This window comes from Saccopteryx bilineata, chromosome 1 (genome assembly GCF_036850765.1).
Source record: "Saccopteryx bilineata isolate mSacBil1 chromosome 1, mSacBil1_pri_phased_curated, whole genome shotgun sequence".
NCBI classification, from domain to species: Eukaryota; Metazoa; Chordata; class Mammalia; order Chiroptera; family Emballonuridae; genus Saccopteryx; species Saccopteryx bilineata.
In genome coordinates this window covers 28,228,511-28,372,689 of record NC_089490.1, presented here as the reverse complement: position 1 = coordinate 28,372,689, position 144,179 = coordinate 28,228,511, and the positions used below count along the sequence as shown (strand labels likewise).

At 40.2% G+C, this 144,179-nt stretch overlaps 1 non-coding gene across 1 annotated transcript; it reads left to right on the top strand.

Annotated features, from left to right (window-relative positions):
- Nucleotides 1-9,552: 9,552 nt before the first annotated feature.
- TRNAP-UGG (transfer RNA proline (anticodon UGG)) lies at nucleotides 9,553-9,627 on the top strand. Its single transcript has one exon. It is a non-coding gene; the product is annotated as a tRNA-Pro (tRNA).
- Nucleotides 9,628-144,179: the final 134,552 nt, after the last annotated feature.

Below are 144,179 nucleotides of genomic sequence, written 5' to 3'. Positions count from 1 at the left end.
CTATCCTCAGTGCTTGGGGCCAACTTGCTTGAACCATTCAAGCCATGGCTTTGGGAGGGGAAGAGAGAAAGAAGGGTAAAGGGGAGGGATAGAGAAGCAGATGGTTGCTACTCCTGTGTGCTCTGACTGGGAATCAAACCCGGGACTTCCACATCCTAGGCCAGGGGTCTTAAACTCACGGATTAGTCTGCAGGCCGCGAGTTTGAGACCCCTGCAGGCCAACACTCTACCCCTGAGCCAACCAGTCAGGGCTAACATAATTGAATATTTATTTAAATTGAATCTAGTTTCCTCATAGTTTTCTCACTATAATAATCATGATATATAAATGGTGATTAATGATATTTATGTTTTTATGTTTTGTTTTTATTCATTTTGTTAATTTTTTTTTTTTTTTTTTGTTATCCAAGACAAACACTTGTACAATTTGCTTTAGTTGTTGATAATGCATATCTTCATTTTGGGGAAGCCACATCTAGGTTTGTTTTTTGAAGCACATGGTAAAAGAACCAGCTTTTAATTACCCTCCTGAGGAAGAGCACATTCTCCAGGCATATAATCCATCACAGTTTTTCAAAGAAGATAAAGTTTATTGGTTCAAACAAGACCTAAATGTTTATAGATGAAGCTTCACTAAGAATAAGATAAATCATGCTCTTGGCAAGAGACAATTGTATTTTACTAAAAATGAAACTTTCAACCTGAAACCTGAGCTTACTTCCACGACTGGCACTGATTCCAGACCTGGAAGAGGGTGGTGAGCCTTTCAGATGCTTTCAATCGTTCAGCCCTCCTGCCCAGGAGGTCCCAGGACTTCTGCAGTCCTCTTCATCTGTCTTGTGACAAAGGGAATCATGATGCACAGACTTTAACCCAATGGGCACTCCCTGAAAACATTTCTGCTCTCGCTCAGGGCTTCCTTGTCACTACTGAGACATGAACTCATGTCAGTCAACTCATTTTGTCTTTGTCATTAAAAAGCAGGCAATTATTCAGATGTCTTCACTTCAATGACCACATTGGTTGTTTTTTTGCTGCGTCGACCAGTGCAGGTATTGTCAGGTGGCAGTGGTACAATGTCCCGAGGTGACTGCCAGTTCACAGCCTCCAAATCAAGAGAAAACAGGGAGATGTTTGGTCAAGGTCTAGAACAAGTAGCCTGGCGGGTGGGAATATGGGCCAGTTGCGTGTTTCCGGAGGACGTTTGGGCTTTGGCCGCCTGTGTTGAATCTTCTGGGCTTCGCCCCTTTGGCCACGCTGAAGCCGCCTTGCTGGCAAGCTGATGCCGCTTAGTTATAGCATTATGTTGATGCATCTTTTTCCACCTTCAAAAGGCAATAAAACTCAGTCCTTCGTTTTCCTGTTACTACGTGACCTTGCTAACTTCCTTTGCCTATGTCACTGTATAACATTAACTAATCCAAAGGAAATGGAAAGGCTTTACTCCAAACCACAAATAGGCCTGGCTGGTGGCTCAGTGGATAGAGCATTGGCCTGGTGTATAGATGTCTCAGGTTTGATTCCTGGTCAGGACACACAGGAAAAGTGACCATCTGCTTCTCTCCTTCTCCCTCTCCCCCTTTTCTCACTCTTTCCCCTCCCTCAACCAGTGGTTCAATTGGTTCCAGAGTGTCCCCAGGCACTGAGGATAACTCTGTCAGAGTACATCAGCCTCAGGTGCTAAAAATAGCTTGGTACTCAAGCATCAGTCCCTGATGAGGTTGCTGGATGCATCCTGGTCAGGGCACATGTGGGAATCTGACTCACTATCTCCCTCTTCTCACCTAAAAAAAAAAATAATATTTTGTCAAAAAAAATAATATTTTGTCTACCTTAATATTGCATTATTATTTTGCTACCCACTGATATTAAATTCTCACATCAATGAATACATAAAAGCCAACAATGTGCAAGCATGGTAAAAGGGGAAATATAAGATTACAAAAAAAAACTAAAGCAAAGCTTTACCTTTATGGAGATTACAAACTTCTTTTGTTTTCATATGGAAGAAATGCTTTAAGAACTGGTGATGGACTTTGGAGCAGTACACAGTTAAGAACTTCAGATCTGAGAGTATTATCAAGCTGAGCTCAAGTCACTGTTACTCCTATTTGAAGAAAAGGAGATATCCCATTTTGTAAAATTTGATTTAAATGTCTATGATACCTAGGGTTGCTGAAAATTGAACCATGTAGTTAAGGAGTCCACAGCATATTTGAGGGAACTGTATCAACATGCACAGACAGAGAACTGAATCCTAGAGGTGACTACTCTAGAGAACTCACTTGGATTGAAGATTTTTAAGAATTAGTTTATGGCTCCTCCTTAAAGGAATGATAAGGATGACTTTGGTGCTTTGGAATTTGGTGTCAAAGTCATCTATATGGTTGGGGACTTTCCATAAAATATCTTTTATTTATTAATCAACAAAAATGGGTAAAACATATAAAAATATTTTAATGAATCAAGTATCAAAACAGTCCTTTGGGGAGACTCTGCCCAAAATGTTGCTGAGAACTAAAGGAACCGGTGGTTCCCAAAGGCAGAGAAAATGCTGCGCTCTGCACTGAGACGTACACACCTTCCCTCCTGTCCTCCATCTGTGCTCTCCTACCAACTTTAGAACAGCTGCACACAAAATCAATGATTTTCTGTTACTATTGTCTAACTTGGAAGAAGAAGAAGAAAAAAAAATCATTCATACAATACTAAGGGAAATAGAGCAATGATTTTTATAAATATTTTAATCTTAAAGAATTATCCCAGAGCCAGGCTATGAGCATGGAGTACCCGACACTCTTAAGAAAAATGTTTTGTCCTTGACCGGTTGGCTCAGCAGAAGATCGTGGGCATGGCATGTGGGAAACCCGGGTTTGATTCCCAGCCAGGGCACACAGGAGAAGCACCCATCTGCTTCTCCACCCCTCCCCCTCTCCTTCCTCTCTGTCTCTCTCTTCCCCTCCCACAGCCAAGGCTCCATTGGAGCAAAGTTGGCCCCGGGCTCTGAGGATGGCTCCATGGCCTCCACCTCAGGCGCTAGAATGGCTCCATTGCAAGCAAAGCCACGGCCTAGATGAGTGAAGCATCACTCCCTGGTGAGCATGCCGGGTGGATCCTGGTTGGGTATATGCGAAAGTCTGTCTCTCTGCCTCCTTACACTTCAGGAAAATATGTATAAAAAAAAAAAAGAAAAGAAAAATGTTTCAGTGACAAGAGACTCCTTTGGAAAGTGCTCCACAATCAAGGCCATCCACTTATCCCACACTCCTCTGGCTGGCCATGGGCCCTGGAGTGCCAAGTTAGGTAATTAACAAGATGAGATATGTAGGCTACCACACAAATCATTTGCCTTCTGTAGTATCTTCTGTGATTAGAGTCCTGACAACTAAAGAAAGACACTTCGTTGATTTTATAATGTTAATCAAATCCCAGAAGCATTCTGTGGGAAAGAATTAAGTGACCATGTAGTTGTTTACTAAAGAGCATGAGGAGTCTGTGGACCTCCATTCTCTTTGGCTAGATCTTTGGGTATGCCATCAAGCTTTAGACCCCCTCGCCCATGGTGAGCTGCGGTTTGTCTCTGACTCCTTTCAAAACAGCTTTTTCAAAATTTACTTCAGTGATAACTTAGAATTCTTCAACTGAAGATTTTTTTTTTCAGGTTATTTCATTTGGTTTTAAGGACTACATTTATATATAAGTATCTTCTTCTTGAGATATCCAATTTCCTTTGAAATTTGGTCTCACTACACTGAATCCCAAATTCTTTGATTCTTTCAAAAATATATGTGAAAAAGGAAAGGTAAGAAAAAACTGAAAGAAAATTGCAAAATGGGGTGTTAGCGACTATTAGACACAATTCCTCATTCTTTCAGTAATTCAGGCGTCGTTCGTGTGCATGCTTTGGATGTGGCCTTTGTCTCGTTGGACCTGGTGCTATTTTAACAAAATAGGACTCTTCTGTTTGCTTTGATTTGCTACATATGTTTATCTTTCCAGACTGCTCCGTATCAGGATGTATTCTTATGCACATACCTGGAATTGGGATCCAATACAGCCAGGAAAATTCACATCCCAGCCAAACAGGGTTTCTCAGCCTGTGACCCACATCCATTCAACTTCGAGGTCACATCTGTATGAGTGGCTGAGCCACTCAGTATTCCAGAGAAAAGTAGGAAATACTATATGTATTAGCATACTTTCATTCAACCATGACATTTTCCCCGATCTTGGAAATTTGAGGAGCTTTTTCTTAGCTTGTTCTCTGATAGGGTCCCAGTTGATGTAAGTCCCAGCACAACCTGGCATGGGCAGATGGAGTCATGCAAGTCCTGTTTGTTAAGAATAAAAGGAAGACAGTCATCATCTTGCTTATAGTAACTAGCCCGCATAAATGCTTTGCTTCCTCCTCCCCCGACTTTGTAATAAAATGCTTTCAGTTTGATTGACTACTGGGGATAGAGTGAAAAAAACGGAGATGAGAGAAATCTTTTTTCTGTCCCTTCCCCAAAACATTTAACTATTAAATTTCTAAATTCCCAATATTTTTGCTATAAATACCCAGACCAATGCAATCCTATACCTGTTTCAAAATGTATTTGTGCCCACGTAAGGCAGTGTGTTAAGATCAGACTCAGTTGACGTCAAGTCAAACGCTCACTTTATTTGCATCAGTTTACTCAAAGTTAACATCTTCCTTTGCCCGGTTTTATTGTTCCGTATTTCTTCTCAAGAAACAGGTTGTCACACAGGCAGCTCTCTTCCCCAATGACACAAAATATTCCAAAGCAAATCTTCTCCTCCTGTAAGACTTCCGTAAATTTCATGTTTAAGTGTGGAGTAGTCATTGCTTTGTGAATTGCTAATACCAATTTGTCTTTCTTTTTTTTTCTTCTTTACTAAACAATAAAGGGAATGGTTGGAGCTTTAACAACCAAGACATAAATAAGAAAAACAGCTAGAAAGCAGAACACTGAGTGGCTGTTAAATGGTCAGCGCCTTTTTGGTCCTCCATAAGGATTAAGGGCTAAATGAATCTTTTCACATATTGTTACTTGGACACAAGGCACAGAATCAACTTCATTCTTCTCCTTTGAACCAAAACAACAGTTCGCACTGGGAAGCCTCCCACCGTCCCCTGAGTCAATTAAAGATCCTGTTACTGGAGTTATTTAAAATGGGTGTGTATAAAACGTTAGGGGGACAGATTGTGGGTCTAATCCCCAACCAACAGAGGGGAATGCACTGAACGTCCCCCAGGAGGTCACCCCTCCTGATGTTTGTGGGACACATGGTAGCAGAGATGGACAAACCAATTTGAATGAGATAAGAAAAGCCAAGCTTTCTCTTCCCTTTCCCCAAATCCTCAGCCACCTCACAAGCTGAATCTTTCAAATACACTTAGTGCTCAGGCAATTTGACACGGGTGGTAGATTAACACACCCACACAATACAAACAGGGAAGGGCCACCCCCTCATGGACGCCAAACTCCCGGAATCAGCTGCCGCATAGTAGGCCAAAAGCCAGCTCAGAAAGACCAGAACTGTATCTGTGACTCTGTCTGTCTTTATTTCAGGTCTCGATGGGGCCCCGGGGAGAAGGAAGTTCCATAGCTTCTCGAAAAGTCCTGAGATTGACTTGCTTCCTTTTTTAAGAAGGGGAAAAGAAATCCGCTTTCCAGTGACTTGCTTTCTTTTATTTGCTAAATTGTGGCAGTATTCAGGGGCCATTGGTGAGGGAGAACAGAAGGAAGAGTCCTAAGAGACTAGGATGCCCCCAAATCCAGATATGATAAAAGAAACATTGCATGCTTTGTCATTTCTGTATATCCTTTTTATATTGTCATTGATGACCATCTTCATTCTCAGACCTTCCCTCTGCTAATTACATCATGAAACTTACAGGAAGACACGCAGAGAAACTGAGCTCCAAGGGCACACAGTCACGGACTGGAGTGTGCGCGCAGCCCTGTCCAGAGGCTGCGCGGAGGGATTCCCCGTTGCTTCTGCTGAATGGAGACCACAGGGATCAGAGCAGAGGAGCCCAACGCATCCGCATGATCTAACAAGGCTTTCTTGTTCTCCTGTTTACCCCCACCCATAAAAACAATAGAGTTAGAGAATCATTTAAAAATAAGTGTTTAAAGGCTAGTTGCTCTTGGTCTAAAAGATAAATAATGTGTTTTTGTTTTCAAAAGTTTCCAAAAGCTTGAACACATGCTAAATTTATCCTGAACGGTGGGCTCTGAAACCTACCCCTTCCCACTAAACTTTAGCGTCCTTCTCTGACATCTCTTTATTTCTTGCATATCCCCTCCCCAATTTCACACCAAAATGAATCAGTGGGCAAAATTTTAATCATTCTTTCAGGACACCGTAAATTAAAGTAAAAATAATTTTTTCCCCTTCCCCCAGATTTTATTATTTATTTTAATTAGTTGTAGCCCTGTAAGTTTTTTTTTTTTTTAATCATAGTGTTAAATCTTGTGCTAAGTGACATTTAATTCTCTCAGATTTGCCACAAAATATATTGGGGTTTTTTTCTTGATATTATCAAGCTTTTTTTTTTTTGCATTTTTCCGAAGCTAGAAACGGGGAGGAAGTCAGACTCCCGCATGCGCCTGACCGGGATCCACCCGGCACGCCCACCAGGGGGCGATGCTCTGCCCATCTGGGGTGTTGCTCTGCTATCCAGAGCCATTCTAGTGCCTGAGGCAGAGGCCACAGAGCCATCCTCAGCACCCGGGCCATCTTTGCTCCAATGGAGCCTTGGCTGCGGGAGGGGAAGAGAGAGACAGAGAGGAAGGGGGGGGGTGGTGGAGAAGCAGATGGGTGCTTCTCCTTGTGTGCCCTGGCCAGGAATCGAACCCGGGACTCCTGCATGCCAGGCCAACACTCTACCACTGAGCCAACCAGCCAGGGCTAAGCTTTTTATTTAAAGAGGGAATGCTTGTGATCAAAGACATGATATAATTGAGAGCAGTTAATACATATGGTGTTGTCGAAACATTAAGCACTGAATATAAATGTTCACAGTGTCCCATACTCGGTCATTTTAAGTACAGTTTGAAAATGTTAAAAATAGTCTCTATCCAGGAAGCATCCTCTGAAGAAAGAGAGATTAAGTTTTGCTCAGGGTATATTCACTTTATGGAAAACCTAGATTTCGTGAGAGCAGGGATTTTTCCCAGGGACACATGAACATTTTTCAGTGATGACAAAACTCAAATCTATAAACAGAGCTGGTAATCTGGAAGCAATATACTACTAAAGTCACTTAAGTCCTTTCAAAACATGGTGTAAAGCTACCATAAAATTTTTTTCAGCCATTGGTAGGGGGTGGCGGGTGGCCTGTGCAGTTCCTTTAGGGAACTACTTTGGTCTCTCTGCCCATCTGCATTAATACACAATTGGAGTGCACTTCTCAGACTTCCCAAGTACAGCCTGACCCCTACTCCTATCATTTACTGGTTTCTTGGAGGAATCTTTAATTTTGCAGAATACTACTTTTTCAGCACATCCTCTACCTTGCCTTTTATCTTATGTTTTTGCACACTGCTTATCATGTACATACACAAGTACATATTGGAAATAAATATGTGCTTTCCCACAGCTTCTGAGCAATTATAAATAATTTTCAATGTATGAAAGAGGAACAAGGATGTCATTATTTTCAAGCCTACTCATAAGGTATATGTTAATTTACAAATTGCTTAAAAGGAATTGGAATTATTGGTGTAAACTGTGCTCAGGGATGCTTTTGACCATTATTTGTCTCCAAATAAATGAGCACTAAGGGACTTACACATCATGTGTACCCATGCACTCATCTAAAGTGATAGCTCTACATATGTATTCCAACTAGTAATATATCTTACTCTATGGCTCTGTAGAAGAATATTCTTGTGTCTTTAAATTTAGATATATATTTGCCCCCCAAAAAGGTAACATTTTCTGTAAAACTCATATGATTCCTTTTATGTCAATTGCATGTGATTATTAATTAGTGATTGTTATCTCCCCTCATAGATTTGTAAGAGATAGGTCTATTGTCCACCCTACACCCTTATATTACTTGATTTACACGATCTGTCAAAGTGCCTAGCACAGTGTCTCGAGCAGAATTGATGTTAAATCAAGTCTTGTTAAGTATGTCTCATTTTCTTCCATTCTTTGTTTACTGTTAACATCTGATGGAGAGTTGAGGGAGCCGGAAGATTCATCCTCTATATGGACTCAAGGGGTCTCTTTTCCATGTTTGGCAGCTCTGAGTAAAAGAATTCCTGATGTCTACAGTATAAAGTATGAGTGCATACCTTTCTAAGGATGGTCTTCACCTCGTGCATGACATCGAAAGAGATAGTAAGGAATTACCTTTTCTAAGATATCAGACAAGTTTTTGAAATAGTTTTCTCCTTGGTGGATGGAGTAGTAGACAAAGGTTGCTGTTTTTGTGCTTAGTTTTTAACTGTGAAATATATGGAGAAAGAAAAAACAAAGTTCTGCTTGTTTTGTGTTTTCCTCAATTTCTAATACCACTGACTTAACTTCAGTACATAGAACTACCCTCATACTTTGGGCAGTCAATCATGCCACATGGAGCAGGAGCCCTCAAGCTGGGGATATTGGATACAGGGAAGAAAATACTATAAACTGTAAATCAAAGATGATGTCTAGTTTATGAGAATTTTGCCTGAAGACACATTTTTATTCCCAAAAGCCTCTTTGCTAAAGCATTTATTATGGATCCTAATTCCTCTTGCAAACTTAGTTGATACTCATGGATATCTTTTGCATACAGAGCGGGGCACATGCCGTCACAACTGGTGCATCTGTTGGGTAAGGGCAGAGCGAAGAGGAGTTGATTACAGAGAGAAGGGCGGGCAAAGGTAGCTGCCTAAACAATAATGTAGCAAAATTGTTCACTCTCTGAGCCACTCCTGACACCCTATGCCTTAGAACCATCTCTTTGGGACCACCAGCTGAAAAGTTTACATTTGGAGAAGTAATTTTCTGTGTGCTCCAAAGCAACTTCATGATCGGTTTTGCAATAATTAAAAAAATATTTGCCGTCTTCAGATCAGCTTCCTTCGAGTCCGTGTTTACTTAATTCATATTTCTGAGGCTTTCTGGCTTGGTTTCACTTGAAAGGCAGCATTCTTGTCCTTTTCCCCTTGTCCCAGCATGTTTAAAGTTGAGAACTGCATTTTTCCTTGCTTCCTTATGAGTTATTGCCAAACTACAAGGCATGTGTCTTTTATTCATCCTCTGCAAGTCCCCAATAAATATAAATCCTTATTCTCCCAATTAGACAAAAATAAGATCATTTTATTAAAATAATTATTTATACCTGACACATGGTGGCACAGTGGACAGAGCTTCAACCTAGAACAGTGAAGTTCCAGGTTCAAAACCCTGAGGTCACCGGTTTGAGTATGGGATCATTGACATGATCCTATGGTAGCTGGCTTGAGCCCAATGTTGCTGGTTTAAGCAAGGGGTCATTGGCTCTATTAGAGCCCCCTGGTCAAGACTCATATAAGAAGCAATGAGGCCCTGGCCGGTTGGCTCAGCGGTAGAGCGTCGGCCTGGCGTGGGGGGACCCGGGTTCAATTCCCGGCCAGGGCACATAGGAGAAGCGCCCATTTGCTTCTCCACCCCCCCCTCCTTCCTCTCTGTCTCTCTCTTCCCCTCCCGCAGCCAAGGCTCCATTGGAGCAAAGATGGCCCGGGCGCTGGGGATGGCTCCTTGGCCTCTGCCCCAGGCGCTAGAGTGGCTCTGGTCGCGGCAGAGCGATGCCCCAGAGGGGCAGAGCATCGCCCCCTGGTGGGCGTGCCGGGTGGATCCCAGTCGGGCGCATGCGGGAGTCTGTCTGACTGTCTCTCCCCGTTTCCAGCTTCAGAAAAATACAAAAAAAAAAAAAAAAAAAGAAGCAATGAACAACTAAGGTGACACAACTATGAGTTGATGCTTCTCATCTCTCTCCCTTCCTCTCTTTCTTGCTAAAATAAAAAAAAATATATATATATATATTTAGAGAGAGGAAGGTATGAGTGTATATATATATATAGAGAGAGAGAGAGAGAGAGAGAGAGAGAGGGAGAGAGAGAGAGAGAGGGAGAAACATTGTTGTTTCCCTTATTTATGCACCCTTTGGTTGATTTTTAAAAATTATTTATTTATTTATTCATTTTAGAGAAGAGAGAGAGAGAGAGAGAGAAGGGGGAGGAACAGAAAGCATCAACTCCCACACATGCCTTGACCCGGCAAGCCCAGGGTTTTGAACCAGCAACCTCAGCGTTCCAGGTTGACACTTGATCCACTGCACCACCACAGGTCAGGCTGATTTTTAAAAGGTTTTCCATTGATTTGAGAGAGACAGTGAAGAAGGGGGAGAGAGAAAGGGCAGGAAACAGAGAAAGAGAGGAGAGAGAAAAACATCTACTCTTTGTTCCACTTAGTTGTTCCATTTAGTTGTGTATTCATTGGTTGCATCTCATCTGTGCCCTGACCAGGCATCAAACCTGCAACTTGGAATATGGGGATGATGCTTTAGTCAACTGAGCTACCTGGCCAGGGTTAAAAGCTCACTTTCTTTAGCTGTGCACTGAATTATTTTCATTCACAAAGGCATCTTATATAGGTGTTTCCCAATAGTCGGAAAAATCAGGCTACGCAGACCCTGAAAACTGTCTTCCATCCTTCTTCATCACCCGCTCCTCATCATGACACCATGACATGGTTAACTAATCCCAAAGTCCGTAGTCGGGTTTTCTCTCCTCTCCCTTATTACCTGTCACATCTGTTCCAGCAAAATTCTACAGAGATTTCCGCACCTTAGTGTTAGTTTTAGTTTTAGTCCACTGATATTAAGCAAAATCTTAATCAGCCAAATTCTGAATGGATAGAAGAATATCTCTGTAGACAGCTCCTCAAGAGGTTCTCAAAATAAATTTTGACCTAAATGGGAGAATAAAATACAAGTTCTCCTTTGGAGTATTCAATATTTTCCCAAATCTTGGAAAGGTATATTTTTACTGCGTCCATTTAAGGCACCCCTCAAGATAACAGGAACCAAAACTATCAAGCCTCACTCTCATTCACTAACCTCTCGTCACACTTAGAGTTTGCTTTGTTCTTCTGGTAGTTGACACATAGGCCTGGCATGAAGCTTTGGCCTAAGATGCTGGACATCACTGAGAAAAACAACTGCCCACTGAATTATTGTAAATAGTCTTGTAGACACCACTTTGTCCTGAAGGTGGCTCATCCAAGAGGACAAAGCACTCCCAGTGTCGGGTAGGAGCCTTCCCCTGGGTCCCTCAGCCTGGTCTTCTTGAGCTGAGGTGGTATGAAAAGACTAGGACACTGAGCCCAGACAGCGAAAACAACTAAAGAAGAGATGAGACACTTGCAGGGCTGATTTGGAGCGCTAAAAGAGAAACTCGGTGTTATAGGGTGAAGGATGCCTCGAGTCTGAAGGGGTGGTGTAGTTTCTTCACTGAACCAAAGTTCTGTTATTTTCTCTAGGTTGCAGGGAATGTTAGCTTTCAGACTTCTGCCTTTTCACTTCTCCAGCCTGAACATTTCTTTTCACTGGAACTCCCCTAAGCTTCTCTGTGCCCATACGCTTTTTCTCATGCCTCGCATTTTTTCCCCTTCCAATTCCAAAATCTTTCATTTAAATATTAGATATTAATTCACACTATAGAACAAATGACTGATAATACCTGTTTGTGAAGGATTCAAATTGCATACATGATATTTAAGAATATGGAAAGAAAGATCGACATAGTTGCTATCAATTTCAGAAATTAATATAGGGGAATATAAGAGTTTAGGGGACAGAGAGAGGCTCAACTGAGACCCCTAGCATTGTGCAAAGTAGGCTGTACTCTACCTTGCATATACAGAATCTATCAGAAAATTTGTTACTACGGTACTTTTTCATAAAGATATCTCCCCACCCCCTGCCCAATGTTAACCTTAACAGGAATGACAAATATAGAAAATATATGATTAACTGTCTGAGAATCAGAGGCATTCTAATGAAATGATGCAATCCAAAGAACCATTTTATATTCCAATAATTCCACATTCATGTCAGACTGATGGTGTCATCCTCCAAATTCCCTTATTTTAATACAAGATTCAAATTTGGTGATTCATAAGCCACATAAGATGATATATTTGGCATGTAACAAACACTCATTCATCCATTTTATCAAGAAATTGAATGCTTTTTACTAGCTAGGAACTCTAATTGAACAGTAGTTATCAACCATGGTGATCTACTACCCTACAGTATGTATTTATATGCTTAGTAAATGTCTACTGAGAGGTAATTTATGCCAGGCACTATTTTAACTACTGTGAATACAGTAGTAAGCATGGCAAACTTCTTGTTTACATGTAGCAGGGTTTTTTTTTTTAACTAAGACTTTCCAATATTTTTGTCACAAAGAATTTTCAAAAAATTTCCCAACAATAATGCACCTCGCTTATTTGCATCTCAATTCCGAGAGAAGAGTTTTGAGTTATTTCCCTGTGTTCTTCCATTAGAATGTGTCAAACAAGAAAGTATTAGAATTAGTGCTTTGCACAGAAAACGTTTTTGGGAATAATTTTTAATGAAACTAAGTAAGTTTTAGGATTAACAATTCATTCAATTTATCATACTAAATTCATAAAAAGTATATTTTGGAATGATGGTAATCCAATCAACACAAGACTTAAAACAATGCTTCTTAGTCCTTGGTTGGATTCCTAACATGCCCTCATCACTGGCTTCCATTTGGTTATCAAATGGAGCTTAAAGTTCTGAGTGTGTTTGCTACCATCCACTGACCTTGGGTTTGCACAGAGTTGAGGAAAGCGCTCTCATTATCATCACTCTTACACTCCACCTCAAGGACTTGCCACTGCTATAATAAATGCTAAATGAATCAGTGCACGATCCAGAATCTGAACTTATATCTCTAAATCCTGCATGCTAGGTTTTGTTTGAACTTGGTAGAGATGGGAGAGGTTGATGATTATGTTATTAAAACTTTTTTCATTTCCTAATCCTTGCTACCTTTTTAAAAACATCTTGGGTATGTTTTGTCCTACATCTGTCATCATTTGATTCCTCTTTCATAGAAGGTGATCAACCAATGCTTGAAACTTGGTAACCTTCTAAGTTGGGTTCCTGGAACCAATTCCAGTGTGTGTGTGTGTGTGTGTGTGTGTGTGTGTGTGTGTGAGTGTGTGTGTGTGTGTAGGTTTCCCCACACACCAACAAGCAATTATTAAAAACCCATTGCTTTTTGCTCAGGAACATTCCAAGGGTTTTAGGAGCTGTGAGCCAGGAACTGTGGATGAAGACCAAATACATATGAGATATATTTTGCTCATCTGAATAACCAAATATATGTATTTCTTTTTTAGTTTTAATTTTCCATTATTTGAGAGAGAGAGAGAGAGAGAGAGAGGTGAAAAAGGAGAGAGAAGCTTCAACTTGTTGCTCCACTTAGTTGTTTTCTTCAGTTGTGCACTCTTTGATTGTTTCTCCTATGTGCCCTGACCTGTGATCAAACCTGAGACCTCAGCATTTTATCCACTGAGCCACCCGGCCAAGGTATATTTTTAATAAATCACAGTAACTTACCTTTCTAGCAAATCGAGACATCTGGAACTACAGTACTTTTTAAAATTCAATCTAATAACCTTGTCAGCCTTTGCTAAACCTTGTTTTCAAAGGTTCTCCTTTCTAAAACCAATGTCTCCAATCACCCCAAGTGCACCTGACAGAGCACCTGCCAGGGGCCGAGTGACAGGCGATACAGACCGGGGTTCAATCCTTTCACCTCCCATCCACGTCATTCCTGTAGCAGCTCCCTGATCATGGCCCTCACTTCCCTTCGCAGACTTCTGTGTACAACCCCGAGAGGCAGCCTGTCTCCAATGTGTGTCAAAACCATTGTTTGATTTCATCACTAGACGTTTTAGAAATATATTAGTTAAATATGTTTTGTATGTGTGAACAAAATAGCCAACTGACATAATTTTTAAAATTTCAACCAGTGGAGGTTTTCTTCATATTAACACGGGGTTGAAAAGCTATCAGTTGAGGATTTCAAGCCCAGGACTAGTAGGCAAAAGAGTTACACATCAAAGAACCTAATTTTAAGTTCCAGAATCTCACAAAATTGAAAATGTGGCATTCAGGGCAATTCCCCATAAGTCTAAGTTATAGGAAGAGAATGGGAATGCCAGGCAGCCGAACAATGCCTACAAACGAAGTTGTTGGCACATTGCTTGTTAGAACCGTATTTTATTAGCAACAAATGTGGCCATCAACAGAGCAAGGGCATTTATCAGCATCTTTCTGCAGGGAGTCCACTGCTCAGTTAATATAGATTGCACCTCCCTGATAACTTTGAAGACCTTTGCAAGCAGCAAGTAGCAGTTAAAGAGGGAAAGTGAAGCTGAAACAATGCCAGAATCTTAATGTAACATCTGTGGGTAACTTTGAGAGTTCCAGATAAAAACAAGTCTCTCAATAGTTTCAAAAATTAAACATCATCTTTAGTAAAAATAGTGGGAATTTAGTATAGTCACCAACAGAGGGGATTTCATGTGTCTGAAGAGGTAAAAAACTAACAAAAAAACCCCACAAAAACACAAAACAAACAAACATACCCTGCCTGAAATTATTCGATTTAAAAGTGAGGAATTGGAGCTCTCTGAATGATCTGCCTTTTTCAAAGCATTTGTCCTGGTTTCAAGACATCCTAAAAATGTTTCACTAGTTCTACTCTTGACGTTAAGGCATAGAATCCCATACAATTCTGTCCTTGCTTGCAAACCGTGGCAGTTGTTGGCTGTGTTTGTGTCACGTACCCTTCATCATGTTACAAACTCAGCAGCCCCTGTCTCCCTCTCACCCCGCGCCTCTCCTCACATCCAGCGCTGAGCTGTGCGGGGTGTGCAGTCAGAAATGCCTATTGAATGAACTTCTTGTCTATGTTGATCCTATTAACCAGATAATTGCCTAATCTCCACTTGGCTTTGTGCTCTATAGGCACAACATAACAGGTGAAGTGAATAAAAGCTCTCTTCAAGCAAATAAGCTCATGAATAGGGTCTTTTTCTGAGAGGGCATGGTCTCCTGTACTTCTGGAAGACAATGTTCATCGCACACCAATGAGCAGATTAGACCCAGAGTAAAGTTGGCCCAAAATATCAGATTTAGTGTCAACACAAACAAATCTTTATAGAGGAGAAGTCAAGGGGAAGCCGCACACCAACAGGACTTCCCCTTTCCATCTCCACTTCTCTCTGAGCAAACATCGGAACCGCAGACATCCCAGTCACCAGCAACGCTGTTTACTTGGGCTGAGGCAAAACTCAATAAGATTGATTCCAAGTTACAGAGCCAGGGATACAGAGGAGAGCTGTGGTATGAATGTGGGGGGGGGGGGGGAGAAGAGAGAGAGAGGAAAGAAAAAAGAAAGTATCTGTGCTAGCACACACAATAGTCAGGTTGCTAAATGTGTCAGGAGATTGTAGGAAACGCTCCACCTCTCAACAGACCTGTTTGCATCTGAGATGCAATTAACGAGCGTTTCAGGGGACATTCTACTGTTCCTGAAGGTCAAGAATGTTCACTTGAAGAAAGTTATTTCAAGCAGCTACCTGTATGTCTTCTATCCCCAACCCGTGATACACTAAAAATATAAATATGTGACCCATCACAATATTTTCAAATTGGGTAACTACAGAGAATATTTTGGCAAGGGTGCTTAATCTAAAATGTTCAATTTTAATCAGTTTGAACTATGGTCTGTCTTTCTGTGAACTGAAAGCCACCAATCAATTTTCCTTTATCTTTTTTTCTGTTTTTCTTACCCAAGGCAATGCCTTTTGTAAAAGGGTATTTATTTTTAATGGATTTTTTAATGAATTTTTCAGTCAAGCTATTAATAATGCCATTAATTATAGGCAGCTTGTATTAAAGTGCACGCTGGCCTCTTAATCCTGACCCCCAGCTATTGGCTTGCAGCTAATCCAGCCTGGTGCTTGGCAGAGAAGGGCAGGACTCAGCCAGCGGCTGCTAGGAGACGGGATGGGAAAGGCAGAACCATGGGATAAGAGGGAGGAGGGCTCAAATGGAACGTTTTGTCTCTTCTTTGCCAGAGGGCCTGAAGTTTAAAGCCAGATGATGTGGGAGTGGGGTGGGATAATCCCGTGGATGCCATGCAAGCACTTAGAAGAACTTCCCAGTGGAAGGGCTTTGCTCTGCCTTCAAGGCCTGGCCGGTTTGATAACCCCACAGGAACACTGCGCTCTCTCACCTGAGGCGCTTCTGTGAGCCGGCCTCGGCTCCAATCTGCTTAAATCGACCAGACAGAAGCCCCCGCTGCATAATGCATTCCAATCCCTAGCTTTCTCTCTTCTGCACCCCAGCTTCCTTGCATTAGGGAAAGTGTTTAATTACCATTTGCTTTCAAGATAATTCAGTGTTGCGGGATCTCATCCCTGAGTGAAAACGTTGCTGAGGGTGTAGGGCGTTGGGTGTGCTGTGCGTCTCTAAGAGCGCTGGCAGGTAGCGTGAGCCAATTTTGAGGTTTCATGAGTAACAGCAAGTTTTGGGAGTCTTTTGTTGATTGTTATGGTTGACGCGGGAGTTCCATCTAAAAGAAGGGAAAATACTTTAATGTGAAGTTCGTAGAAAAAAAAAGGCTTCCAGGGACTCCGGCAGCCCAAACTGGAGAAAGGAAACGTCAGCAATAACAACTAAAAAATGCCGAAAGTAGACAGCTGAATACATTCTAACCGTGATCATGAAACAGAAAGGCAGGAAAAGAGGAACTCATGGGTCTTCCTGACAGCAGCTTATTATGTCTCTCAAAGGGAGTGGTGGTATGTAATTGGGATGAGAGAAAATATTGTCTGTAATAACAAATCCATTCTAATCAAAATAAACAATAGTCCCCGTGACATTGATTTATGAAGGACAGTGTTATTGCTATTTTCTGGTGCAATGATTTTGACATAAACCAACATGAAATCTCACTTTTAATTAATACCCCAAGTAAGTCTGAGTTTAATTCTCCAAAGAAATGGAAACAAGTTGAGGGGTTTATTTCACATTGGATTTTGATAAATATTTACATTGTGTATCAAAATGGAAGCATTTTATGGGGAGTTGATTTCAGAAGCAACTGATTTATTAATGACACTTTACTTAACCTTCTTTCAACTATACACATTATCAGTTTCTCATCTGCCTGAATTTCTGCAATTAAAAAGAAAACCGTATATTAATGGGTTGTATTTATAAGGACAGATAGGGATAATCATCACATTAGATTAAATTGGTTCTTCATGTAACCTTTGCATAATATATGGCTTGCATGAATTTGAGGCTATGCTACATTTTGAGCACAGATTGGTGAGTAAAAACAGCATGGTTCTACCCTTACCAAGCTTAAAGTTAGCCAAGGTGCCTCGGTAATGCCAACATCTATTCTCTTTCTAAAAGTTTTCTTCTCACCACCTCCCTGCCCCAACCCTATAGGAAATAAAAATTAATTTACGACTTGATCATATGCATGCCACAGATCACCACCAAAATGTTTCCTGAGAATACTGGAGATGTCCATTATCAAAGACATGGGAAACAATTACTTTCTTTTATTACTTCTACCTTTGATGACTATAGAATTTTTCTATTAAAGCTAAGAGCAAGCTTATTCATCTGAGACAGTCCTCTCTGCTGATATCTATATGGAATTATCCTATGGAAGAGTTTTATTCACCATTGACTTCCTATGACTCGGAGCAGGGCTCGAGGTTGTGTCTGTGGCCTCATTTGAGAGGTCAACCATGCCAGTTCATCACAATCTGGCCCGTGTCCATGCTCTTTTCAGCTCTAGGTACTTGATGGTCAAGCCAGACCCGGAACTCTGAACTGCATAAGAAGAAATATTCTTCACATGACCTGTCATTACTGCATTTACCTTATTTTCTTAATATATGTGAGCATTTGGCTTATGGTTTCAGAGGATAAGCAGAGATTCTCTGTAGATTACCAATAGTTTACATGCTTGACTTCCCACCAAGCTGCGATCTGGGGGGGGCCACAGTGTACCTGTTTTCTTCTCAGTCTTCTCAGGGGAGCAAAGTGAGAGACAGTTAGCCCTCCGAACATGGGAATGAGTGAGACAATGACAGGTGGAAAAATGCAAGGGACGTACGATGTGAGGATATTTTAATTTTGTCCTTAAGCAAAGCTGGTTCATATCAAATTGTCATTGAACCCTTGATCCTTTTAGTCGTATTCTAACCTCTAACTGTCCACAGCTAGATAATTGTGGACCTGTTATTTAATCTCTCTATTATTTTCTCATCTTTAAAATGGGAATAAAAATCCCTGCTTCTCAGGGTAATGGCCCTTAAAGAATGCAAAGTCCCCATGAAGGAGCATTTGTGGGAGCTCAGGACAAGGTAATAAGCTTATTATCATCCTTGTTCCCTGACGCAGCATAAATTAAAACCATGCCACTTGACATTCTTTATATAAAGTGTGTCATTTCCAGGAAAATAACTATGTCCATCCCTTGACTTAACTCCTATGCCTTAGCGCATATGCTTGATTTAGCTGGAGATAGACCTCATTGTCCATTGCATTACTGAGATAGATTACAAATCTGGAAGCCAGCTTTATACAATTAAGAGGTGCAAGAGCAAACAGAATTCTCACCAAACATTCCTGAGAGCCTTCTGGGTACCTTTGTGAATTTTTCCATGCATAAAAAAAATGTGAGGACTTATTATTATTTTTTAATTTAAGGAGCTTAATGTTACTTGTGGCTTCTCAGGGTTCCAGTTCAAAATCACACTCAATGGGGACAAACCATTCCACAGGTTACTGTCAAATGAAGAGGAGTCCATGGAACTTTAATTTATGAGCATTTTACATGAAACTCATTAAAGAAGTATTCCATGCTCACATTTGAGAGCTAGGATTTCTTCCCAGCAGATTCATAGCTTTGTAAATTGTGTCTCAACAGAAGCAGCTGAGTGGAGTTAGACAGGTGGTAGGACACTCGGGGTGTCATAGATGCCCAGATTGCGGCCCTGGTGTCGCTCTTCATTCTGTCACAGTTGGAGTGTCATTGTTAGGTTAGTTGTCCCAACGTGTTTGTGGTTTTTCTCTGCTTGAGGGTTTTGCACTAGCTCAAAATTTTGAAAATTTTCAGAACAAATGAAACTAAATTTACCTAGCTGATTTCAAGTGCGTTGGTTGTTTTAGCACATGTTCAAAGTTCTTCCTATCTTTCCCTCAGAATATTTCCAGGGAAGATGCAGTTCCTGTTGCTATGGTGGGGGAAACTTCATGGTTGCATTCAAGTCCGACATTCGATGTTAGCTTCATCATCGAGCCAGACCAGCCAGAGTCCTAAAAGATTACAGGCTCATTTAAATGTCTGTAGCACAGTGATGTGAAGAAGGCAGAGACGGACTCTCTTACTCAGCACTTGTTTGGAAATACAGTAGAGGACTCAGAGGTCTGATCTTTCTGATCACAAAAGCTACATTTAGTTAATTGGGCAGCTTGTGTCCAGGAATATAGTTTAAATCTCTGTTCACGCCAGATCTTCAGTATCTTCTTTTAATTTTATCCTCAGACTTCATCAAGTTTATATATATATATATATATTATATATATATGTATAATATATATAATATATATATCAGTGACTTGTAAAGCCAGATGCAAATTCTAGAAAATTTCTCTACAGAAAAGTTTTGTGAAAAGAGTGGGATAATCTGAGTTCAGCTTGGTCTTCTATATCTGTCACTAACTATATTCACTCTTTCTTCTCTGCGGGAGGCTGCAATTTTATACACTGTGGAAGCTATTGCAGAATAGAAATTCTACGCTTCCATAGATTTAAAATAAGTCAGGTAGGGGATAAGTTAAATGCATCTGAGATAAGATGGAAAAGGATCTCATTATTTTCCCAAGGGGTACAAAATAAAACACAGGAATGTTTGGTACATCAATGTTGGAGTGATCGGACACAGCCTTAGGAACCTATATTTTTATAGTTCTTCAGACCCTCTCCCCTGCTCGCAGCCACTCTCAAGTAAATAGCACAAAATAGTTAGTTTCTGTCTGAAAAGAAAGAAGCCTGTGTGTGTGAATGGTTTCCTATGGAGGTCATGACAGCACTCATCAACGTGACTCACTTTCCCCACTTCCATGTTCAATACGGCACTTCAGAAGATGCCCTGGAATGGGCCCTTACTTTTAGGTAGCACCTCGCCTTGATTTTACAATATGTTTTTAAGTTCATTTCTTCCTACTATCCAAGTAATAACCTCATGCAATAGATAGAAAAAAAAATAGTATCTCCATTTATAGACTAGAAGATTTAGGCTCAGCAATCCAAGCGATGTCCACCATCCTAGAATGTTAAGTGGCAGGGTTAGGATCTGATCCCAGGTCACCTAAGTCTCCCGCTAGTGGGCTTGCCATTGTGCTCAGTTGCATTCATCGCTACTTAATGCTGACAGAAGTGAACTTGACTTATTATAGTGTGTAGAGAAAAGTATGATAGAAACTGGGTTGATAAGTTGAATTATACAAAGTTAAAGTTTCCATTCCACCCCAGCATTCTAATTGTGTTTCTGGACCCCTTTGGAATGTTTAGGCTACACAGTGAGGAAGATGAAGATCCTAGCTAGAACTGTTCTCACCCCCTCCCCCCTTTGCAAACAGCAGAGATACTTCTCACAGGGCTTTTGGTTCCACATCAAATAAGCAACATGCAGTATCTTGAGTGGAAGGCTATAAAATTAAAACTAAATCTTTGAAAACATTCAGCTCATTCAAATCATATATAAGTTAACTAAGGAAAAATAGGTTATATCCCCAAGATGTCTCAGAAAAATTGATAGAAACCTAAGTAAGGATTCTGAAGGAAAAATGGTGGACTAAACCAAGTTCTAAAATCATTCTAGGCCTATTCAACTCTGTCTCTCACCCAGCTGGTGGTGGGTGGTGAGGGGCAGGGGCAGCATAGAGGATGCTACACACTGTCTCACAGTCTCCAACTCTAGCTGAGTGGTCTAGGAAAATGACTTCTGTTCAGACACAATCAGGGACAGGAAATTAGTCTTTCTGGACTCCTCTTCCTTCCATCTTTCAATTAATTTGTTGGCAGGGCAAACCAGTATGTTGCCAAACTTGATGATCTTTGTACATGGTCGCAGAGGTCTTCTCCTTTCTGTGTCTTATTGTAACTTTCAGAGAAAATGTACAAGAGTAGGAAGGGCTGCCCAAATGAATATTCTATATCTATTATATATAAATCTAAAACTATTTCAAATCCTTGACCTGTTTGCTTGTTTTTCTCATTCATTCTTGCCCTTTCTTTCTCATCTCTTCTGATGTATGTCTTTAAAGTATTTTTTAATGCTCTCTGGAAAATAATTTAATGTTTTTCCCAATCCCAGTCCTTTTCTTTTCCTCGGGAAGTTCCGAGTGGCTGACACTTTGTTGTGTTGTGTCACGTGCTAGTTATTTTGTTTTGACAGAGCTGGGTTATGGATTCAAGGGTAGGAAACAGCCAAAGAACAAAAGGAGCCCAATTCATGCTGGAGCTTCTCTGTCTTCCCAGTGGGACTGTGTTTTTGTTTGTTCTTCAGAGGAGTGAATACTGATCAGACTAAATTTAAGACCCACGGGGAAGTTATACATATGATAAAATTCTTTGGGTCCCGAACAGGGTAACACACGTTATGATTTCACAAAGTACTGATGAATCTCAGTAAAAACCAGGGTAATGGAGTGCCCAAGGGACTGAAGTTCCCTCTCTCATTTCTCACTTTCTTTATTTTCTCTTAATTCTTGATAGCCCCCACCTTTCCAACATTTCTCCAGGGAGGTATACAACTCTGCAGCTTTTAAAAACAAAAATGACACTCAGTGAGCTTTCCGAGTAAACAAGAGCTGTGTTTGTGTACAGAGTCTGCTTTATTGGCCCGATATAACAGACATCTTTCACAGAGCCTTGTGAACAGCAGGAACTGGGACATGGCTCCTGGAATCATGATTATCTTATGGTATTCTGGCAAGTAAAAGCAATTCAAACTTTTCAGCTCTATCTAATTTTAACCCATGCATGTAGACAGAGTAATATACTACAATGTGGATAGTTGTAATTTGATGATTCCAACAAATCATAAACCTTTTCCTTTTACTTTATAGCTTACCTGATTAGGAAGAAAAACTGCAATGTCTAACAATAAATGTCAATATATGTATGTGTATATATATATATATATATTTATAGACAGATAAATATATAGATAGAGAAATTTTATTTTATAGAAACCTTTAAGGACAATTTGATAACTATTAATCTTAACTAATTTGAATGAGCCACAGAAAATAAAAAGTTAGAGTATGACTTCTTCATTGTTTAATTATATTCTTTTCCTCATTGACATCAAAAACTCATATTAGGCCTGACCTGTGGTGGCGCAGTGGATAAAGCGTTGACCTGGAAATGCTGAGGTCGCCGGTTCGAAACCCTGGGCTTGCCTGGTCAAGGCACATATGGGAGTTGATGCTTCCAGCTCTCCCCCCCTGTCTCTCTCTCCTCTCTGTCTGTCTCTCTCCTCTCTAAAAAAAAAATGAATAAATAAAAAAAAATTAAAAAAAAAAGAAGCAAAGAAAAAAAAAACTCATATTAGCTGTGACTGGTTTGTTCAATAGATAGAGCATCGGCCTGGCATGTGGACATCCCAGGTTCAATCCCTGATCAGGGCATACAGAAGAAATGACCATCTGCTTCTCTTTGCCTCCCTCTCCCCTTTCTCTTTCTCTTCCCTTCTCACAGCCAGTGACTTGATTGGTTCCAGCATTGGCCCCAGGCACTGAGGATAGCTTGGTTGATTCAAACATCAGCCCCAGATAGGGGTTGCCAGGTAGATCCTAGTTGGGGCACTTGTAACAGTCTGTCACTCTATCTTCCCTCCTCTCACTTAAAAAAACACAACAACAACAAAACTCATATAGTAGAGTAGAGTCAAGTCGAGTCCAGTTGAGTCAAGTCTATCAAGTCTAGTCTATAGGTATAAACAAAGATTTTTAGCAAAAAAGAAGGTAGTAAATATTTTATGTTTTGTGGGCTAGGTGATGTCTGCCTGAACTACTCGACTACATTGCAAATGGAGTCATAAACAGCAATGTGGTTGTACCCCAATAAAACTTTATTTATCAAAACAGATGGCACCCTGTGCATGGGTCATAGTTGGCCAACCCCTTGTCTATCACATGGCTAGTGAGGTATAATGTAAAAACTATGGCTCATTCGTTTTTGAGACTCATACAAAAAAAAGGCCTACACAATGGTGTAGTTAATATTATATAATCTGAAGTAGAACCATTCAATTATCGTTCACCTGTAATATTACTTTCCAGTAGTGCTATTGTTTAATAAGTCTGGATTTATCTTTCCATTCATTGGTATGTAAAGAAAGACTGTATCAAACATGTGTATGAATGAGTGAGGCATCATGCTTGATTCTATGAGGAAACAAATGTTTATGAGATGGAATTCTAGATTCCCCCAAAATTTATACTCTGATTAGGATTTTAAGGAAGTAACCCTTAACTGAAATTCAAGACAGACTAAGAAAAGAGTCATATGGAAAGGTATTGATAATCCATTATATTGAAATCAGGAAGAAGTAAAGTGATTGCTAAGGCAAGAAGGAACTAAGTATCTCTTGGTGTTGGTCAATATGCCAAGTGTTTTGACTTTATATCAACTTCTCAATTTTCCTCTAGTGCTGAAAAGTAACCTAAAATAATAATATTATTCTTTTCATTTTTTTTTCAGATTAGAAAATTGAGACTCACAGGAGATAGATTAATTCAAAATATTATTTACCCATGTTTGCCTTTTTTTTAAGGTCCTGGTAGGAGTGTTTGCTCATATTTGCTCAGCACAACTCAGAGAAGTACATGACAACTTCTACTTCCTGTCAAAGGCAAAAGCAGAGAGAGACGGGATGAGCTGCCTGTGGTCTCTCAATAGCTTAGCTAAAAAGCTGGATTGGATTTCGCAGCCTGACTGTTTAAAACTGTGTCTGAACAGACCACCATGTAAAAGGTCAAGAGTGGAAACCACATTACACTGGTAAAAAAGAAACTGCAGAGTGGGCCGTTGAGTTTACGCTTAGAACAATGGCACGAGACCATTTTGAGTGAAATGTCAAAATATGCCTCTCAGTACAGAAAGAGATTGTAAGCTGATAACAAAATATCATGGGATGCTACTTCTGAAAGCCCTCTGCAGAGCTGAACTCGGGCAGGATGAATCTCGGATGCCACAGGGATAATTCTAACAGTTATTTGACAGTGTTTACATCTTAAAGCTCATTATCAATGTTATTATGAGCTCATTGGGTGGTAAGTCATTTCAACTCCAGGACCCCAGTTTTCTCTCTGGAACAGTAAAAAGCTACACCCCTTCTCATCACTAAGGAGGTTACTTCCAGATTGAAAAACGAAATACATATGATATCTTCTAACCCACTGTGATCTAAGCCTATGAGTTACATACAGGTGGCCTTTGGGTATGAACCTGCACATCAGAGTTTACAATTAAGCACTAAACGAAAAAACACATGAACTAACGTGGAGCAAAACAGCAGAGAGCACACAGTAATCCTGACTATGAATACATCTTTTAGAGTAAACAACTCCAATTTTTAAAACTGAATACAGTATGTATATTGCGTATGCCACGGCCTTGACATTTTCCATGCAGCCTCCAAAGCCGGAGTTGTCTGGGTGACGGACCTTATAAAAAGCCTTTGAGAAGAGGAAGCTCCAGAGCACATTTCCTTCTGAGCTCTGCTGAGTGTATCCAAATCCCCACAGCACGAGATCAGATCATCAGGGGCTAATGGTTTCCCATCTCTTTCTTTTGGAAGATAGAATTAAGGAATATATGGTTTGCGCCTCGTCCCTTTTTCTTGGATTACAGACATTATCAGAGGAAACCCTGTTTCCACCAGCCCAAGATGTTTCTGGGCATCTCCGTGCTAAGCACAGGCAGACTGATCAATTAGTCCATCGAACAGAAGGTGCTCCCCAGCCAGCCTCCCTCTGGAAAATAGGTGAGAAATTCTTCTATTCCTCTCAATATGTTAATCAGACAACCGGTATCACAGTTCTCTAACTGTGTAATACCAGTCCCCCTTGGCAGATATATTTTATTTGGATAATGATGTGAAATTTAAGATCTACGTTTCAATTGTGCAGAGCCACAGGCAGTTGTCAATTTTAGTGACAGACACAGACCTCGAGCTAAATTCCTGTGCACAAGCAAAAATTCCGACAAGCATAGCACAATTCTGGTCCCTTAATAGAAATACATTTTCTCCCATCGAGGGGCAGTATTTTTTAACTGTTCGTTGCATCTCTTGGTACCGGCAAATCATTAACACTCTCGAATATTTCCTTTAACACAGGCTTTGGTGACTTGAGCCATCAACCAGCTTGACAGGAAAGCAGATAGTTATAAGCTGAGAGCCCGATTCTTCTTCTCTGGGAGAACATTGCTAGATGTATACCATCCTTTCTTTAGCTCTCTGCAGTTTCTCTGGCAACGCTGCTCGTTAATAGGTCCCAACTCCAAGGCCCAAGGAAGAGCTCTCAAATGCCGAATTTCTGAGACCTTACGATCTCCAGTCTCCGTACTGGGGAGAATTCCCACCGCTGATCTTGCTGTTGGCAATCACATTAAAGAAACAGCCAGCAAGTGAACTTCGTGGCCTGGGGCAGCGGTAATGTGATGAGCGGCCTCTCACCTCCAGGTCACCAGTTCAAATCCAACTGTGGCTAATGGGGAGCTGAGCAGCATCTGGTATTCTAGGTGAAATTATTTGTCAGGTTTGTGAAAACACACATCAGAACCTCAAGGCAAATGTACCAAAATAAACATCACAATTAATCCTAACCCGTTGGTATTATGATTTAGCACTTAGGGAGTTTTAACCAGACAAGAAGAGAAGAAGGAAGGGGGAGAAAATGAGCTCCTCGTGCAAAACTGCCTCGTATTGTGTTCTAAAAGTAAATAAAACAGGGCTTTGTCAAAGCAGAGAGCAAGGGAATTCCAGAGAAAAGGTCCCGCTTCCATGAAATGCAGAGCAGGGACGTCAGCACCAAGAGGTGGCGTGGACAGCGAGAGATGCTGTCTCTCCACGGATTTGTCGGCACGTCTCCAGGCACCAATTCGTGGCCCAAATAAGAAGACAGAGGATGAGGGGGTGGCAAGTCATGCTAATCAGATATCTTCTTTGGACTTTATTTTCTAATGTGTAACATTAGAAAAAAATTCTCTGAAGCCTCAACTGGCTTTGTGAGTCCGGGATTCTTACTTCCATAGCTATGAGCTCTTGCATGTGAACAGTTTTAGCTCCCTGACTGAGCCAGTGTCGCTACCTTCTTCAAGCCCCGAGAAGGGCACATGGTGGGGGTCTTTGACGTGAGACCTACACACAGGCTTGGGGCTTACAGGGCAAGATCTAACATCTGCCTCCACTCTCCCCAGCTGGCTGTCCTTCTGCAGGAAGTGTCCCCTTCCTAAGTCTCAGGTAGGTAGGTCCCTCCCCTAAAATAGGAGGTAATATCTACCTCAAAGTGTAGTGTGGACTTAAGAAGATAAATAAAAAAGCTAGCATAGTGCCTGGTACATAGTATGTACCCAACAAATGGTTGACATTTTATTAATATCAATAATTACCTCTCTCACCACATCGACACCCCACCCCAGAGCCATTATAGGATTAGTATTTCTTATTTACTCCAGGGATGCTGAAATTGAAACATATCTTTTTTTTTTTCAAATCTTTATAATCATAAAAAGTATATATACTACATGGAGCCAGCTTTGATCTTGACAACCTCACCTATGAAGAAAGTAAAGATGCTTACTCTGCTTAAATTGAGGGACTGCAAAACGATAGGGCAAAATAATGCGCTTTGAAAATTCTTGAGAAAACCTTTGGCTGGGACAAAGAAAGAAACTGAAGGTATTTTAAAAACTGGAACTTACTGGGAAAAAAATAATTTTGAGTAGGTGATTGGACATGGCTTTGCAACTCATGTTTAACAACTTCCAGACTCAGCTTGTCTGTCTCCTTCCTCCTCATCCACTCATACCTCCCCTGACTATATATCCCCCAACTGCTCCTTGCAATAACTCATCAGCTGCCGTTTCATGGATAAAAGAGGAAATATCATGGGAGATAAATGAAGGTCTCTAGGGTTTCTCAAACTCGGCTTTATCGACATTTTGAGAAGGATGATTTTTTTTTGTTGTAGGGACTGTCCTGGGCATCTTAGGATGGCTAGCAAAATATTTAGCCTCTACCTACCACATACGAATAGCATATTCCCAGTTGTAACAGACAACCAAAATGACTCCAGATATTGTTAATTGTCTCCTGGGGAAGCAACATCCATTCAGTTGTGCCCTGGCCAGGTAGTTTAGTTGATTAGTATGTTGTCCCAATAATCTAAGGTTGTGGGTTCGATCCCTGGTCAGGGCACATACCAAAATCAATGAAAAAAATGCATGAATAAGTGGAACAACAAATCAATGTTTCTCTGTATTTCCTCCTTCCTCTACCTTTCTCACTCTACAATAAATAAATAAATAAGTAAATACATAAATAAATAAAAATTTTAATCTATCAAAGTTAAGAACAACTGATTTAGAGATCACCCCTCCTCAAGCCATCTGGAGAGAAAACTCCAGTGGGAAGTAAGGAGTTGGCATTCTCCCAGGGAACAAAAGGATGTAATTTGTGTTCTGTTTACCCAGCTTTCAAGTTATACATCACCGTCACTCGTCTCGCTTCTCTCTTTAAGTCCTGCATAGAGCTATGGATATATATGTTGGGCTATAATATTACCTTGGGATTTAGAAACAGGAACTGGAGGATTGGTGTTTGTTTTAATTTGACAGTTTTTGAGATTCTGTATCTATGGATCTTTGATGTCTTCCAGATGGAACACACAACAACCTACAACTTAGTTGTTGATTTCAAAAAAAAAAATGGAAACAAACATATAGCCATTTCTAAGAAAAATCCAGAAAAAAATGTAGGTGTGGTCGAAATCCAAGCACAAAGGAACAGCACTGCAACAGCGGGTAGTAACTCAAGAGACAGAACATGACAGAGCTGGAGCCATAGAGGAGGAAATCACAGAGACAGAAAAGGCTGCTCGCCTCACAAACAACGCTGTGTACTCTCAGAACTCTAAGGCAATAAATAGATTCAGTGTTCTCTTATGATCGACTGGCACCTAAACTGTATTATGAGTGAATATGTCATGATCATAACAGAAAAGTGCTGCAAATATGCAAAGAAAATTATTACACAAAATTATTACAAAATTAGCCTCCATAACTCAGAGGGGAAAAGAGGAAAGTGACCCAGCCACACAGCTGAGCAAGGGTTTGAAACTGGTTGAACTGGATTGGAGAGCTTCCTGGCACTCTGCATTTTCCAAATGCAGACACCGTGGATGGTCTAGCAGGATATAAATGTAACTGATGTCTTCTTGCAAAGATCCTTGATCGACAATCACTTTGTAGGATACTTTGGCAGTTTGCCTAAGCCTCTTCAGATGTGTGTTATAACATGTCAGCTACAGAAGTTACTGACAATTTCTTTTTTCTGTTTGTGTATTACGCACTGCAACAGCGACCTCACATCTGTCCTCACCATCTCACATTTTTCTTAAGAAACAGACTCAGATGAAACTGAAGAACAATATATTTCGGAATCCATGTCTTTAGACTCCCCCCACTTTGCCTGTGCAAGGGATCTGGAAAAAAGTAAGTGGAAATGAGATGGTAGGAATGGGGGACGGAGGGGAAAGGAATGATGGGTAGAGTCAAAAATGTTCTACCCATTTGTTGAAAGATCCTTGTAAGCCTCCCTCCCTTCTTCTCATGTGCCAGTAATTTACTCCTTACAGGAGAATGAGGTATGTTCATCATTTCAAAATCAATTAAAGGCAACCAACTGGTCCCACAGTAAAACGTTCATTCTGTAGGAGCTATTCTGGGACTCGGAACTAATTGATCAGCTATTTCTCTCTAATGTCTTTTCCATACTCCCTGTAAGGGAATGGAACACCCATTTCCCAACCTCTTCCCTACTTCAAACACCACCAGTGGTAGTGTGTACATTTCGCTGCTCATTAATAAGGAATAGTACAAGCTCCTTTTCTGAAGCAAAAGCAGCCATATTGGGCCTGCAGAGGGGTCCCCAAAGGATGGTTGGAGGTCCCTCTGTGCAGAAAAGACAGGACTTTATTGGTATTTTCAGCCAAGTACAAGTTAGAGTCATAGCCAGTCTCATCTTTTTCAAAAAATAAAAAAGCAGCAAAACATACATTGCAAACACCTCCAGAATTCACAAAACATTTTTCACCTCTAATGATAGTTTTAACAACTATAAAAGGAAGTTGCGTTTGGGATTTTAATGAGACAAGATATTCAATCTCAAACTTCCTTCCATTGAAATGGATAGAAAATGAGCAATGTACCCTTAGTTAATAAAGCAGCTAGAGGAATTGTGTGGGTGGTTTTTTGAGTGTTCTGTAAAACAGAGTAATATCGAGTCCAAAGTTGTAATATCTTACAAAGTTGTTTTGTGGATCAAATGTGATGCTCTTTGAAAGCACTTTATAATAAAAATGGTTATTTGTTTAAATAGCAGCCAATGTCTAGTGCAACATTTTGGAAGATCATGGATGTGGCATGAAGGTAAGTTGGGTGATGTTGTAAAGTATGTGTTCTCCCCACTATTACCTGTCAGACTTGTTAAAGAATGTGGTGATACATTAATTGCATTCTGCGTGTAAGAAGACCACCACCATGATCACCATCAAATGCTTGAGGTTACTTGTGTCCCTGGGCTTGTTTCTGTCACATGAGCAAAAGAAACCACTGAAGAGGATTCATGGTATGTCTAATGATCACAGACTCTGCCCTGCCTTCACATCTTACTTTTAACTTACTTGCATTGTGACATTTTCCAGTTGACATTAATAAAAACAACACTATATAGTCCCTAAGGGATTTCATATTGAAGATAGATAATTATTACATGAACATGAATAGTTCAAGGGCAAATATTGAAGCAACAAACAAATAGATAATTTTATAAAAGACAGATCACATGCTTAAAAAGTCATGGGGACTGGGACAAATCTAATGTGTGTGAAGGGGAGACAGTGAATAAAAATGGAAAACTGCTCTTTATTTAACTTTCCAGTGATTTTATTTTGGAAACATTCTCAGTAAGAAACATCTCATTTTTTACAGTGAGGGCGCAATCTATACATTTCTCTGACTATCCCTCTCCAAGAGAAAATTTCCAACTTTCAGAGACAAAATGCATAACTTCCATGTTTTACTTATTAAGAGAGAGAAAAGAGGAGGTACTTCTTTCTAACTATACTTATTTTATGTTGTAACTTTAGGTAAGGAGATATTTACCAGGAATAAGTGTCTAAACTATGTAATTAACTAACTAATATATTTGAATTAATATTTATCCCAGGCATAATTATCAAGAATTATCAATTATTTTAATAGCAATTTATATTTAAAATGTTACTAACAGAATGATTTTAGTATAGAGTCTTAAAAAGAGAGGGGACACTTATTTTTACCTGAAATCTTTGTTAGGTGAAACGTGAGACAATTTCAAATCTAAAGGGTTTTATGTATATTTCAAAAATTTGGCCGACTAAAAATCTGAAGTAGTAGTCTTTTCAAATACTGATTATCTTGTCCTCAATGATTTCATAAAAATGTGGCTGTTCTTACTCTTTCCAGTAATAGTTTACAATAAAAAAGAAAGCATTTTACAAATTTTAAAATGGCAATCCATACTAAATTACAGCTAATAGACACAAAGTCTACATAAAAGGGAGAAAATCTGCTAATTTATAGCCAATTCATTAAAATGCTAAATATTAATACATTTCAGGTCTGCCTTCACTTAGTGCTGGTTGAATCATGAACCTCATCAAGGAACCATTAAAGGTTCAAGTTCAGCCCCTCACGAAAAGAACAACACAGACCTGTTTCCTACTCCCTGGGGGCTCAGAAACCAATTTATAAAATAGTAATGTGGGCAAAAAAAAAAAATTACAGACAATGGGGAAAAAATAAAATCATTATCTTTATAAGCAGCATTTTTCACCGTGTACTTTCTCCATCTGCAAATATTTTTAGAGAAGTAGTACGCACACATGGTAGGCATTCAGCTACTATTTCTTAGCTGTAATTAAGAATTATTCATGATGTTTGTGGGCCAAAGCCACATCCCTAAAGCTCTTAGACAGACCCACTATTTTGGTAAAAAAACTTATATGAGAAATCTGCAAGCACTGTAGTCAAAAGCCAGAGATTCCATAGTCGGTCTTCTAGGCACCCTTAAAACCTCTCCATAGACTGCTGGAGAATTGTATGCCTGTAAGTGCACCCCTCATAGAAATTCAGAGAACACCACCATTGTTCTATAGAGAATGTGAAATGACAATAAGATTAAAAGCTGGGGATGCTGATCATTACAGCCCGAGAAAAACTTTAGTTCTCCCCTCACAGCTACCCGCCCCCTTCCCCCCCAAACCTAACAAATATCAGAAACCGATGCTACATCCTCTGCTGCTATTTGTTCTTGGATGCAAAATTCTTCATTACAGTTGAGGGATTAAATATAGCACTTTAGATAATTAATTATAGTTTGATCGTTTTGACACCTCCAAATGACTCAGCCACATACCTTGAAGCTTTGTCAACTCAATTGCATCTTTATTTTTGTTGCCTTTAACCAACAATGAAGACGAATGCCAGTCTTTCTGGTTTTCAATCACCTCTACAGAAGTGCTCCCCTGGCAATGTGCAAGGACAGACCTAATTAATCCCTCATCTGCCCTCCGTGGTGTCTATACATCACACTGGCAGTTGAAACTGCTGCTTGTTTTAAGGCTATTGCTGGAATGAAAAGCTCATCTGTTTTTCAATAATTTTACCACAGGTGGTGATTTGTAATTAGAGAGAGCAGAATCCAAATTTTGATGCGCGTGTGTGTGAGTGCGCGCGCATGTGCTTTGTAATTCACAACGGCACTGGTTGTGGAAGAAGGGGAGGGAACAGCAGGTCCACAGTAAGAGAAAAGCATTACCTTTCGCACCAAGATGAACAGCAAGACTTTAAAAGAACTGGTATTTTTGGATTTTAATTTCTGTTTTCTCTCTTTTTTACTGATTGATTGATTTTAGAAAGAGAGCGGAGAGGAGAGAGAGAGAAACATCAATCTGCTATTCCAGTTATTTATGCATTGGTTGATTCTTTTAAGTGTCCTGACTGAGGATTGAACCCAATTCTTTGGCATATGGGGACAATGCTCTAACCAACTGAGCTACCCAGCCAGGGCCGGTTTCTCCTTTTTAAAAACTGATGTGTTGTTCACATACAGATCAGAGAGTTAACACTTGAAGAAACTGAAAAGACTAAGATCCAGGAAATCTTAGGTGTCGCTGTTGTTTCCTAGAGGGGATACATGATTATGGAGACTGCACAGAGGCACATGAAGGAGGTCAATGTGAAAGCCACCTCTTGGACATTGGTGTCCGTTGGCCATTGGGTCTCATGCTGAGGAGAGCCATGTGCATTCTCAGCATCCTCATCGGCGGAACTGGCCATCACTGGAGAGAGAGTTTGGCGTGAGGAGGCAGTCTGGCCAGCTTCCGCAAAGCAGCTGGGAGAGATTTGCTTTCAGGTGGGGGCAAATGCCCTGATAAAAGCAACCTAATCTCCGGATTTTAGCAGTCACTACATTACCTCCCTCAGACACTCACCTTGATCACTTCCTATGCTCTTCTTGGCCAATTCAAACTCTACTCTTTAGTCTTTGAGGCACTGTTCTTCCCCGAAGCCTTGCTCAACCATGTCAGTCAGCCATGCAAATTTGGCAAACCACGTGTCTTAAGGCCTGAACGATAGATAGCTCAGGACTCCCCAGTATCAATGAGTATAAATGCCATGCCTCTCCAACTAGAGGCAAACCCGTGGAGTACCTCACATTGAATAGGTCTTCATGGTTCCCACTATAAACTGTGAAACAGAGACTGAGAGCGGGGAAAAAAAGAGGTTGTATCTAACTGCGGCAGAAAGTCAAAAGTAAAATGCCTTGAGAGAATTGTTGTCTGAGCACTGGCAGAATCCTCCAGGCTGCAAATATGATGACTTACTGGAAATAAATTAATACATAGTTTTCTTCAGACAGTGTTTGTTTTTAAGAACGTTCTTCAGTGCGGGTAGCTTCAGGGGTGGTGGATAAAGGACAGCTTTGGTGTAGGTTGGCTCCAGGCATAGGCTTCTACAATGACGGGGCTGGTGGTGAGAGGATGGTGGGGTCGATGGAGAGAAAGAGCACTGGCTCCACAGTGGTTTCTGCCAGCTACTGGTTTGTTTTCTATAGAAAGAGACTCTCTTACACTCCGTGGGATCATGGGAGAATAATGACACATCATACTGTAGAAAGACGAGATCTGTGTTAAAGGTCAGAATGCTCTATCACATCAAGAGATGTTTCCATTAAAAAAAAAACAACAACACAAAAAAACCCTTGCCTTGTCCTCCACAAAAGCAAGTTTACGGAGCCACAACAGAGCTGGTCCCACCACACTTCCTGTTCTACTGGGTCTCTCTCCTCTTACACCTGGCAACTGTGGGAAACAGACTTTCATCCAAACAATTGGAAGGCAGCTGAATCCTATAATGTGTTGCCCTCCCATTCAAATAGTCATCTCTATTCTGATTAGACTAATATCCTCAAATTCTTTTTCTTTTTCTTTTTTTTTTTTTTTTCTGACAGAGACAGAGAGAGAGAGAGAGGCAAATAGGGACAGATAGACAGGAAGGGAGAGAAGATGAGAAGCATCAGTTCTTTGTTGCGGCTCCTTTGTTGTTCATTGAGTTCTTTCTCATATGTGCCTTGATCGGGGGTGGGGGGGCTCCAGCTGAGCCAGTGACCCCTTGCTCAAGCCAGCAACCTTGGGATCAAGCCAGAGACCTTGAGCTTCAAGTCAGTAACTTTGCGCTCAAACCAGCGACCATGGGATCATGTCTATGATCCCACGCTCAAGCCAGCAACCCCATGCTCAAGCCTGTGACCTCAGGGTTTCAAACCTGGGTCCTCTGTGTCCCAGTCTCACACTCTATCCACTGTGCCACCACCTGCTCAGGCTATCCTCACATTCTTAATGTAACATATATGAAGAACATTATCTACTAGTTTAATTTTTAAAAAGAAAGTAAACACTATAAATACAAAGAACAGCTTGGATCATTTCTTTTTAAAGCTACATTTTTGGTTGGGTTTTATTGTTTTGACCTTCCAGCTGGGGAGTTCCCTCCAATTACCTATATCTCTTAGTTCTAACTGCTTGACTTAGTATTAATGCCTCTCCCTATTCTATATGAAATCTTTATGTTTAGTCTTATTTCTTAGTATTCCTGGGCTTCTGTTCTCACAACTTGCCACTTGGGGTTTACATTCTCATTTCTGGGCCTGGACATACACCATTCGCTTAACAGGAAAAACACCTCTCCTCATCACCAAAAAGTTGTGCCTTTTTCAATCAGCCTATTACAGTTGACCACGATGCCTTATTTTTCTGACCTCAACTCTTAGCAAGCGTATGCTCAGTACCAGGGTAATATGATACATCATGTTTTACCAAAAGGAATTTCTGTATTTTATGTTTATTATTATTTTATTCAGGTAGCATCATGTTATACATTAATGCTTTATTTTTCAATTAAGTTATAAGCATGCCTCTTCTTTTGACTTTCACAGATCTTAATACACAGCAGTCAATAAATGTTCAATAATTTGCTTTTAGATAGCACATGCAGTATAGTCTATTGTCCTTCCATTTTCTGAATCTATACTTCAACAAAGGAGGAGGAGAAATGTAAGATAGTGACCATCTCTACAAGAGGATCAGGAAGCTAATTCTTATACCATAGATCCAAAGGTGTTGGAAAGAATCATGCTTTTGCAGAGCTGAGGAAATATTTCATACTAGATCTAGACTGAGCTAGAAGGAATTTTAAAGCTAATTTTCTCTAACTTCTTGCAATAATAGAGAAAATTGAGACTCTACAATAAGTAACTTGACTTTATAGCTTTTACAGTGTGCCTGGACGAATGCCTCATAATATTAGTACATTTTAATATTCTTCATATTTCTTAAAGTATTTTATATACATCTATTTTTACTTCTATTGTAGCATTGTAAGAAAAATTTTTATTATCCTTCTTTTTTTCTTCTTTCTTTTTCTTTTTTCCAAATCAGTAAATTTTTAGAAGTTTATGTGTTCACTCCACAGCAGAGTCAGGCCTAAGACTTGTATCCCAGACCATCACTCCCTGAATCATTTCCTCCATTCATTTCTCCAAGGTCAAATATATATCACCAACTCAAAGCCTGTCTCCAAGTTCCAAGTTTACATATACACAAACATATAGACATAATTTTGGTGACTAGGAGTCACGGGAATGAGGTGGTATGGAGGAAAAAAAGCAACACTTCCAGATCGAGGAAAGAAAACATTTAAATTCTTGTGTGGAGAGGGTACATACCAACTCTAAAGAAGGAAATGAGGGTTGAACTATATGTGTGTGCAAGTGGAGAAGATGACAATCAACCCTCTTCTTCACAATTCTACTTGAACATCTCAAAAATACTCCAAACTCAATATATACAAAGCCAAACTCATTATGTTTACCAGAAAGCCCCACATCTGGTCTTACTGCAGTATTCCCTAGTTTGATGAAGAACGTTCCCATTCATCCTCACTTAAGTTGGAAGTCTAGCACTCATCCTGGGCCTCTCTCTCACCCACTGTGTCAATTCACCACCGAGGAGGCCTGGTAATTCTACCATCACAGTGGTTCTTCATTCCACTCACTCTCTCTACATAAACCGTCTCTGCTCTAGTTCAGCTAGCAGTGTCTCTTGTCTCACCACACCACTTTCTTCTCTTGTCTTGGTGGTTCTAATCTTCCCACCCACTCTAGTCTGTTACTTCATAACCAAACCAGGGCAATATTTCAAAAAAAAAAAATATATATATATATTTGACAATTTCACCTCTCTACAAAAATTCTGTAATGATGGCCCATTGCTGTAAATATTAACATACTAAATACTAAAAAAAAAAAAATTTTTTTTTTTGTATTTTTCTGAAGTTGGAAATGGGGAGACAGTCAGACAGACTCCTGCATGTGCCCAACCGGGATCCATCTGGCATGCCCATCAGGGGACAATGTTCTGCCCATCTGGGGCGTTGCTCTGTTGCAACCAGAGCCATTCTAGTGCCTGAGGCAGAAGCCATAGAGCCATCCTCAGCGCCTAGGCCAACTTTGCTCTAATGGAGCCTTGGCTGCAGGAGGAGAAGAGAGAGACAGAGAGGAAAGAGAGAGGGAGAGATGGAGAAGCAGATGAGTGCTTCTCCTGTGTGCCCTGGCTGGGAATCGAACCCGGGACTCCTGCACGCCAGGCCGACACTCTATCACTGAGCCAACTGGCCAGGGCCCAGCAATGATACCTTTAGAATAGCAAGGCCCAAGATGATCCTTATTGCTCTGGGCCACCATCTTCAGGTGTCCCTCCTCTGTCACTCTTTGTTTTCCACCCACAGTGGCCCTTTTTTCATTCCTTGAAGTTAGCACACTCTGTTTCAACTCAAGCCTTTGAATATAGTCTTTCCTCTACCCAGTGTTCTTCTCTATCCCCATTTCCCCACACCCCCAACTCCCATGTGCCTGGCCCACTCACATGCACCCCTTAGAGCTTACCTTTAGACTCACTCTGACACCTACCCGAATTTTCCTTCACAGAACCTGACATAGTTTGTATTCACATTCTTAAGTCCTGTTATTATTTGATATACATATATTTAGTTATTAGGCTCCATACTCCATGAAGATTGAACTGAAGGGTATCTGAGTACACTTATGGAACCCTCTCTCAGAAAGAGCTGCATATTAGAAAATAACATTATTTCATTACTGGTTGGACAAAGAGGTGAGTACAAGACACCTGGATGCAGGTCAAAGATGGCAAGGAATAGGATTTTCCGTAACAGCAGCGGAGAGAGAGGGAGAGACCTGAGGCACCAGAGGCCAACTGTGAGCCACGTGTCACTGGTCTGCTTTGCTTACCATTAAATCCACACGTTGCTCAATGCTTGGCACATATAGAAGCTTAATAAGTGTTCTTTGACTGAATAAATAAATACATATTTATAGTTGAAATGCTTACCTCCTTATCTGATGGTCCTTCTAAACCAGCACAATGTAGGTATAGTGTGCATCACAAATGCAGCTACATATGTAATTCAAAAGTTTCTGCAAGTATTTTAAATGTAAAAAGAAACAAGGGAAGTTAATAATATATTTTGTTTGACCCAAAATATTATCACTTTAGCATGTAATCAATATTTTCTCTTCTTTTTTTCTTTTCAAACCAAGTCTTAAAAATACAGTGTGTATTCTATGTATATATCACATCCTCAGTTCAAATGAGCCTCAATTTCAAGTGCTCAGTAGTCACACGTGGTTAGTGGCTACCATATTGGACTATATAGCTCTAAACCATTTGGTCTCACTCTACATTTCTCTCTCTTTTTAAAAAGTTTTTTCATTGAATTTATTGGGAGAACATTGGTTAATAAAATTATATAGCATTCAGGTGTACAATTCTATAACACATCATTTGTCTATTGTAGTGTGTATTCACCACCCCAAGGTCAAGTTCCCTTCTTTCACCATTCATCCCACCCCTCTGTCCTCTTCTACTTCCTCCCACCCCCCTTTCCCTCTTGTTATCCCCTTACTGTTGTCTGTGTCCATGAGCTTTTTCTTGAATGAATACATGACCTGGCATATATGGTAAGATAAACATCTACAATAGGGTCGAACCAACACCAGCACACCTGTCGCATCCGTCATTCCATGCCCCTCACAACCATGTCATCGCTATCCCCCTGCTGTGTGTGCAAGTTCCTCTCAACTGAAAGCCTATGGGGTGAACAGCTCTCACTATTGAAAACGTAAAACAGAACTGGTAATGCAGTCCAAGTGCTTTTATTTCTGTACCAATATGCCTGAAGGGTACAAACAGTTCTTAAAACATCTTGTACTTGATTTGGAATCTTGAAGGAAGGTGATTGAAGGATTTCTGGTTTTACATCATTTGCATGCTCCTAATGAGCTACTGACAATTCCAAGAAATATATGCAGCCTGTATATATTTACATGCATTAGCTCTGGCTGGTGACAAGGAACAGCTCCTTAACAAAACATTCAAGACAAATTCTCTGTGACTACTGGGAAAACCATTCATAAACACGTGCGTAATTTTGAAATTAATCAAATGCATTCTTTGATCTGTGCTGCACAGTGTGAATAACATCACACAAGTTGTGTGCTAAACAGTGTATATTTTTATTTGTAACTCCCAGGAATCTTAATTCTACATATAGGCCTTTTTACATAGATTTTAGAGACACTTAAAAAATAGGCTGCTAATCAAATACAGCAGGTGTTTTTGTCAGGACCAGAGAAGTTCCTTAATGCCAACAATAGAAGCCGAGTGTCCTCCAGGCCCCACCCCCTAAATTCCAAGGGAAGGTCATTTTCATGGTTGGTTCACAGGTGTGCCGATCAACATTTCCATCAACTGTGACACAGCATCTGAGCAGCTTCCCCCAAAATCACCGGTCCTCAGTCTCTAGGCAATAAGGGGGAAGCGAGCAGGAGAGAAGAGATGCCTCGCACAGCATCAGAGCCCCACTGCATTCTGTTGGAAGCCTTCATTAAAGCCACCTGGCTATGGATTATTGAAGTTTAAATGCCCACTTTCTCTGCTCACCCAGTGGATGGGACCCAAACTAGGACTCCGATGCTCCAATCTGCTTGCCGACATTGTTCCTTTCCCTCACTTGTTTTTTCTCTTGGTTTCTCTGCTGTTACTATAGGGAGTTCCTTCCCACCTTGTGGGTGCTTCTGAGACCCTAATGCACATTTTCTTCTTTGGTCCAAACGGAAGCAATACCCTTTCTGAGTACTCAGCTCTCTCAGAAGAGATACCCGCAAGAAAAGTGCTAGAGTCCCTAGTAATCAGTCCATTCAGTTTGGGCCACTGCATGGTCTCAGTGGGCTCCATGTAGTGGAATGTACTGAATAAGGGACATATCCAGGGGCTGGATAAAGGGGAGTCAGAAGTGGTCGCCTTCTGTATGTATCCTGATCTGCTTGTCTCTCTCTACTCTCTGCTTCTGCTACTAAATCTAACACACCTTGCAGCCACATGCTATAAGAGAGAGAATAGATTTTCTCTATTAACCAATGCACTCTGATTCAATCAACCTCTCCTTCCCCTCTCAGATGGGCTGACACGTACATACATTTAAATTCCAATGGTGGACAAGGTTCAAGTATTTGCTCTTAGGCTCATTGGCCCTTAGTGAGACACTTGTTTAAGTGTCTCTGAAAATTGTGTGACAGGTAAGGAGTCCGTGTCTGTGCAGAGAACATGAAGGATTACCAGGAATTTCCAGCCCTCTCCATGCCGAGAGACCCTGTTAGACCATCGCCTCCGTGTGCTGGGCCTTTATCCAGCCCCTGGATATGTCCTGGATATGTCCCTCAAATAACCAGCCTCTACATTTCCAGTTTTCTATTATTATGGATATTTTCAATTTCCATAATCCATATGACCCTCCAAAATAAGGAAATGTAACTTGTACATGTGTCATAATAAGAGTAATTATTTAAGTCAATTTACATGCGTTGGGACGTGTGTGCAGGTTTTTGAATGACATTGCAAGTGGTTGTCTAGTTGAGAAAGAAGCAAGCATTAGGAGAATGGGAATTTTAATCTATGTGATCATTAAGCTGTGTAACAAGACATTGATCTATTCTGTGAAAACCTAACTACTCCTGTAGCAGCTAATAAGTATTTGTTGTGCACTTCCTGTTTAAGTTCAGGCTTTTATTAAGTTAACTTCTTTGAGATGGTGAATACATTTCTTTAAAGATCATAATATTCAAGGTGTGTTCTTCCTGAAAAATAAATAAATAAAAAGTGTATATATATATATATATATATAAAATAAAAGTATATATATTATATTCCATTTGACCATTTTATTTGACCATTTCATAGTTATTTTAGAGAAGATCTTCCACTTGAAAATTAGTTGGGAAAAAAATAAAATAAAATTTCTAACTTTCCCTTCCAAGTGCATTTTGTTTTATTGATAAACCAAACCTTTGTGGCTATTATTTTCCTAATAAATTTTCCAAGAATTAGGCAGATGAATGGATAATGCACATGAATTCAAGATATTCTCTCAGGAGTATGTGTATATTACTATGTCAGTGAAGATTCTGTGGACTTCATGGAATGTGCCTATTGAATCAGCAGCTCTGATAATATTAAACCTGGAAAATGTCAACTACAAATGTTTATTCTCTACCTCTTCAGATATTATAAAGTGCTACTATCCTACTCGTTGTGGTTATCTGCTTTCTGTAAACCTTGGTAGGTATCAACACTTGCTTCATTTACAAGAGAATATTATTAAACCTTGGGCTTTGATCTAAAAGTTCATTCTATATTTGTGTGTCTCAAGAGAAGGTGCTCTGCCTGACCAGGCAGTGGCGCAGTGGATGGAGCATTGGACTGGGATGCCGAGGACTCAGGTTTGAGACCCCGAGGTAACCAGCTTGAGCACGGGCTCATCTGGTTTGAGCGAAGCTCACCAGCTTGAGTACAAGGTCGCTGGCTCGAGCAAGGGGTTACTCGGTCTGCTGAAGGCCCGTGGTCAAGGCACATATGAGAAAGCAATCAATGAACAACTAAGGTGTTGCAACGAAAAACTGATGATTGATGCTTCTCATCTCTCTCCGTTCCTGTCTGTCTGTCCCTGTCTATCCCTCTCTCTGACGCTCTCTCTGTCTCTGTAAAAAAAATAATAATAATAAAAATAAATAAAATAAAATAAAAAGAGGAGGTGCTCTTGCCCTGGCCAGCTGGCTCAGAGGTGGAGTGTCAGCCCAGCATGTGGAAGTTCTGGGTTCTATTCCCAGCACACAGGAGAAGCACCCATCTGCTTCTCCATCCTTCTTCCTCTTTTTTCTCTCTATCTATCTTTTCCCCTCCTGCAGCCAAGGCTCCATTGGAGCAAAGTTGGCCCCAGGCACTGAGGATAGTTCTATGGTCTCTGCCTCAGGCACTAGAATGGCTCCGGTTGCAATGGAGGAGCAACACGCCAGATGAGCAGAGCATCACCCTCTTTAGTGGGCATGCCAGGTGGATCCTGGTTGGGCATATGCGAGAGTCTGTTTCTCTGCCTCCCTGCTTTTAACTTCAAAAAATCCCCCCCAAAAAAAAAGAAAAAGAAAAGAGGAGGTGCTCTTGAGTGATTTATTTGCCATTAGCCTTCTCTGAGCTGTTGGGGTGGGTGAGTTGGGATGACATGCTCTGAGAGACAAGACTTGGCATCTTTCTTAAAGAGGGTTCCAACCTTTCCCATGTGATTTCGTACAAGATGAGATCATTTCCAAACAGTTTAGGGCATTAAATGGTACCCCTATAATCAGTATCTCTCCCTAATTCCCACTTTATATTCCCTCCCATAAGTGTTGTTAAAATATAGATGGTTAGGTAGAAAAACTATGCACAGTCATTGCTTACCTTCTTCTACCCCTTCCACCCCTCCCGTCCCTATGGAGGGAAAAGAGGATTGAGAAAAGGATGCCAGTATACATGCCTCTAGGCATGTCTTGTCTTCCAACCCTTGGACTGTTTCCCAAGTTCTGGCTTTACTACCTACCTGGGAAAGTAAACAGACAAGTGATTTTCTGAACATTTCTGCAAGACTCCCTGAATGATTCTCCATCAGCCCTTGTGTCTGTGTGCCAACTGCCTTGAAGGGGGTTTGGCAGAACCAAGAAAGGCATATAAATCACCTCTGGGTAACTTGGCTGAAAGTTCAACAGTCTCCATTCCCCCAAGTGGTTTGCCATTTATTTTCAGTTCTAGTGTCGATGGTGTGGTTGATAAGCCAAAATCCTAATAATCAACTGGCCATAGTCTGAAGCGCCACTGGACTGAAGCTGATGCGTGCTGGGCCTGATGACAGCCGCTATGTGACAGAGCTTGTCAGAAGCACACACAGGCAGGGTCTCGGTTGTAAGGGGGGCTGACCCTGGCAGATGAATGAGAGCTGACAGGAGTGATCTCTGCAACATGGAGCGCAGTGATGACGCGAACACAGTGGCATGTTTGGGATTGAAACACCAGGCACAGATATGTCAGTTGTAATGGTCAGAGAAATGACAGGGGGTTCACACTAACTTTCCTTGATTTCAGTTTAGAGATGTCCTTTGTGCCAAGAGCCAGAACTAGCTGGGAGTCACGCATTGGGAAGACCACTCCTCCAGCCATCCGCACCCCAATTCGATCTCAGCTACAAAACCAACTGTCAGCTTCTGCCATTAGAACAGTGATCGTTAACCCTGGTTATTCACTAGACTCAACTGGGCATTCTTGCCCTGGCTTGAAGGTCCTGATTTCGTTTGCCTGGAGCAGAACATGGGCATTGACAGGCTTCAAAAGCCTCCTTGACTCAGGCGATTCTGATCTGCTGCAGTGGTTGAGGACCACTGCATTCTAGGACTGAAAATGAAGAATAAATGCCCTGGGAATGGGCATAATCTTCACCATAATAACATTAGGAAGCTCAAACCCTTTCCTATTTTATTACCTCATCTTTTAGTATTAGGTGTTGGCATGTGAAACTCAGCAAGACTAATGGCCTTCCTTGACTCATCCAACACGTCTCTTAGTTCTGGGAACACACGTTGCCCCCTTCCTCTCTAATGCACTTTCTTAGAGCTAGAAGTCAAGATAGATTGTGAACCCCAACAAACAAGTGTTCCCTTGCCCCTAGCCCAATTAGAACTTTGAGAATCAAGGGCAAAGGTACAGTAGGGCTGTTAATTCAATGATGAAAACAGGACTCTTTTGTATGTGTGTGTAGGCGATGTACAAACATTAGGCACTCTCTAATTTTCATTTTAACTGAGAGAGTGGTTTCCACAGTTATTTATTTATTTATTTATTTATTTATTTAATTATTTATTTAGGCACGTGCACATTTGAACTCAGATACAGAGAGGGGTGAGGGTGGGGTTGACCAAGATTAAGGCAAAGACCAAAGCGAGTTGATCCTATCTTCCTCCTCTGTCCTGGCTTCTCATTAGGGACTGAGTCCACATGTCATACCCTGTCTCACCAAAAGGGTCCAAAAGATGTCATTTTCTTACTAAAATTTTGTAATATATATCTTTCCTTAAGGTTATTTACTTTTCAAACATTTTCTCTAATATAGACTAAAAATAATGAATACATCGGAAAATGGGTTAGAAATACAAATAAGTATGTAATTATATTATGTAAATGTGAGAGATGACAGATGAATAAATTCAAAGATCATAGATAGATGGTAAGTTGGTAGATAGATAAGACAGATAATCAGATAGATGATGATAGATAGATAGATAGATAGATGATAGATAGATAGATAGATAGATAGATAGATAGATAGATAGATAGATAGATAGATGATAGATAAACAGACTTTTCATTGTTTGGGGTGCCCCATGGGATTTCACAATGTAGGAACCGATCTTTGAGTTGTTCTGAACGTAGTAGAGTAGAAATCAAAACTAAGCCTTGTGTCTTCCATACATGTGGCCTTGCAGGCTAGGAGAGAAATTATGCACACACAGGCTGGTGGTGGGCTAAGGGATTTCAAATTGCATCACTATAACTGACTCTTTAAGTAACTTTTCACCTTAACTGACTTGCCGAGTAGTAACTACTATTTGGAGATGAAAGTAAAATTAGGTGTTAATGTAAAAGGAATTGAAAACAACATTATAACAAAAATTACTTTTCAACCAATCCTTTAGACATCAACAAACCATAATATCTGATCAGTACGCTTTAATTAAAAAACAAAAGCAAATAGTGAAATAAGCTATTCGTACTAAGAAGAATGGCCATTTTATTTCTTGGTTGTGGGAACAGCAATTTGGATTAAGATACATAATTGACAATGGGATGTTATTCACCAAATATAAAAGTTTTCCAAATATAAAAGTTATTATTTTAAAATACACCCAGGGCTGATGGCAGTTAGAAATATGTACTTGATTTATTTTCCTATATGCATGAAAACAGGAAGACCAGTAGTAATATCACAAATTGTTTATTATACTAATTTTTCGAGGGAAAATTTAGTATATTATACTAATTTAGTTGAGAGAAATATTACCTTCAACTAAAGCATGTGTAGGATGAAGCATGTCTAGGATGAAGTGGGAAATCTTAGTCAACAACTCATCCCAAACCTGTAAAACAAATAACTCAGCTAAAGAGTCAAGAAATGGTAAAAGATTAAGCAAGCCCACAACCACTCTCCCTGTACCTGTCCTTGCCCCCAAATTCTTGCATACCGGAGAATTGGGATGCACCATTAATAACTTAGGGGTTGATCCCACCAATTCAGGTGCTCAGAGGTGTCTGCTCTCCGCTTGAGTTTTCAGCCCCATCAGGACCTGTTAGAGACTATGTCATCTGATCTGCAAGGACCACGAGTAAAAGGTCACAAGTACTCATATTCGGTATCCTGAAATGTGCATTAAGAATTAAATGGGACAGATTCAGGAAGGACCATGGGGGCACTCTAAGACATCTAACAAAAGGAGACCACAGACTACTCTTTAAATATCCTTGAGTCATAACCTCCCCAGAGTAAGAATGAAATCACTGATCATGTTCAAGAAAAAACATATTTTTAGGAAACTGACTTTTCTAAAATATAAACAAAACAAAACATCAAAGTCTAATTGAGGCGGGGAGTTAACTTTATTTACTTTCTTTTTCTAGATTTATTGAGACATAATTGACAAATAAAAAGAAAGTTAATTTTAAAGAAATAAATTTAGGCTAAACTCAGATTTCTTTTCCTGACTGGAAAAGTTTATAATTTAAAAATACTTTACATTAATAGCAAACAGAGAAATGAAATTGATAATGAACTGTGCTGCCAATTTTTTTTTAAAAAAAACAAGGTTCTCCAAAATTTTGAGGTGGCAGCAAAAGAGGTACTCAGTGTTCTTGGAGGTAGTGAAAACGGGTACAAGTATTCTGAAAAACAATTTGGTTGTATGTGTCAAGATGCTTAAATCTTTATTCAAGTTAGAGAAAAATCTATCTTCAGTGTAGTATTGAGGTTGAAGACATAGAGTTAGTTATAAAGTAATTTATCTCATCATTATTGGTTAAAGAAAAAAAAGTGTGATATCTTAACCAAAAATAAATAGGTACATGGATAAATTAACTATGATACTTTTTCCTATAAGATTATTATAGTTATTAAAGTTTCCAAATATTTCACAAAATTGTGGAAGTGTCCATAAAATAATAATGCAGAATATAAAATATATATACATATCACAATTCTAGATTTTAAAAAAAAATCTATATGGAATGTGTGCATAAGTAACTTGAGCTAAATCTATTTTGTTTTTCAAACATGAAAAAATGTTAAGTGGAACTTAACTAATAACTTTTATCATACTATCAAGGGTTATTGATCTGTAAAATAGGGTATCATAGATCATTTTATTTATTTATCTTAGTGAGAGAGAGAGAAAGAGAGGAAGGTAGGGTGAGGACAGACAGGGGCAGAAAGACAGGAAGGGAGAGAGATGAGAAGCATCAACTTGCTGTTGTGGCATCTTAGTTGTTCATTGATTGCTTTCTCATATGCGCCTTGACTGCAACCTTGGGGGGTTGCAGCTGAGTCAATAACCCCTTGCTCAAGCCAGTGACATTGGGCTCAAGCCAGAGACCATGGGGTCATGTCTATGATCCCATACTCAAGCCAGCAACCTTGCGCTCAAGCTAGTGAACCCACGTTCAAGCCAGCAAACTTGAGGTTTCAAACCTGGGTCCTCAGCATCCCAGGCTGATGATCTATGAACTGTGCCACCATCTGGTCAGGCTCATTTTATTTTTTTATACTGAGATATATATATAATTTTTTTTTAAATTATAAGTTGGTAATATTTTATACGGAAGAAATAATTATATTTATTTTTAAGTAATAAGACAAATTTTCATCAGCTAAATTAATAGGTAGTTTCCTTGCTCTGAGACGTGAGATAGCAGAATACTTTTAAATATAGCCATAAAATGTCAATTGGTTAGTACAGTAAATTAATTCTCAGGAAATTCAGAAGAGAAAATGGAGTTTCACGAAACATAGCCAAAGTCAGATTTAGAAGGACTTGAATGACAGACTGAAAAAGACAGGTTTTATTATGATCAAATAGAAGTCCTCGAAGAGATTTTTGTGGCCCTAACTAATGAATGTCCTTTGTTCTTCTTCATTAAAGCTGGTTCCTTGGAAATGTATATGTATATGGGTTTTCATATGTGAACCTGTGTACACAGGATGTATTCATCCTTAGGCAGGAAATAATGTGTCTATAAAGAAGAAACAGGAAGAATGATTAAGGCATTTGTTAATTAGGGTCCATTTGCATTTTCAGCATCAGCTAAAATCATCCACTGTATAAACGGAAATCTCAATTTATTACAGTCATTATTACTTGGCAGTAAGAGATAACTAGTTTGAATTTCACAAGTAGAGAAAATTGCAGTCTGTCGCTTCTCTCAGGAGTCACTATTAGTCAGTGTTTAAGGAAAAGAAATTGAAATTCTTAGGAAATAAGAGTAGCATTTATTGAGTACCTACTGTGTAGAAGATAGCTGGATAAATTCCATTGACATTCCCGTTTACTTCTCACAACAACCCCTCAAGGTTGATATTTATAGCTTTAGAGTAAAGCAGCCTGAGAAAGATGTTAAGAAAGCCATGTAACTGGCACATGTGAGCCTTGATTTAAACTCAGAACCGATTTCTCTCACTATCCAGTGTAAGCCAATGGATGATAACTTACCATACTAGAGCACACCCATTAACTCATGCATTTTCTAATATTATTATTAGATTATATGTTTTTTAGAATATATGTATATATAGATATACAACATGTACATGTGTCTGTGCTGTTATAATGTATATATGTAACTATTATATATCAATATATTTATGTGTGATATATATCAATACATACATTGTAGTAGCAAATTTAAGCAATGACAACATTTTAAATACTTATTGTGCTATGCTTTTTATATGCATGAGTTATATATAGCTGTGTATAGATATATTAAGTAATACAGTAATATAAGTTATACATTAATGCATGTGGATATATGTTTATACATAAAGTTACCCAAGAAAATGAATGGGCAACTCTAGAACCTGTTATAATTGAGAAAACTTTACTTTTGAGTGCAAAATGAGTTCTGACTCTACAGCCAAATTGCAGCCCTGAAGAAGACAGTTGATGCTTGCTTGGAGTCTAGAGACCATGTCTTGTCCCCAACAATGACCTAAGAATCCCCAGGTGAAAACATGCAAGAACCTCCTTTTCCCTTTCTCTTATCCACACGCCCCCAGCACCCACTTCACCAACTCACAGCCCGAGGAAGTCCCCGGTTGGAGGAGGGGTGGTAGAGCTCCTTCAGCCCCGACTCTGATTCTGTTATTCTATATGCTCAAAAGATCAGCTCTAAATCTGGCCCCTGCCGTGAAAGGACAACCACCTAACAGTGAAACCCATTCAGCTCTTTAGTTAAGAAAACCATGTAGCATTTTCATCAGTGAACCAATGGAACAATCAGCCCTACGAACTGTAAAGGGTCAACCCAGACAGAAAGGAGCCCTTGGTGGGAGAGTGTGGTTCTGCACAAAGGCTGCGGAGGCCGACCTGTCACTCTTTCTCTTTGTCCCCGTGTCCCATGCATAGCACCAGCTCTAGCGTGAAGGGAGATTTAAAAGCAACTAAGTACATGTAAACATTTCTCATTCATTATCTGGGGTTTCTGCTACTGGGTGACATATCATTAGTTCTAGTGTAAGGCAAGCTTTAAAAACGTAATTACTTAATCATGCAGTTAGCTTCCCATCAATCCTAGCAGCATTTGTTCTTAACTAGCTTTTAAGAACAAAATTAGGAGTAATTTGTAAACAGAAGTAATTGAAGAAAGGCAGATATTGCCAAGGTGTTGACAGCATTAGCAGACATTATTGTTTCCCTTAATACCACCACAGTACTGCAGTTAACCATAGGTAGCTGGTAACAGGCCATGCTAGGGGATTTGTGGGTTGCACACGGAGGAAGTGTCCCACTGGGCAAAGTGGTTCTTCCCCAGCCCCTATAAGTATCCCACTCCAACAGGTAGGGGTGGACCCTCTACTGCAAAATTGATTTGCATTATAATTCAATCACTTGCAGACTTAGGGTGTGCTTTAGCATTTTTAGCACGGCCATGAAAATAATCTCATTATATTTTTCATAACTTTTTATCAGATATTGAGCCCAAGAATTTTCCCATGCAAGGTTCAGTCCTAGTCACAGGAGCCACAGGTATAAAGTTTTCATCTGGTAAGAACCACTCAAGAAAGTCGGAGTATTGACAGAAGCAACGGAGGCCAGCCAGTACTTTCTCTCAAGGAGCTTTGCCTGTGTTGACTTCTCGCTACTCGGCAGAGGCTCAGTGACGTCACGGCGCACGCTGTTTCTGGGTCAGGCGGTGTGCCACACGCTTGAAAAGTAGCAGTGAGCAAACGCTGGACCCCATTTTCAAGCAGCTCGTTATTCTGTGGGAGAAAGAGAAAGGAAAGAAAACATGATCAGAATTACTTATATTTACAACAACAGAGAGGGATCTTGAGACTATCGTGCTCAGTGAAATAAGTCAGATGGAAAAGAACAAGAACTGTATGATTTCATTCATATGTGGAATATAAAACTAAAAGCAAGAAATAAAGAAAACGAACAAAAAAACCAAACTGGTAGATACAGACAACGGAAAGGTAGTTAGTTACTAGAGGGGAAGGATGAAGAGGGTAAAAAGGCAAATAAGTGTTGATTGAAGAAGACTAGCCTGCAGGTGGGGAACGAACTATAGAGGGTATGGATTTTGTATTATAAGTTGTACAACGGAAACTTATATAATATTATTAACCAAGATTATCCCAATAAATTTAATTTATAAAGTAAATAAATGATAAAAAAAAAGACAAACCAAGTTGTAATAGTCAAATAGTTAGCTCCTAACTCTGCCTGTTTGTGTTGGAGACTTTATAGGATGTCCAACAGAAATGATAAAAAAATAAAAATATAAGTCTTGGAGTAGAAATAAGAGTACCAGGTCCCAGAGGGGGAATATCACTATTTTTATTTTATAGATGAAGTAACTGAGTCTGAAATGAATCATTCAATTTACCAACAATTATGCATATAATAAATGGCAAAGTTGGGATTCAGATGCAGGTGGTTTTTTTTTTTGTTGTTGTTGTTTTTTAAATACTTTTATTTTTTTAATGGGGTGACATCAATAAATCAGGATACATATATTCAAAGATAACAAGACCAGGGTATCTTGTCGTTCAATTATGATGCATACCCGTCACCCAAAGTCAGATTGTCCTCTGTCACCTTCTATCTTGTTTTCTTTGTGCCCCTCCCCCTCCCCCTTTCCCTCTCCCATTCCCCCCTCCCCCCCCGTAATCACCATACTCTTATCAATGTCTCTTAGTTTCACTTTTATGTCCCACCTACGTATGGAATAATGCAGTTCCTGGTTTTTTCTGATTTACTTATTTTGCTTCGTATCATGTTATCTAGATCCCACCATTTTGCTGTAAATGTTCCGATGTCATCATTTCTTATGGCTGAGTAGTATTCCATAGTGTATATGTGCCACATCTTCTTTATCCAGTCATCTATTGACGGGCTTTTTGGTTGTTTCCATGTCCTGGCCACTGTGAACAATGCTGCAATAAACATGGGGCTGCATGTGTCTTTACGTATCAATGTTTCTGAGTTTTTGGGGTATATATCCAGTAGAGGGATTGCTGGGTCATAAGGTAGTTCTATTTTCAGGTTTTTGAGGAACCACCATACTTTCTTCCATAATGGTTGTACTACTTTACATTCCCACCAACAGTGCATGAGGGTTCCTTTTTCTCCACAGCCTCTCCAACATTTGCTATTACCTGTCTTGCTAATAATAGCTAATCGAACAGGTGTGAGGTGGTATCTCATTGCTGTTTTGATTTGCATTTCTCTAATAGCTAAAGAAGATGAGCATCTTTTCATATATCTGTTGGCCATTTGTATTTCTTCCTGGGAGAAGTGTCTGTTCATATCCTCTTCCCATTTTTTTATGGGATTGTTTGTTTGTTTGTTGTTGAGTTTTATGAGTTCTTTGTATATTTTGGATATTAGGCCCTTATCTGAGCTGTTGTTTGAAAATATCATTTCCCATTTAGTTGGCTTTCTGTTTATTTTGTTATCAGTTTCTCTTGCTGAGCAAAAACTTCTTAGTCTGATGTAGTCCCATTCATTAATTTTTGCCTTCACTTCTCTTGCCATTGGAGTCAAATTCATAAAATGCTCTTTAAAACCCAGGTCCATGAGTTGAGTACCTATGTCTTCTTCTATGTACTTAATTGTTTCAGGTCTTATGTTTAGATCTTTGATCCATTTTGAGTTAATTTTAGTACAGGGGGAGAGACTGTAGTCCAGTTTCATTCTTTTGCATGTGGCTTTCCAGTTTTCCCAGCACCATTTATTGAAGAGGCTTTCTTTTCTCCATTGTGTGTTGTTGGCCCCTTTATCAAAAATTATTTGACTATATATATGTGGTTTTATTTCTGGACTTTCTATTCTGTTCCATTGGTCTGAGTGTCTATTTTTCTGCCAATACCATGCTGTTTTGATTGTCGTGGCCCTATAATAGAGTTTGAAGTCAGGTATTGTTATGCCCCCAGCTTCATTCTTTTTCTTTAGGATTGCTTTGGCTATTCGGGGTTTTTTATAGTTCCATATAAATCTGATGATTTTTTGCTCTATTTCGTTAAAAAACGTCATTGGAAGTTTGATGGGAATTGCATTGAATTTGTATATTGCTTTGGGTAATATAGCCATCTTGATTATATTTATTCTTCCTAGCCAAGAACAAGGTATATTCTTCCATCTCATTATATCTTTTTCGATTTCCCTTAACAATGGTTTATAGTTTTCATTATATAAGTCCTTTACATTCTTTGTTATGTTTATTCCTAAGTATTTTATTTTTTTTGTTGCAATCGTGAAGGGGATTATTCTTTTGAGTTCCTTCTCAGTTGTTTCATTGTTGGCATATAGAAAGGCTATTGACTTCTGAATGTTAATTTTGTATCCTGCGACCTTACTGTATTGGCTTATTGTTTCTAGTAGTCTTTTTGTGGATTCTTTGGGGTTTTCGATGTATAGGATCATATCATCTGCAAAAAGTGATACCTTTACTTCTTCTTTTCCGATATGGATGCCTTTTATTTCTTTGTCTTGTCTGATTGCTCAGGCTAGAACCTCTAGTACCACATTAAATAAGAGTGGAGACAGTGGACAACCCTGTCTTGTTCCTGATTTAAGGGGGAAAGCCTTCAGTTTAGTGCCATTTAATATGATGTTAGCTGATGGTTTATCATATATGGCCTTTATCATGTTGAGATATTTTCCTTCTATACCCATTTTGTTGAGAGTCTTAAACATAAAATTGTGTTGTATTTTATCAAAAGTCTTTTCTGCATCTATTGATAAGATCATGTGGTTTTTGTTCTTTGTTTTGTTGATATGGTGTATTACGTTAACCGTTTTACGTATGTTGAACCATCCTTGAGATTCTGGGATGAATCCCACTTGATCATGATGTATTATTTTTTTAATATGTTGTTGTATTCGATTTGCTAGTATTTTGTTTAGTATTTTAGCATCTGTATTCATTAGAGATATTGGTCTGTAGTTTTCTTTTTTTGTGCCATCCTTGCCTGGTTTTGGGATGAGGGTTATGTTGGCCTCATAAAATGTGTTTGGAAGTATTGCTTCTTCTTCAATTTTTTGGAAGACTTTCAGTAGAATAGGAACCAAGTCTTCTTTGAATGTTTGATAAAATTCGCTGGTATAGCCGTCAGGGCCTGGACTTTTATTTTTGGGGAGGTTTTTAATGGTTTTTTCTATTTCTTCTCTACTGATAGGTCTGTTTAGGCTTTCTGCTTCTTCTTGACTCAGTCTAGGAAGGTTGTATTGTTCTAGGAATTTATCCATTTCTTCTAGGTTGTTGAATTTAGTGGCATAAAGTTTTTCATAGTATTCTACAATAATTCTTTGTATATCTACGGTGTCCGTGGTGATTTCTCCTCTTTCATTTTGGATTTTGTTTATATGAGTTCTTTCTCTTTTTTCCTTGGTAAGTCTTGCCAAGGGTTTGTCAATTTTATTGATCTTTTCAAAGAACCAGCTCCTTGTTCTATTAATTTTTTCTATAGTTTTTTTGTTCTCTAATTCATTTATTTCTGCTCTGATTTTTATTATCTCCTTTCTTCGGCTGCTTTTGGGTTGTCTTTGTTCTTCTTTTTCTAGTTCCTTAAGGTGGGAAGTTAAGTGGTTTACTTGGGCTCTCTCTTGTTTGTTCATATATGCCTGAAGTGATATGAACTTCCCTCTTATCACTGCTTTTGCTGCATCTCATAGATTCTGATATGTCGTATTGTCATTTTCATTAGTCTGTATAAATCTTTTGATCTCTGCACTTATTTCTTCTTTGACCCATTCATTTTTTAAAAGTATGTTGTTTAGTTTCCACATTTTTTTGGGATTTTTTTCCTCTTTTTTACAGTTGAATTCTAGTTTCAAGGCTTTATGATCAGAAAATATGCTTGGTACAACTTCAATTTTTCTGAATTTGCTGATGTTGTTTTTGTGGCCCAACATATGGTCAATTCTTGAGAATGATCCATGTACACTGGAGAAAAATGTATACTCAGTCACTTTGGGATGAAATGTCCTGTAGATGTCTATCATATCCAGGTGCTCTAGTGTTTTGTTTAAGGCCACTATGTCTTTGTTGATTCTCTGTTTGGATGACCCATCTAGAGCCGTCAGCGGTGTATTGAGGTCTCCAAGTATGATTGTATTTTTGTCAGTTTTTGTTTTAAGGTCAATAAGTAGCTGTCTTATATATTTTGGTGCTCCTTGGTTTGGTGCATATATATTAAGAATTGTTATGTCTTCTTGATTCAGTGTCCCCTTAGCCATTATGAAATGGCCATTTTTATCTCTGAGTACTTTTCCTGTCTTGTAGTCAGCATTATCCGATATGAGTATTGCTACACCTGCTTTTTTTGGATGTTATTTGCTTGGAGTATTGTTTTCCAGCCTTTCACTTTGAATTTGTTTTTATCCTTGTTACTTAGATGAGTTTCCTGTAGGCAGCATATAGTTGGATTTTCTTTTTTAATCCATTCTGCTACTCTGTGCCTTTTTATTGGTGAGTTTAATCCGTTTACATTTAGTGTAATTATTGATACTTGTGAGTTCCCTATTGCCATTTTATATCTTGCTTTCTGTTAGTTTTGTGTCTTGTTTGATCCTTCTCTTTCGTTTTTCTATCTTTTGTTTTTATTTGGTTGTATTCCATACATCTTTCCTCTGTTGCTATCTTTTTTATCTCATGTGCTTCTGTGGTGGTTTTTTCAATGGTGGTTACCTTTGAGTAATGAAAAGGGTCCCCACCCTGTTCATTGTAGCAAACTATTTTGTGAGTACTTTTGCACTCCATCGTCCTTTGCTACTGTTAATCTCCATCTTCTCCCCCTCTTTCTTTTTGTTGTTGTCACAGTTTAAATTTGGTTTTATTGTGTTCTTCTTGGAGCTTTTACTTGTGGCTCTGTTGTTTTTTTTTTGTTCTTTGTATCTGATTGGAGAACCCCCTTTAGTAATTCCTGGAGTGGGGGTTTTCTGATGATAAATTCCCTCATCTTTTCTGTATCTGTGAATGTTTTTATTTCTCCTTCATATTTGAAGGATAGCTTTGATGGGTATAGTATTCATGGCTGAAAGTTTCTCTCTTTCAGGACTTTAAATATTGGGGTCCACTCTCTTCTAGCTTGTAGAGTTTCTGCTGAGAAATCTGATGATAATCTAATGGGCCTTCCTTTATATGTTGTATTCTTCTTTTCCCTGGCTGCCTTGAGAATTTTTTCTTTGCTGTTGGTTTGTGTCAATTTCATTATGATATGCCTTGGAGTAGGTTTGTTGGGGTTAAGAAAACTCGGTGTTCTGTTTGCTTCTTGAATTTGAGGCTTTAGTTCTTTCCACAGGCTTGGGAAGTTCTCATCTATTATTTGTTTGAGTATGTTCTCCATTCCATTTTCTCTCTCTTCTCCCTCTGATATACCTATTATTCTTATGTTATTCTTTTTGATGGAGTCAGATAATTCTTGTAGGGCTATCTCATTTTTTTAATTTTTGAGTCTCTTTCTTCTTCTCTCTGTTGTGCCTCAAGTTGCTTGTCTTCTATTTCACTAATCCTCTCTTCTATCTGACCTGTTCTATTAGCTAAGCTTGTTACTTCGTTTTTCAGCTCGTGAATTGAGTTTTTCATCTCTGTTTGATTTGTTTTTATAGTTTCAATTTCTTTGGACATATATTCTTTGTGTTCATTGAGTTGTTTTCTGAGCTCCCTAAATTGCCTTTCTGTGTTTTCTTGTATATCTCGGAGGATTTTTAGGATTTCTATCTTGAATTCTCTGTCATTTAGCTCCAAGGTTTCCAATATATTAAATTTTTTCTCCATAGATTTTTCCTCATCTAGCTGTGTTACCTCTCTTTCTTTTGTATCCATGATATTCGATTTTCTCTTCCTTAATGGCATCTGAGGGTGGTTTTGTTGATAGTATTAATGAGATTTAATAAAGAATAAAAAGTTAAAAAAAATCAAAAATCAAAAAGAGTTGTTTTTTTAAAAAAAATTAATAATGAAATAAAGAAAAATAAAATAATAATTTTTAAAAAAAGGAAATTATTCCCCCCCTCCTTTTTTCCTCTCCTCTCCCCTTTTTCTTGAGAAAATCTTGTGGTGAACTGTGAATTATAACAAACAATGCCTGTGATGGAGGTCCTGAATTGGGGAAAAGTAATAAAGGGTCAAAAAAAAAAAAAGAAAAAAAAAGGAAAAAAAAAAGGGGGGGGCGGTATGGACCCACAAAAAGCAAATAAGAAAAAATTTGGGTGAAGAATAAAATGATTTGCTTTTAGGTGTTGGTGTTGTCTAAGAGTTATGATGAGAGGAATAAGAGAACAGAAAAATGGGGGGACAAATTAAAAAAATACTATTGTATTTAGTGGAACAAGAACTAGATAAAATGGAGAGCCAGGGATGGGAGCACTGTTAGTGAGTTAAAAAGGTGAAGTAAAAAACCCCCAAAAATGCCACAAACATAAGTTTGAGTCCCAGATAAGATAATTTGTTTGTTATTGAGGTTTGAATGAGAGGAGATGTAAAGGAGAAAGGAAGAAACTAATATAGAGGGAGAAAAGAAAGAGAGAGAGAGAAAAAAAGAGGGAACCAGTAAAAGAAGAAAAAAGAAAGGAGAGAGAGAGAGTTAAGGGTTTTGGAGTGCAACCCTCATAGAGAGAAAGGAAGAGGAGAAAAAAGATAATGGGAGATGTAACACTTATGGGTAGTGTAGTTCAAGGAGAGGAGAGAGTAAGACCAGCAGAGAGTTAATCGGCCAAATTGGAGGAGGAAAAAAAGTATCAAGAATGAAGATAAGAGAAACAAACAAACAAATATAATAAAATGGGATAGGTTATAAAGTCTGCAGATTATTCTTGATTTTGAGAGGTTATCTTCTTGTTTTTTCTTTTCTCTCCCTCTTCCTGGTCGGTGACTCTGTACCCCAGGTTCTGCCCCTTTGGCATGCTCAGGTAGAGGTTTGCAGTTGATAAGTCTCTATGGCAATGTCATGTATTGTGCTTTAGTCTCGTTGGGAGTCAAGGCTCATTAGCTTTCATAGGCTCCGACAGTGAGAGAGTCCGTGTTCCTGGAGCCTTTCTCCTAGTCTTTCCTTCCTCAATTAGTAGCCTGATAATCCAGCTATGGGGTTGTTGCTGCCTCTGCCTGGATAGTAAGAGGTTCAAAGAGCTGGCAACTCCCCACTCTATTTCCACTCAGCACAGGGCTCTGGGTAAGGCTCAGTCAGTCAGAGCTGCTAGCATAATCAGGCGGGCTTTCCACCCACTCAAAGACCTCTGGCTCTGCCACTCTGTCCGGTAACACAGGCGGGCACCCACTTCCGGGGTGCTTGGAGGAAACTCTCATTCACTATCTGCGCGCGCAGACCAGGATATCCGGCCAGTAGTCTCACGCTCTGAGTGAAACCCCCAACCGCATGGAAATTTGCAGCGCTGGAATTCGCTCTCACTCCGTCCCCGTGCGCGGCTTTTGCAAGGCGCTGGGGCGGCCCGAGATTCCGCTTTTGCCCACACAAAGGCCCCTGACTCTGCCCCTCTGTGTGATAACACGGGCGCGCCCTGCCGAGGCACTCGGAGGAATCGCTCACTACCTATCTGCGCGCGCACACCAGGATATGAGGCCGGCCACGGTTCCCTGAGTGAAACCCTCACCAGAACGGAAAATTTCCACCGTTGGAATTAGTTCTCGCTCCCTCCCGTGCGCGGCTTTCCCAGGGCGCTGGGGCTGCCCAGAGATTCTGCTTTCGGCCCACAGAAAGGCCTCTGACCCTGCCTCTCTGTGGGGCAACACGGACACCCACTTCTGGGGCTTAGGAAGAGATCTCTCGCCCACTAACTGCGCACCAACCAGGAGAACGGGTAAAATGGCTGCCCCGCTTGTCTTTCTTTGTTTGGGTTTGGCGCGAGTGTTAGCTTGTATTGCCCGGCTTGCCACAGGATCAGTTTTTCCTCCGCTAGGATCTTCGTGCCACAGCCTGGTTCAGCCTTTTGTGTGCGGCCTGGATGTATTCACCCCCTTTGCCCGCCTCAGTTTCTATATTCACAGTTACCAGAGAAAGCCGCCCTGTTTAGGTTAGTGAGGAAGGCGGAGCATTTCTTACTCCCTATTTCCTTCAGGATTTGGTTATATATTTAGCCAATTTTTCACTCGACCATACCTTCGGGTGTATTGTGAAGCATCTGGAGGCTCCAAGTATAGGTTTTTCTGTTTCTGGTTGAAGATCTTGTTGCGTTTTGGGGGAGATTTATCGGTATTGCTTCCTACTCCGCCATTACTCTGACGTCATGGTGGGGTTTTTTTATTACTGTTTTTGTTATGAAGTCTAACTGTCCTTCCAGGAGCCCCTAGAATTCAACAGAACTCCTGAACCCACATTCAGAACACTCCGCTTCAATTCTGCCTCTGAAACTTTGTACTGTGTGATTCTAAGTTTTAAAAACTCTTTAAGCATCCATGTTCCCATCAGTAAAAATTACCCTAGTCTGTGGCTGTAAGAATCTCAGAGGGTAATGAAAGTAAAAATGCTCTGCAAATTCAGTTCAGAAGTAAAAAAAAAAGAAGTGAAGAAAGTACTGTAGGATTCTATTTACATCAAGTTCAGGAACTGGCTAAATGGACTGTTGTAATACAAATTAAAACATGGTGTCCCCTGAAGAGTTAAGAATTGGTTGAAGAAGGAAGTTCATGGGCTAATAAAAATGTGCTCTTATCAGTTGTCAATACCCACCAAGTTGAGCACTTAAAAATGTGCACTCTTTTGTAAGCAATGTCTCAAATTTACATTGACAAATGAGATATGATTATTTCTATTAATTTTTTTGAAAATTAAACGTAACTTTTCACATCAATCATTACCCTTGCAGAAGTGAGCTAACATTTAAGACACAAAATAAACACTACATAGGAGTCATCTCTTGTACTATTAGAAATCGGGGAGAGAGCACATATCCTCACAGACTGCCTCCTCACGCCAAACTCTCTATCCAGTGATGACCTGCGATTAAATTTTTAATATTCTCCACTACTTTAAAATTAGCTACTCAGAAGTGGAAGTGTCTTTGAGTATTGGAAAGAGAGATATTTAAGAAGATAGTGATATGCGGAAAAGAATTCCATGGTGACTAATCTAGAATTAACTTGCAATAATTGGTTGAATGGATTTGCGATACTTATTTATTTTTTTAAAAAATTCCATTATATAGATTTACAACTTTTGTACTCGTCTGTACTCAATATGAACTGTTTGATGTTTAGGAGCGATGTGAAACCCACATTCTTTTAGGTGGAGTTTGCCAGTGCGCACCCAAGGTCAAACAACTCGATATTTTTGTGGTCAAGTGTGCTGAATCAAGTGGCATTGTAGCACAGACAATAGCTGCAGTTGATAACTGAAAACATGTCCAGGGTGTTTGTAAAACAAAATAATTGTTTTATTTGCTATATAACCCCTTCAAGCTCATTCTATTAATTAAATATTGTTTTGATTGTTTGCAATACAGTTTGGCTATTTCTATGGTATGTAATTATATTTTTATTAAAATAATATTGTATATTAAATTTTTTTTCACTCACATTTATTCATAAACAAATTACATAATAAAATTTTGTTTTCTTAAACAAATCATTTTTGTATTTAACATTTTTTAATTTTAATATTTCATCCAGCCTGTGAAAAAAAGTTTTCTTTCTAATCTGGCCCAGGGGCAAAATCTGTTGGCCACGCCTGCTCTAGCATATAAGAAAGAGATGAAACTCACTGCTCTATATTTTTTGATGTGGAGAATAAAAACATCAGAAATTAAATGTACCAACCAGAGAATTATAATCATATTATATGTGGTTTAGAAATAAATATAAGCCAGAACTTTTCATTCACTGACATATATATATATATATATATATATATATATATATATATATATATGACAACAGAAATTGTTACCAAAGCAAGTATGGCATCTTTGCATATCATTTTGGGCTAAGTAAATGCTACCTTACTTCAAATTTCTTTTTTATGACAAGGACTATTTTCTGTAAGGTTTTATGAGTCTAATATAAGCATAAGTAAATATATATTTTTGAATGCTCAAAAAATATATATACAAACACACATATATATGCTTATAGACATACAGACATTCATAAACAATAGAATGGTATTCAGCCTTAAAAAAAATAGGTACTTTCATTTGCAACAAGTAGGTAAACCTGGAGAGCATAATGCTAAGTGAAAGAGCCAGACACAGAAGGACAAATGCTACATGATGTCATTTTCCTGTGGAATCTAAAAGTCAAACTCATTGAAGCAAAGTGTAGAATTCTGAGTATCAGGCTGGGGGAAGGAGAAAAGGAAGATGGTCAAGTGGTACAAAGTTTCCATTCTGGAAAATAGTTAAGTTGTAGAGATCTAATGTACAACAATGTCCATCATTAAGCTGTAGTTTAATAACACTTTCTTGCATACTCAAAGCTGGCTAAGATGGTAGATCTTAAGTGTTCTTATAGAACACACGTACAAATAACTGTCTGAGTTGAGAAATGTGTTAATCAGCTTGATGGTGGTGATTATTTCAAAATGTATATGTATATCAAATCACCAAATGTATATATAAAATTTTAATTATAGTTATCCTCTAATTAAAAGAAAAATTAGACTCCCAATTCAGATATGAAAAAGAAATTATTGGGTCAAGTCTTCATAGCCCAAAGCAAATCAATCAACAGGTTTCTGTTGAGCATCTACTATGAGCCCAGAACAGTGGAGTTAACAGGGTTAAGATAATTATCCAAATAATTATCTAGTTCCTAAAGTGACTTTTATTGGTTTACATAGATCATTTGGGTAGAAGGAAGCTTTTCCTTTTTAATTATCGGTAACATTAAATTACTGTATTACAAGAAAGGCTTAGTTCTTTAAAAGATTAAATAAAAGTTATAATAAATATAAATACTTTGGCTGGAAAACTCTTTTGACAAACCTGAAAAAAAAATGCATCAGCTTAGGTTTTAATGTCAGTCAGTTAGGTGAGACTTAAAAAACTCTCAGTCATGAAGATTGCTCAACACTCACAATAAAACACACTTTAGACCTTGACCAGATGCTCAGTGGTTGGAGCGCTGCCTGGCACACTGAGATAGTGGGTTTGATGCCTGGTCAGGGCACACACAAGAAGCAACCAATGAGTACAAAACTAAATGGAACAAATAAGTGCAACGAGTTGATACTTCTCTCTCTCTCTCTCTCTCCCTCCCTCCCTCTCTTTTCCTCTCCCCCCTTCCTTTCTCTCTCTCTCTCAAATCAAACACACACACACACACACACACACACACACACACACACACACACTTTATTGCCTTTGTCTTTAAGAGAAAAGAATTAAGTTGACCTGCAGTGGCAAAAGCAAGACAGTCTGTGCCTGTGGGCCAGGTTGAGTTTTGGAGGGGGCCAGATACCAATATGCCTCCCCTGTATTATGAGAAGCACAGGGCAAGACCTTGTCAAAAATAAAAATCTTTTTCCATCTAGATGCCATAGTAAATACCTCCATTATCATCATCATCATCATCATCAGAGATTTTTAAATGCACCTTTATACAAGGCTATATCATTCTATGATGTTTAATATACTCTTTCTCATGTCTTTGCAAAATGCGACACAAATTCTATGATTGGAAAGGGTGACCCACAGGATTCATGCGGAGGTCTTGGCTGCCATCATTACTTGCCTCCTGACAGGCAGATTTGATTCTGATAAGCTGTGTCCAGACAAAGAAGATGGACTCAGACGGGGAAGATGGATACGGTGGGAAAGCTGTCCTGCAGGGGAGCCTACTGCAGGGCCTGCCTCCTGTGACTGTCCTCCTGTGACTTTTGCCTGAGGACTTTCTCTCTCAGAATCAGAACCAGAGGGCAGAAATACAAAAGCTGGGAGCCTCTAGCACAGCTGGTAGCTCACGGCTCCATGGTGAAGCAAAGAACATTGGCTTGGGGGCCGGGGAGACCAGGACTTCATTCTAAACTCTGCTTCTGGTTATTTTAATCCGAGTAATAATCATAAGTGCTTTATGGTACATTATTTTATCAATCCTCAACTCAGGCCTAAAACTGGTTTCCAGGGAGGTTGGAATTTCTAGTTTATCCCATCAAACGCTACCTGTGTTACCTCTTTGGAAACAATTTCCTCCTCCCAGTCCTTCCACTGCCCCCCCCCCTTTACTCTTCATATCATTTGACCTTCCCTGAAGTTCTTTCCAATTTGTTTATAGGTATCAATTGTCTAACTTCTTCATGAAACGAATGCTCAGGAGAACAGAGGTCTTGTCTGTCCAGTAGCTCCTAGAAAAATACCATGTTTAACAACAACAATTCAACAAATACATGGAAGGTTACCCTCGTATGAAGGAGGATATTATTCCCATTTTCCAGGTGAAGAAAGTAGGAGAAAGAGATGATAGAAGACGTGCCCATGTCAGTCCCCTTGCAAGTATGGGCTCAGCAGTCTGCTCCAGCTATCACCCCTTACCTTCCTCCTGTGTTGACGCTCCCCAAGTCTCTATCTTACTACCTGAAAAAATATGGATACTGTCTGCAAGTTAGGGTTATTGTAAGGACAAGGACAATGTGCATAAAAGTCCTGACCCATATAAGTGGTAAGTATAATCTCCCTGGGGGTCTTATGGACAGAGTCTGGCACTGAGCCCTTCATCAGAATGGTACCTGCAGCTGTCAGCCACGCTCCACCTCCAACCTGGGGTAGTCACATGTTTGTGTAGTCTAAGCTTAACTCGCATAGAATGAAGGAGGAAGGAAAAGAATTGAGCATTTATTATCTACCATGTGTCAGACCCAACTAGCATATTTAATTTTAACAGAGTTCTATGAAGTAATCTCACTTAATAGGTAAGGAAATTTAGGATCAGAGAAGTAAAGTGAATTTAGGATCAGAGAAGTAAAGTGACAAGAACATGCACACACAGCACATAAAGTATGTGGGTTTCTGAAGTTTAGCAGCTCATACTGCATTTTAATTATTTGCTGCATGCCCCTCTCACCAGATTTCATGCTTCTTGACAACAGGGGTCAAGTATTCAAGTCATTGGTGCATCTCTGGGACCTGTCATTGCATGGCACTGAGATCTATGTCTGCACAGAACTGCATATATCTTTTAGACTTTTGCCAAATGGGTAAGTAATGAGATTCAATGCCCTTTCTAATATACCCTGTAACCTAACGGAGTTCCAAGACTAACTCTTAGTATTTTGAATATGGGGGGAAATGCAAAACTCCGGGAAACACATGGAAAGAACTGAGTCAGGATCAAAGGGGAATGTGCATCTTGTGTTTCTATGGAGGGAGCACATTGTTCAGAAAATTAAAGAAATGCCTGACCAGGTGGTGGCACAGTGGATAGAGCATCAGACTGGGATGCAGAAGACTCAGGTTTGAAACCCCAAGGTTGCCAGCGTGAGCGTGGGTTCACCAGCTTGAGCGTGGGCTCATCTGGCTTGAGCGTGGCATCATAGACATGAAATTATGGTCACTAGCTAGAGCCCAAAAGTCGTTGGCTTGAGCAAGGGGTCACTTGGTCTGCTGCAGCCCCCCAGTCAAGGCACATATGAGAAAGCAATCAACGAACAACTAAGGAGACTAAGGAGCCGCAACAAATAATTAATGTTTCTCATCTCCCTCTCTTCCTGTCTATCTGACCCTAACTGTCTGTCTCTGTCTCTCTCTCTTGTCTCTGTCACACACACACACACACACACACACACACACACACACACACAGAAAGAAAGAAAAAAATTAAAGGACCAGCTCTAGAGGTTTATTCTCAAAATGTAAAAGTGAATCAATGGTACTAAATATTCCAGGGTTGTATCACATTTAGACTTGCTTTTAATCAATCAATAAACTAATCTACTAATATTTATTGTACTGAGCCGGGAGCTATGATGGGAAATCCTAATGATTTACATTTGTGTTGGAGCTACATAAGTGACTTTGGAATGTAGTCTACTTTCTCTTTAATTCTCAGTACAACTCTGGAAGTTGGGCCTTCTGCTCCTATTATTGTTCTAGAAAAGTAAACTGGGGCTCAAGAATTGTTGAGAATGTGTGGAGTTGCACAGTTGGGTAGTGTCATGACCCGGGTTGAACTCATGTTTCAAATCCAGGTTTATGCTCAGACATCATCACAGCTGAGAAAAGAGACTTAAGACACAGGTTTCTCATTCCAAGAGTCTGTGACCTAGTTGTGCTGAAACCATGTGCTTGAGAAATAGGGATTATACACACTACAGACTAGTGAATGAAATAGAAGGGGAGACAGACTGAAGGCAGCAGGCATTGAGAGATGAGTTCATTGTCCCAGAAAGGATGTGCTGAGGGTGTGCTACTCGAAAGAACTTGGGAACTGGGTGAATGATGAATCCAACATCTTACTTTTTGTGTGCCTTAGTTACCAACGTAGAGAATAATTTTAATAGAAAGCAAACATTTGTATGATGCTTTGCTTTTAAAAGATACAGTAATTTCCTTAGGCCAAGGATAAAAGATGGTTTAGACAAATGATGAATTTAGAGTTGAATGGATTGAATTGAAGGAGATTCTAGAACATCTAAGTAAACATAATCAGTTGGGCCTTGACTTTGGGTGAGAAGCCAGAACTTCAAGCTACAACACTGTGGCCCCTTAGAGGTCAAAAACTGTTTTTGAAAAATGCATCCAATTTCTTCAAAGCCATCTTTCATCTTGAGCTTCTATTCATTTGCCTCGTGTATATTGGGGCTGAATAAGTATATGCAAATTGTCTGCATGAATAAGTGATTGATTTAATAATTATATTCATCTTATCTGCAATAACAATTACAACAAGGAAGGTAGCAAAAGACAAGAGTGATGATTTCAAACAGCAAAAAGAAATAGTATAACATCCACTGTGGTTTTATTCTCTTCTTGTTCCATTTTTGTGGGAAACTGTATTTTCAGGCAAACTACTTGCTGTATGTCAGACCTGGTCTTTCATAGGGAAATGAGAGATGTAGGAAGAAACACTAACACTCTTTAGCACAGTTAAGGGCAAAGTAGATCAAATGCAAATCCTGCAGGTGTGATGTGTTCTATTGGTTTGTTGTTTTTGTGTTTGTTTTCAGAAAACATCTGCAACTCCCTTCCACCCATCCCAAGACTCCCAAATGCCTTGCAATTTGCAGACCCTCCTAATCTCAGAGAACGGCTCTTGTTTAAAAAATGGTCTCTGGTATTTAATGAAATGGACTGAAATTGCTATATGATGCCACGGATTCCTCCTACATTGCTGAACGTGTCATGAGGCAACATTTTATAGGCCTTGTAAAATCTTTTTACCACACACAACTGCATTTCCCCAAATTACTCAAATCTGCAGGGCATCTGAAGCTTATTCTGTAACAGTAATAAGCTTTGCTGCTTAAAAAGTGATTATGACTAATGCACAAAAACAATTATCACTAGACTTAATTGCCAAGAATTAATATATAGAGATATATAACTATATCTATATCTATAGATATACATATCCATTCTCACTGAAATTTGAGCAATCATTAGATAAAACAAATGATTTTTCACAACTTACAGGATCATGAAAAATAACTAGGAAAAAATATGTTTAATCTGTCAGTCTAACAAGAATGATTTCATTGGCATTTTTTATAAGTCCTAAACTGTTACTGTTTTTCATACACTCTTTTGATCTAATTAGGAAAATTCTGAAAAATATTGATAAATAAAACTCCCCCATAGGGCTGGCCCTACATCAAGAAAAGATAACACAAAGTGTTGGAAAGAGACAGGAATGGAATCCAATAGACTTGGTTTCTAGTTATGGTTTTCCCCTGGGCAACTTCCTTATCTCTTCAGTCCTTACCTTCTTCCTTCATGGAAACAAATTTTGGGGCTAAGCTTTACTGGGCCTTTTCCAACACTAATCTTCTATGATTTGATCTTAGACAATCTAAAGTAAAAAAAGTTTGCTGTCTACCTTTGGCTTCTTCTTTTGGAGAGGGAAAAAAGTGAGAAAAAACTTAGTGAGAGAGGTGATACTGCACTTTCCTTTGAAGAATTTTGATGTAAAATAAAGTGATTAGGAGCTATTAGGATAAATAATTTGATGGAAACAGTGTGGTGGGAAAGTATAGATATGGTTCAAGAAATGGTTGGAAAGGTACATTAACCTGATATTAGAGAAATTTAATGTTAATAATAGATTTTTTTAGTAATTTGATTTATTAGGATAACATTGGTTCACAAAACCATGCAGATTTCAAGTACACAACTCAATAAAACATCACCTGCACATCGTGTACCATCGCCCCAAGCAAAGTCTTCTTCGGTCCCCATTTCTTACCCCCCTTTGCCCACCTCCACCTTTTCCCCACCCCTTTTCTCTTCTGGCTATCTATCACCACACTATGGTCTGTGTCTGTGTGTTCTGTATGTCTAATCCCTTCACCTTCTTTCACCCAGTCTCCTCACCCCCTTCCCATCGGTTAGCTGTCATTCTGTTCTGACTTTCTTCACTAGGCACGGCAGAGTTTCCAGCTGCTCAGAAAAGTCCATTCTTCTTCCCAATCCAAACTCACAATTAGTCTATGTGTTCTAACAAGGTAATGTGGAGATGATGCAGGTCACTTTGAACCTGGTCTACGGAACTCTGAGCTAGCACTCTCCCATGTTCTTTACTCTTGGCTGACCAGATAAAGGTGACTGTGGTGCGGAAGCCCCAAGTGATGAAGGAAGTTTGATCAGCTTGGGTTTCTAAGTAAATGTATGGTGCAGAGCCACGGTGCTAACCCAAACCACTCAGCACTTTCAGATGAACAAGAAATAAGTTCAAAGTTTGAATGTTGCATCTTAGTCATTGACTAGTCATCCTTTTAAGTGTAACTGCCATTGTGTAATGGTGACAGAAGGCAGAGTCCATTGTATTGTGGGATTAAAAAAGTGGTACATAATAAAAATCAATGGGAATAGAGGACATTGGCATGAATTTCAAAAGTGAAAGGACAGAGATTGAAGCATTTAGGAAGGCAGGCATCTGAGTAACTTGAGTCTGTTGTTGAGAAGCTAAGGGCTAGGAGTTCAGTCTCTAAATTCAGATGACCTGCATTCATTTCCTGAACTCTGCTTGATTAGATACATGCACTTATGTTCATGTATGATGTTTGATGCAGATTTTGTCATTTAATCCTCCTAACAACTCTATTGAGTGGATACTCTTATTAACTCCATTTTAGAGATGTGAAAACTATGGTTGAGAGAAGCCAAGCATATCATCTAAATTCTAAAGTAATTTATGGTAAATACTAAAGCTGTAATTTAAACCCAGGTCTACCTGATCCAAAAGCATAAAGTCCTTACTTAGATAAGGCTCAAGTTGATCAGTTACTGGAACAACTAACAAGATACTTTTAAGATTTGGTACATGCCGAGAGCTCAGAGATCTAATTATTCTACAGTTGAGCTGATCTATGCTATCTGGGTACACTGACCAAAGGGAGAGATAGTCAGATGCCTCTGAACACAAATCACCACTGGCACTTTGATCATTGGGCGCATCACTGCCCCACACCACATGAGGTGAAACTAATGTCCCTTGCTACAAAGAAACCCAGAAATAGCTATAGGACACTCAAAGAACAAATCATCTGAATCTCACTTCTCTGTCTCTAGAAGTCAACTTGACTTATTTGCAACAGCAAATAAATTACTATTATATTTTATTGCATTTTACTAATATCTAGCTTAATGTAGAAATAAAAAGTTTCTATGTAGCCCCTACAGGCTATAAACGGATGGCCATAATGGGCTCTGGTTGGACAATTTAATTAAGTCTTTTTTTGTGGCTTTTGCTGCTCTTGTAATCCTTGTCAAGGTCAAAGGCATGTGATCTCATTAAAGGACTTATCCAATAACATGTTAATTGAACATCTACTGTAGAATAGGCAGTTTGCCAAGAAAGTGGAATCCAGGGAAAACTAAGATATGATCTTTGTGCCCAAGGAATTCTAATCTATTGCAGAAAGCACAAAAGTAAAAGACCATTTAGCTGTGGTACAAAGGTTAAGAGCATGGAGCTAGTGACAGGATATAGTAGATCAGCTTGACTCCTCTCAGTTACTAGTTGCACAAATTTGGGCAAGTTACCTCACCTCTTAATGCCTCTGCCACCATTTACAGTTCTTTCAGAAATAAAATGGGAAACTGCCTCATAGGGTTGTTAAATGATTAAATATTCAAATAAATGAGTTAATAAACTTTAGATTAGTCAGTGTTAGTTTTTCTATGATAGTTTGATGAGCATATGAAAATAGAGAAAATAAATACAAAAAATTAAATAGAGACTCATTGATTCAGTTACTGTAGGCTTCCCATTGGAGGTGATAACCGAGTCGAGTGCTGAAGACTGAGTAGACAGTCAGTAATCAGGAAGTCAGAGTTGTGAAGGCTTTCAAGGCAAGAGATGACATGCACATGGAAACTCTGAAAGAGCCCATTACAACATTAGGGAAACTCCAAGAAATTTCATCAGATGGTGAATCATGTATCTGAGGCAGATGATATAGACAAGGCTGGAAAGGAAGGCAAGAGCCAGCTCATGAAAAGCCCATAGGTCAGGGTCACGGTTTAGACCCATTTTTTGGAGGCAGGAAGAACCACTGAACATGGCCTTTAAGCAGGACAGTGAAAAATTGGGTGCCAGTGAATTGATGTTGGATGAATACCCTTATGAGTTGACTAAGGCAGGAGCACTTGATGAAGATGGGCACCAATGAGTGTTGACTTGCAAGGACTTGCTTTATGTGTCCTGTCAGTTTCTTCAGATATTAAACACTGGAAATATTCACACAACACCTCAGGAAAGTGACAGCCTCTGTATCCTGTTAGTCACCACAGATCCCACCCTTTCTCCCGCCCCATATGAATTGAGAGAGAAAATGAGCAGCTTTTTCTTCTTTTCTCCTCTTCCTCCTCGTCCTCCTCCTCCTCCCCTTCCTTCTTTTCTTTCTTTTCTTTCTTTCTTTCTTTCTTTCTTTCTTTCTTTCTTTCTTTCTTTCTTTCTTTCTTTCTTTCTTTTTCTTTTTCTTCTTCTTTTTCTTCTTCTTTTTCTTCTTCTTTTTCTTCTTCTTCTTCTTCTTCTTCTTCTTCTTCTTCTTCTTCTTCTTCTTCTTCTTCTTTTCTTTTTTTAAGTGAGAGGAGGGGAGACAGAGAGTCAGATTCCTGCATGTGCCCCAACAGAGATCCCCCTGGCAACCCCTATCTGGGGCTGATGATCAAAACAATTAAGCCACTGGCGAGAGGGGAAGAATGAATGAAGGGGGAGAGGGAGGGGAAGAGAAGTAGATAGTTATTTCTCACATGTGCCCTAATTAGGGGTTGAACCTTGGATACCATACACCTGGCTGATGCTCTGTCCACTGAGCCAACCAGCCAGGGACAGAAATGAGCTTCTGTCTATGCCTCTACAATGACACCAGGAGGACAGAACACTGAATTCAGTGCAATATATTTAAAAATGAAGTAAAGGGCCAGATATATGTCCTGATGGTGTCATATTCTAAGAAGACAAGAGAAAAAGAACTCATACACACACACATATGTACATACATACATACATACATACATATAGAAACATACACAAATACTGGTTCTTAGGGAAGTAGGGAAGTAGGCTCCACATCTATAGCAGTGACTCTTCAAAGTACAATCTGTAGGCACCAACATCAGAATGATCTGGTCTCCTTGTTCAAAATGCAGTTGCCTGAGCTCTAAGACCTGATGAATCAGAATCTGATTCATCAATTTTAACAAACATTTCAGCCAACCTGCAACACTAAAGATGAACTCATTACCACACTCCTTATTTTGAACACTAGTGCATGGCTTACATGCATCTATAGTCAAAGAACTAGAATTACTGTATTTGTTTGAGACTATTCTGTTCCCTTAACTTTAGGCAGGAATAATTCTTATCTTTTTAGCAAACTTGCCTGCCTCTCATAGGACACTCAAACCTTTTAATTTTCTGGCCCAAGGTGAACCACCACAGATAGAAGGGAAAAAAAGTCCCTGGTTTGAAAGATAAGAAGATTCATGGTTTTGTTTTTTTTTTTGGGGGGGGGGGCGTTAACCATAATGTTTAAAGGAGAACCTTGCTGCTTCTGAAATGGTGCCTATTTAGGGGCAGCTCTTTGGCTTTTCACCAGATAGTATCATTGTCTATATACTACAGGTACCAAGCTCTAAACCCATAAATTATAATGAAGAGTAAGATCTGGGGAAGCCATAGTTATTGGATATCCTTAGATATCCATACACCTGGCTGATGCTCTGTCCACTGAGCCAGCCAGCCAGGGCCAGAAATGAGCTTCTTCACACTGGCGAAGCCATAGTTATTTTCTTCTTCTGTTTTTGGTTAGAGAAAGAAGATGGTGTTTGAAAAAGATCTGTAAATAATATCAGATGAAGAGAGGATGAGAGATACTCTACAGGGACTCTGGGAGGTCAGTTGTAGAAGACCTCAACTTATCAGGGAAGGTGTCACAGAAGAGGTCATGTAGCATTCTGAGAAGATGCTGATAGAGGAGTAGAGATGTTCCTCCTTAAGGTGTGAGTGCAGGCAGAGCAACTCATGTGAGTTAAGGCCTCGGGGAAATACTAATCCCTACATTTCCTATAAGGAATCCCACCACCCAGCTTTCTTTATAAAACTTAGATGGTCTGACAAAAATAGTCTTAACAGATCTCAGACTTGTACCGTGTATGTCTTAATAAAAATATTACTCGTTCTAACATCAAAAATGAGAAATAACCCAAATAATTTCATCTGAAATCAATTAGCATCCTCATTTAGTTTTCTCTGATAAAGAAAAAGCCTTAATTTTCTCCAGAAAAAAAAAAAGACATTTCAAGACATCCTGCATAAATTACTAAAAATAAAAAAATAAAAAACATTATACTGTAATTAGGTTAACTCTATTTTCTCACTTCTCCCTCTGGCCACCTCCTTCCAAAATAGATCAGTTTGTGAAAAGTAGCAGTTATTCAAAACAAAATACGCTGGTGTGTCTTGCAGCCAAATGAAATGGATCGACACGGCACGATGTTAAAAGCCAACCTCAAGTTGATAAATTCGTCCAGTAAAAAAATATAGCTCGAGCAGCTTTGTTGATCATTTTAAATGGCAATGGTAATATGCTCCTTTACTATTGAGATATTTATGACTAATGGTGTGATGCTTTTTAAATTCACAGCACTCATTAATTTCAGCTGCTTTTCATCATTAGAAAAAAATAATTCCAAAGAAACTTCAATACCCTCCAAAAGCATACGAAACAACACCAGAGTGCTACCAAGCCCAGAAAGCCCCTTCCGCAGAGTCGGTTCTGCCAAAACCAAGCCCTTGAAAGACTTCCTCTGGTTAATTGCTGGGTTTCATCCAGATTTCCAAAGACTTAAAATAAAACTCTTCTAATTCTTCAATTTAGCTTGGTATCAGAATATGATTAGTCCCTTTGTGGTTATGATCAGTAATATATAAAGGCTACATTTATGCCCCATGTAAAGGAGGTTGTATGACCAAAATGATTTTTCCCCTTGAGTCTACGGGTGACTCAAGACTTATAATGTTCACATTTTATAACAGAAAATAAAAAGTTAATTGACAGCTATTTAGAGCCTTAAAAACTACTTAGACAATGAAGAGTTATTTTGTATAGGATTTGAAAGATCATAGAAAATGATTTATTAGGACTGACTTCCATATTTGTTGCTGAGCCAACAGACTACTGGCGCTAGTTGTTTACTTAAACTAAGTCATTGCAATTCCAGGTCAAAATGTTTTCCTTAGTTAGAAGTTGGCTTTCGCCTTTTACCTCCTGGAATTGCTTGGGCATGAGGGTCCCACAGTATTTCCATTCTAATTTTCTCTCTTTTTCTAAAAAGATCTTACTGTTATGTGAAGTCGGGGGTTTTGTTTTATTTTTGTTCTGTTCTACATAATCCTGTCTTTATCCATGTTTATTGCTATGGAAAGAGCAATGTCCATAGCCATGATTGTCTATAAACTCACTGACTTGTTCATTCAGGGTAAGGTTGAAAACCACAGTTTTTGTTACTAGATACTTAAGCAGTAAGTAATGTACTGATATTAAGTATACACTAATGCTAAAATTAATATATGCATAACAAACAAGATAATCAGACTTGGTTCATCTTAGCATATTAGATCTCACACTGTGATGATCAATTCATCAATAAACTGTCCTGTGTTTTATAGTTATGCATATCTAACTAACCCATATGTGACATACATATCTATGGAATCATGGTGAGCTAACAGAGCAGTCACCAACTGCTTGCTGATAAGATGAACCTAATTTGCTTGATTAACAATAACAATAAAATACCGAAATGAAGATGCCTGAAACTGTGGAAAGAAAGGGAGGGGAAGCATCGACAGAGAGAGCCATAGGAAGAAAATATGTACTTGAGCAGCCATACTTCATGGCTCCTGTGACAGATCACTGAGCTTAGCTCTGCAACATGCGTAACTGTGTGGCTGACTTATTCTTGAATTTGCGCCAAGTGTATGTCGGGGAACTGCACCTGCTTTTAATTTGGAGGAAGGAAGGAAGGAAGGAAGGAAGGAAGGAAGGAAGGAAGGAAGGAAGGAAGGGAGGGAGGGAGGGAGGGAGGGAGGGAGGGAGGGAGGGAGGGAGGGAGGAAGGAAGGAAGGAAGGGAGGGAGGGAGGGAGGGAGGGAGGGAGGGAGGGAGGGAGGAAGGAAGGAAGGAAGGAAGGAAGGAAGGGAGGAAGGGAGGAAGGAAGGAAGGGAGGATAGGAGGGAAAAATGTGAAGGAAGGAGGGAAGGAGGGGAAGGGAAGGAAAGAGAAACTCTGAAATTTAGGGAAAGCAAAGAAATAAAAACAGTGATTCTGATATACTAAATTTGCTACCAGGAAAATGGTTGGAATAGATATAGAACTTTTTTGGAAAAAAGACTGTTCTGTCCACTACTGCTGCCTTCATTGTCAAAGCACCCCAAATTTAGTGACTTAAACGACAACATGTCATACCCCACAGCTCTGTGAACTGACCACACTCACCCAGGGGACCTCTGCTTGGGGATTCTCATGAAACTGCAGTCAGATGTTGGCTGGGACTACAATCCTCTCAAGTCTTGACTGAATGGGACATCCAGGATGGCCCCTTCATGGCAGGCAGTTGAAGTTAGTTGTTGTCTGAGAACTCAGCTGACACTGTCAAATGAAGTGCATTACCTGTGACCCCTCCATGTTTCTTAAGTTTCATGTTGTGTGCTGACTGAGATTTTAGAGAAAGCATTCAAAAAAGAAGAAATTTTTTTTCTTCTTTTATAGTTATGCATATCTAACTAACCCATATGTGACATACATATCTATACATATCGATTCCAAGAAATCCAGGTGAAAACTCAGAAACCTCATGACCTCCCACCTGAAGTCCCAGAGCACCCCTTTCATCACACTGCACTAGTCAGCCAAGTCCTAAGTCCCACCTACATTCCAGCCTATCGCTTGCAATGCAGCAGCATGGACGTATAGAGAGGAAAGGCATTGATGAGAGTCATCTCGGGAGGCTCTCCCTAAGTTACCGCTTCTGTCCTGAACAGAATACCGAATGCTAAATACAGTCTGCCGATCATCATGACGGGTGTGAGTATGATCACATCGATGTGGCCACAAATATTGATGGTAAATGGAACATACAAATGAGGTCGTGTCACCCTTCCACTTAAAATCAACCAACACTTCCATTAAACTGAGAATAAAATGCACATTTCTTAACATGGCCTGCAAAGCCCTGTATGGTTTGCCACATTGCCACTTCTCTGACCTTACGGACTTCCATTGACTCCCCGGCTCACTTTGCCTATAGCCTTGGTTTTCATCTAACCATCCAAGTTCATTCCCACACTGCAGCCTTGACAATTTCTACTGCCTGTTCCTGGGAAACTCTGCCTCCAGAACTTTGTACATCTTGTTTCTTTACTGCATTCAAGTTTCTGTGCAAACATCATTTCAGAGAGGACACTCCTTGACCACCCTCTTTAACTGACCACCCACTATTTCCACTCACCATCATGCCGTTGCCGTCTGAAACTTTCTTGTTCATCTATCTGTGTAGTGGGAAGCATCAGTTTCTGCCATGACTATAAGCCCCACGGGGGAAGAAAACTTACTTGCCTTGCTCACTTTCATCTCCCCAGAACTTGGAACAGTGTCTGACACATAGTGATAATCAGTACCTATTTTTTTAATAGACAAATGAAGGTGGACCATGCTCAGGTGTTCTTTTTGTTATAATTAGAAATGATGGCCTGACCTGTGGTGACGCAGTGTATAAAGCATCGACCTGGAAATGCTGAGATCGCCGGTTTGAAACCCTGGGCTTGCCTGGTCAAGGCACATATGGGAGTTGATGCTTCTAACTCCTCCCCCCCTTCTCTCTCTCTGTCTCTCCCTTTCCTCTCTAAAATGAATAAATAAATAATAATAAAAATTTATAATTAGAATTGACTTAAATAGCTTTAAAAATTATGTGAGTCTTATGAATAATTCTTTCAACTTTCGGTTTCATCTATGACTATCGATCTGCCATATAATTTGGAAAGGAATGAGTCGTGTTTCTTAACGTACCTAACAACTCTAATCTATCAGTATGTAGACCCCCATTGTTGCCATATTTGGCAGCAGGGGTCTCTTTAGTAGTCTGTCATGCTCTTCGTGTCTAGTATGCTTCATGAACCCAAAAGATACAAAATAAAACAAACTATTTTTCTGCCCTTCTCTTTTTCTAGTCCAAGATGGTTTTTAGGAAACTAAAGATGGAGAGATTAAAGAGAGAAGACAGGGAAGGTAGCACTTACTATCTTACAAAAGTTTTTTTTTTCTATTCATTTTTTGGATCTCATATTCCAATCTCTGTTCATCATTTGACTTCTGTTGCCTTAAAACTACATAACAGTTTCACTGGACTAATTGAACTTCCCTTAGAAATCTATATTCTCTTCCTACCTTATGCCTTTCTGGAATGCTACTGCCTCCTTTATTGCTCCAGCTAAGTACTGGTTATCCCTGAACACTTATTTGGTATATCCGCTCATTTGAAAAGACTTCCTCTGACCGCCATTCCCACTTCCCACTTGTCAGCGCTCTCTGGATTAGGTCTTGTATAATTGACTACAGGACAGTGAGGGAAGTGTTTGTCCCCTCATTCAGCGATGAGTTCTTCGACGTCCTGTATGTCATCTTATTAATTTCTTCATTTCTATTGCTAAGTCCAAGCACATAGTACACACTCAGTAAGTACTTACTGAATTGGATACAATTAAGTTACAGCAAAATGAAAAGAAGAAAATAGTAGGGAATTAGGATAATGGTAGATAATGTCGAAAGGCTAAGAACACATTGGCCTCTTCCTTTTATACGCACTAATTTTATTAGTTCAGGCTCAATTACATGTGCTTTTCTAGAAATGTCACCATTCTCTAATATGTTAAGAAAAGAAATTGAAACTAGTTATTTAGATGGCAAGCATGAAATCAGGCATTTTTTATACTCCTTTTCTGACACACCCATTATGCTTTCTCTTGTTCATTTGCATTTTTCTTGATCAGTCTATGGGGTGCAGGTGCAGAAAGTGGGCACCAGGTGCACTCTATAGAAGGCTGTGCTATCTCTGACAAAAGAGACTTTCTATCCATGTGTTTTTAATAACTGTAAAGGTTTCTTTTCTCGTATCTATTTTGATACAGCTGCATTTGTGAAAGTATATCTGTGTGTATCTCTGTGTGTGTGTGTGTGTGTGCAAGTGTGCACATTTGGGTGTGTTTTATAAGCATATAGAAATTAGATGTATCACTGATCTCCAATAATTGATCTTACTGGTGAAATAAAAGTTTCAATTTTGAAGGAAATGAATACTACTTGAGAAATTAAATATATATATACATATATAATACTTTAAAAATAATTGATAACATGGTGCTTTTCCAATTTTTTAAAGACAATCAGGACAGAAGCAGTCTGCTAGCAAGCTAGTTCAGTCTTACTTTGTTCACTACATACAGAGAGCAATTTGAAATTGCACCTAAGGAGCCCTTGGCTCAGCACAACCATCCATCACCTTGTTAAGAGCCCTATTATAAGGCCCCTTTGAAACACTTCTGTAATTGAAACTTTCCAGGTGGGGAAAATAGCAAAATAACAGATTTAACTCTGGCACAATGCTTGCGATACTTGCAAGATTTTACCAGATATTTTACAATGTGGATTGATCAATAATTGTAGAACAGGTTTTTCTGAAAATTCTGAAAGATTTGAGTCAGTTGGGGGTTGGGGATGATGGATGAAATAAGTTAATGGAAAGATAAAACTAATTAATAGTAGAAATTATGACTATGGTGGTTTAGAAATGAAGGATTGTGCTTTCTAGTTTAAAATTTCCTATAAAGTAGAAATGGCTGATTGAGAAATACATCCACTTCTCGGCACATATGGATACTCAGGGAAAGGATGGGACTAGCATTATGTTTCTTAAACGCCACAGTGATGTGTTTTAATGTGGACTGTAGAAGTATCGGGCTGAATATGGCACTAGTCTTTTCACTTTCAGAAAGAGTACAGATACCCTCTCTTCCCTGCAAGTGCCAACCAATTCTACCAGCGCACGCCTATTAGAAACCAAGACAAATGTAGCACATCTCACTGCTTCCCAGCTGCACAGCCTACTCTGTAATCGAATGCCAACTCCCATAAAATTCAAGCCATAGCAAGTAACCTTACACAATAGGTCATTCACACAGCTTTGTCCCTTGGAGTTTATGAGAACAGTACGTACCCAAGCTTTGTGTAGACCATCAAACCACTCTCTTTGACTAATGGTAGATTCTTGGTCACCATCTGTGAAAACCAGTTCTTAGGTCAGCCTCCCAAAAAAGTGCTTCTAATAGATTTCTTCATGTCTACTTTTCCATCCTTTGATGCCCATGATAAATATTTTTTCCTAAACATTTTTTTGTGCCTCAAGTTTTTCATTTATCACATCCTGCTTCGTATTTTGAGTGTTCTTATTTCCTTGCATTTTCCCTATTAGATTAAAAGTTTACAGATGTAAGGTATTTCTCTAATTCAATTTTTTTATATACCAAGCAAATGAAAAGATATAATGCACAGTAGAGTTATTCCATACTCATTTAATTAATTCATTAATGAACAAATAATTTTGAGAGACTATATGATATGGATTCAACTTTGGATGAAGAAAACCAATGTATAATCAACTCAGTACTGAAGTGATATTGAAAAGGTTGATTAGCTCTGTAGAAACATGCCTTTGGCATTTCAGACACCTTAGTTTTAAAATGATGAAATGGAGACCACAGAAGCAAAGTTGCTTTCCTAAATGATGTAGTAGCAACCAGTTGTTATCAAGGCTCCAAGCAAGAGCTCAGTTCTGAAGACCCTAGAACAGGCCCTAGTGGAGAAGAGTCTAGTTGAGAAGATCTCACAAGAAGAAGTAAAATTCTTCATCCAATTCAGGAGAAACCAAGCTTCCAAACCTGAGCCCTCATATGCCCAGAAGTTCTGACTGTCCTAGTCAGTAGTATGCGTGGAGGGTGAGACAAAAGTACAGGAGTGGAGGAACAGGACTGACCCTAACAAGGCTGAGCCTCCCAACAACAATAAAGGTTGCATTGGCGTGAGTCAGCAAAGGAGACCTCAGCGACCCCTCTAGATACCAGCATATCTCCACGACCGGTCCTATAGAAGCACCAGGAGCTGTCAGGAGCTCTCCCTGGTGCTGCCTCAGCAGAGACCCAGACCCCAGTTCAGCATATTTTGCTGATCTTATTCTAACCTCTTTTTGTAATCATGATTGTTCAGAAACAGAACAAAACAAACCTTTTATAAAAAAAAATTTAACTGAAAATTTTACTCAAGTTAAAAGTAGGAAAAGTATGAAGAATAGTTAATGAAAGCTCTTGTCCCTGTGCTCTAGTAAAGAACTTTTCTCAATGTCCGTACTTGACCATGCCTGTCCATCTTCGCATTTCTCCACGTGTGATCAATCCTCCAGCCTCAGCTCAGCCTAGCCCATAATTTAGTCTGACCCAGACCGCTGTCTGAGTTATCATGACTTTACCAAAACATATCCCCACCTCAATCCCAGACCAATAGGCATAGCTCTCTCAAGTCTGTCCATTCACTTTTTCCCCTCTTTTGTTTCTGAAGCTTTTATTTGGCACCTGTTAGGTACTCAGGACTAACAACTGATAACTTTCACTTGCTGTTCTGATGGTGATAGTATATGACCCAAAGGAGGTGTGCTCTAAGTGCTAGAAATGTCAGGAAAGAGAAGAAGAGGCTTCTCCACCAAGGGCTAAGATAGTAGCAAAGCTATTATTTACTAGCTTAATATGCCGTGGAACCAGTATTTTGAATCAAAGAATGACTAGTCTATTTAGGTAGCACTGCATGTGAGAGCAGGACTCCTTCCAAAGAAGGTTACGTAGTAGTTTCGGCTAAAATGGAATCAGGGGGAAGTGCTGAGGAGTGGGGTCTTCAAATAACTTCTAATCAGAGAGAGTGATATTGCAGGAAGAAACCACATGATGTATGATGGAGAGACATAAGATCTAGTGTTGCCTCTGCTTATAATTAGCAAGTAACAACTCTTCTCTGAATCTCAGGCTTTTCTGCTGTAAAATCCGAGTGGGACTTAATCAATCAGGTGTTTGATATATTGTATGACTACACTTTTCTCTGGCCTGTTCTTCAGGCAGAGTAAATGGCTCCCATCATGTCATGGCTAGGATCACCTATGTGTTGCGATCAAGCCACTGGACTCTAGTGTTGGGGAGTTGTCAAGCCATATTATGGGACTTTCTCCAAAGCATTGCCTTGTAAGTCCTCGTAACTGCATCATGCTGTGACTGAAAACGCTCTCTCCTGCATGACCCCTTCCCACTTCTCAGCCACCTGGAGCCGGTCTTAATGTCCTCATGGTTTTAGGAGAGAGAGCTGAGGCTATGTCACCATCCAGTGTCACTTGAAAGGCGCTTGTCTTTCCCAATGTTTCTCAGCACCTAGTTATATGCTACCTTTTGGAAGCAGATGTCATCCACCCACCTTTACTTCCTCATCTTTTTCTTTTTGAAAACTTTTTAAAAACCACTGCCAGAATGCAGGGGGAGCCTTGGGCTTGCCCTCTGTTGGCTGTGCAAGTCTGCTATCCCGGGCGAGATACTTCACTGCTCCCTGTCTTGGATTTCTTAACTATGAAATGGTTATGCACTAATTGTGTCTAATCAGAGTCATTTTGAGAAAATTTATAGAAAGCATGTAAAACAGTGCTAAGAAAGCTCTTACTAAATGCTGACTGACACTTTCCATGTGCGACAGAGTGCTAAACTAACCTAGACCTTAGCCAAGACAGAGAGCAGCTAAGGTGGCCTCTAGGATCGCGAGACTCACCCTTCTGTACATTTTACTTCAACCCCAAGAACTCTCCCCATTGTTGAGGAAAAACTGTAATGACAAGAATAACTGACCATTAGTGTACATTTATTGTACTTTGGGCTCTGTGTTCAGTACTTTGCATATGTAATATTATTAAATCATACCAAGATCTTTCTAAAACAAGTTCTTCTTCTAGCCCTAGTTCTCAGATGAAGAGCCTGATGTTCACAGAAGATAAACAACTTGTCCAAGGTCTAAAACCAGTGAGACATACAGGTGGCATTCAGGAAAACCCCTTACTTCAGGACCCCACTATTCTTCCCACTACTGAAATCTGCGTAAATCTGCCTACATTCATTTCCTCCAATTTATTTTTCTTTCCTCCTTTTATCTCTTAAAAGTATTTCTCCTTCATGTTCCCAGTATCTCCTTTCTGGAAGCAGACATCACCACATTACGGACACTTGAGAGACTGTGTAAGCAGGTTGGCCCAACTGCCTTGTTTACAAGTGAAATGGAAGCGGCAAACTTATAAAGAGAAACACCCTAGCCACCGTGGCACAAGTTTAATAAGTCATAACGTCTCGCCCCTCTGAGGGGCATGTTAGTGCAGGACAAAGGAATCAGTCATATCCTCTCGAATGCCAGCAAGACTGGGGAAGATGAGTTGGGTTTGGGGGTTCTGCTGGTGTCCTTGAAAACAAGTTTTGTCCTGCATGCTGGCTCCTATTTGAAGGAATACATCATTATTATTATTATTATTATTATAATTTTTCATTGTAGATGGCTTTGCTCATAAAATCATTTTTTTTCTTATTTCTTTTCTGAACTATTGTTTCATTTGTCTTCTCCTTATTTTATTTATCCTTTTTTTTTTCAAATTGTACCATTTGTTAGGTGGCCTCAAGGACCAAGGGCTATTAAAACTACACTAGTAATTTTAATTTACTTAAAATAATGTAAGAACAGTACAGCTGCCAAGGAATGCGGGGACTTCAAACAGACGCGAGGGCAGGAAGAAGACATTACACCCACTGCGGGTCCTGGGATTCTGCTCCCTGATTCGGCAGGACATCACCAGGAAGGGGTGCTCCCCCCCCAGGAAGCCATGTGGGCCCCATTAGAACGCAGCTATGCTTCTACATCAGCGCACACTATAGTAGAAATTTCCAGAACAGATCACGGGGCAGCCTTTAGCATATTGAAAATTGATTAAAAGAACTATTCGTACACAACTATTTAAACATGCACCTTTATCATAGCGTGAGATGCATCTACACTTAGGCATACTGCTGACCAACCCTATTCTAACATCATATCTAACAAATAGTTGAACATTGTGACGAGCAGCAGCCGATGTCCAATGGCTGGCGGAGGCGCACGGCTTACACAGGCTGCCCCACGGAGTCCTGCATTTGTGCGGAGAATGAACCCCAGTATGGACATGGATGCTGGAGAGGAGGTACTTTTTCCTAGTGCACTGGCCCAAGGTCTCCACATTCTCCCAAGAGCCCCGCCTGGGCCATGCAGCCCCTGGCCATGAGCGAGCCCTTCTCCCTGGTCTTGCACACATTCGGGTATGAAGCCAAGTGCAACTCCTCCTCTGCAGTTAGTGTTCTGTTCTCCAGGCGGGTGTGCCCAGGAAAAGACTAATCATCTGAAAGTACTGGCCCTGGGAACGGATGCCCTGGTGTCACTTGATCCAAAGAAGACAGAGCTGTTAATGTACCGGAGCATTCTCTCGGCGGAAGGGAGTCCAACCACAGAGCCCGGCTGCTGCCGCATTGTTTGGAAACTAGCAAAACTCAAGGGCCACTCTCGGGTGCAGGAGAGCTCGGCAGCTGGCCAGGAAAAGGCAGGAGGGTGCCAGGCTCCCAAGGAAAGAATGGCTTCCCAGTCAGGCCTCTTGCTGTCACTGTCTCTCCTGTTTTCACTTTGTAAAGCTGTTTTTCCTATTGTAAGTGATCCTATCCAATGAGGGCCATTGTCTCCCCTTCCACACAAGAGGCCCATTCAGAGTAGTCAGCAGCAATGAAAGGGAAAAGCACACACAATCAAAAAGATGAGGGGTGTGGTGTGTTCCATTATGAGGGAAGCAGGAGGTGAAGGAGGCCGGGGAGGAGCTGGGTTTGTGAGGAAAAGCCCAGTGTGTCCAACTTGCCCGGCCAGTTGGAAAATCTCCGGGGGAATCTCCGCCCCCCACACACCGGTTAACGCTGGTTCATGGGGAAGGGCAGGAGGCAGGAAGGGGAGACAGACGCGGGGAGAGGATTGATGCTAACAGAAGAGCAGGTTTGGAGCCTTTAGCACAAAGATATCACTCCAATTTGCCTTACTTTTCCTGGGTGGCATTAAAGTGGGTTTCTTTGCCATTCTGCAAGGTTTCCATCATTTCAGATGATGGGAAATCAGTTGGTTTAAAAAAATAAAATTTAAGTCTATTTAGAAAGTTTAAAATCCTTTCAGAGATAGAGTTATGACAATTCTTCGTTATATTTTTACAATCAGGCATCAACACCAGATTGGCCAATCATCACACTTTTTAAATTCTTTTTTAAAATTAATTAACTAGTTAATTAATTTTATATATTATTTTTTTATTTTAGAGAGAGGGAAGAGAGAGAGAGAGAGAGAGAGAGAGAAAGAGAGAGAAGGGGAGAGGAGCACAAACCATCAACTCTCATATGTGTCTTGACCAGGGAAGCCCGGGGTTTCAAACTGGCAACCTCAGTGTTTCAGGTCGATGCTTTACCCACTGTGCCACCGCAGGTCAGGCTCTTTAATTCTTAAATAAAAAATATAGCTGATACATTTCAAGAAAAAGGAAGAATGAGCTAAGGAGATAGCAGGGCATGCTGATTGAAAGAGAAGACTCTGGAACAATTCTATATGGACTCAAAATTAACTCCATCATTCATTAAATAACATTGGACATGTTACTCAACCTTGTGAAGCTGTTTCTCATATATAACTTGGAAATAATAATAAAACATACCACAGAAGATTGTTGTGAAGATTAAAAGAGTTAGTACAGGTGAAGGACTTAGAAGAGTATCTGGCACAGCCAAATGGTCAATAAATGTTGCTGTTATTATTATAAAGAGTCATCATCCAATAGAGGACCAGCATCTCCCATTATATTGTCAACATAAAATAATCCATGAGAAGACATGACATTCAATGTTTCTGACCTGAGTTTTCTCCCATTGATGTACGACACTGAATGCTTAAGATTTTGTTCAGAACAAAATGCACATTGTGTCTCTGTCTTTTGTGAGGCCTTGAAGCATGTAAATGTAACTTGTCACTTAGATTGGATACAGAAGTACCAGCCACAAGATCCTTATTCACTCATTCTCTCATATAGCCAGAGGAATTATAAGGATACATCAAATCAGGAGGATCACCACCAGCCGCATTTTGAGAGGCTTTGGTAACATCTGATCAATGACCTCAAAAGAAAGCCAATGAGTCCCAAGGAAAGGTCTTTGAATCATATACCATATTCTACAACTTTTAACCCCAAATCACCAAACCAAATAAAAGGTTGTCCTTCCTTGAGAGTATGGATTATGGTTTGGTGAAATTTCCCCCTTGAAAGTTATTCCTTTGTATATTTTTAATGTTATTTCCCTATGGACAAGTATTCACCATGATGAATCTCGTTAGCAATGAGATTGAACACTATGAAGATGTTAATTACTGTGGTTGCTTTCTATGGGAGGAGATCTCTATCCAGCAGTCCCCATCCCCCAGGCCGCGGACCGGCACTGGTCTGTGGGCCATTTGGTACCGGTCCGCAGAGAAAGAATAAATAACTTACATTATTTCCGTTTTATTTATATTTAAGTCTGAACGATATTTTATTTTTAAAAAATGACCAGATTCACCCTGTTACATCCATCTAAGACTCACTCTTGATGCTTGTCTCGGTCACATGATACATTTATCCGTCCCACCCTAAAGGCTGGTCCATGAAAATATTTTCTGACATTAAACCAGTCCATGGCCCAAAAAGAGGTTGGGGACCACTGTTCTATACCACTGTGGCCATGTCCTCATTGCTCTAGCTGTCTCGTGATGGCAGAGCTAACATGTTGCACTACTCATAGATTTTTAGGCTGCCCTGAGTGCACCAAATGTACCAAATGATTTAGACCAGTCACCATTATTACACATAAAAGATGAAAGCAAAAGACACTTCAATGTATGGAAACTGGTAAATTTGCTTTAAATATGGACAAAAAAAATTCTGGATCTCAAAGAAACAATAGTACAATATTTCTCACTCAACTTAATATTTAAGAGTGAAGATCTGGATAAAAACACTATTTAGTCCATTTCTCATAGAAATCACTCTTCATAAGAGAATGCCAGCTCCTGAGTGTGCCCTGGAAATTTTCAGGGTAAATTTGGTTGCCCCAGAGGATGGGTGTTTTATCAGAATTTCGTGGATGAGATCCAGGGTTGGTTACCTCGTGCAATGTGTGGACAGTCAGACATGGTGAAAAGTTGTCCTACATCCCTCATGACATTTTATATCCCACTGGACATTCATATATGCAAAGATCCAGCCATGTGCTTGGCATGTTATTCCTACCACAATTAGAGTCATTTCTCTCTTCCTCTCACAATGTGCTAGCCTGTTATTATACAGCATAATGCTAGTGTTTAGTCCAGTGTCTGCCTCCAGTGCTATTCTTTCCTAGATCAACCAGAATGACTCTCAATCCAGGGTTAGTTCTTTTAAGTGTGTAAAAAAATCTAATTTATCATCATGACATCTAGTATAGTCATGCCCAAGATTTTCCAAATTGAAGTATGTATTATTTTGTTATTAATTGCTTTCTTGCTATTGCTCCTTTATAAAAGAGCATATTATTAAATATTTAAATTACACATAAAATTGCATTTTATACTTATGAATTTTCAATTTCAAATAGAAAGAGGAGCATATTTATAACATATTATACATATATTATACAAATATCTTATAAATTGTTATGACGTGTATTACATATATATGTTCTGAAATGCATTTTGTTCTATATTATATATACATATACAAATATGGCTTTACATATAAAAACCATTTAGTATAGATACATATGTCATATTGATATATGCTATATAGGTATATATGTTCTATAGGTATATATATGTGTATAATATGATAGTGTTTATGTTATATGTTACCTATTCACATCAATGAGTTACATATATACATATATGTGTGTAACATGTATATGTGCCATGATATATGCATGGTACATGTATACATGTTATATGCCATGTCCATTCTATACATTTTATACATTCACGTGCATATATGTAATATATAGATATGTGACAGATTTTAAATATACATGCATGTTTACTGATATAAGTGTTATATATGTTTTATATATCAGGTCTACTGGAAAGTTCTGTCCGTTTCTATCACAACAAGTTTCGACACGTAAGCACATGTTTATTTGGCGCATGTGTGCCTCTCTATTTTTATCACTTAATGTATACATACTGACGTAGCAGATTAACTAAAACAAAGTTGATTCACGTTAGTCTTATGTGTGAAGCTGTAGTGTACCCATGGCTACTGATAAAGTTCATTTATGCCACTGTAATTTTTACGAATTTCAACAAGGAAGAAATGCTACAGAAGCATGTCTGTCTCATCCACCATACTCCCCGGACTTAGCATCCTCTGACTATCACTTGTTTTTGTCCTTACAAAATTTTTTGAAGGGCAAAAAATTCAAAAATGGAGAAGATATCAAACAAGCACTGGTTCAATTTTTTGCATCAAAAGATAAAACATTTTTCAAAAATGGGATATACAAATTGCCGTCACGCTGGCAAGAAATCATTAATAATAATGGCAATTATATTATTTAATAAAGATTATTGATGGTAAGAAAAATTTGTATTTTGTTTTATTCCAACAATGGACAGAACTTTCCAGTAGACCTTATATAATTGAAAGAGAAACATACCTATAACATAATTTTTAGGATAAGGAGATGCTCTATGAGAATAAAGTGGTTGGAGAGGCCTTGCTGTGATGTGCATTTAGCATTTGAATCATATGTTCATGGTATATTTCAATTGAAATTCAACAAGTCTAGAAATATTTGAAAAGAGAAAAACAGCAGTTATAAGAATGAAGGATATATTACTTACTGATTCATCAGTACTGACATGACCAAAGCCATGTTGGAAACTATAACATTCTAGGCAGTTTGCTCACATCCCCATCTTTTCCCATTTGTAGGTCTGAGCCAGAGGCAAAAAAGGCTCAGAAATATCTATGACTCTCATTTGCATTTTCATATTTTCACATAATTCAACTTCCTTTATCCAGCTAAGGCTACCATTAGAAGTCCCCAAATACACAGAGGAAGAGCAAGAGTTAGAGAAATTAGGAATATAAATTCACTGAAATGTACTGCAGGTAGAACAGGCCCAGGAGCCCTCTGAGCATCAGCTCACACAGAAGCCAGCCCCGATCTTCTCAGAGAGCTGGTCAGGTGACAGGCACCATGTGCATCATCCACCTCCTTATCCTGGCCTGCAAGTCACTGCATTTCATAAACAAGCACCTAACTCCTGTTTGTGAGACTTGATGCTAAGTGTGACTCAGAAATGAGAACTTCCAGTGGAGCGATAATTCTGTTCTGTGTGGTTAAAGCCAGAGATCAGCAACCACTCGTCCTTCCAGGCTGCGCCTGACATTTCTTAGCCAACCACCAAGGCCACAGAAGCCTTTTGCTGGGTCTATTTGTAGCCAAGCAAAACTATATGATATACTCAGTTCAAGTCCTCCTTTTGTATTGAATTTTAATCTTAATTAAGTAGCAATTTTACTTCCCAAAGACTTACTGGGAGCTTATAAGATGTATTCTGTCCCTCCTTTGGTTCTGAAGGGTAGCCTTGCCTAGAGGGGACCACAGCAAGCACCCCGAGGAAAAAGACATTATGAAAAGCTACTGAAGCCAGATTAATCATTAAATCTAAAATGGTCAAAGCTTAGAAGATGTCAGATTTTTAAATCACCCACATGTAGGCTGTGAGGCAATCAAGTAGGTAATGAGGAACACACCAGAAAGAGATAAAGCAAAAGGTATCAATAAGTTCACACACACACACACACACACACACACACACACACACATATGTTTTATGTGACAGAGACAGAGAGAGGGACAGACAGACAGGAAGGGGAGGAAGGGAGAGAGATGAGAAAAATCAATTCTTTGTTGCGGCACCTTAGTTGCTCATTGATTGCTTTCTCATATGTGCCTTGACTGTGGGCCTTCAGCAGACCAAGTGACCCCTTGCTCAAGCCAGCAACCTTGGGCTCAAGCTGGTGAGCCTTGCTCAAACCAGATGAGCCTGCACTCAAGCCAGCGACCTCGGGGTTTCAAACATGGGTCTTCTGTGTCCCAGTCCAACACTATCCACTGTGCCACCGCCTGGTCAGGCAGTTCTTTGATATTTTACTGAAAACCTGAGACTCTATCCTTATGAGCACATCATGACCACTTTCTTTCTTTTTTCTTTTTTTTTTTTGTCATCAAAATTACTTTTATTGAGTGTCTGCCATATATTTCCCAAGAAACTTTCCAAAGTCGTTATAAAGTACAGATTAAAAAAACAAAATAAAACAAAACAAAACACCAAACATTGAACTATATGTGTCAGGGCATTTGCCAAGCTTGGAGAAATATTGATGATGGTTCTGCTCTGGGATAAACCCTATCTGTTTGACTCTCAAGCTCTCCATGTCTTTCTGTGAGCTTGTTTCCTTTTTATTTAATTTTTATTAATTTTAGAAATATATCCTAAGAATACAAAATCACCGATTCAAAAGAAGATATGCACCCCCATGTTTATTGCAGCATTGTTTACAATAGCCAAGATCTGGAAACAGCCCAAGTGTCCGTCAGTGGACGAGTGGATTTAAAAGCTGTGGTACATTTACACAATGGAATACTACAAGGCCATGAAAAGGAAGGAAATCTTACCTTTTGTGACAACATGGATGGGCCTGGAGATTCTTATGCTAAGTGAAACAAGCCAGGCAGAGAAAGAAAAATATCATGATTTCCCTTATACATGAAATCCAGTGAACAAAGTGAACTGAAGAATGAAATAGAGGCAGAGACAGGGTCACAGGGACCAGAGGGATGGCAGTCAGAGGGAAGGGGGATGAAGCAATGGGATCAGAGAAGGTGAAGGGATTAGTGAGATAATATATATATATATACATAATTCATAGATACAGATAACAGGACAGCAAATCCCAGAGGAAAGGGGGGAGAGGGAGTTAGGAGGAAAAGGCAAAGGGGGTATAATGGGAGACATGCGATGGGGGGGTGAGGGTATTATATTGAGTGGGACACTTGAATCCATATTAACACATCATGATCATTTTCAAGTCATGGAAGTGACTTGTGTAGTTCTAACTGATCCACTACTCTGAGTTAGTCAGACCTAATGAAAGTGGCTGCCTGTCACACTGGGCGGAGAAGCTGAGAAGGAGTAGAAGGCTGAACCTACACTCAGGCTGTGTGGAGGGTGTGTGTGTGTGTGTGTGTGTGTGTGTGTGTATTCTGAGAGGATGCATAGGGCATGAGAAATAATCACATCCATGGGATGGAAAAGGTTTGAGTCACAAAATTTGTTTCTCTCTATTAAAAATATTCTTTAGGCCCTGGCCGGTTGGCTCAGTGGTAGAGCGTTGGCCTGGTGTGCAGGAGTCCCAGGTTCGATTCCCAGCCAGGGCACACAGGAGAAGCGCCCATCTGCTTCTCCACCCCTTCCCCTCTCCTTCCTCTCTTTCTCTCTCTTCCCGTTCCGCAGCCAAGGCTCCATTGGAGCAAAGATGGCCCGGGCGCTGAGGATGGCTCCGTGGCCTCTGCCTCAGGCACTAGAATGGCTCTGGTCACAACAGTGACACCCCAGATGGGCAGAGCATCGCCTCCTGGTGGGCATGCCGGGTGGATCCCGGTCGGGCGCATGTGGGAGTCTGTCTGACTGCCTCCTCGTTTCCAGCTTCAGAAAAATACAAAAAAAAAAACAAAAAAAAAACCCCCAAAAAAAGGAAAAAAATTCTTTAAAATTAGGCTTTAAAGAAATAGTTCATGGAGTATTATAGTCCCTTTCCTTCCTTTCCTTCACTCAGAGAGAGGTTATAAAGGCACTCAGTATACACTCAATAAGGAGTCCTTGACTAAAGGAACACAACTAGATGATTGAATGTCACTGAGCCTCCGTTTCCGTGGTGAAAAGAGGGTAAGAATCACTGGTCTTGGTTTATGTGAGCATTTTGTAAAATACTATACACAACATGCCAGACTCACAGAAGGTGCACAATAAATATTAATGCTCGTTATTTGCTCCATTCAAGTGTGAACTGGGTTAGAAGTAGGGAAATGGTTGCACCTAACCAGAGAAAGAGTGTGCGTGAAGAATTCAAGCAAAGTGATTTCCCATCTAGTGATATCAGCCTAGTATTCAGCAGCCTCCACAACTGTCTCTCTCCTCTGACTTGTTGTTTTTAAGGACCAATCTCTCCTCACTGAACCTCAGACGTATGGGCTTTAAGTGAGTATGGTCATTGGTGTCAGAATAAGTCCTTATAAATCCCTTTTTTCAAACCTGTTTACACATACATCCTTGTGTTTTACTCTGGTGGCCTTGTCTTCTCTAGCAGTGCCTAAATGCTCCAAAGTGATGCCCTGTGTACCGCATGCATTAGGTATTTTGCACTTGCTGCTCCACACACACTTTCCACTCCCATCCATCCTAACTCTGCTCAAGGACTACATCAATCGGTTTCCTTGCTGGCTTTTGCTGGTGGGATTCAACCAACAGAAGTGTGTGTATGTGAATGTTGCAGCTTAGGGGGGTTGGATTGGAATGGCACTGGCCAGACATTGAAGGAGGAGGAGAAGAGAGTGCTATCCCAGTGCTGTTTGCCCAAATTCTCTCCCTACTGAGTCATTCCAGGTTGACTACCTGCACATACCAAAAGCCCCAGTGTCTGCTGGGTAGCATTCTATCCAGGTTGTAGTCACCGCTCACTCCCCTTGACCATTCAGCTGAGGCTTAGTAATGGTGCCCCCTTTTTAAAGGAATAGAAAAACAGTATTTCAGTGGATCTGCACGGGCATTGCCCTAGGCTGGCAAGTTAATAATGGACTCGGAAGCCCAGAAAGAATTTCAAGAGATCGCCTCGTCCCTTCTTTTTATAAAGCTGAAGCTAATGGACAATTATTTATATGTAAGAATGTAAATAATCACTAGCTTATCAAATAGAACGCTGGCATTTTTCTCTTGACGTTAACATGGCTTCAGTTTGGTACAGAATCTATGTACTTGTTTAAAATCTAAGTTTTCAAGTACAGTCTGCATTCAACATTATTTTATATTAGTTTCAGGTGTATAACGTAGTGGTTAGACAACATCCACTTTACAAAGTGTTCCTCCTCCCCGATCTTTTAGGCAACCACCTGGCGACATACTCAATATTGTTAGTATAGTCCCTCTGCTTTACCTTTGAAAGGCAGCAAATTTGAGGGGCAACTCTTATCTAATGAAAGAGGAAGAGGAAAAGGAGAAGGAAGGGAAACAGGAGTTAAGGAAAAATAGGGCCTGACCTGTGGTAACGCAACAGACAAAGCGCCTACCTAAAATGCTGAAAGTTGCTAGTTCGAATCCCCAGGCTTGCCTGATCAAAACACATACTGAAAGCAACTTCTATGAGTAGATGCTTCTCGCTTCTCTCCTCTCTTTGTCACTCTCCTTCTCTTTCTCTCTCCCCTCTCTTTAAAAATCAATAAATAAAATCTAAAAAAAAAAAGGAAACCAAAATGGATAAAGTGGGCAAAGTTACAAAGCCTTCATTCAAATACTTAATTTTTCTCTAATTTTCAGAGCTTCAAACCCCCTAGACATACATGAAAATTAATATCTCCTTATTGTGTTCTTGGGAACACACATTTCATTGAACTTCAGACTTTATTAATTATTCTGGTGCAGTGTTATTATAAACTGTTGTTGATTATCTGACTCTTCTGGGCATGTGACTGATGCCAGAATGTCAGTTTTATATTAAACGGATGCTGTTTGTGGAAACTAAATGCAGAAATAAAGCATGTGTTTAATTCAGGGCTTAATCCCAGAGTTCATTTTTTAGAAGGGGAGTGGGTGGAGCCCTTGATTCCTAGGGGTTGATAATATTTTCCCAAAATGCTTCATATTCCTATAATAAGTATTAGTAAACATCCGTTTGTGTTGGCAATTAACTGTAATGGCTTGGTATTATTTTACCTCCCTTGATTATATGTTCCAATCCAGATACTTATAAACTAATAGTGCCATCTATATATTCTGATGAATTTTTAAAAAGCCAAATACAACTGCCCATTCAGCCAACAGCTTCAAGAAAATAACCAGGAAGAGAAGTGATCGGAGCATGAAGGAGGCGAGGGAACAGAGAAAAAGAGTATATTTGAGAAGCTGGGAAAATAAGGAGAGAATTTTAAAAATGAGAAAAAAATAAATTAAAAAAATAAAATAAAACAAACACAACACCATTGAATTCAGGGAGCAGGTAAAGGAGAAGAGGAGAGGCACACAGTATAGGATGGAGGCCAGGACCCCATGAGTGCAGAAGGACCCCCGAGGCTCCCTGGGCCGGCAGCCATGACCAGAGTGGCTGGCCTACACCAATGCTCAAAGCGGGGCCGGCAGCCATGAGCAGAGTGGCTGGCCTACACTAATGCTCAAAGCGGGGCCGGCAGCCATGAGCAGAGTGGCTGGCCTACACTAATGCTCAAAGTGGGGCCGGCAGCCATGAGCAGAGTGGCTGGCCTACACCAATGCTCAAAGCGGGGCCGACAGCCATGAGCAGAGGGGCTGGCCTACACCAATGCTCATAGCGGGGCCGACAGCCATGAGCAGAGTGGCTGGCCTACACCAATGCTCAAAGCGGGTTCGACAGCCATGAGCAGAGGGGCTGGCCTACACTAATGCCCAAAGCGGGTTCGACAGCCATGAGCAGAGTGACTGGCCTACACTAATGCCCAAAGCGGGTTCGACAGCCATGAGCAGAGTGGCTGGCCTACACCAATGCTCAAAGCGGGTTCGACAGCCATGAGCAGAGGGGCTGGCCTACACCAATGCTCAAAGCGGGGCCGACAGCCATGAGCAGAGTGGCTGGCCTACACCAATGCTCAAAGCGGGGCCGACAGCCATGAGCAGAGGGGCTGGCCTACACTAATGCCCAAAGCGGGTTCGACAGCCATGAGCAGAGTGACTGGCCTACACTAATGCCCAAAGCGGGTTCGACAGCCATGAGCAGAGTGGCTGGCCTACACCAATGCTCAAAGCGGGTTCGACAGCCATGAGCAGAGGGGCTGGCCTACACCAATGCTCAAAGCGGGGCCGACAGCCATGAGCAGAGTGGCTGGCCTACACTAATGCTCAAAGCGGGTTCGACAGCCATGAGCAGAGTGGCTGGCCTACACCAATGCTCAAAGCGGGGCCGACAGCCATGAGCAGAGTGGCTGGCCTACACTAATGGTCAAAGCGGGTTCTTCACAGGGAGCGGAGAAGGTGAAAGGAAGTGTCAGAAAATTAAGCCCACGGCTAAAGGGTGTGTTTGTTTTACTAGTTCTAGGGAAGTCTTTGCTGTCCCTTAGCCAGCCCCCATGAATCATGACAATGTTCTTAACATTTCCTCCTCGGCCTTCAGCAGCTCAGTCTGTAGGTCGCGTGAGCTGGTTTCTTTCTCCGTCGCTCTGCCATTGTTCACCTGGGCTAGACACCACCCGGGGCAAGACGGGCCCGGCTCCCAGCCACAGGGGGCGGGTCACTGCTGCTGGGGGGGTCCCTTGCCCCTCTTGTTTGCTGAAGAAGGGGAAAGAGAGAGGGAGAAAACAAAACAAAACAACAGATGGCCATGAGTGACTTTGAAGGGTTGACTGTGGCCAGTTTCAGTAAAACCAGTTCCTTCATCTTTTTTTTTTTAATTGAAGAGTAAGCAGATAATCTTTTTTTTTTTTTTTTTTAAAGGCATCTTTTCCCAAAAAGGTCAAATGTTGAAACAGTATAAAAATTCTATTTTATTCTTTTTTTTGTTGTTGTTTTATCCATGGCCTTGGAACGCGTGCTGACTTAGCCCCACTTAGGGTTCAGATTCCGGAGCGTGCCCTTGAGTTCTAATGATAACCGTAATGATATTTCGTGGGCTCCCCACTGCTTAAACAAAGACAGAATGTATAATGCGCCTCAGAGCATCAAGGATGGATGTTAGAAAGCATTAATATTACTATTTTTATCACTACTTAGTGAGTGGTGCTGGAAGATATTAACATGGGCCATGATCATTACTACGGTGAGATAACGAAGAAGCGCAAACTCCATGTGGCAAAGAGATCGTGGAGGGGGGATAAAAATAGATGAGCCTATTTTTCTCTAAGTTCTTTAAATCAGGCTTAACTGAAAAAAAATAATCGCGGTGGCTAACAGAGTCAGGAGTCAGGGTAATTAAGTGGGTAAATGAGGCCCTTGTCATTTGAATTTATGCATTTTCCTTCATCCCTTTGTTTGCTCTCTGCCTTCCTCTTCACTGGGTCTCCACCACCACGTTGTTTATTCATGGAGGGCACGCCACAGTTTTTAATACTGGGGGGAAAATCTGAAGCCCTTCATCCAACTGGCCAGCATGTAGACTGGAGAGAACACAGGGGGATCAAAGTGATATGAAGACAACAGGGGTTTCATTAAAATGTTCCGTTCTCTGCCTGAGGACAGAGCAGTGAGAAAAGGGTAAAAAAAAAAAATCATCTAGCCCAAACAAGTTTAACTTAAAAAAAAAAAAGCCAACGAACCACCTGTGGTCTCCTTGGAAACAGGCAAGCACACCCTCCAGCCACCTTTTAATGAAACCCCAGAGCCCGTTTATTAATTTATTAAAGAATCTATTTTCCGAAGACTCATAAACCCCACATAACTCATATTCCAACACATCTCTGCTATGCTAATGGCACACACGTCTATGAATAATTAATTATTTAATTAGTAATAATTAGAGGTTGCTGTATAGGTCAAACCATTGGACTGACAGCATGCTATTGTCAAAATGTCACTTGAATTAACGGAACAGCATTTAAACAGAGAGTGATTCATCGTTTAGGGTGGTGACTTACCTACCCACTCCCTCCTCCTCCCCCAATATCTTCTCCAGCACATGGCATTTTAAGATGTGTGTGACATGGAAAATGGAGCCTTTAATATTGAACATTCGACAGAAAGTGTGTAGCCTTCGATACTTTGTTAGACACACAGAACAGGGTGTGCTAAGTGACTGACTATATGACGTTCAGACACTACAGTGACAGTACATGAGTTTGCACCTTTTATGTCACTGGACCTAAGCACTCGTAAAGAACAAACACACTCAAAGGGAATAGCTATTTAAATACATTTGAATACAGTTGTCAAAAGGCTCTAGTAAAAGAATCCTTAAAGATGATTATTCTAAAACAGTCTGGTGTTATTGTGTCACTGCTCTGGGCTGTCAGGTCTGCACGCTGTCCTTGGCATTTGGTTCATCCTCTGCACTCCCACCCTGCAGAATGGGACGCTTTATCCTCACAGAGGATAAAGACAGAGGAACCAAGAGAGGAGCTTCCTGAGGTGGGAGGGGGGGGCATGCTCACTCCAGCCATGTTGATTAAGCTCTTGGTATCACAGTTTCTTCATCCCATGGAACCCACAACAGCAGCTACCTTGTGAGTATTCAAGGAGGTGGTCTACATACAAAGGACTGAGGTAAACATCCAATGAGCTCATAATAAATGAGAACTATTATTACTTTATATTGCAAAATATCACTTTTCTATACACAGAAGAACATAAGTTGGACAAGATAGACATTTATGTCCTCATTATTCTGCTCAGTAAACTAAGTAAGGCACAATGTCTTTGATTCTCTAAGCCAAGGGTCAAAAACATTTTCTCTAGCAGAACTAGTAAATGTTTTCAGCTTTGTGACCCATGAGATCTCTAATACAAGAGCAGCCAGCCACAGGGAATATGTAAGAGGAAGAACAAGACTGTGTTCCAATAAACCTTTCCATGCAAAAGCAGGCAGCAGACTGGATTTCACCATGAGCCATAGTTGGCCAACCCCTCATCTAAGCCATGTAGGCAGCAGGTCGCACATAGTAAGTGCTCAGTAAATACTAGATGGATTAACAAATTAATGAATGGATAAACACATCTGGGACAAGACTCTTGGTCTTAATCTTAGTACTATGTATGGCCTAGATAGTATCCCATTAATTAAGTTTACAGTACCTAAAACAGAATGAGATTTACTTTATGGCTTTTATATACAAAAAATTCACCTGTTAGCATATAGATGTAGATATGCTATAAAGGAATCTTATAATGAAAATTTTTAACAAAGTAAATAGAATTTTTTAAAAAAAGCATAAATAGACATTTAAAAATATGTATAACATACTATACATGTACTGGCTTCAGCTTAGAGCTGACTGGTGGTAGAAAATAGAAGAATTTGGCCCTGGCCAGTTGGATCAGTGGTAGAACATTGGCTTGGCATGTGGATGTCCCAGGTTTGATTCCTGGTCAGGGCACACAGCAGAAGCACCCATCTGCTTCTTCACCCTTCCCTCTCTCGCTTCTGTCTCTCTGTCTCTCACTACCCCTCCTGCAGCCATGGCTTGATTGGAGTGAGTTGGCTCCAGGCACTGAGGATGGCTCAGTGGCCTCTGCCTCAGGCACTAAGAAGAACTCGGTTGCTGAGCAACAAAGCAATGCCCCAAAGGGGCAGAACACCGCCTCCTAGTGGGCTTGCCTATTGAATTCCTCCAGTCGGAACACATGTAGGGGTCTGTCTCTGCCTCCCCCCCTCTAATTGAAGAAAAAGAAAAAAAGAGAAAATAGAAGAATTTGCTTTCTACTAATCATCTTCTTCCTGGTTGTAGCAAAATATTCTGAGGGCACTAAAAGGAAAGAGCCTGGACTCAGGGTTGTACCCCCTTTTTCCTCCCATCTCAGCTGGAGCCCCAAACTTTCATTCTTTGTTTTCCCACCCCTGTCTCCACAGTCCTGCCTTCTCATGGTTTCCTTGCAGCATTGAGATGAACAGGCAGTGAGGAGAGTCACTGAAGCTGTGACTAAGGCCTTATACTTCAGGTATTCGGTCAAAGTGACCCTGTAAAAGCTTTAAAATAATAACAGAACACACAGACAATGACTCATAATACTTTCTGGAATCTTATAAACACAAAAGTCTATAAGTAAGAGAACATTTCTGATTAAAGAGGTCCAATGAACTGGAAAACAGCATTAAGAAGTCAGAATGTACTAGCAGAGAGACCACCGGGAATTCCCGTGTGTTTGTTGGAAATTTGAGCTAAGCAATAATGAACAAGATCTATCCAATCACCCTTTTCTTCTGTTGATGAGATATCACATGCCTGGGGTTATTAGAGATATGGCAACTGGAAAATCATCTTATATCTTTTATAAATAACTGGATGCAGAAAGTACAGTTGTACATATGTGGGACCAGCAATGAAGTAATTGTCAGAGCGAGCTAACTGGGTCATAAAAAGTGCTCTGTACATAAAAATACAACCAAATGCAATTGAAAGTTGAAAATCACAAACTTCAAAGCTTACAGAAACACACACTTCCTAGCTCACAGTTCTGTGTTCTGGAGACTGGGCCCAGCTTAGTTGTACACTCTGCTTAGACTTAGAAGGCTCTGTGTAGTCAAGCTGTTGGCCAGAGCAGGGTTCTCATCTGAGGCTCAACCGGAAAAGGACCCGCTTCCAAACGTTTTGAGGTTCTTGGCAGAACCCATTTCTTTGTGCCTGAGGGACATAGAGCTGTTTGCTTCTTCAAAGCCAGAGATGGGCAGACAAGCTCTCCATCAAGTCAGCCAGCAAGATGGAGTTTCTATAGCATCATGATGGGAGTGACATCCACCGCCGCTGCCATAGTCTACTGGTTAGAACTAAGCCACAAGTCCTGCCCACGCTTAGCGAGAGGGTTTATAGAAGAGTGTGAACCCCCGGAGTCAGGGACAAGGGAGGCTACCTTCAAGTCAGTCCTCACAACGGTGTCATGTTCTGCTGTAGAGATACACTTTGGAGGTGAAGCCTTGACCTACTGGCTGTGTGACCCCAGAAGAGTGTTTTATCCTCTCTGGGATTTATTTTCCTCTCCTGAAAACTATGGACAATAGCACTGAGCTCATAATGTTGTTGCAGCTGATGTATAATAAATGTGAATGTGCTTTGTAAACACTAATTTTAATTACCATTAGTTGGCCAACCAGGCCTCCTCTCTCCTTTGCATTCTCCTCTGCCCTCAAAGATTTACACCTGTATCTACTTTCACTGTGTCTGATCTCTGTGATAACTGGCTTCTGAATCTGATACTTAAGAAGACTTAAAACTTAAAAACCATGAGAAGGTGTCTACAATCCACATTAGAATGTAACCAAGTGATTGTAAAAGACGAGCCTTTACCTGCCAGAGTGATTCTGGGTGAGTACAGCCAGCCCACCTTTCCCTCCCTGTGTGGTCGATGTTGGAATCCATCGTGCGGCAAAGCCTGATAACTAGTTGCTCAAGGTCCATGTTGCCCTTGTGAGTGGTGGAGCCGCTGCTGTGTAGCAGCAGCCCAGGCTGGGCTTCCATTCTGCAGATCTGCCTTGCATCTAGGCAGAATTGTGTGGCCGAGTTCTGACTGATGGATTATGGGAGAAATGATACACACTACTTCCAGCAGGACCGGGGAAACCTCCTGGGGACCCTCTACTCTCTGCTCCTACTTTCCTACCGAATGCCGACGCTGAGTGTCCGAGGGGTTTTGGAAGCCCAGTTTGAAAACAGCAGTCTGTCACCTCCAGGCCCTGACTGTGGAGAACCCATCTTCACGCTGCCACTGATTAGAGTTCAAGTTAAAAAAGAAGTAAGTTGGCATCGTATTAAGCTAGAGGTTTCTGAATGTATCTGTCAAAACAGCCAGTGTTGCATTCATAAATATACCTTGAAAAGGGGTCAGTGGAATTTTTAGAAATATACATAGATCTCCCTTTGACCCAGGGTTTTTCAAAATTTAATATGCATAACAATGACCAAGGGTGTTTTTATAAATGTTGGTTTCCATTTGTTGAGTCTTAAGTAGGGCCTGACTCTGCATTTCTAATAGGCTGGACATCACGTCAAGATTAGAATACCCTTTGAGCATGAAGGCTGCCACACAACAGATCTCAAACTCCAGTGGGCATCAGAATGCCCTGCAGGGTTGTGACTATGTGGACTGCTGGGCCCTATCCCCAGAGTTCTGGGGTCAGGCTCATGAATTTGTATTTTTAACAAGTTCCCAGACAATGGTGACACTGTTGGTCCAGGGACCACACTTGGAGAACCACTGGTCTAGGCAGTTTGGATCCAGACCCTTCTGTTGTTTCCCTAGCAACTCACTGGTCCTCAGTGTAGTATGTCATTTGTCACAAGTGTGTTGGAGAAAAAGAAAAGCACACAAATGGACAATACCTTAGAGCAGGGATATTGTCAACCCTTTTATACCTACTGCCCACTTCTGTATCTCTGTTAGTAGTAAAATTTTCTAACCGCTCACTGGTTCCACAGTAATGGTGATTTACAAAGTAGGGATGTAACTTTACTTTATAAAATTTATAAAGCAGAGTTACAGCAAGTTAAAGCATATAATAATAATTACTTACCAAGTACTTTATGTCGGATTTTCGCTAACTTTGGCAGAATAAATCTTTATAAAACAACTTACTATAGTTAAATCTATCTTTTTATTTATACTTTGGTTGCTCTGCTGCCGCCCACCATGAAAGCTGGAACACCCAGTAGTGGGTGGTAGGGACTAGGTTGACTACCACTGCCTTAAAGCAATTATAATCACCCAGAGTATTTTTTAAAATTGTCCTTGTTTATTTGTGTTAAATTACTGATTCTCAAGTACCAGGCCATACTAATTGAGTCTGAATCTTGGTGTGGGGGCAAGCATCAGCCATTCACTTTTTTAAGTGCCTCATGTGAATCTATTAAGCAACTAGGTTTTAGAACCACTGCCTTAAAGAAATGCCAAGTGTCAGTAACACAAGAGCAAGACTCCTGTTGATCATAAACTATTTTGCTATTTACATGAGGACTAGCCTCATCTAACTCTTTCTCTATCCAGGGAGAGAGCTCACCTTCTCTAGCATATGGTTTATATCAATGCTGTTCAATTAGGGGACTTCCCCCTCCCCTCCCGCCTTTGACAGGAGGTTAAATGAGGCTGAATGAATGCAGAAGAAACTCAAGAGGCCCTCCATTGGAAAAAAAAAAGCAGGTGAATGCTAACAACAGGAAAGAAAGAGAGGTAGGAAGGACAAAAAAAAGAGGAGGGAGAAAAGAAGGGAAAGAGAGACAGAGAGAGAAAAGGCTAGGGGAGGAGAGGGGAGAGGAAGGGCAGGCAGGAGCGTTCCAGGGAACGAAAGGGAATGGAAGGGAAGGGAAGGGAAGAGAAAAAGAGGGAAGGAAAAGAAGGGAAGGGAAGGGAAGAGGAAAAGGGGGAAGGGAAGGGAAGGGAAGGGAAGGGAAGGGAAGGGAAGAGAAAAAGAGGGAAGGAAAAGAAGGGAAGGGAAGGGAAGGGAAGGGAAAAGGAGGGAAGGGAAAAGAAGGGAAGGGAAAAGAAGGGAAGGGAAGGGAAGGGAAGGGAAGAGAAAAAGAGGGAAGGGAAGGGAAGGGAAGGGAAGAGAAAAAGAGGGAAGGAAAAGAAGGGAAGGGAAGGGAAAAGGAGGGAAGGGAAAAGAAGGGAAGGGAAAAGAAGGGAAGGGAAGAGAAAAAGAGGGAAGGAAAAGAAGGGAAGGGAAGGGAAGAGAAAAAGAGGGAAGGGAAGGGAAGGGAAGGGAAGAGAAAAAGAGGGAAGGAAAAGAAGGGAAGGGAAGGGAAAAGGAGGGAAGGGAAAAGAAGGGAAGGGAAAAGAAGGGAAGGGAAGAGAAAAAGAGGGAAGGAAAAGAAGGGAAGGGAAGGGAAGAGAAAAAGAGGGAAGGGAAGGGAAGGGAAGGGAAGAGAAAAAGAGGGAAGGAAAAGAAGGGAAGGGAAGGGAAAAGGAGGGAAGGGAAAAGAAGAGAAGGGAAAAGAAGGGAAGGGAAGAGAAAAAGAGGGAAGGAAAAGAAGGGAAGGGAAGGGAAGGGAAGAGAAAAAGAGGGAAGGAAAAGAAGGGAAGGGAAGGGAAAAGGAGGGAAGGGAAGGGAAGGGAAGGGAAGGGAAAGGAAGGGAAGGGAAGGGAAAAGAAGGCAAGGGAAGGGAAGGGGAGGGAAAGGATGAGAAAAAGAGGGAAGGAAAAGAAAGGAAGGGAAGGGAAGGGGAGGGAGAGAGGGGAAGTAAAGGGAAGAACAAAAGAAAAGAACAAAAGAAAGCCACAATAGTTTTTCCTGGGGAAATGAAAGTTATTTTGTTCTAAGTCAGAAATAATTTCCTGGTTCCATCAGAAATCATTTAGAATTGTGCACATTGGTAATTAGAGGTGCCCCTTTACTGTTAATAAAACCAGGTGTCTTCATTGTCAATTGCAGAAACTACTCAGATCCTGGCACAGACTACCTACCAAAATTGTGCAGTTTTATAGAGAAACATCTTCAGAGAAGTCCATATTTTCTCCCTCACTGAGAGATTAAAAAATAATGCATGTGATTTATCCCATACCATCCCTAAAGTCACTAGCTGGGCGCCTTCTGAATAGAGCAGATGTAGTAATCCAATATTCAGCTCAATGCCTCAGTCCTGCACCCCACAGCTACCAAGACTATCTCCCCAGGAATGTCTCCTGCAGTCAGTCCATGTACCCAACAACAGGTCCTACGGTGGCCCTTCCCAACACAGCTTCCTGAAATAGAAAGGGGATGAGAGAGGGCAAAAGCATGGCATTGAGTTCATTCTGGCCAGGCTTGAAATTCCAGTTATGGGACTTATCATCTGTAACAGCTTTAAGCAAGTTCCTTGTACCCATGCCTATGTTCCCAGTGGCTAGATATAGTAGGTTATATACATTATTGGAACAAAAATTAAAAGAGATTATTTATGCTTCCCACAGAGCATTATGCTATAGGAAGCACTGTTCTAAGCTCTTTGCAAATACTAACTCGTTTAATCTACAGGATAATTATATGAGATAGGTGTCATGAGCTGATATCTTATATTAATATACCACAATTATGGTATGAATGAAATTTTGAAGGAGCATAAACAAGAGGGCTCTAGAAAGACAACAGAGAAAGTTGTTTTATCCCCAGTGGTTGTCAAATTGTGATCCTCAGACTGGCAACATCAGAGTCACCAGGAAACTTGTTAGAATGCAAATTCTCCGGCCTTGCGCCATATGTGCTGAATCAGGAACTCCAGGATGTGGCTTAGCAATCTGCTTGAATAATCTTTCTGTGTTATTTTTGATGCACCTTAAGTATGAGAACTACTTGTATCAGTCAGGATAGGTTAGTTTATGCTGTCATAACAAACACCCAGAAGCAATTGGCCTAAAACAACAAGATTAACTTCTTGCTCATCTACATGGCCTCCAGGATTTGTGACATATATCACTTCTCATAGTCCAAAGCAAGTCACATGGCCACACCTAACCTCAAGGGTAAAAGTACAAATTCTACCACAAACGAGACAGAAAGACTGACAATGTTTGGTGGATAGAACTCATGATTACTATATTACTCTAACCCATACTAGAGTTCTCTGCCGGGGCCTAAAGTCCTTTCAAGGTTACTTTTATGATTATTGCAAAGAAGCTGCTGGGCGGTCCCCTTGGCAACTGCACCCTGCCCTGTTCCGACCGGCAGTTGGGGACCATAAAAGAACATCTTCCATAAGAAGTGTCTGTTTTGGCTGATTTAAGTCAGAGACACTCCAGAAAGCTAGACAAACATGTCACATAAAATTGCGTTCTTTCTTTCTCAGAACTTTAGTCATAGGATTTTATGGTGGGTGAGTCACTTTATGTTGGACATTCTGAGAAGTATCACTATCTTCATTTAATATATGTTCAAACTAAGACTGAGAGAAGAAGCGGCAGGCAGGTTGTCCCTCAATTTGCTCATCTGTCAAATAGAACTAATCACAGCCAAAAAGAGCAGGTAACAATAACACAAAATTCCAAGCATGTTGTGGGCACTCGGCAAATATTCATCATTTCCTCTTCAGTTCAGAGGGACACATCAGTGATGGATTGGCCAGAGGCTTCTTCACAAAACGAGGTGGGACTTGAACTAAAGGCAGCTCACTTAGTACAAAAACATTGATTTGAAATCAGTGACAGCACCAACAAAAATAATATACACCCAGCAATTAGAAGGGTATTATTTATTCCAAACCTTGCCCAGAATGCTGGGGTTTGCTACTTAAGGCTGAAGGTGCCCAGGGCCATTGGCCCCATCTACGATACTATGGACGAGCCTGGGGTATTTCTTCCAAGAAGCAGGTAAACTGATCTCATTTGCACAAGGGCCACTTAACTCTGTCTTGCCTGAATAGTCAGGTTTTTTATTCTTCCCTCGAAGATCTCTGTTGTGGGTGTTGATAGTCCTATTTTCTGCTGCTTTGTTTAATATATAGTATTTCCTTTATTCCTCCTACCTCAATGCCCCACTCATATTTCAGGCTGGGACCTACTCCTAATTTAGAGCTCTCTTTCCCCCTTTTGCCAACTTCTATTATGAATCTACCTTTGCCACCCAGCTTAGTGTATCCCAAGGTTCTCTTTACCAAGCCACAGTCACAGAGCTCCAGGTAAAAGCAACCTGGTCTCATCTCTCCAAGCAGAGGAGAACAGAAGCTCCATCTCCACACATGCTGCAGATGGCTTTTCCAGTCTACCTAAATCATTACCAGATAGAAGCAGCGGTCATTGGGACTTGGACGTGAGCTGCAAAGTATAGAATTGTGACAACAATTCCAGTGCCATGCGGACTTTTCCTGGATGTGGACTTTTCCTTTACTCCTGCTCCCTGTGACAGCTCCTAACACACTGAACTAGGGTTGAGTTGCATTTTCCAGGGATTTGGCATGGTGTTGGGGCCAACTTGGACTTGGTGAACATGTTAAGGACACTATTCTTTTATGGATTCTTGCTGTATTGGTCAAGAGTTTGAGTAAAGGCTTTAATCAGTGTAAAAAAAAGATAGAAGACTGGATAAAGAAGATGTGGCACATATACACCATGGTATACTATTCAGCCATAAGAAATGATGACATCGGATCACTTACAACAAAATGGTGGGATCTTGATAACATTATACGGAGTGAAATAAGTAAATCAGAAAAAAACAAGAACTGCAGGATTCCATACATTGGTGGGACATAAAAACGAAACTAAGAGACATGGACAAGAGTGTGGTAGTTACGGGGGGGCAGGGGGAGGGAAGGAGGGAGAGGGGGAGGGAGAGGGGCACAAAGAAAACTAGATAGAAGGTGACAGAGGACAATCTGACTTTGGGTGATGGGTATGCAACATAATTGAATGACAAGATAACCTGGACATGTTTTCTTTGAATATATGTACCCTGATTTATTGATGTCACCCCATTAAAATTAATAAAAATTTATTTATTAAAAAAAAGTTTTAAAGACAGCATTACTTTGTGGGAAGCACTGTTCTACGCTCATTGCAAATATGAACTAATTTAGTCTACAGGATAATTACAGGTGTCAGGATTATCAGGATTTATAGACAATAAAACTAGAGCACAGAGAAATTAAGCTTTTGACCCAAGGTCACACAGAGATGGAACTGGGATTTGAACCAATCAATTTGGATCCAGAATTTATGCTCTTAGCCAATAGAGTGCTGTTCTTTTTCTTACTGCAGGAAACATAGTCTATTTGCAATGCACCTCCAAATGTGAATCTGTCACTTCTATTCTCAAGAATAGTGGTGCGTGCATCCCAAACAAACCCGGGATGGGGGGCACCCTCTCCCTTCTGGTCTCTAGCTCCTGACCCCTTGGAAGGCGCAGCTTGGGCACACTGTGTTCCTGGTGGCTAGTGAACTGGGAAGCAGCAGTCCTGTGTTAGAGCCCATATGTCACTCTTCTTTTAACATATGAGTTCCCATGAGTTCTTATCTATAGATGGCTATAACATTTACAGAGTTTTCTTTAGCATCTATTAAGTATCTTATGCAATCTTTAATACCTTGCATCACAATGAGTTCAAACGTACGGCAACCCTATCTATTGGTTTAGCAGACTAAAGTGCACTGCGATGACCATGCTGGAATTTTAGTTTATCTCACTGAATAGATATGGCCTCAGTCTCTTCTTTAACTCTACACATGCTAGAGAGACAACTTGTAGACATGACTTCAATAAACTCTGCAGCCAAGTAAATGTAATGTTAAAATAATTAATAATTATCTGAACTTGGGCCAGATAATTCAGTGCCGCATTCTTTGTTTGGTCTTTGTGAAAGGCAAGGCCCCCCCTTGTTCAATTCCTGTGCACTTGATTTTGCTTCAGAGTTTATTTCTAAGCAGTTCTGTATGGATGTTTTGTGGAGTGATTTGGGGAACCAAACATCTAAACGACAACTTCTCTGAATCCCATAAAAATCGAGGGGTGTTGACTAAGCTAAATTGCCCAGGTTGAGAGGCCTTCCAATGAGAATTTCCACCTAAGGAAATAACTAAATATGTAGTCTTTGACATATCTCATTTGCATAAGCACTTAACCCCAATAGAGGTGACTATTCCAGAATAAATTAAAAGTGTAAAAAAAAGTATTGGAAGACCACTAGAGGGTATTCACCACTACTTGAAAAGGAAATAGAAAGTGAGTAAAACACAGCCACCACCTCCAAATGAAACAAAACTTAAAAAGTTCCTCCTTAAATAGCATGCAACCAATTAATTTCCATTAGATCACAAGCCCCTTTCATTTACCACCCAGCGGTTGAGGGGTTAATGGGATTAAGGAGGGCTGCCAGAATATCTGATGAGTGATTCTTGCATGAATAATAATTCCTGAGTGGGAGTGAGATATGCCATCTCCCTCCCCATCTCAAGGTACTTCAGGCTCAACTGGATATAAAAATTAGACAGTGTTCTTTCTGCTTCATACATCACCCAGCAGAACACAGCTGGCTGTTTGGCTCCAGGGCAAACACATTTGAATAGACAAAAATACAGTCTATGTTAGGGTAGCTTGACTGAACTGCCCTTCAACCTGGATTTTGTCTTATTCATTTGCTTATTCATTCAGTTATTTACTTGACAAGTTAGGAGGCCTTTGAAAATTTCCCCAAATCCCAGACACCCCCTCTTTTAATAAGTATTTCTTCCCTCAAATCTTGTTTGACCACTGATCAGTGCAATCCCTATCGGCATCATTCCCAACGCTGTGAGCCTGGAAGTGGCGAGGGAGCTGCTGAACTCTGAATTTAAGCAGGTCTGAAATCAAAGTGGTAACAATCCAGGCATATTCAACAAACCTCCTTGTTTCTCCCTTCCAACACTTGGAAATCAGCATTGCTTTACAGGTTTATGCCAATCTAGAAAGTTGTAATCTCTTGCAAGGTCGATGAAAATTGTCTCCTGAAACAGTCACCTGTATCCCTTGTTGTGGTGAGCTGCCTTGATAATTCAGGAACAGGTTACTATACCAACAAGTTGAAGATTTTGCTGACTGATCCTTGTTCATAAAGTAAACAATGGGGGTTTTAGGCCCTGGGTGGTGTCTCAGTGATAGAGTGTCAGCCAGGCATGTGGACATCAATGGTTTGATTCTCAGTCAAGGCACACAGGAGAAGTGACCATCTGCTTCTATCTACCTCCCCTTTCTCTCACTCTTCCCTTCCCACAGCCAGTGGCTAGTTAGTTAGATCATGGCCCCAGGAGCTGAGGATAGCTTGCTAGGAGTGCACCAGCTTTAGGTGCTAAAAATAGCTTAGTACCGGAGCATCGGCCCCACACAGAGTAGCTGAGTGTATCCTGGCTGGGGTGCAATGCGGGAGACTGTGTCACTATCTTCCCTCCACTCACTTGAAAACAACAACCACCAAACAATGGGGGTTTTAGAGGAAAGGATATGTGAAGGCTGTAAGATAAAAGTCAGGAGAAGTGGAGGCATGGGAAAGAAGAAAGGTTGGCCCTTGGAACTCCACTCTCAGTGCCCTTGCCTTTTCTCTTCTGTAACCAGGGTGAATAAAGAAAAAAATCTCCTACTTTATTGAATTACAACAACAAAGCCCAATGGGAAGTAAAAGAATTTACCAACACTGCTCCCAGGATTCTGCAGGACAGAATATTAATAGATTGGACTTGCAGACTTAAATAGAGTCATACTAAAGAGATGAAAGAAAAAAGAAGGAGAGAGAGCCCACCAAAACAACAACAAAATTAGTTCCCCCAACTGAGATCAAATCGCTCCATTCTTGTGATAAAATGTATTTGATAACAATAGCTGATGCTTCAGAGCATGTGAACAATTCCTGAAACATGTAAGAGAAAGAGAAATGGTGCTTTTCTCGCACAAAGAGAATGCTATCAGCACTGCATAATTAGATTGAGATATGTATTGATTATAATTTTTAACTTTAAAAAGGCCCCAACTTTTTCTTTTTAAAAATAATTTATGTAAACCCCACTTGACACTTTTGTACTTTGAATGTTGCCTTATGTTAGAAGAGTTTATTTGCTTTTTTTATTTTATTTTATTTTTTGCTTTAGGGTATCTCTGGGTGTGTGCATATATTCTCTTTAATGAATAGTTTCTATGCACAAAAATGACATTATCTCTGCATAATAGCACATATAATTTTGAGAAAATTACCCATATAATAAAATCCACTTTTATTTTCTTCCCCTTCAACTTTTTAAACTTTTAAATAAACCAGCTTGGACACCTCAAAATACAGACAAAATTTCTTTCATGGACAATGAGTAGTCTGATTGCATACTTATTTAAGGTGTTTGGTCCTGAAGGTTGATTTTAAAGCCTGAAAGATGCATTTGTGAACATGATTAACTTTTCTCAGGACACAGGAGTATAGGGTTTGGCCACAGAATATGTGGCAAATAAAAACAACAGTACCGGTCTACATATGTTGATAAGTAAACCCTGGAGAGTAAAGAATTTTAAGCAAATGGGAAAAATTATTTGATGCTAGCAAAGTAGAGGTTTTTTAAGAAATGGAAAGTGGCCAAGAAAATAGATCCGGGAAAATGGAAGGGAAGTTCATGGGGTCCTAAAAAGGAGATGACCTCTGTACAACTGAAGGTTATGGATCTATTCAGGGATTGGTATTAAAAATAGAGAGGGGGACCTGACCAAGAGCCAGCACAGTGGACAGTGTTTGACTGGGACACAGAGGACCCTGGTTCAAACCCTGAGGTCACCAGCTTGAGTGCAAGGTCACTAGCTTGAGCATGAGATCATAGACACATGGTCACTGGCTTAAGTCCAAAGGTCACTGGCTTGAGCAAGCGGTCACTTGCTTTTCTGTAGCCCCCCAGTCAAGGGACATATGAGAAAGTAATCGATGAAGAACTTAGTTGCTGCAATGAAGAATTGATGCTTATCATCTCTCTCCCTTCTGATCTGTTTGTCCCTTTCTGTCCCTTTCACTGTCTTTCTCACACTCTCTCTGTCACACACACACACACACACAAAGAGAAAGAAAGAAAGAAAGAAAAAATAGAGAGTGGGGAATCTGAATCTTTGTGAGCTCAATGTATTGTAATGATTCTCAATGGGGGAAAAACAAACATGATAACATGATGCTTTTAAATATACACATGCTTCTGCTCATTCCATTCCAGTATTCTCTCTTCAGGGGAACATATCCCCAAATGACAAAATCCCCAGGAATCCTGTCAGACATAATGAGAATTGAAGCTTCATCTGGTTAAGGAGGAATTAAGAAATCATGGAGGCCAGGTCTTTGGGTAGTCAACTCCTGAGGTTCTAGTAAGGATTCTTTCTTATCAACATTCATAGGCACTCTACAGAGCTATCTACACTTCCAGCCTTTTGCATTCACTATTCCTCTGTGCCAATGTTTGCTACGCCTTTGCACCCCATTCTACTTCTCTCACCCCATCTTCCTAAGTCTAGCCTTCCTTTAAGACAAGGCTCACAGGTCTGAGTTAAAGTTTCTCCTTCATGCTCTCCCAGCATGCTGGACTCCTCTCTATGCCTGTTAGCACTTGATTGGTTTATTTACTTCCTTATGTTCTCATTATACTCTGAACTTTGTAAGGTCAGAGAGCATGTTTCATTTGTCTTTAAAATCCTTCTCTTAATAAGGTCCAATGAAAAATAAATATCTGTTAAGTGTCTGTTGAAAGAAAAACTAAACTGAAATTCTTAAACCAGACTTTAAAGATTCATTCTAAGAGACAATTATAAAAGACAAAGAACAGAGGGGAAAAGGATAAACTTTAATTACTCAATGATCTTAATAAGCAATGGCTTCTAAGGAATAGCGTGACTATGACATATACATTATTGTTAAAGGCATACTTAAACATGGACTATAGTTGACCACCAAACAAAGAATATTCAGGTTACACTTAGAGGAAGTTTGGATAGATACTGCTGAATTGGAAATTTAGCCTTTGGATACATTCAATTGGCATGAAATTTGTTGTTTAGACAGGTGCACTTTTGCTATCCCTGCATCACTAAAGCCACAACAACCCATGGGTGGGAAGATATCTGGAGTCTCTGGGACCTGCCATCCTCCCATGCTTCCTGGCTGTGTTCGGTCTGAATGACATGGCTTATCCCATCCTGTGAATCTTTTTTTTTAGGAAGGTGTGTTAATTGAGTCTGGAAGATAGAAAAAGAAAAAAACAATAAAATAGCTGATATTCACTGAGTGCTTGCTATGTGTCAGAAATTTAAAAAAAATTCTACTTACATGAGCAAATGTAATCCTTACAACCACCATTCAAGATCAATATTTGCACCACTAGGTGAGGAAACTGAGTCGCTCTGAGGTGAAGTTGTTTTTCTAAAATGACACAGCAACTGAAGAGAAGAGAAAGGATTAGAAGTAAGGATCGCTTGACCCCTCAGTCAAAGCGTGATCCCCCCAGCCCACCACTCACAGTCCTGCCTCTGGACTGGCCCATGAAGCACAAGATCCACCACCAAGGACTGACACAAGGTCCCTGCTATGGAGAAGACACACAACAGAAATATTTAGCTACACTCAGAAAAGGGGTTGTATGGCATAGTAAACATATTAATTAATCTGGGGAAATAAACTGAAGAAACTGCACATAACAATTTATTCAACAAAACATTTATGTTTTTATTCATGCTAGGAGATAAATATTAATATGACTTGACCACTGTTCTTGCATGAGACTAAGTCAGATTAGTCAATCTGCTGATTTCAGTTCTTCTGAGATCAGGGAAATTTTCTTCTATCAGCTACCTAAGTATTGCCCTTTCTCTTTCTGGAATATATTCATTACATGTGAGTCTTGAACCTGCCATCTCAGCCTCTCTCTCTGCCTAATTGGTTTCTATATCTTTGCCTGTGTGTGAAGAAGCTATTTCCTCTGTTAATGTTCTACCCACAACTTCTGTTTGTTAACAGTCTATCTTCTTTTTCAAATCATCTATTGGATTTTTTACTTTTAATTACAATTAAAATTCATTATTATGTTAGTTTCAAGTATGGAGCATAGTGATTCGACATTTATATAACTTACAAAGTGATCCCCCTGACAAGCCTAGTACCCACCTGACATCATACATAGTTATTACATTGAATATGCTCTCTATGCTATAATTTACATCTCTGTGAGGGTCAAAATACTTTCAAAAATATATATGCATTCTTATGTTTATTGCAGCATTATTATTTTTTTAGGTGAGAGGAGGGGAGATAGTGAGGCAGACTCCCTCATGTACGCCAACCAGGATCCACCTGGCAACTCTATCTGGGCCCAATGTTTGAATACTGAGCTATTTTTAGTGCCTGAGGCTGATGCACTCCACTGGAACTATTCTCAGTGCCTGGGACCACACTTAAACCATCACAGCCACTGACAATGGAAGGAGAAGAATAAGAGAAGAGTAAGAGAGAGAGGGGAGAAGCAGATGGTCACTTTTCTTGTGTGCCTTGACCAGAAATCAAACCTGAGACATCCATATGCCAGGTCTACACTCTATCCACTGAGCCACAGGCCAGGGTCAACTGCAGCATTATTTACCAAGATATTGAAGAAACCTAAGTATCCATTAATAGATGATTAGTAAAGAAGGAATATTACATGCATACAATGGAATATTACTGAGCCATAAAAAGAGAATGAGATCTTAACATTTGCAACATGGATGGACCTAGAGGGTATTATGCTAAGTGAAATGAGTCAGACAGAGAAAGACAAATCATCCATTGGACTTTTAAAGTAATGCTACATGTTTTCTAAATTCAAAACAGAAGTCCTTTTTTTTATGCTCCAATTTTACTTACTTGAGAACTCTAGTATTTTTTATGAAATATCTCAATTGACATTTTCATTCTTTCTACTTCAGTGGAGGCTGCCTCTTCCAGGCAATCAGATATGCCTTCCCTTCTTAGATTTTTTTTTGGCCTCATTACAGAATATAAGCCTTGGGCAGTCAAGTTTCCATCTTTTGAACAACAGAAAACTCAAAAGTGAAGAAAGAAAAATGCAGTATCTATTATTATGAACCATCAGAAAAAAATTTGGCAAATAATTCACCCTCTGCTGAGCCTTTAAGCTCCTGGACCTCCTGGGAACACATGGCAGTTCTCTCCTAATCTCAAGGACAGGGAGCAACCCAGACCACCCACTTAACTGCCCTATCTATGCCCTCTGGGGTCAAATGAACCAGGCAATCATTCCCAGGTAAAAACTGGCTGATGCAACATTTGTTGAAGACAGTTACAGAATTCTGGACTTCTCTTTAATCCTCAGGAACAAACAATACCTCTTCTCTACAAGTGATACCCTGGTTCCCTCCATGTAGAACCACGTCCTGAACCTGCTCTTGAAATAAAACCTTAGACCAGTAGTATCTGCCACCAGCCGGCATCCCCTGATTGATGCCTCAGGCAGAGGAAGAGGGGAGGGAAGGAAAGTGAGAGCCACATGTTCTGGCTGATCTCTTTTCCAGAATCCTCTCAAAACATCTGTCCTGAGCACCTGTTCTGAGCTGCCAGTGGGACATCTTGAGATAGAACCATGAGAGGCATGCATAACTTCAGCATGAAACATAATAATGAGAGTGATGTCACGGAAATGGCGCCGTGAGCAGCGCGTCTGACAGATCTCCCCCAAATCACAACAAATTTATCAACTAGAAACAGAAAAATTTATCCTCGGAGCATTCCGGAGTTCCACACAAACTGAAAGCAAAAGGACTGATATCACTTGAATCTGAGAGACGAGGGTGTGCAGGAAGCTACCGCAGGGACGTTCATTCAAGCCGGGGAGGGAGTGCGCCTGTGGTGAGTCAGCCCACACTCAGGAGCGGCGAGCAGCCGCCGGCTTGCGCCCGGTCTGGTTGCAGAGCGAGCACCACCCACACTTGGGAGCGGCGAGCGGCCGCCGGCGCGCGCCCAGTCCGGTTGCAGAGCGAGCACCGCCCACACTCGGGAGCAGCAAGCAGCCGCCGGCGCGCGCCCGGTCCGGTTGCAGAGCGAGCACCGCTAACGGTCCCAGCGACCCGCGCACTGCGAGTGAGAGTTGCCAGCCACCGGTGCCCGGAGCACCCCATTCGCCCGCGTGCCCTGGGCATTCCATGTGCCTAGAACCCCCTACTGGCCTGCACACCCAGGGTGCCCCATTATCCTGCGCCCGGTGCGCCCCAGCCGCCAGCAGCGGGGGGAGCGGGGGAGCGGGAGAGGCGCCAGGGCGGTCTTCCCTACTTGGGAGATTCTCTCCGTGGGCGGGGCACCTCACCCAGCCATTCAAGCTAACAATCAAGCTTTGGGGGAGGGGCGTGTAGGCAGCCTGAAATACCTTCGGGAGCACAGCTGCGACCCAATCACTGAAATTAGCTTAACCCATGAAATCTGCGCACCCTGGGTTCTAATTGATAAGATCTCTCTCAGTTCAGTGATCCAAGACAAGAGGCGTGATATTTTTTAGTGCCTCTCGCTAAAGGGGCGGGGGCAACTTCTGATTGATAGAGCCTCCATATTCAGGGATAAACGCTAACAAGAGGGACTTGGCAGATAATAAGATCTATACTACATAGTCGCAAGCAGAGACTAGTGCCTCTTCTTCCCAGCCAAAACAGGCTACAAAGTGTGGAAAGCCTGGGTTGAATGGTCCAACTGAATGCTAGGCGCTGAACAGTCACCTTGACAACAATTGACTCCCACCCCCGCCTGATTACACTGGAGGCTCTGACTGCCAGAGCCTTTCCCAAAGCCTTGCGCTGAGTGGGGATAGAGTGGGGATTTCCCAGCTCTTTGAGCCTCTTACTCCCCAGGCAGAAGCAGTTGCAGCCTTATAGCTGGATCACCAGGCTGTTAATTCAGGAAGAGGGGGCTAGGAGAGAGACTCCAGGAAAGCAAACTCTCTCATCGTTGGACCCTGCAAACGCCAACAAGCCTTGACTACCAGCAAGACTAAAGCCAATTATATGACATTGCCATAGAATCCGATCAACTGCAAATCCCTACCTAAGTGTGACACAGGGGCAGAGCCTGGGGTACAGAGTCACCGACCAGGAAGAGGGAGAGAAAAGAAAAAGGAAGAAGTTAACCTCTCAAAATCAAGAAAAATCCACAGACTTTACAACTTGTTCCACTAATTTTTTTGTTGTTGTTGTTTGTTTCTTCTATCTTATTGCCTTTATTATTATTATTTCTATTTCCTCTACCTCGGTCCTTCTATTCTCTGCCCATCTTATGCTTCCCTTTTCTTGAACTACACTACCCATGAGTGTTACATTTTATTTCTCTTCTTCATCCTCACCCTCCTTTAAGGTTATACTCCAAAACACTTAACTCTCACTCTCTCCTCTTTTGTTTTGCTTTATTTTGTTTTTTTCTCTTCCTTTTTTTTCTTCCTTCATTTTTCTCTTTTTCTTATTTTTTCCTTTCTATGTGTTGTTTCTTTTCTCGTTTTACTTTCCTCCCATTTAATCCTCAATCACGAACAAATTAGTTAATTTGGGACTCAAGGTTTTTTTTTTGGCTTTATTTTTCCTTTTCGCTTTTGTTTTTGTTTTGTTTTTTTGTTTTTTTGTTTATTTTTGTGGCATTTTGGGTACTTTTTACATTGCTTTTTAAGTCACTAGCATTTCTCCCAACCCAAGGTCTCCATTGTATTTAGTCTTCGCTCCACTTAATACAACAGATTTTTACTTATTATTTTTATTTTTTTCTTCTTTATTATTCTTTTTTTTCCTCCTTTTTTCTGGTTCCCTCTTATCCCTCTCATTATATCTCTTAGTCGACCATCACTTACAAGCAAATCATCTTATGCTTGTCTAAGATTTTCTTCTTTTTTTTTTTTTTCATTTAGTAGGTCCCTACTCCCTTTTTTTGCCCCTTGAACTCTTCACCCCAAATCAGGCCCTCCATTATAGGCAGTTTTTGTTCCATTTAGCATAATATAATTCACAGGTCATCACGATATTTCCCTGAGGAGGGGAGAGGAGGGAAAGAGAAGAAAGAAAAAAGGGGAAATAATAAATTATTACTGTTTTTTTTGGGGGGGGGGTGTTTTACCTTTTTTTTTTTTTTTTTTTTTACTTTTTACTCTTTATTAATTCTAATTGGTGCTATCAACAAGACCACCCTCAGATGCCAATAAGAAAGAGGAAATCGAATATTATGGATACAAAAGAAAGAGAGGTAACACAAATGGATGTGGAAAAATCTATGGAGAAAAGACTTAACATATTGGAAGCCTTGGAGCTAAATGACAGAGAATTTAAAATAGAAATCTTAAAAATACTCAGAGATATACAAGAAAACACAGAAAGGCAATTTAGGGAGATCAGAAAACAACTCAATGAACACAAAGAATATATTACCAAGGAAATTGAAACTATAAAAACAAATCAAACAGAAATGAAAAACTCAATTCACGAGCTGAAAAACGAGGTAACAAGCTTAGCTAACAGAACAGCCCAGATAGAAGATAGGATTAGTGAAATAGAAGACAAGCAACTTGAGGCACAACAGAGAGAAGAAGAAAGAGACTCAAAAATAATAAAAAACGAGACAGCCCTACAGGAATTGTCTGACTCCATCAGAAAGAATAACATAAGAATAATAGGTATATCAGAGGGAGAAGAGAAAGAAAATGGAATGGAGAATATACTCAAACAAATAATAGACGAGAACTTCCCAAGCCTGTGGAAAGAACTAAAGCCTCAAATTCAAGAAGCAAACAGAACACCGAGTTTTCTTAACCCCAACAAACCCACTCCAAGGCACATCATAATAAAGATGACACAAACCAATGACAAAGAAAAAATTCTCAAGGCAGCCAGGGAAAAGAAGAGTACAACATATAAAGGAAGGCCTATTAGATTATCATCAGACTTCTCAGCAGAAACTCTACAAGCTAGAAGAGAGTGGACCCCAATATTTAAAGCCCTGAAAGAGAGGAACTTTCAGCCAAGAATACTATACCCATCAAAGCTATCCTTCAAGTACGAAGGAGATATAAAAACATTCACAAATACAGAAAAGATGAGAGAATTTATCAGCAGAAAGCCCCCACTCCAGGAAATACTAAAGGGGGTTTTCCAACCAGATTCAAAGAACAAAAGAAAACAACACCACAAGTAACAGCTCCACCAAGAACACAATAAAACCAAACTTAAACTGTGACAACAAAGGAAAAAAAGGGGGGAAAGGATGGAGATTAACAGTAGCAAAGGACGATGAAGTGCAGAAATACTCATAAGATAGGGTACTACAATGAATATGGTAGGTACCCTTTTCATTACTTAATGGTAACCACCCTTGAAAAAACCACCACAAAAACACTTGACTTAAAAAAGGTAGCAACAGAGGAAAGAAGTATGGAATACAAACAAACAAAAACAAATGATAGAAAAACAAAAGAGAAGAATCAAACAAGATACAAAACTAACAGAAAGCAATTTATAAAATGGCAGTAGGGAACCCACAAGTGTCCATAATTACACTAAATGTAAATGGATTAAACTTACCAATAAAAAGACACAGAGTAGCAGAATGGATTAAAAAAGAAAATCCAACTATATGCTGCCTACAAGAAACACATCTAAGCAACAAAGATAAAAACAAATTCAAAGTGAAAGGCTGGAAAACAATACTCCAAGCAAACAACACCCAAAAAAAAGCAGGTCTAGCAATACTCATATCTAATAATGCTGACTACAAGACAGAAAAAGTACTCAGAGACAAAAATGGTCATTTCATAATGATTAAGGGGAAGTTGAATCAAGAAGACATAACAATCCTTAATATATATGCACCAAACCAAGGAGCACCAAAATATATAAGACAGCTACTTATTGACCTTAAAACAAAAACTGACAAAAATACAATCATACTTGGAGACCTCAATACACCGCTGACATGTATATGATGGCTCTAGATCGGTCATCCAAACAGAGAATCAATAAAGATATAGTGGCCTTAAATGAAATACTAGAACACCTGGATATGATAGACATCTACAGGACACTTCATCCTAAAGCGACAGAGTATACATTTTTCTCTAGTGTACATGGAACATTCTCAAGAATTGACCATATGTTGGGCCACAAAGACAATATCAGCAAATTTAGAAAAATTGAAATTGTACCAAGCATATTTTCTGATCATAAAGCCTTGAAACTAGAATTCAATTGCAAAAAAGAGGGGGGAAAACCCACAAAAATGTGGAAACTAAACAACATACTTCTAAAAAATGAATGGGTCAAAGAAGAAATAAGCGCAGAGATCAAAAGATATATACAGACAAATGAAAATGAAAATACGACATATCAGAATCTCTGGGATGCAGCAAAAGCAGTGATAAGAGGAAAGTTCATATCACTTCAGGCATATATGAACAAACAAGAGAGAGCCGAAGTAAATCACTTAACTTCACACCTTAAGGAACTAGAAAAAAAAGAACAAAGACAACCCAAAACCAGCCGAAGAAAGGAGATAATAAAAATCAGAGCAGAAATAAATGAAATAGAGAACAGAAAAACTATAGAAAAAATCAATAAAACAAAGAGCTGGTTCTTTGAAAAGATCAACAAAATTGACAAACCCTTGGCAAGACTCACCAAGGAAAAAAGGCACAGGACTCAAATAAATAAAATCCAAAATGAAAGAGGAGAGATCACCACAGACATCATAGATATACAAAGAATTATTGTAGAATACTATGAAAAATTATATGCCACCAAATACAACAATCTAGAAGAAATGGATAAATTCCTAGAACAATACAACCTTCCTAGACTGAGTCATGAAGAAGCAGAAAGCCTAAACAGACCAATCAGCAGGGAGGAAATAGAAAAAACTATTAAAAACCTCCCCAAAAATAAAAGTCCAGGCCCTGACGGTTATACTAGTGAATTCTATCAAACATTCAAAGAAGACTTGGTTCTTATTCTACTCAAAGTCTTCCAAAAAATTGAAGAAGAAGCAATACTTCCAAACACATTTTATGAGGCCAACATAACCCTCATACCAAAACCTGGCAAGGATGGCACAAAGAAAGAAAACTACAGACCAATATCTCTAATGAATACAGATGCTAAAATACTAAACAAAATACTGGCAAACCGAATACAACAACATATTAAAAAAATAATACATCATGATCAAGTGGGATTCATCCCAGAATCTCAAGGATGGTTCAACATATGCAAAATGGTTAACGTAATACACCATATCAACAAAACAAAAAACAAGAACCACATGATCTTATCAATAGATGCAGAAAAGGCTTTTGATAAAATACAACACAATTTTATGTTTAAGACTCTCAACAAAATGGGTATAGAAGGAAAATATCTCAACATGATAAAGGCCATATATGATAAACCATCAGCCAACATCCTATTAAACGGCATAAAACTGAGGACTTTCTACCTTAAATCAGTAACAAGACAGGGTTGTCCACTCTCTCCACTCTTATTTAACGTGGTGCTAGAAGTTCTGGCCAGAGCAATCAGACAAGACAAAGAAATAAAAGGCATCCATATCTGAAAAGAAGAAGTAAAGCTATCACTTTTTGCTGATGATATGATCCTATACATCGAAAACCCGAAGGACTCCACAAAAAGATTATTAGAAACAATAAACCAATACAGTAAGGTCGCAGGATACAAAATTAACATACAGAAGTCCATAGCCTTTCTGTATGCCAACAATGAAATATTAGAAAACGAACTCAAAAAAATAATCCCCTTCACGATTGCAACAAAAAAAATAAAATACCTAGGAATAAACATAACAAAGAATGTAAAGGACCTATATAATGAAAATTACAAAGCATTGTTAAGGGAAATCGAAAAAGATACAATGAGATGGAAAAATATTCCTTGTTCTTGGATAGGAAGAATAAATATAATCAAAATGGCCATATTACCCAAAGCAATATACAAATTTAATGCAATTCCCATCAAAATTCCTATGAGATTTTTTAAAGAAATGGAACAAAAAATCATCAGATTTATATGGAACTATAAAAACCCCCGAATAGCCAAAACAATCCTAAGGAAAAAGAATGAAGCTGGGGGCATTACAATACCTGACTTTAAACTATATTATAGGGCCACGATAATCAAAACAGCATGGTATTGGCAGAAAAATAGACACTCAGACCAATGGAACAGAATAGAAAGCCCAGAAATAAAACCACATATATATGGTCAAATAATCTTTGATAAAGGGGCCAACAACACACAATGGAGAAAAGAAAGCCTCTTCAACAAATGGTGTTGGGAAAACTGGAAAGCCACATGCAAAAGAATGAAACTCGACTACAGCCTGTCCCCGTGTACTAAAATTAATTCAAAATGGATCAAAGACCTAAATATAAGACCTGAAACAATAAAGTACATAGAAGAAGACATAGGTACTAAAATCATGGACCTGGGTTTTAACGAACATTTTATGAACTTGACTCCAATGGCAAGAGAAGTGAAGGCAAAGATAAATGAATGGGACTACATCAGAATAAAAAGTTTTTGCTCAGCAAGAGAAACTGATATCAAAATAAACAGACAGCCAACTAAATGGGAAATGATATTTTCAAACAACAGCTCAGATAAGGGCCTAATATCCAAAATTTACAAAGAACTCATAAAACTAAACAACAAACAAACAAACAATCCAATAAGAAAAATGGGAAGAGGACATGAACAGACACTTCTCCCAGGAAGAGATACAAATGGCCAACAGATATATGAAAAGATGCTCAGCTTCATTAGTTATTAGAGAAATGCAAATCAAAACTACAATGAGATACCACCTCACCCCTGTTAGATTAGCTATTATCAACAAGACGGGTAATAGCAAATGTTGGAGAGGCTGTGGAGAAAAAGGAACCCTCATTCACTGTTGGTGGGACTGTAAAGTAGTACAACCATTATGGAGGAAAGTATGGTGGTTCCTCAAAAAACTGCAAATAGAACTACCTTATGACCCAGCAATCCCTCTACTGGGTATATACCCCAAAACCTCAGAAACATTGATACGTAAAGACACATGTAGCCCCATGTTCATTGCAGCACTGTTCACAGTGGCCAAGACATGGAAACAACCAAAAAGCCCTTCAATAGAAGACTGGATAAAGAAGATGTGGCACATATACACTATGGAATACTACTCAGCCATAAGAAATGATGACATCAGATCATTTACAGCAAAATGGTGGGATCTTGATAACATTATACGGAGTGAAATAAGTAAATCAGAACAAAACAAGAACTACATGATTCCATACATTGGTGGAACATAAAAACGAGACTAAGAGACATGGACAAGAGTGTGGTGGTTACCAGGGGTGGGGGGAGGGAGGACATGGGAGGGAGGGAGTGAGAGAGTTAGGGGGAGGGGGAGGGGCACAGAGAACTAGATAGAGGGTGGCGTAGGACAATCTGACTTTGGGCGAGGGGTGTGCAACATAATTTAATGACAAAATAACCTAGACATGTTTTCTTTGAATATATGTACCCTGATTTATTAATGTCATCCCATTACCATTAATAAAAATTTATTTAAAAAAAAGAAACATAATAATGAATGTTTGTTTACTTGTTTAAAACAAGTTGTTAAAATTAAGATGAAAAGAAATGAACCTTAGACAATCTCTGAAGATGAATAACATAAGAGGAGCAGAATATAGACATTTTTATTTTGTGATGCGTTTTTATTTTGTTATGATTGGTACTGCACATTTGAGGGGTGTAAATTAACCACCTGAGGACACTTTAAGATCACTTTTCTGCTTGGTAGAATATCAGAGCTAAGAAAGCAAATTCACTAATACCTCATAAATTCCCAAGGGAGTTCATGGTAGAGGAATTATTATCATTCCCATAACCTTGATGAGTTCACAGTCCAGGATGTGTTAAATGACTTGCCAAATAAATAGTGAAACCTAAATCTTCTTATGCAAAAAAAACAGCTCCAACATACCATGAAACTTCTTATCAGAGGATGATCAATAATATTAAATAGTGGTAGCAAGGAGGAATGCTAGCTTTAATTTCCTAAAGCAATGGCTCAATTTGTAACTCAAAACATGGACTGATTTACTTTAGCCAAAAATGCATTATTTTCTACTTCAGAGATCGATTTCTAAGCAGATTCTTTTTCCTCCGAATAGCTATGATTGTACACAAAGTTAGACAAGGTAGGCACAGGAAATGCACGAGCTTTAATGTCACCTCAAAGTTCCCAAGATCCAATAGAGAAAAGTGGGGAGGGACCACTACCATGGCAGGGAATCAGGAATTGCTGTCCCTTGTCCTAACCAGAAAAGTGCACCTGTAGATGGCAGAGAGAGAAAGACGTGGAGTTCTTCTGGAATCTTATGTGTCTTAGGAATTGGGTTTTTCTTCTGAACAAGGGGGGAACAGTGCTTTCAATGGGAGGAGTCAGCCACACAGCATTAGCACATGGACCGGGGGAGGGTCCTGCTGAACTTAGATCCTCTCTATATATTGGACCTGCTGGCTAGAGTGCTGACATCTACCAAGAGGTGCCTCCCATCCAAGAGCAGAACCACCCACACATGAGAGATCCGCTCATCCTTTCAGTATACACAGCTCTCCATATAAGTATGTATAGCTAATCAATGCATATTTATACGTAACTCATAAGCATGCATAGCCAATCAACCTTAAAGATGATGTCATAATCAAATTTCATCCATCAATATTCTATTTAAGTCAATAAGCTTAACCAATGAAAGGGACAATCCCATCACACAGGTTATAGTGCTAATTAACTAAGGATCCTAGGCCCAAAAAAGGGTATTGTTTCAAAGAGTTTTGTCTTTACAACTATACATAAATACACACCTAACCTTAGATTCTACACTACGGGGGTGTCCCCTGTGTTGCATAATGGCTAGTTTTCTTTAGCTTCTATCTTTCTTACTCTATCACTGTTATTATTCCCTAGGTATCTGCTTTCTTATATGACTGCTTTACCTCTCAAAGTATATTATCTTTCCACAACTCCAACTACCCAATTCATAATAGCTTATTTCTAATTTCAACTACTATATGTCTTTTTGTTTTCAAATTTGTACTCATGGTTTCAATTGCCTTGGCTTTATTAAAGAAAAACTCCTCACACACACCATGTTTTACATGCGCCTCTCATTTCTGAGGGCACCTCTCTAGAACGCTTATAACACACAGGTACCAGACCCCGGAGAGCCAGTGGGTTGTGGAGAAGATGACCTGGGTTAAATCGTTGCCCCTCTAATTACATCTAAGGGAAACATTGATTCCACATTCCATAATACACTGACCCTGCAATAAGGAACAGATTGCAGTGGGGAAAATGGAAGTGGTTCCTCATATTTTCTTGGTGAGGCAATTTTTCTGCAGACTTAATAAAAGGGCCCGGAATCTACAGGAAAGCTATTCCATAGATTGGCCAAATTATTTCCCATGTAGACTCACTATAGGAAGTTAATTGAGAAAACTTTCCTAAGTTGTTTGCTTTGAAATCTCAAAAGTAAATACGTTGTACATGCTATCGGTTTCAAGTTCTTATTAAAAACATCATTTAATTGTCTAGTTTATTTTCAGACATTATCTTGATACTTTTCTACATCCTGTTACTTAGCCTCTTATGAAATGTTTTTGTTTTTTTCTATCATTTTGGTAACTGATTAATAGAGTAAGGGGAAACTAAGTGCAGTATATGTGTGTATCCATATATTATATATATAAGTATATATATGTATATATATATATGTATGGAGATAACATGCATCTGCATAAAAATGGAAATGTATGTACAGTGACCAAATAGACCTAATAATATTAAGAGATTTTGAAGAATTTCTTATCATACCTACTCTTACACTGATCTAACATTGTATACTTTCCAAAGTCACCTCACATTTTTTGACATTGCAATACTGTAGTAAGGCAGATATTAACTTTAATTCTAAAAGGCTCAGACAGAGTGGTCAATGCCTCAAAGTTAGCAATAGACATGGCACTGAGTTCTTGTTACTAAACCTCTACTTGAACAAAAACTGTTGAATAAAGAAACATGCTTAAAGTCCTACATTACTGGAGGTCACCCTGCCCCGACAGAGAGGGATGGCTGAAAAAAGCTGAGAAATAGGAAACAAGGTCCAGTTGCTCATTGGGTATCTTCCTGCGCCAGGCACATCCTTGGCCCTTCCGTTAATCTATCCCCTTTCTAGTCTTTAACCCCACAACAACTAGCCTGCACACCCCAGCCACTGTCCTGTTCCTTAGTCTGAAGACTCTGTCCTCCCCTCTCAGTTTCTCCTTGCCTTCGGCAAGACAGCCCCAATCCACGGTCAAGAACTCTGGCCTTCCCTCAAGCTGCAGGTAAGGAAGCTCATACTTACTAACCCACCACTGATCCTCCTTCCTCTCCCAGGAAGCATACCGTGTGTTTTAGCAAGGGTCTTTCCGGAGGCAATGTCTCTGACCTTGCAAATTCCCAGAACTGAGAATGCAGGCAATGTAATAAGGCAACACCAAAAAGGGAGACCAGTTGGCCCAATGTCAGGATCCAATGATGCCTTCACATTCCCCAGACAAGCAGGGGGTCGTTTGTCTCAATTCATGCACCTAGAACTATACTCGAAATATTACTTATTAGGAATAGGATACTCCCCCTGTCCTCTGCCAGCATTGCTGGTAAGACTAGATTTTTCCTAGATTATCCATTTGCCCCTCAGACCCTCCTAACATGAGTGGAGTAAATAATTGTGTATCACAGCCACACTGCCCCAGAGTGCTGGCCTACCTGCAGGCCGCCACCAATAACAATCATCTATCCTAACCTCTGCAGACCACCCATAACAACCGTCTATCTTTACCTCTGCAGACCATCACCCATAGCAACTGTCTATCCTTACCTCTGCAGACCACCCATAACAACCGTCTATCCTTACCTCTGCAGACCACCCATAACAACTGTCTATCCTTACCACTGCAGACCACCCATAACAACTGTCTATCCTTACCTCTGCAGACCACCACCCATAACAACTGTCTATCCTTACCTCTGCAGACCACCCATAGCAACTGTCTATCCTTACCTCTGCAGACCACCCATAACAACCATCTATCCTTACCTGTGCAGACCACCCATAACAACCGTCTATCCTTACCTCTGCAGACCACCACCCATAACAACTGTCTATCCTTACCTGTGCAGACCACCCATAACAACTGTCTATCCTTACCTCTGTAGACCACCCATAGCAACCGTCTATCCTTACCTCTGCAGACCATCACCCATAACAACCATCTATCCTTACCTCTGCAGACCACCCATAACAACCGTCTATCCTTACCTCTGCAGACCACCCATAACCGTCTATCCTTACCTCTGCAGACCACCCATAACAACCGTCTATCCTTACCTCTGCAGACCACCACTCATAGCAACTGTCTATCCTTTCCTCTGCAGACCACCCATAACAACTCTCTATCCTTACCTCTGTAGACCACCCATAACAACCGTCTATCTTTACCTCTGTAGACCACCCATAACAACCGTCTATCCTTACCTCTGCAGACCACCCATAACAACCGTCTATCCTTACCTCTGCAGACCACCCATAACAACTGTCTATCCTTACCCCTCTGCAGACCACCCATAACAACCGTCTATCCTTACCTCTGCAGACCACCCATAACAACCGTCTATCCTTACCTCTGCAGACCACCCATAACAACTGTCTATCCTTACCTCTGCAGACCACCCATAACAACCGTCTATCCTTACCTCTGCAGACCACCCATAACAACCGTCTATCCTTACCTCTGCAGACCACCCATAACAACTGTCTATCCTTACCCCTCTGCAGACCACCCATAACAACTGTCTATCCTTACCTCTGCAGACCACCCATAGCAACTGTCTATCCTTACCTCTGCAGACCAGCCATAACAACTGTCTATCCTTACCTCTGCAGACCACCCATAACAACCGTCTATCCTTACCTCTGCAGACCACCACCCATAGCAACTGTCTATCCTTTCTCTGCAGACCACCCATAACAACTCTCTATCCTTACCTCTGTAGACCACCCATAACAACCGTCTATCTTTACCTCTGTAGACCACCCATAACAACCGTCTATCTTTACCTCTGTAGACCACCCATAACAACCGTCTATCCTTACCTCTGCAGACCAGCCATAACAACTGTCTATCCTTACCTCTGCAGACCACCCATAACAACCGTCTATCCTTACCTCTGCAGACCACCCATAACAACCGTCTATCCTTACCTCTGCAGACCACCCATAACAACCGTCTATCCTTACCTCTGCAGACCACCCATAACAACTGTCTATCCTTACCTCTGCAGACCACCCATAGCAACCGTCTATCCTTACCTCTGCAGACCAGCCATAACAACCGTCTATCCTTACCTCTGCAGACCACCCATAACAACCGTCTATCCTTACCTCTGCAGACCACCCATAGCAACTGTCTATCCTTACCTCTGCAGACCACCCATAACAACTGTCTATCCTTACCTCTGCAGACCACCACCCATAACAATTATCTATCTCTGAGCAAAGAAAGAAGAAAGGAAACAGACTCAACATGTCACTCTAGTGACACAGAAACCCATTCTATATATATTTCTCTTCTTTTTTTTACAAGGCAGAGAGGGAGTCAGAGAGAGGGATAGATAGGGACAGACAGACAGGAACAGAGAGAGGTGAGAAGCATCAATCATTGGTTTTTTGTTGCGACACTTTAATTGTTCATTGATTGCTTTCTCATATGTGCCTTTACCGTGGGGCTACAGCAGACCGAGTAACCCCTTGCTCGAGCCAGAGACCTTGGGTTGAAACCCGTTCTATATTAATCAGTGTTTTTCCAATGTATGAATATAAAATCTGAAGGAGGAGATGATCAAGGTCAATAGCTATGGAAATATGGATTGGGCGAACATGCAAACAGCTACTTCATGAAGTCAGGAACTCATTGAGGGTTTTTAATATGCCCAAGATTTATTTACCTAACCCCAGAATGGCAGATAGATGAGGTTCCTAGTTTTAGACAGCATAAATAAATGTACATATGCTAATCCCAAGAGATGAGTGAGCCTGAAAATAAAATAGATTTAGTATGTATTTTACTTATTAATTGGTGCATCCCAAACTACTAAATTTAATACATATTTTCACTTGGATCAGTTAATTGATCACAATTTTTCAGAGCAGGCATACCAGGAATATCACCAACCTTTGAAGTTATTAGCCTATAGGACAAGCGCAGATTCTACCGCACAAAGTTCCTGAGGCACCTTTCTCTAAAACACAACAGAGGTCAAGGTCAGCCGTGGGCTAGTCACGGCTGCTCATATATCCTCATATAAAATAATCTGCACTTTGCCCTAGCTTTGGTATCCCAGCAGCTCTAAAGTCTGTCTGCAGTGCTGAGCTCTGCTTAGGAAATATAAGGAGTTCAGAAACAAAGTGAAGAAAGACGCTCTATATCCACACACAGAGATGATAGGGCATCATCTGTCTTTTCAAGTTCACTAGCTATTCTAACCAATTAATTCAAATCATTGGAGACCAGCGTGCCTATTGCAGTGACACCTCTCCCTTTATTCTCTTTCCCTTAATACACATATGCTGGCTGTTAAGAGTTTAAAAAGACCTGACTTTTGGCTCAACAAAGTCATTTATTGGCTATAGAACCTTGGAAAGATCATTTGATCTCTACAAACCCTATTTTACTTGTATGTAAAATAAAGCTAATACTAAAACTTACTCTATAGACAGAGGATTAAATAAGTGTGCTTGTTATAGTGTCTGGACAAATCCAATTGTTGGCTATTATAATTATTATTAAATAGCTCAATTATCCAAACTCGACTCGGTTTCTCCGTGGCGGTAGGTATCCCGCCATCCTTGGCGGTAGCATGATAATCCTCTTCTTAGATTTGCAAAAGTGAACATTAATGGGTAAGCTCATATTATTTATAGATTTCAATTGGAATAGTCTTCCTTCCTTTCTACCCAGGCTACTTTTTTTTTTTTTTTTTGCTTCCATATTATGTTCCAAAATTCTGTCCCTTGGGGTTGAATTTTTCCATGCATGATCTCAGCCAAAAGGTGATTTTTAAAAAATAATGTTGAATCAAATTCACTCTGTCTACTTTTGAATTAGAAGCAGATGAAAGTAACTTATTTTATTTTTCTGCCTGAAAGAAACATAAGACTGTTTCTTTGCCCAGATAATTCACTAATAGCTGAAAGTATCCAAATATCTCATCTTCACTCAGGAAGTCTCCTGGCTAATTATGAAAATATTAATTAAGTTAGGGGCAATTGAAAAAAGCTACTTTTGAACCTGCTCTATGTGAGCTAGTATTAAGTTACTACTGTATTTGTGTGGAGTCAAGTTTCAGAAACATCTGGGAACAGATTCCCATCGAATCTAACTATGGCTTTATGATCTTCTTTCTCTAGGGAGAGAAATAGGTACTCTACTGTCAGTCAGCGCACTTGACCTTTGGAGATTATTCAAAAGTTAAGTTTGAATATACTGTGCCCAAACTCTCATAATGTATTATTGGATTTGTGTTCTAAATTTTGTCCATTTGCCCCTCCAGATCCATTGTCCACTATTCCCACCCTGCTCTGCTTCCAAAGAAGCTGACTGACCCTTAGGGATAGCTCCCATGGATTCATTTTCCCTAGGTGAGTTGGTGTCAGCCTACAGGCAGCATAGGTACAAGCTCAGAATGTGAGAAGAGAATCAATTTGGGGATGTATCCCTTGCCCCCCTCATGCTAGGTTGCTGTGGGCTGAATGCATCATTCTACCAAAGGCTCCTATCCTGCTCCTGTGTCCAGATAGTTATGCTGTGGGGTCCTGGGTAGTTACTGCCTCATCTCACCTCTTTGGATGGGAATAGCTTCCTCATGTTACTTGCTTTGGGATACTGCACACCCCTTATTCATTTCCTGAAACTCCATGCAAGCTGTTAAATTAGTCCCTATATTAAACATCCTGAAATTACCCATTTTCAGTGTTCCATAGCATACTTAGTGTTAAAAGTTTTTAAGCCTGTTCAGATTCTGTTCCCTTTGCCTAGTATACCATTCCCTGTCTTCCCTGCCTAGAGAAAGCCATTCATCCTTTTGGACATAGCATCAAGAACAGCTCTCCTGCAAAGCATTCCCTTCTGGCCTTCTAAAGAGTGATGAGTCATGCTCTTCTCTGGGCTAAAGCCTTGAGCCAGGTTGGCTGGGTTCAAATCCTGGCTCCACCATTTACTGGTGACATCAAATGAGTCACTAACTTTCCTGGTGTCAAATTTCTCATTTGTAACATAGAAACAATAAGAGTAACTTCCTCATAGGGTTATTGTGAGAGTTGTTAATATATACATTTAATGTTTACAAACACTGCCTGCAACATTTGAATCAATAAACATTATTATTGAGCCATTATTATTATTATTATTATTATCCCTCTTAATCTACATCATTAGGTTACCCCTGCGGCTCCTGCTGGTCTCCCTGGCCTTGACCTGGCACTAGTCACATTTCAATAATTGCCTTCTGGATATTGGAAACAGTGAACATTCTCTTCTCTGGGTTACTTTCCAATTTCCAAGGAGACATTGAAAGAACTGTGAAGTTTGAATTCCATTTTGACTTCTTTGTGGAGTTTATTTAAGGAGAAATGAAGAGCTCAGACACTAGGATAACATATACTATGGATTCTCTGGGAAACTCAGATTAAAAAGTTACAACAATGTTAAAAAAAAAAGTGCTTCCAGGATTTCTTGGACATGATCCCGTGCTTTAGAAACCCACGTAATTGAAGAGAACTCAGCACGCTAACAGTTTAAAGGAACAAACAGACATGAGAAAGCAGGCTGCTCACCTAACTGAGACTGCTGGGGACCCGGAAGCCAACACTTTTATAAAATGACTGTAACCTACTCAGTGTGATTATTTTCCCCCAATCACAAAAACTTGTTGCCTCAAATGAAAAAATCGAAGAGTTATAGCTACTCCTTGGAGGTTACTGTTACTCACAAGTGAATCTGCAACGGATAAGATCTATTTATTGAAAATTATTTGCTGAACAACATGCCAAACTGATCACTGAAGTGAAAATTAAATGTTTGGGTAAATTAAATAGACCTATAAGTTGCCACCAAGTGGGAGTCTCAATTCTACTCTAGGACTGGACTCCATTTGTGGAACTCCGACACCCGCTTACTGACTTTCTGAAGCCTTTTGTTTCATGTCTAGACACATCTATTATAACAGCCCTGCTTGTCCAGCAATCAAGTCCAGCCATTTTTATGAAAGGAAATTTTAAAATTAGAAAGAGAAAGAAGCAAGGGAAATTACTAATTACATACAGTTTGTCTACTATTCATGAGGTGATTCACTAGGAACTTTACATGCATTATTACATTCATTAATTATAATTATGTTAACAATAATCTTATGAGGTTCCTTTTTATTATCCTCATTACACCAATGAAGAAACTGAGGCCCAGGGAAAAGTAATTTGCTCCAGGCCACACAACTAATAACAAGCTCTACCTTCTTTTTATCACCATTTATGTTATTTTTACCTGATCAGTAGTTTTCAACCCCAGGCTACATCTCTTCTCCTGCCCCCAAAGAGCATTTGGAAATGTGTGGGACATTTCTGTTTGCCACACTTTTGCTTGAGTCCTTCTGGTTTTAAGGACTGGGATGCCACCTACCCTGCAAAGCATGAGGCAGCTCTGCAGAGAGAAAATGTGTCCTTCCCAAGGGCCTACACACACCCTTTGAAAAACACTGTGCTTATAGAGGATGGATACTTTCTAACAAATGACTAATGAAAAAAAAAAGCTCATTCATCTGAACTTCATTTTAATCAAATACATCTATCTTTGCCATTGACTAGATAACCTATGCTTACTGATCTCAGATCAGAGTGCAATTTTCAATGAATATTTTAGACAATTGAAAACAAGAAAATCTCTCAAATCCTCTAAGAGTCACTGCCAGGATTGTCCCAGTGAGCCTGGTGAAGACTGGTAAGTTAACATGTTTTCTTACTCTGTTAACAAACTTTTCAGTTCAATGCAAACAATTGGCAAGTTATCTTGTATAGTGACTACAGTTTGAGGTTTCAACAAGTATCAGAACCAGAACAAATACATCAGAAAATGCAACCCTCCAAAGTCATCACTCTGAAGTTGATACTGTATTCCAATAATGTGTTCCCATTATTCCAAATGCATCAGTCATTTCTCTCTGCAAATGTTTTCAAATCCCATGTACATTGTTTTCAATATCTTCAAATTGAAAGATGTTGAAGTGTGACCTCTATGAAGAATTGTCTGGGGTCAACTCTTAGTCATTACATTCAATTTGATTGAATTAGGCAAAAATAGATTATTCCCATCATATGATGCAATAGAGATGAGCAAGACAGAAATACGCAAAAAGACAGATGATCTTTCTGTGAAACAATGTTCTTTGTTAAAATATAGGTATGACTCAAAACAAAGGGACAGAACTGAGAGCTCAGAAATAACCCCACCTGTACATGGACAAATGATTTTCAACAAAAGAGCTAAAAACATACAATGGAGCAAAGAAAGCCTCTTCAAAAAAAAGTGCTGGGAAAATTGGAAAGCACATGCAAAATAATGAAACTAGACAACTATCTGTCCCCATGGACAAAAACTAACTCATCAGGCATCAAAGATCTAAATATAATACTGAAACAAATTAATTTTTTTTAAAAAAAACATAGGTTACTAAACTTATGAGCTTTTGTCTTAGAAGGATTTAATGAATTTGACCCTGAAGACAAGGGAAGAAAAGGCAAAAATAAGTGAATGGAACTATATCAAACTAAAAAGCTTCGGAACAGCAAAATAAACCACCAACAAAACAAAAGGGCAACCCACCAAATGGGAGACAATATTTGCAAACAACAGCTCTGATAAGGGATTAATATCCAAAAAATATAAAGAACTCATAAAACTCAATGCCAAACAAACAACCCAATTAAAAAATGGACAGAAGACCTGAACAAACACTTCTACCAAGACATACAAATCGCCAATAGATATATCAAAGGTTGCTAACTTCACCAGCTGTTAGGGAAACCTCACATATGTTAGAATGGCTGTTATCAATAAGACAGGCAGTAACAAGTGTTGAAGAGCTTATGGAAAAAAGGGTACCTTCATTCACTGCTGGTGGGAATGTAAACCAGTACAGCCACTATGAAAAACAGTATGGTGGATCCTCAAAAACTTGAGACTAGAGTTACCATATAACCCAGCAATTCCTCTTCTGGGTATCTACCCCTCAAAATTGAAAACATTTATTCGTAAAGACAGATGCACCTCTATGTTGATTATAGCATTGTTCATGGTGGCAAGATGGAAACAACTAAAGTATCCTTCAATAGATGTTTGAATAAAGAAGATGGCTACATAGATAAAAAGGAATACTATCAGTCATAAGAAATGATAAAATACTACCACTTGCAATGACATGAATAAATCTTGAGAGTATCATGCTAAGTAAAATAAGTCAGACAGAAAAAGTCAAGAACCAACCATATGATTTCACTCATATGCAGGATATAAAACTGAAAGCAACAAATGAACAAATAAGAAAAGCAAACAAAAACTCATATACACAGACAACACAATGGTAGTTACAGAGAGAAGAGCGGTGGGGGAGTTGTAAAGGTCAAGAGGAGTTAAATATATGGTGACAGAAGATTTGACTTTGGGTGGTGGGTACACAATTCAATATACAGACGATAGATCAGAATTATACACTTGATACCAATATAATCTTATTAACCAATGTCACTCCAATAACTTTAATTTTGAAAAATTTAAGTGTGACTGTAGTTCTCAAACTAACAGCCCCATGTGCACCCCATAAAACTGAAAGTGAGGATGTTTCTATCACAAATCTCCAAAAACTGTGCTAAACTTTATTAGAATGATACACAGAATAATATTCATTTAAACATCCACCTTCTGTTACATCTTTTAGAAATCAATTTGATAGTGACACTTGGTATCTGTTCACACAATTTGCTCCATAGACTTATTTCCTTCTTATTTGAGGTACATGTTTTATTCTCTAAGGCCCCCCGCTGAACAAAGTGGTCTCTTCCTTCTGAGATCAAGTGAAATAATGTGAACACCAGCAGAGGCATCGGAAACCGGGCAGTCTAGAGACACATAACATAGCCCTCATGTTGAGCACTGCTGGGGACATCAACCTAGAACAGGAAGCAGGTAGGACAGAAGACTTTTCTTCTTTTTAGCTCACAACCTTACACAACTACTTGTATAAGCACAGACTACCAATGGTACAGGGAAAATGCCTCTTACATGAGCAAATGAGACCCAGGAAAGGAGCAGTAAACAAACCCAGAACAAGGAGGCAAGAAGCCTCAATTCTGGGTCACTCAGCAAATTCCTGGTTATGGAGCTTTGGACAAATTCTTTGACCTTTCCTAGCCTAAGTGCCCTCGTCTATAAAATGAAGACGTTCTGCTAGTGAATGCCAATCACTTTTTTTTTTATTTAAATGTATTGTTTTAAGGAATCAGAAGGAAAATGAGCTCCTAGAAAGATATAAAAGCTAAGAAATTCAGTAGTTTAGCTGAGAGAAGCTGGATTAGAAATGTCTTTCAGCTCTAGGGGTCTAGATTCTAAACAAAAATTGATTCGTGACATCATAACCTTCACAAATGTGGCCACTCTCTCCGCTTCACTGCTCTCCTTCGAGACTCCATCATTCATTATAGCATGGTTGTAATCACTCTCACATCAGCCTAGTTACACATTTTCTTCAAAGTTTCCATTTAGGGGGATTCTTTTACTTAAATTAGGAATAAATCCCAGGGTTCCCGAAACAGCACAGCAGGTAGTCCTTCCTTTTGTCTAATGGAGATGCCCTACACCAGAGTTTTAGGCCCTGTCCTTGACTCCGAACATGGAAAACACCACCGACATCCCAGCCACCCTCTCAGAAAGAGTGTGACTCATTCGACAGATAAGATGTCCTTGGGAGGAAACCAGAGGTCATTCCTGCTGTCAAACTAAATCTTTTTCAATATTGAAATGAGAACTAATTTGACCTAATCTAACTCGACAAGGATAAAAAGAGCTCAGTAGAGGAATAAATTCACCAATGATATCGGAATTGGGAGTTTATAACAACAAAAATGCATCCACAGTCTCAGGGTAGTTCTAAAGCATTTGGTAACTATACGGAGTACCCTAAGAGAAATAACAGGAATAAGAATTCTATGCAGTTATTTTCTATTTATGATTGTAGAAAGTACCATTTCTTCAAATGACTACATTATACATGGTGGGGCAAAAGTAGATTTACAGTTGTTACTATGGAAAATAATGCAATAATTAATAAATAATAATACAAGAATAAACTCTTTGTTTTGCATACTCATAACTGTTAACCTACTTTTGGCCCAACCTGTATAATCAGTTTCTGTTCTGGGAGAAAAACACTTTTCTGTTCTTGGATTAACAGAAGTGCACATAATGGACCTAACAATTTAAAAAAAAAATTTATTGCATCAGTTTATAAATAATTCTATAAAGTTTCTTTTTATGTGATCCTTTTCCAGGACAAAGGCAACATCCCTGCACTACTGTGTGGGTGGTATATCATATTGTTGGCTTAGTTCCCATACTGTAAGTAAGGAAATGTTATTTAATGATAATTGACATTGTTATGGCAAATACTTTGATTAGTATCATAATCAAGATCTTGGTTACACAATTATCATTATTATTGTTTCATCTTGATAACAAGATAGGTCAGTTAGTGATCCCAGAGACCTGTTGGCTTAACCATTGATTGCCTGGTAGTAAATCATGATTGGGACGGTAGGTGTCAGAACATAAATAACATGGTGATAGGGGACCAACTTACCTGTTTGCCTGTGAATTTCAGTTTTGTCGCTGGAAATTTCACATGCTTGGAAATTCGTCAGACTCAGACACACAGAGAGTAGGGTCCAGGAATCAGAAACTCCAAATCTCATCTGACCCAGTTACACTTTATCTAATGGCACCTATTGGAGCTTAGTTTTCCACCTGTAATAATTTATCATTAAAAACATCTCTATATAGGAACCCACTTGAGTATCTTTTGAAAACTATAAAGTTATACACACATATAAGATCTTTTCACTTTTATCTTACAAACCAGCAGCCCAAACAGCTATGCCCAGCCTCCTGAGAGCCACGGATTGCCATAACTTCTGTTGAACGTCATTAGATAGTATGGTTCACTGAGGTGATGCTTGGGATGAGCTTTGGGTTTCACAGTTGTTAAGCTTACTTTATGCCCACAGAAAGCTATCTTCTCTATTTAAAACTGAGAAGTGTGTGAATTGGGAGAAAGAGTCTTGAATTAGGTGTCGTCTCTGCTGTGTATTAGCAATGTGGCTTAGAGGGAATCATCTGACCTCCTCAACTTCATTGTCTTCATTTGAAAATTAGACAACAATTCCTGCATAACGTATATCAAAGCTTGTTTTGCCTATGAAATAATATACATAGTGGGGCAAAAAGAGGTGTACAGTTGTTACTATGGAAAATAATACAATATTTAATAAATAATAATACAAGAATAAACTCTGTTTCACATACTTGCAACCAATTTTGTCCCACCTTGTATGGAAAAGCAATAAAGTCATATATATATATATATAAATATAATACAGAAGTATAATTATTATTTATTATAATATATATTATGTATTTTAACACTATATATAAAATCACAGATATCAATTTCACGATGCATACCAGGAACTTGTCCTTCAACCACAATAGCATGACATTCAGAGCCCAGAGTGTTCTAAGGACAAACCATAAACTTATATGGACATAGAATAATAAAGATAGACTCTTAGACACCATCTGGTCCTGCTCCTGAAGTATAGACATTACACTCTGATTTCGTAAAATGCAAACTGAATTGGGTTCATGTCTACAGCCAATTAGTGAGAGAGCCACGCCTGACCTCCCAGCTCTTGACTCTGATAGAATTCTCATCTACCACATCTCCTGGCTTCCCCTTCCAAGGCCTTACCAGTCAGTGCCTTTGATTTTATACCTGTAGCTAATTATTTTGCACATTTTTATCTTGTTTTCCTACAAGGATGAACAATTCTCAGGCTCATAAACCACTGAGACCAGCATGAAAAACAATATACAAAAGGATTCGACATAAACCTTTAATGCCTTAGTTAACAAGGTCCCCGATACAGAAAGGATGCCTTGCAAGACTGTGATAGTCAGCATCCTATGCATATCTACAGTCATGGCAACTGCCTTTCTTCAAGTTAAACTATGAGGAGGGGGAGAGGAGGGAGAGAAAGACGGGGGCGTAGGGGGCAGAGGGAGAGAGATTGAGAGTGAGAAATAGCTGTGGTCTAAATTGGATCATGAGCATAAATATTTGAAATCTCACTTAAACTGGCCTATAGTTGAGACAACGCTTTATCCACTGACCCAACCGGCCAGGGCCGGTAATGCTATCTTTTAAGGCAAAGTTTCTATTAAATATTGTTGTTACTGTTGTTTTCAATGCCATACTGACTTTAAAATTATAAAGCTGCGATTTGAAAGTGATGGAAATTAAGGGGGGGCATAATGATTTGAGATTTCTTTTTTCCCTTATTCCATGAGATCAAACTGAAAGAACCATTCGTGAAATTTGAAAGGAAGTTCTTAACTGTAAAGAAGTTAACATGTGGGATTTATTATGCCAATTATTTATATGAGCCGAAAGTAAAAATAGGTGCAGAAGGGTTTAGATAAATTCGAAATGAGAGCTGCATAACAAACTGTTAATAACGAATTAGTCCGGGTCGGGCGTGTCCATAATTACTTCACCAAGGAAAACTATCTGCTTCCCCCTAAAAGGCCCTTCAGTCCCAACACTGAGAGCTGAGTGAGGGGTTAATAGGATTTAGTCAGATTTAATTTGGTGCTCACATTTACATATAGTTTTTTTTTTTCTTTTTTAAAAAAATTTTTACATGCATTTGATCTCCTCAATGCTGAGCAAGACCTCAATGCTGGCACCAGGCTAAGACTTTAAGATTAGTGCCACTGACTCAAGCTGTACCAGGCACACAACTGACACTCAAAGCATGTTGCAGAAAAATAACTGGGTGACAGGAAGCTTGGTTACTCTCAAAGACCTGTTGGGACACTTTCACAAGCCTAGCGGGACTCGCAGGATTCAGCGCCAGTGCTATAAATCAAGGGAGTCGTCTGTTTAAAATTTCTTGATCAACTACGGTATCCAAGGTGATATAAAAGAAAATGCTGATCTTCCTAACCAAGTTCAGTTACTTTGTGCACATCATGGGGTCATTCCCTGAAAATTTCCTAGCATGGCTATGACTGGATCTAAGACACTAGGCAGATTCTAAGTTTCAAAAGGTCTACAAAAAGTATTTGGAATGCCCCTCCACCTCCCCATCCCAGCCTCTGCGGGCCCTCTCACCAAATGCTCACTAAAGGAAGAGACGCCATTTTCATTCAGAAAGGAATAAGGACGTAACAGCTTCTCCCTGGATGATCCTTCCCAGTTACTCTGTTACTGACTATTGAACAAATTATTCTTAATAAAAAAAAGTTATTTATTAGACACCCATATATGTATTTCGCATTAGCTATTTCATCATGGAAGGCTCTTGTGTTATGTTATCATATATCCATTTCTCCAAAAATCGTATTATTACGTGTAATTTCCCTTCCCTCCAGAACTAGGAGTAAAGCTGGTTAAGCTGCAATTACCAATAAAACGGCAATATAAAATGAGATGTGTATTTCCACAGGCCCTTCTCATTTTGCCCAACTCTCTGTAGGCATGGGTAGTGTGAAGTTAAAATGCTTAAGATCAAGGTAATCAGATCACCGCTAAGTAAGTAAAATGTAGTTGCCTATACAAGGTAATACCGCTCCACCTGTGAAGAATGAGGAAACTGTAGGCAGTGCTACTGTCTGCCGTCCCTGTTGAGTTATTAGCAGCAAAAGAAAGAACCCTTGCCCTTGGCACATAAGCTATCACACTGGAAATAGATTTTTCCAAAAGTGCAATCTGATCATCCTTGCTGAATGTCTGTAAACTCAGAATTATTGCTGGAGTACCAAGGTAGACTGAGATTTTTAGAAATAAAAGGCCCAGGAGAATGAGTACACACACACACACACACACACACACACAGACGTGCACTCTGCTTGGGGATTTTCACTGCGCCCAGAGAAAGGAGCAGACTGCTTTAACCAGTGAGTGATGATAAAGTATTGAGAGCCTGGGATATAACCTGCTTTGTGGAGGCAGGCACTGCGGGAGAAGGGTGATAGAAAATTCAGTGCCATCCCTAACCCAAAGGTGCAGAGAATTTGTAAGGGAGACATGAAAAGGGGCATTTACTAAGTAAAGGGACTCGTAACAAACGCTGCATTACGAGTCATATTAATACAAATTTAATTGAGCAAACCTATATTGAATACCTCCTAAACAGAAGGCCCTCTGCCAGGTGTCCCAGGAAATGAAAAGAGTAAGATTCAGGTCTGATTCATAAAGGGGAACAGAAGGGAAATGATCTCACTGTGGATCCACGACAAGGCCCTCTGCTCAGAGCTCAGCCCGCTAACTAATGGAACAGGCATAATGGTTCCCAAGGCGAACAGCAGCACCTCCATTTTGCAGATGAGAAAACTGAGCTCAGAGTGACTTGCCCCAGATTCCACCTGCTGCCGGTCAGGATTCTGTCTAGGAAGGCCGGGGGGGGGACTGTGGCTCACACTAGACAGCCTCCTTGGAGAGCACTGGGTGTGCCACACAGGGCAAGGTTACCAAAGGCTGGTCCAGAGATGGCCTGTGATGACCCACCGCTGGGTCCTTGCAAACCAGGTGCTGTGACTAGCTCAGAAAAGTAAGTTGATTAAATTGAAGGGACTCCATTTCTATGAAGTTGTTTCCTTCCTCTTGTGAAATTGAACATCCACATAGGACATGGTGGTCACCAGCAGATAGCAGCTATGTTATTTTGTAAAACTATTTGTCTTTTCTAGAATAGTAAACTCAAACTAGGCACTCTGTGTTAGTTTGCCGTGTATTGTTTTGATGCTTTTTTTTTTCTTTCAAATGGTGCTTGGCATCCAAACTTTGGAAAGCCCTAATTGAATAGATAATTTTGAGGTCAGTCTGTGCTCAGAGTTTAGTGATATGAAAAATTCTAGAAACTTTCAGAGGATTGAAAAAAAAAAGAAACAAAAAAAATACTGGAAGCCCTGTTTTTAAATCTATATATCATTCTCCAACTCTCTTTCATACACAGTTTTTGATGAGTTGCTCAAAACACCAGAAGATACCCCATTCTATGCCCTCCCCGAAACCTTGTGCTACTTAGATACGTTGCATGATGTAGGGAGTGAGAGCCACTTCTATGAAAACAGGACAGAACTTCTGGCAAAGTGTGCGGAACGAAAAGGACTGTGTCTCCCAGTTAGTTTATTTTCCTGCTTTAAAGGATAAACACAGCCACAGCCACTTCCGTTTGCCTTTCCGAATGATAGGAGGCTACTGAACAGCTGTCCACCGCCTCCCGCCTCAATGTCAACAACTTGCTCAATCCTCACCTTTTCCAGAGCAGGTATCAAGCAGAGAGAGAGGGGAGCCAGGTATGTCAACGGCTGCAAAGGAAACATCTCATTTTAGCAGCATTTGCTCTGTGGATCTGGCGAGAGCAGTGAGGGGGATGGCCGTGGCGAGGTGCAGATGAGAGAGCTGATCGCTCGCCCGAGAGGCAAGAACTTGGACTTTTCTGCTTCAGTGTCTCTTATGCCAATGGCATGTCTCCCTCTTCCAAACTCAAAGCTTTGTTCCTAACAAGAGGAATAAAGAGTCACAAAATATCATCTGACTTGCAGCTGTGTGCCGTCTTGGTTGTGCCAGCACAGTGGCTGAACCGGTGCTCCCGGGTCCCAGCCCTCCCGAAGAGGAGGCAGCGCCAGTGTGCTCCGTCCAATATTGATCAGCAATTGCCCGGCAAGAAGAAGGCTCTGAGCTGGTTAAGGGAACAGACCTCAGCCCTGGCCGGTTGGCTCAGTGGTAGAGTGTCAGCCTAGCATGTGAATGTCCTGGGTTTGATTCCCGGGCAGGGCACAAAGGAGAAGCGACCATCAGCTTCTCCAGTCTTTCTCCTTTTCCTTCTCTCTTTCTATCTCTCTCTTCCCCACCTGCAGCCATGGCTTGATTGAAGCAAGTTGGCTCCGCATTCTGAAAACGGCTCCATGGCCTCACCTCAGGCATATATATCCCATAAGGCATTGCCCCATAGGGGGCTTGCCAGGTGGATCCCAGTTGGGGCGCATGTGGGAGACTGTCTCTCTGCCTCCACGCTTCTCACTTAAGAAAAATTAAAAGAAAAAAAAAAAAAGAGGAACAGACCTCATCTATTTACCTTAGTAGTCCCCACTCCTGACGTGGTTACTGGCACGTAATAAGGATGTAATAGATTCTTGATGAATAAATAAGTGGACGGGACAATTATTGAAGGCACTTAGTGCAGCATGTTCTGTGAAGGTCAAGGCTGTGTCAGTGGAAGTAGTCCTTTCTTTAGGAAAAGTTATAGCAGTGCAATGATTGCTCAAGATTCTTTTTTGTCGATACATCTGCCTCTGTTCGTTTCTGTCTGCCTCTGCCCACGTATGTATATACGTACCTATGTGTCTACCTATCTAACTGCTGCTCTGTCTCTAGGACAATCTCTGTTTCTCTCTCCTGTCTTTCTTCCTTGCTTACACTACTTTGTCAGTGGCTTGAAAGACTCACACCAGAAAAGTTTCAAAGGAAAAAAATGTCTAATCCAGTGTTTTCCTAGTCAAATAACGGATTCCACCCATCCCTGTCACCTGACTTTGCTTTCTGTCCTTCCTGTTCTTTCCTAGTGCCCAACCCCAGCCTCCTCAGTCCTCCGACGGTGGCCCGTGCATGGCCTTGTGAGCTCTGAGGACCCTGTGGTCTCTGCCATTTGTTCTGTCCCCCAGACTCTGGGAGACCACCAGGATGCATGGAAGGCAGTAAGGGTTTACTCGGGAGGGCTTGTGAATTGTCAGGCATAAAAGGAAAACTCTAGGCAAAAATCTCACACGTCCTGTACTAAATGAGGCTTGTCTTCACAGTCAAAGGACAAAGAGAGCCCTGTTTCATTTGTTACAGTTTCTTCAATTTGATTTTTTTTTCTCATTCTGTCTTTCAGCTTGTTGGTCAAGGTTGTTAAAGGAAAGAGGAGGTGCCGCAGTTCAGCAGCCTCTAATGTGAAAGTGAATGATGCTCCGACCTTCCCGGTATGTGACACTCCTTTCTGACTCCCAGTGAGACGCCCTGCATAGCCCGCCCGCGCTTCCCACACCAGCCTCCCACTGACCTTTAACCACATCCAGAAGCAATAGAAGCCAGGCCTGGTAGCCAGCAGCGGCAGCCGCACTGTACACGCTGGCTGTCACCGCCACCTGCTGAGGCGCTTAGCGGGCAGGACCCTCACCCGCAGGCCCGCTCCTCTCCGCACCGTGGAGGCGCCCTGGCCCCGCCCTGGCTTGCCCACTTGTTCCTGGCGGACTTCCTTCCCGTACACATTCTGCATCAGCACTAGTTCCTTGATCATAGCCTACGCTCTTCCACTCTCTGCAGAACCTGTCACCCCAAGGGAGCCCCACACTTCACTCACATTGTGAGCTCTGCTTCCCTCGGACATCTGCCTCCGTCCCCCCAGCTTTCAAGCCCTACCTCACACACCCACCCCCCGCCTTTATAAAGCCTTGCTTAATTCACACCAGCTGCAAATTCTCTCTCATTTTCCTTTTCTTTTTTTTTTTTTTTGGTGGGCATCTGAAAAATGATTTTTGAGTGCCTAATCTCAATTTGTTATCTGTAAAACAGGGCACATGCCAAAAAGATTAAGAAATCAATAAATCCTAGCTTATTTTATTCATATAACACAAATTTTATTTTATTTTATTTTTATTATTAGTGAGAAGAGGGGGAGAGACAGATTTTCGCATCCCAACTGGGATCCACCCAGCATGCCCATGAGGGAGCGATGCTCTGCCCATCTGGGGTGTTGCTCCGTTGCAACTGAAGCCATTTTTTAGTGCCTGAGGCAGAGGCCATGGAGCCATCCTCAGCTCCCAGGGCCAATTTGCTCTAATCGAGCCATGGCTACAGGAATGGAGGAGAAAAGAGAGAGACAGAGAGAGAAGAAGGGGTGGGGAAGCAGATAGATGGTCGCTTCTCCTGTGTGGCCTGACTGGGACTCGAATGTGGGACTTCCACATGCTAGGCTGATGCTCTACTAAATTTTATTTTCATTATAATATATATATATATATATATATATATATATATATATATATATATATCTTATCCATAATACCTATACTTCCAGAAAGCAGACACAATCTTTTTCATCTTTGTAAACATATATATATATATGATATATATATGGAATGACTAAATTTAACTCTCTGCCTCAGTTTTCCATCTGTAAAATGGGCCTAAAAGGGCTTAGTTTTGTTTCAAAGCATTATCGTCAGGACAAATGAAGATACTGCATCTAAAAACATTTTGAAAAAGAAAAAGATTGAATGTTGACCAAGTGTGAGCTATTATTTAATCAAGTATTATGCTATGTGGGTATGAGTGAAACAGCGTTACCCTGTTTATCCAGTAGAGGGCAATGACACACACACGAATATTCAAATTCCCTCTAAGAATCCAAAACTGTAAATTAAAAATTGAGAAACACTTTGGTATTATGTAAACAAAATAACACATTTTTTTTTCTGGATTTGACTGTTTCTTTAATCTCTTTTACTGTGTTGTCTATCTATACAATTTATATGTGTAGAAGGGACCTTCGACTCTGTTGGGTATTTCCAGTGTGGTTCAATGACCTGATGTTCTAATCTCTCTACTCAAATTTCCACTTGCCCCTTAGCCCAGGGTGAGGAATGAGTATAGCCTCGCCAATGGGGAAATAATGCTCTTTTCACTGGTTTTATTACCTCGATCTATAGTGTTTCTTCCTGATCTGGAAAGCAGCCTGGAAGGGTTTCCCTGCTGGGAGGGGAGGGGCCAGAGAAAGACTTGGCAAAACAACGCCAACCATTGTTTCCTCTGTCGCTTGGCTCCCCTTAGTCTGTCTGTTGAGACACTGACCCATTGAGGAAGCCATCGACATTTTGTTAGGACAAGCTGAGTCTCTCAGAGATAAGGGAACGCCAGAGGGTGGTGGATGAGTGAGTACAGGCGGCAGAGAACTCACTGCACACACTTCCATTCCCCACTGAATTCTGATCTCATGACATTTCAAACAGGAAGATGACTTGATGAGGTGCATACGTGTCTGATCTCTGCCCCTGAGGAATTCAAAGTTTAATATGGGGTTGTCACATATAATTTAAATGAACAAAATTTGAATAATACATTCAGTACTCCATGTGTGTCAGGCACTGGGCTAGGGAGGGTCAGATGCGACAAAGATGAGACGCAGTTCTTACCTTCAGGGAGTTTGCAGTCTAGACCAGAGGGTGGAGGAACCCATGAAAGCAACCACAAATAAATAGATGCAAATATGGCTGTCATAAAATGACTACAGTTGGTTATAACACCGTTTGCAGAAACAGCTTAGTTCCAAGGATTGTTGTATCAGGGAACAACTTGAGCATAACATGAATTTTGCATCTGATTGTGTTTTATTTCAGCTGCAAGAAACAGTAGGTGGATGCAGGAAGTTGTACCACGATGAACTGAGCAGTGACGGGATATCCAAAACCACACGCAGATGTGCACCCGCCCGGTCAGCTCACCGAGGGGCTCTGAGCCTCGTACACCAGGCTCTGGCGTGATAACTCTCCCTCCAGTTCCACCTAGCCCAACCTCCAAAACCACACGCAGACTTGCGCCCGCCCCGTCAGCTCACCGAGGGGCTCTGAGCCTCGTGCACCAGGCTCTGGCGTGATAACTCTCCCTCCAGTTCCACCTCGCCCAACCTCCTACTTTGCCAAGACTCACAAGTGGAACCCTTCTGATGCCCTCTTTAAGCAAACTTGGGGTCTTTTTTAAGGTCAAGTGCCCTATCTGTTGTATTTATCATTTTAAACCGTATTATCAGTGTAAAATGAAGCTGCTGTTTTCATTTGGTTTCTGTCTTTTTTGTGTGTTATTGTGTCTCTCAGCAGTGATTTTGTGTGGCGTGTCCCTAACTCCATTTTCCTCCATACGTCCTCTTTTCATTGCCTGGTTTTGCACAGCACAGTGGTTTTTAGGGGCACATATTGTTGCAGAACATATAGCAAGCCCTTGTGTGCATAGAGCAAGGTGCTCCGGCCCTCGAAAATGAGAGAAGATGCCCGGGCGGAATGGGCTGCCCTGCCAGGAGCATGCAGCACCACTGTGATATGGATGAGGATGGGAACCTTATTTTTCTTCTATTTGTTTTAACTTGCCTCATTATAAGACCAACAGCAGACAAAAAAACAAAACCTTTAAAATGGCTTATAAAAATGCAATTATTTCAGCAAGTCAAAATACATGGAACATAACTTTAAAAATTAGGCAGAGAGAACATAAAAAGAAGCAGGTAAGGGAAAACCTGGGCAGATAAGCTCACAAAAGCCATGCTTTAAGTGCCACACAAAAATCTGCTAGACAAACCACACATTTGTCTCTAAGCTTCCTAGCGATCAAGGTCTGGATTCCTACTGGTCTGAGTTGATCCAGGGAGGATTTAACAAAAGCTCTGCTGGATCCTACAACATACCCACTAGTCACATGCAACTAGAACACTTGAACTGCAGGTAGTTCAGAGTGTGATGTGCTAAGTATAAAATAGACAGTAAAATCCAAAGCCACACAAACAATAATGTAAAAATCTCATTAATCATTTTATAATGATTACATGTTAAAGTGATAATATTTTGTGATTAAATAAGATACATTACCAACATTTATTTTACTCATTTCCTTTTTTTTTCAATATGGCTACTAGAAAATTTTTAATTATAATGCCACCCGCACATCTGTAGCTCTCATTATATTATTTGTTTTAGGCCTCCCTGAGCCAGGAGAAGGTATAGGCTGGCCATGGTTATAGATGATCATCGAAACAGACCTACTTCTGGGAAATGGTGAGTTCAAATGATGCTTTGTGACAAATGTCTGTGATGAGAACCTCTATGCGCTTGGTAAGGGAAACAGCCAGTTGTTTTAGCAATTAGCTAAAATGAGAATAACATTAATGTGCTCTTGGGAAAAGCAAGGAGCCTGATTAGTTCATGAGCCAAAGAAAAGACTACACCGCCTTGCTGGAAGAAAGATCAAGAAACAAACAAGGATTAATCTGATGAGATGCAGTGTAGGGTGTGTGTCCTTGAACATATGCCCATGTCTGCATGTGTGTGCCTGGCCACGTGTGTGTCCTATCTAACCTCGTAACCTCGTGGTATATGTGAGTGTGTGTGCATGCATGCATGTTCTTATTGATATATATGCACTTATGTATGCATTTCTGGTGTACCTTATATGTACACATGTTTGTGTGTACCCATGTGTGTGCCTGTGTGCCCATTTATGTGCAAGACCACTTCTATGCATCTGTGGTCTTTTATATGTGTGTACATGTGTATCTTTAGGGTTTTCACATGTATATGCATGTTCTTGTGCATCTGAATGTGCACAGAGTATGTCCTTGTGTTCAGTGTGTGCCCATGCATTGTGTATGCCTTTGCACGTGTATGTATGTCTTACTTGGACATGGTGTAGGTAAGGATATTGGGTGGGAGGGAGAAGTGAGTGTGGAAAGATATACTCAGAGGATGAAGGATTTTATACATCAGGTTTGGAACTCATCCTGTAGATATTGATAAGTTTCAAACCAGAAAGTGCTATGGATAGTTTTGCATTTTGACAGGCCATGTTAGCTGTACTAGTGAAATGACAACTGGACAGGGACCATCGTATTGAGGAAAGGGATAGCGATACATTTTTACAATTTCTCAAAAGTTAGGAAACATAATATTTAAAACTGACATTTTTATATAATCTATATTCTTTTGCTTTAGGTGTCTAAAAATCTGAAATGAACACTGGAACTATCTAGTAAGAAACCGCCCAGAGAAGGGTGGTTTAATATGTCATGTACTTAATCATTACATTCAGGTAGCATCATTGTATTCCTTCATTATATGCAAAGGCATCTCATAAGGTTTTTTTGTGGGGTGTTTTTTTTTCTTGTTTTGGTTATCTTATGAGAAGGACCTTCCTGTTCTCCTTCCTCTTGGACTGAGAAATAAGGAGGACTCCCCTGTGATTATGAGCTTTGTCCTCAGTTTGCTGGATTCAGAGCTAACTACTAAACTCAGAGCCCAGTGCAGAGGTTGTGACCCAGAAATCTACCTGCTTCTCTGCCCTAAGCACTTGTAAAGACTTGAGCGCTGTTCTCAGAGGATAGGCGGGATCTGCGGCCTCCCCTCCACTGTCAATCACTTTTACCTCTGACCCACTCCCTTCTTAATCTCCTTAATCGGGTCCATTTACACAAACACAAAGGGGTGATGTCACCGCATGTGTAGTTAGGGTATCTGTGCCTTTTAGGAAGGTTAACATCAAAGAACATGCTTTTCCTACCCACAGTCTCAGAGAGTGGCTCATGTTAACCGCTCCGGCTCTTCCATAGTAATAGGCTCTGCTACATCAGTGGGAGAAAAATATGAAGACAGAGGCTAAGGAAGTGTCCAGAAATTCTGATCAATCCTCGGCTTGTCATGTCTTTACCTGGCACTACCTTGGAATGCTACAGCTTTTACAGAATAGGAGTGACAAAATCTCCCAGCCTTCCGAAACTTAGACTTCAGTGAAGTCATTTAAGTGTTAAGGATGCTATCAAATACTTGAACTACTGCTCACAGTAATCAGGGGATATTTTATTACGACATATTCATTTTGAAATATCCCCTAATTTTCATGAGCAGTATATTAAGATGAAAATAATCCATCTGAACCATTTGACAAAACTCTACATGGAATAGGGAGTGCACCTAGCAGATTGAGCCCCGGACGAAGGCATGTAGGTGGGTAATGGGGAGTGCTGGGGCACTGGCCCTCAGGACATGCACATGAACACACAAGTCAAAATAGAGAGGTGCCACACGAGAGGAGTTCCCAGGCTGCTCATGGGTGCCTCAGGTGTAAAAGTTCCGCGGTGGAAAGTGAATGGTGGAAACGGGGGCTGTCGGAGGGTTTTACGTCACTCAGTCCATTTCACTTTCATTCTGTTCCTCTTACTCCAGCAGCTGTCATCAGCAAAGGACCATTGGGGTGAAGCAGGAAACTGTTAGAATATTCCAGATAGAAGGCAGTAAGAGCTTCAGAGTCGATGATGGTGGTCATGATGAAAAAGAGGGGGAAAAGAGCTAAGATAAAACATTTTCAGTGATTGGATGTGGAAGAAAAAAAACAAAAAGAGAGCATGATTGACTCAGAGTTTCCAGACAACTGGGTAGGGCTGCCCAAAATAAAGGAAACAGAGGTGGTGAGGACCA